This window comes from Talpa occidentalis, unplaced genomic scaffold (genome assembly GCF_014898055.3).
Source record: "Talpa occidentalis isolate TD23 unplaced genomic scaffold, MPIMG_talOcc4v2.1 talOcc4.3, whole genome shotgun sequence".
NCBI lineage: Eukaryota > Metazoa > Chordata > Mammalia > Eulipotyphla > Talpidae > Talpa > Talpa occidentalis.
Genome location: NW_023603184.1, coordinates 13634690 through 13778868, shown reverse-complemented (window position 1 = coordinate 13778868; position 144179 = coordinate 13634690). Strand labels below are relative to the sequence as shown.

At 42.9% G+C, this 144179-nt stretch overlaps 2 protein-coding genes across 4 annotated transcripts; one reads left to right on the top strand and one right to left on the bottom strand.

Moving 5' to 3' along the window:
- The first annotated feature begins 36927 nt into the window (after positions 1-36927).
- On the top strand, positions 36928-67821 carry CAT (catalase). Its single transcript, XM_037522476.2, has 13 exons — positions 36928-37104; positions 48454-48625; positions 49987-50097; positions 51008-51138; positions 51689-51793; positions 52694-52819; positions 54632-54823; positions 55261-55413; positions 61583-61721; positions 63834-63964; positions 65002-65109; positions 66074-66157; positions 66469-67821. Exons 1-13 carry the CDS (start codon positions 37039-37041, stop codon positions 66532-66534), a joined length of 1584 nt encoding a protein of 527 aa, XP_037378373.1. The 5' UTR covers positions 36928-37038; the 3' UTR covers positions 66535-67821.
- A 4404-nt stretch (positions 67822-72225) lies between these two features.
- Positions 72226-100897, bottom strand: ELF5 (E74 like ETS transcription factor 5). Of its 3 annotated transcripts, none has more exons than XM_037521629.2 (7): positions 100775-100848; positions 93099-93223; positions 81462-81695; positions 78275-78325; positions 73690-73758; positions 72957-73152; positions 72226-72517 (listed from the first exon to the last, which is right to left on the bottom strand). In XM_037521629.2, the coding sequence occupies exons 2-7, from the start codon at positions 93217-93219 to the stop codon at positions 72421-72423; spliced, it is 768 nt and encodes a 255-aa protein (XP_037377526.1). In that variant the 5' UTR covers positions 93220-93223; positions 100775-100848; the 3' UTR covers positions 72226-72420. The 3 variants fall into 3 exon arrangements, with proteins under 3 accessions (XP_037377526.1, XP_054555147.1, XP_037377527.1); XM_054699172.1 differs by lacking the exon at positions 100775-100848 and adding an exon at positions 98699-98735 and having other exon boundaries at positions 72401-72517; XM_037521630.1 differs by lacking the exons at positions 78275-78325; positions 81462-81695 and having other exon boundaries at positions 72401-72517; positions 100775-100897.
- Between the last annotated feature and the right edge of the window lie 43282 nt (positions 100898-144179).

The window sequence follows — 144179 nt, the reverse complement described above, 5'->3', positions numbered from 1 at the left end:
AGTTACTGTCATTGCAATCTGGTAGATGGTTTACTTTTTGCGGTGTGCTTTTTTGCTGAGGAGTTGCTGGGTTGCATGTGGTTTTTCTACTCCCTACTGCCTGTTTTCTAATTTGCCATATTCCTTGTGACACTGTGTTGCTGGTACTGGCCGGCATCTTGGGCGACCTTCCCAGCTCACCACTGGCTCCTCTGGGGAGCTTCTGCTGGGTTCACAAGTCTCCAGCAAAGAAAGGTCCCTGGTGCAAAATGGCAATGCGGGAACGCACTCCCCTGCACGCCCAGTCTGCCCCAGCAGTGGGTGCTGCTCCCCTCTGGGCTGGGACTGCAGGCTAGAAGGCGCCCGGCATGGGCAAGCCTCCCAGCTTACCTCTGTCTCCTCGGTGAGCCTTCTGCTGGGTTCACACAGTCTCCAGCAAGAAAGGTCCCTGCTGCAAAATGCCGGTGCCGGGGACGCGCTCCCCTGCACGCCCGGTCTGCCCCAGCGGTGACCTTTTTTTTTTAAAAAAAGATTTATTTATTTACTTATTTATACAAGCACTGGGTACAGTCAGAAGCGTGGGAGGGTGAGAGAATTCAACAGAGCCAGAGCGGGGAGCAGAGCAGGCAGAAGGACCGAAGTACGCTGCTGAGGGGAGCAGCGGGCGGCAGGAGAGGTCTGCACGCCGTGTGGGACCTTCCTCCGGTGGCTGGGGATCGAACCGGCAGCTTCGCAACCCAGCGCTCAACCGCTGCGCCACTGGGGAGGCCCTCTAACCCTTGACCTTTTAACTGTCTTTATAGTTTTGCTGTTTTTAGAATGTCATATATGTCCTTTGCTTTTCCAAATTGTTGAATTGAGCCTGCTTTCAGTAAAATGAAAAGAAAAAAACCAGAAAACCAGACAGCAACCATATTTTCTCATCCCTGTGATGTGACTTCTTGATTGTTACACATATCTGATTACTTAGGTCTTGGATTATAGCTAGTCATACCCTGGACACCCAAAGACTGAGGCACGTTGTACTGGAATCCTTGTGCCTATATACCCGCGTAGAGTCTGGGTCATTACTTGTCATGAAGGAAACTCCCACCTCTGTATCCTGCCTTTCATTTTATTTGAATAAGAATATAAGTCTCAGAGGCAAGCTGATATTTATTTGAGCAGAGCTGACATGTGGACAATCAGTTTAGGGTTGACCAAGATCACCTGCAAGTTTGCAGCAGGAAATATACCATGATTGTGGCAAGTCACAGCTAACAGTGGCCCAAGCAGAACCTTGCCAAGGTTGCAAGTTAGATGTACAAACACCAATATCAGATAACAACAAAACCAAAAACCAAACTACAAATGGGGAGGTGGTCTGCAAGTTATCCCAGAAAGCCTGCCAATCAGGCTTCTAGAAAACATTACATTTCAGAGCTAATTATTCTCCAGCCTCCTGCAGGGCTGGGGGGTGGGGTAAAGCCATTGATAATTGCCTTGGTACATTCACCTTTGGTCAAATTTCATCTACAGCAGCTAACTCTAAAACCCAATACCACAAAAAGCAAATGAGCTGGGAGATAGAGATATGTACTGAAAACATTATCTCTAACTCTGACTATAGGTGAAGCATTTAAAATGTCACATGATTTTGTATCTTGGAATTTGTGGTAAGGAAATAAGGAACTGAACTCAGATATTTAGCAACAAATAATACATGGCAGTATAGTTGGTAATTATATACACTTAAAGATAGTGTAAGTAGCTAACAATAGCAGATAGATAAATACTAGGATATCCACATAGTAGAATAACATACAACCATTTAAAATGATGTTGTAGAACTAAAGGTTATTTAACACTCAGTTTTCCCCACATAGCAATTTGTGCCACCATGACATGTGATAGAAAGATTTTAACAGCATATTTCACATTGCATTGTGATTTATCTGTTTACCTATCTGCCTCTTCCTCAGCCTAAGCTCCTCTGGGGCTGAGATTATCTTTATTCATCTTTGTATCTTTGCACGTAGGCCAGGAATCTAATAGGTGATGAGTAAATGCTGAATAATTGAGTAAACAGCAGACTGAAGAGTGTTAAGAGATTTCAATTTTCATTTCAAGGCATGTGTTGACAATCACACCATCTGTCTTACTCTAACCTAAGAATGTAACCATTGTATTTCTTTATATTAAAATAAGCTCTAATTAGAAAAAAAAGCAGTGGTTCTTAAATCTACGTGGCTATCTGGGAGCTCCAATCCCAAACAACCACATCAGCATCTGACATCAAGAATCTCTAGCTGTGGAACCTCCCTGGTGGTGCAGGTGGCTGAGAGCCACACTGTGAAGCTGTCCGCAGCCTCTGCAGCGCGGGTTCGATCCCCGCCAGCGAGAATCCCACATGGCGCAGCAGACCTCTCCTGTCTCGCCCGCTGCTCCCCTCAGCAGTATATTTCTTCAGTCTGCCTGTTCTGGTCCCTGCTCTGTCTCTGGTTCTTGTATTAAAAAAAACAAACAAACAAAAAAAAAAAAAAAAAAAAACCTCCAGTTGTGAAGAGCATCCTGGCAAAAACCCAACCCACCTCAGGAAGCCCTTGAGGCAAAGTTCAGATAAAATGGTGAGTGGCCAAGGACTGAAAGTAAATGATTGATAGAAATCACATGTGTTTGTGTGTGTGTGGTGCTACATCAAAGATGCCATCAAGTTTCTTAAGGGGATCTAGTAAGCACTGCAGGAAAAATGCAAACAAAACAAGCACACATTCCTGAGGATGTGGCCTAAAGTGCATTGCTGCCTTAGAAGGTGTGTGCTTCTTCCCCTTTAATGGATTTTGTCCACCTGTTTTCCAAAATGATAAACCAATCTACACTTCATCAGCAGCACATGACAATACCTGTTGCTTCATATCCTCATCAGCTTTAGTTTTTCAGATGTTTACCTTTCAGTCATTCTGACAAATGAAATCCTTCTTTAGTAATTCTCATTATTGGTGGGAAATATTTCAGTGATTCATTGTCAAGGAAGTCTATTTCCTTGGAGCACAATTAAAAACCTACTCATGTAGGTAATAAAATATATGTAATATATACAATAACATCTGTAGTACATAAATATCTATAATTGCTCATATTTATTGCTCTTCCTATGTGCCAAGCATTGCAGTGAGTGCTTTTTCAATGCATCATTTTATTTTAAATCCATAACAACTCAGTGAAGTTGATGCTGGTATTTAATAAAGGGCAATAATAATACCTGCCTTGTGAAATTCTCAGGAAATTAAAAAAAAATCCTAGACTTCAGAGTAAGTTACTGAGAAGGGCAAGTTCTCCCTTTCTTTGAACCTGGAAATTTTTGTGCCTGAAAACCTTGCCTATTCGTGGACTAAATCAATACTTTCTTCCCCTTTTAGCTCAAGCAAGATTTAACTGATACAGATTCCTTCTGAATGTTAGCCTCAACATTCTCACTGGTAAAAATGAGTTTTGATTTATGTTTCTTCTTTGACTCTGTGATAGGAGTCTGTTCTTCTGGCCATCAAAAATGATACCACCAGCAAACAAACAAACAAAAAAACCAAACTACCAGCTACCATATTTTCAGGACGAAAACAATAGCATATCACAGATACAATAGGATGTTTGTGCTGAAGACCTTGCAAGTCATGGTAATTTAAAAATGAGTCACAAAGAGGTTTCAAGGCTCCCAGAGTTTCTTAGATTCTAGAATTGGAATCCCTGGTGGGGGCACAGGCGATGAACTAAAATCCAGGGGGCTCTGAGGCATGAACCAACTTTCTTTGTTATTTCATGCTGCTCTTCTTCAGCTTTGTCCATTTTGCCCTTCTTTGTCCCAATAGCCACTGAATTTGGCAATAGCTAAGAAAATGTGATGGATGTGAAAAGCAAGTATGTTTCAATACCTTTTTGATGCGTGAGGACTCCCCATGGCCTATGAAGAAAAGAATACTGGCACTGGTTTTGTGTGCACGCGGAGGTGTGGCTGTGATTTTGTAATCTTATGGTAACCCTTCACATTGAAAGTTCAAGTACAGAGCCACTGAAATAATATTTAGTTATTCTCTCTAGTTTTGGTCATTTCCCTACTAGCTGGAAAACTAAAGATGCAATGTCCTTGACCTTTTAGATAGTATTTAATTTGTGAGTGTTCCATCCTCCCTCTCATACGTCATTATATGAAATACACTGGTGCTAATGTATTGCTCGCCTATGTTTACATGTTCTTTATTTTATTTGTTTTTTTAATTTTTTTTAAAATATTTATTTATTTATTTATACAAGCACTGGGTACAGTTAGAAGCGCGGGAGGGTGAGAGAAGTCACCAGAGCCAGAGCGGGGAGCTGAGCAGGCAGAAGAATCGAAGGACACTGCTGAGGGGAGCAGCGGGCGGCAGGAGAGGTCTGCATGCCATGTGGGACCCTCGCCGGCAGCCGGGGATCGAACCGGTGCTGCAGAGGCTGCGGGCAGCTTTGCAACCCAGTGCTCAACCGCTGCGCCACGAGGGAGGCCCTGTTTACATGTTCTTTAATGTGACCTAAGTTTTCTGGAGGTTAGGGCATTTTTTCATTGAGTAAAGTCGGATCACATTTTGATTTATCATATTTTGATACCTTGCAAACATTGAAATGTAACTCAGATGTTAGCTTAAGCCTCCCACTACACATCCTTGCCAAGATTCATGAACAACCCTGGAGAATTGCATTCTGGCTGCTTCTAACTCCCACAGGATTCTTTGGTGTGGCTGGAGGTATGTGTCCTTTGTAGGGATGTGCCCCTAATATTTGTAGGACCCTGGCTAGCTCAGGAATAAGAAGGGAGACTCATATCTCAGTTATTTAAACATTTAACAAAGGATTAAACTATTATACATTGAATGTTCAATAAAATATGTACTGTCCTCCTATATGAACCAATATGGCTTCATAACAACCTAGAAATCCAGGTTGAAATGTAGAAATCTTGGGCAACTTCTGGTTCCTGGCCAGAACCCAGAGAGCTGCTCCCTGCCCACCAACCCAGTTCGTACTCCCAGCCCTTCATTTCTTCCCGTCTCCCTCCTCTACCCTCTCACACCACCAGAGGTCTCCATGCAACCAAGGATACCTGGCATGTCTACACGCTGTCCACTGGAACTCAAGTAATCACCTCCCCTTGGGGCAAAGCTTAATCTTGCAGGGTATGCAGGCCAGCAACGTGCAGAAGGTGGACCCAGGGACAAAATTTGGGCAGGTCCTGGACTTGGACTGGGGCCATCTGGATAGAATGCCTGGAGCACGTGGAGGAAGGGAGAAGATATGGGGTTCAGACAAGCCACTCCGCATCACCTAGAGGCTTCTTGGAATTGCTGAACCTGGGGAAAGGGGCCAGAGTGCAAACTCACTCCTTAAATTCTGCCTTTGAGCAACCCTCTCTCCACCCCCACCCCCCCTTCAGGGATTCCATTCACAATTTGGACTAGGGTTTGGAGTCTGCGTTGGGATCCTCTTGTTGAAGGGTAATACTGCCTTTTGCTGTACTTTTTCTTTTCAGTAAAGACACCCATATGCAACTCAGTCACATTTTCTTGATTCCTACTACCCTCCCCCAACCCCCACTCAAAAAGACATCATTTGTAGAGTTAGACATATATTGAAGATTGGTAGCAAGGGGCAGATCAATGATATCCAGCAGAATTTTCTGCAAGGTAATGTTCTATTCTGTTTTGTACAATATAGCAACCTCTAGCCAGATAGAATGCAAATTCAGTTAAAAATGAGGGTACTTCTATCAACAGATGACTGGATGTTTGGCCAAAGAATAGCAAATGTCTATACTGAATTCTTTCTGAGAGATAAACAACATATTACAAAATATAACAAAAGGTCTTTTTGCCTACACCCTATTGATTCATAAAACTTAGTAATGGAGAATGAAGCAAACAAGCATTCATAAAATACACAACTTTATACATGTTTAAACATTGTGGGCAAGACAGGAGAGGTCTGCTGAGCCATGCGGGTTAGCTCCTTGGCTGGGAATCCAACTCAGGTCACAGTGACAGGCAATAGCTTGATAGCACTGAGACTTTAACCACTGCGCCACCAGGAAGGCCCTTCTTGCAGTTTTAAATGGTAAAACAATTCTTACTGCTCCTTATTCCAAACCACTACAGCCATTGAAGTCTCTCCTACATAGAAATTCCAAAACTCCCACTGCCTTAGAATATTAAATAATTTAATATCCTTGTAATGTTTAAACTCTGAATCATCACTGCAAAAAAGAAGGGTGGTGTGATAATTGGGAAAAAATAAAGAACGTTAGTTACAAATGTGGGAAAGCTTTTGTCTTCCCCAATGACGCACACAACCCAGTGGCAACAAGTGTGTTTGCTGACACCCTGGAGATTCAACACCCTCGAGGTGGCCATGATGATAAATGTGGACACAAATGTTGATCCTGAAAAGCGATCATATTACTTGGGTATCCAAAACATCCTTCTATTAAATTTTAAATATTATCTATAAAATCAAAATGCCCATTTTAAAAGTTCTTACAGAGAATGTTTAGGTTTTTGAAGAGAGGTCCACATACCCTTAGGATTTGATTGAGGAACACAAATACTAGGGCCCAGCTTTGCACTCACCTGTGTACTAAAATGCTCTTTCTTACTGAGGAGTCTTGGGCAAAATAACCCTAACCTCGTTGAGGCAGCCTCTTGATTTTGAAATTGGGAATAACTTCAATACTAGTCCCCAGTTATCTGTGGTTTCACTTTTCAAGATTTCAGTTGCCGTTGGTCAGTTTGTTCAAAAATATTACCTGAAATCACATATTTTGAGAGAGAGAGAGAAATCATTCACATAGTTGTTATTAGTGTATACTGTTATAATTGTCTTATTTTATTGTTAGTTATTTCTGTTAATCTCTTGCTGTGCCTAATTTGTAAATTAAACTTTATCATATGTATATGTATATAATCATGCATATGTATATATAAGGGACACATACACACACATGTACACACATGCACACACACATGGTTTGGCACTTTCTGAGGTTTGGCACAGGGAGGTCTTGGATGGTACTCTGGTGCGCAAGGGAAGACCAGTATATCTCATAGGGTTGTTGTAAGAATTAAACATAATATTGGATGTGCCATGGCTGGCCCAACTGAGAGAGAAACCATCCCTGGATAGTGAAAAGCACATAGAATTTATAATGAGAAGAATATAAATCGACCAGGTTTTGCATTTCTGGTCACATGATCTTGGTCAGTGCCAAATTTGAATTTCAGTTTCCTAATCCATGATGTAGGAAAGGTTCATCTGCCCACTGAATTGAGAGAGCGAGTGGAGAGAGCCAGTGCTCCACGTAGGGTGGACTCTACTGCTTCCCCACTTCTTTCTTTTTGCCCCTCTTCCAATCCCCTCTAAAATACATTTTATGGGTGTTGCTTAAATTCCTCCTGAGCACTCAATGCTTTGCATTGATAGTACTTTACCTAGATTCTCTTTTAATTTTTTAATCGAGGTTACATTGCTTTACAACTCTGTATCTGAGTTGCAGGCCCAGTGCTGTCCATCAGCACGCCACACCCACCACCAAGGCACCCATAGTCCCCTACATAGTCCACTGGGACCCTTCCCACTTTACTCTCCACTCTCCGCCTCTCTCACTAGTAGCCTTAATTCTACAGACAGATCTCTAGGGCTTGTTATTGTGATTGGTTTTGATTGACCCTTTGGTTTGTTTCTTTGTATTCTACATATCAGTGAAACTAAAATAGTGTCAAGGTGGAGGACAGGTCAGTGTGTGCGGGTTCTCACCCATGTGCTGACAACTGCAGGACACCAACAGGCTCAGGGAACAACAACAATTGAGTTTATTTAACCAACAGGAGATTGTGTTATAGGGCAGCCCCGATACAAAACGGGTTGCCTGACTGTGGGTCCTCACCCGTGAGCTTAAAAGGACTTATCAATGCTCTACTGCAGGCACACACGAAAGGTTAATAAAAGGTTTATTTACAAGGGAAGGGCACTCTCAGGGAGAAAAGTGGGAGACAAAGTTTTAAATGTGTCCTACCCAATCTGCCAATCTGGAATCCCAAATGGCACTCTGAGAGCTGGCCGTGAACCAGGAGAAGTGAAGCCAGGAGGCGAGCGAGGGAGCAAGAGACCCCAAGGCCCACATGTTTGGTTTTTATACCCAACCTGGCTGCTTAACTCCACCCTCAGGTCCCAGCCACCTTCCCTTTGGTGGTGACAGGATTTGTCTTTCCCAATGTCTTGATGGCTTTAGTCTGGAGTGGGGGTGGAGTCCACAAAGCCTGCATGGAATTAGCTCAGGACATCCTTTCCCCCTAACAATTGGGCAAACAGAAAGAGCTTCTAGACCCACCAGTGGCCAGCTGTCTCACCCCAGACAGTGCCCATAGTGTCCAATAGTTCCAAACAAAGGCCTCTCAAGCAGTATGGAGCTGTCCCTTCAAGGAGAGCCTGGAGCTGGTGGCCCAACCGCAAGCAGTGGACCAGATTCCAACTCACAGTCGCAGCTGGAGGTGCCCACCATTGGGACTTCTGAGGTGACACCAGCAGTCACCCAATAGTCTGGAAGGCTGGGCTGGACAGCACTGGACTTGGAAAAGAAGAGTACTGGACTCAACAGCACCAGGAGGCTCAGGCTCCAACAAAGCCGCCACGCCCCGCTGCTGAGCAAAACCACATGGCATTTGTCTTGGGTTTTCTTTTTTAAAAGAAATCTTTTTGAGATGACTCAAACATTGGTTACTTAATTTTCTTATGAAAAATTGCCAACTGTTCTACCTGGTACAGAGGCTAAAGAATGTTGAACCAACGGGTGCCTGAAAAGAGAAGGAAACAGGAAAGTTTAGCCTCTATTCACCCTCCTAAATATATTTCACAACCTTTGCTCAGTCTCACAGCTTTAAACTCACTAGTCCAAAGGTTATGCAAAGTCATTTCAGCGATCTGATGGCCACTTTAAAGGAATACGAGGGGTTCATGAAAGGTAGGCTTTGAGGACACTTTCCTGACACCTAAAAAATATGAGCGGTGAATGTCATTATTTAATATCTGCCATTAAAATCTGTCCATCAGCAAAATTCTCATGAGTTTAGCTTTCCATTGGGCTTTGGTTTTAAAAAGAAAGCTTCATGAAAAACAAAGTTATGTCACAACTGTACTGCAAGCTTTGGTAGAGTATCAAACAACATGTTACCTTTGCCAGCTAATGGTCATTGCTCCCTGAGTGTGTCAGTGGCCTCTAAAATGTGAAATAAGGCTTTTTTTTTTTTTTTTAGGGGGAGGAAAGCAGGCAGGAAGGTATAGAATATCATCCACTACTCTAGGATCCTGACTTCCAGTCTTGGTTTTCTAACTGGCTTTGAACCCCAAATACACAGATAAAAATCTGTGAGGACCTATTCATTTTTTTCCAGCTCTATTTAGTTACAATTGACAAGTAAAAATTGTATGCATTTCTAGTGTACAAAGTGATGATTTAATATATATACTTTTGATTTGGTTATCATAATCAAGTTAATTAGGCCATCCATTTCACCTAGTCACTTTTTTTTTGTTTTTGGTGTGATGAGAAGCTGAATTTCAAGCATCTAATAGAGTATTATTGACTATAGTGACCATGCCCTGCTTTAGATCTCCAGAACTTATTCATCTTACAACTGAAAGTTTGTACCTGTGACCATCTCCTCCCCTCTCCCAGACCCTGACAACCCCATTCTACACTCTGGATCTCTATACTTGACTTTTTCAGATTTCACATATAAGTGAGATTATATGATGTTGTCTTTCTATTAGAGTGGCTTAATTCGTCTAACATAGTGTCCTACAGGTTCATGGCTCATCCATGTTGTTTGAGAGAGAGAGAGAGAGAGAGAGAGAGAGAGAGAGAGAGAGAGAGAGGAAAAGAGAGAGACCTATATCTTGGTTATTATTAATAATGCCGCAGTGAACATGGGCTGCAAACATCTCTTGGAGATTACTGATTTCACTCCCTTTGGATATATACCAAGAACTGGATCACATGAGAGTTATATGCTTAATATTTCTTCTTTTTAAAAAGATTTATTTATTTATGAATACAAGAGCTGAGGTACAGGCCAGAGATGTGGGGGAGTGAGAGGACTCACCAGAGACAGAGTGGGGAACAGAACAGGCAGGCTGACTGAAAATACACTGCTGAGGGGAGCAGCGGGTAAGACAGGAGAGGTCTGCTGTGTCATGTGGGTTGCTCTCCCCATGTGGCTGGGGATCCAACTCGTGCTGCAGAGGCTGTGGATTGCTTCATAGTGCGTTGCTTAACCCTTTGTACCACCAGGGAGGCCCTATATGCTTAATATTTCGAGGGCCCTCCGTACTGTCTTCTATAGTGACAGCATGAATTTATGTTCCCACCAAGAGTGCACAAAGGCTCTCTTTTCTCTTCATCCTCACTAACACATTTTCTCTTATTTTTTTTATTTAATAGTCATCCTAAAGGTGTACTGTGATAGCTCATTGTAGTTTTGATATTATATCCCTGATGAATAACGATGTGGAGCACCGCTTCGTATACCTATTGGCTATTTGCATATTTTCTTTGGAAAAATGTCTTCTTAAAACTTTTGCCCATTTTTAAGTTATTTTTTTCTTTGACCATTTAGGAATTAAGTTCTTAATATTATTTTTCTATTGAGAGGTAGGAGCCTTATAGCTTTTGGATATTAACCCCTTATTTTTGTATTGATAATTTAGGAGATTGGCTGTTTCCATCCAGCTTAGTCAGTTGACAGACCAATTCCTGAGTCTGTGATATTGATAACTGATGGGAGACTAGACTACAAGGTTGTAGGACGGAGATCATTATGTGACGATTTTAAGAGAGCATTTAAAAATGAAATCTTTCTATTAGTCTTCAAATATAAAATTTAAATTTTGTTTAATCATCAGAATATATTTATTATTAAAAATTGATTGTATCATGTAATTTTTTTGACAATATAATTTTTTTCTGTATTAAATTGAATAACCTTTCTTCAAACTTAATCGTTTTGGTTCAGTGATTCTCAAGAGGGAGATGTCTTGCCCTCATAAAGAAATACATCAAAATCTTATAAGGAATGGAGGAGGCAAGCCATAGAAAAAGCATATTTATTGATATAAAAATAATTTTGTATCTTGGAAGGCAACAATAAATCTATTGTTTCATAGTGCAAGTTATGTAAAGACAAATTTCAGCAAAATATATAGCCATTTCTTCAGTATTGGGGATTTTCAGTCAGAAGAGACCACCCAGGGTACATATCCTGAGCGCTCAGGAGGAAGTGGGTGATAGGGGGGTGAAGAGAGTTCTCTATTTTCTGAAAAATCAGGCAAGAGATGTTGAAAATATTTCAAGGCTCATATAGTTGCTTAAAATAATCACTTCTGTTGAGTGGGAGACATCTTAGCACTTTTTGAAAGGATAATATTTATTAAGAAAATATCATTTCAAAGTAGTTTTGCATTGCACCTTCATGTTTATTGAATTGGATTAATTTCCAAAAGGCAAAGCATAATTAAACATTCAAAATTATCTAATTATAATAAATAGTAATTACATTAAAGTATTAGGAAATACTTCACCAAGAAGTAGGGATAAATTTAGACCTTGGATCAAAAGAGATAAAGTCTACTTGACTTTCAAATAGGAAAGTGATGCACACCCACTCAGTTAGTTTTTCAGAACAAAAAGACAAAGTAATTTGATGAGGAGATTAGGGGATGGATGAAATAACCTAAAATGGGCCTTGGACATTTTTAATTTCTGTGATTATATGAAAGAAGTGACTTTACAGATTATGAATAGAAGCCAACATTAGTAAAAAGAATCCCACTTCTTCCTGTAGAATTACAAACATGCTAAAATGACAATAATTCTTATACATAAATTAACAGCATTCGAAATTCTCCCATGTACATCTGGACCTAGCATTTATAATTATACAGACAAGTTCTACTTGTGCATATTCACAACAAAAAGTAGAAAATAAATTATTGTTACAGTTACTATAGATACCTATCTACTTCTATTAGTGAATCACTGTTATTTTACCATGTATCAAAGAGGATGTTGTGGTAGTCACTGCAGTTGTTCAATTTTTTTTTTCAATTTTTTGTTCAATTAATAACCACAGTTTTGGGGTCTTTGAAACTATCTTACTTTGTGTCTCATGGAGGATGAAATTATTCACCTCCTAAAGCCTGTTATTACAATTTGCTAATTTAAATATTGGGCTACCAGGGGGGCTCAGGAGGTAGAGATTGAACACGAGCACTAAGAAACTACCTGACGTTATTTGTGTGGGAAGAACTGGACTCAACCCAACTCAGTACCATTCATTTTAAAACACAAAAATGTGTCAATGTCAAAGATTTTGAATTACACAAAGTTAATCTAGAAAGACCTTAAAAAACCATCCAATCAACTGTCTCATTTTAAAAGTGAAGGATTTGTTGTCCAGAATACTTGCCAAGGTCTTTCACCTAGGAACAAAGGCCAGACAAGAATCCAAACATACTGGCTTCCAACCCAGGGCTCTTCCCACTGTTTAATATTTCTGTCCAACAAATTTTGGACTTCATTCTTTTTATATGTCAATATTCTTAGTGATTTATTTTAGATTTAACTGTTAATTAACATTTCAAAAGTATTCTGATTTATTACTGTCACTGTTTGCATGTATTGATCACCTGTCAAAACTACTAGCTCCCCTTGGCTCTGTAACTGGTTCGTCAAACATAAAGATTATTGTGTGTGATCATTTGGTTTTACGATTATGATGTTTTTCAGTAAATGCACTAGTTATAGCCTCACTGATGTATTTTTGCTGATCTTTATAAAGTGAATATTTATGTTATCAGTATATCTCAGACTGTATTTAGTGTCACAAAATCAATGTTCTATGGAAAATGGAAAAAGTCAATCAGAAAAAATCTGTTGAATGTGGAACAACTGAGGACTTGCTAGCCAACAGAATTTGATTTTCACTTCAGAACTAGCTCAAATTACATTTCTTAAGTTATGCATCTAGCCAACAGAATTTGATTTTCACTTCAGAACTAGCTCAAATTACATTTCTTAAGTTATGCATCTAAAAGTTAATAATCAATGTACATTTGGGGACACCACAAAGATAACTAAATTCTGTAATTGCAGCTTCTATTGACGTTAGGGTCCAAGATTCTGTACCCCAGCCTACAACTGATAGGTTAGATCATTTTTTTTTTTACATACCCAAAGAGCATTGCCTATACTGAAAGCTCCATAAGCTAAATAAAGGTATTTTCTCAATGGAGTAGATGTTGATTGTATTGATGGTGACATACCTAACAATAATTGACTTCTCCAGAGGATCCTGACATTCTTTCTTCCCTCTTACCCCTGGCATCTGCCACCATAATCACTCCCATGTGCCAGCAGCAGCTTTCTGTGGGTCCAGATAGAAAATGACCCCAAGAAAAATCAATGACAAGATAGTGTTGTTGGCAACATTGCTCTCAAATTGACAAAGCGCAGCCTTAGCTCCACCTCTAGAGATCTTGTTTAACTGGATGTTGCATCACAAGGCTGCCCAATGGACCAAACACATCCCAAGAAGGGTGGGGAGAGTTACAAAAGCATGCCCTGCCTTTAGTCCAACCCAGTCAGTAAGCATCAGAGGGAACTGTTTTCCTAAATCTTGTTCTTAAAATATAAGAACTTCTATCCTCAGTATTTAACAAAATTGTTTTGTCCACAATTACTTTTCTTTTTTAGAATTCAGAATATTCATGTCAAGTATCTTTGAGATAGGACAAATATTTGCACTTCTTTAAGTTCCCAGCTAATGGGATATTGGAAATAATTTTTATAATTTTCCAGGGAAATTTTAGCATGGCATCTATCTATCTATCTATCTATCTATCTATCTATCTATCTATCTATCTATCTATCTGCCTGCCTACATACCTACCTATTTCTTTTTGCTTGAGTTCATTGCTTAATCACTTTGGGGGGAGGAAGGATACAATTAATTATCAAGGATGCAATTGATTACCAATTAACATGATTTACACGTTAGCTAATAATGCTCCCTGGTGTTTTTGGTACCATAAGCTTTCCCTCAATAGAGTGTATGTCATTTAATTAAATTTGCTGGTATTTTGTTGAAGATTTTTGTATCAATACTCATCAGAAATATTGGTCTGTCTCTTTTTTTTTCTTTTGCTATCTTTATTTAGTTTTGGTGTTAGGGTAATGTTGGCTCCCTAAATTGTATAAGGAAAGTCTTGATTCTTGGATTTTTAGGAATAAATTTGAACAAGATGGGCTTAAGTTTTTCTTTAAAGTTTTGATAAAAATATTCTTTAGAGTTGTCTGGTGCTGGCCTTTTGTTTTGGGGGAGATTTTCAGTGAATATTTTAATTTTCATGGTTGTGATCAGTCTACTCAACTTTTCTGTTTCTCTCTCATTTAGACTTTGGCATACTATATTATGCTAGAAATTTGTACATTTCTTGAAGATTATCAAATTTATTTGTATATAGTTGTTCATTATAATGTTTTATGATCCTTTGTATTTCTATACTATCTTTGGTAATTTATCTTCTTTCATTTCTAATTCTCTGTATTAATATTTTCTCTCTTTTGTTAGCCTCTTCATATACCAAAGACGTCATGCTTCAGTCGAGAGACTAGAACGATAATTCACTATTTCCTCTAGCACAGCTTATCAGAATTTGCTTGTTATTAATAATTTAGAAAAGTTTCATTGTAAGTTTACAGGGTACTATTAGTAATATTGCTTAAAACTTATGAATTGTCAAATTTGGGGAATTCAATATCATCTTTCATGCAGCGATTGTAACATTTCAGGGCATTTTAGATCTCAAATTGAAAAACAGAAAACAGTACACAAGCTCTCACTTCTCAAAACAATATATTCTGGAAAGAGAAGTCCTCCATTTGAGGATTAAAAACAGGAGTCTCAAGAGAGAGACTTAAGGAAGAACCAGGAAAGACAAATACCTTCTTTTGAGGGTGAGTCAAGGTTATGGGAGAAACAAAAGCCAATCCATAGTAAGAATAAAATTCTTAATGACAAAAGAGTCACCTAGGAAGCTAGCGTTACCAAAATCCAAAAATCAGTATTAAAATGGGAGAAAGCCATAAACATAGGGGTGCAGGTACCCTTTGGAATTAATGGTTCTGTGTCCTTTGGGTAAATACCTAGGAGTGGAATTGCTGGATCATATGCACAATTTACAATAGCTAAGCTTTGGAAACAACACAAATGCCCCAAAATAGATGACTGGATCAAGAAGATGTGGTACATATACACCATGGAATATTACTCAGCATTCAAAAAAAGATAAACACATGCAGTTTGCAGCAACATGGATGGCGCTGGAAGGGATCATGCTCAGCGAAATAAGCCAAAAAGAAAAAGAAAAATACCGGATGGTCTCACTCATAACAGAAATCTAGAAAACTTAAATAAGGGACCAGGAAAAAGAATAACTATAAGAAAGAAAAAAATCAAAATCAACAAACAACCATGAACCAGAGACACACTTTGGGGGGGGAAGGAGGGATTGGGGTCAAAATCAGGGGATTACAATTGTATGGGGAATATAAAAATTAAAAATAAATTAAAAATAAAATAAAATAAAATGGGAGAAAGCCATGAGTTTTACTGCTAGACCCCATGATCTTCCCACACAAAGACAGCCCAGGGGTGGGGTAAATTGGAGGACAATCTTGAGCCTCACAGCTGCCCCCTCCCCCACCCTGACTTCTTGAAATGGGGTCAGCTGTAACCCAGGGGTGGAATGGACCCTGGGAGCAGATTTTGAAAGACTGAACTGGTGGGTGTTAAGGTCCAGGATTCTTTTGCAGGGGCCTCCTCTCCTTTTCTTTGTGCTAAGTCTATCCTGTTCAGCAACTTTGAAGCTGCCTTCCACTGGCCTAGGATCTGCAGTCCAGAACTAGATGTCCAATTATAATATCAGGGCTCCTGTCTTGCAGAGATTTGGAATACAGCATATCCAGTCATTCAGCCAATGGAGAGTTTGTCAACCCTTGTCAAAATGGCACTTTCTGCTTCTTTGGTCACCACATACACATATAGCTACATCTCCTTGCCCTGTAAGCAAATCCTGCCCAGCTCCTATTTCACGCTGTGAGCCTGGATATGATTCTCTGTTGGCTTGAGATGCTTTTGGTTCCCTGTCCAGACCCACCTTTCCCCTAAAAGGACACTGTCCAAAGCATTATCAAGTTACTTGAACTGACTTTGACATAAGGATCCCTGCAGTGGTCAGTTCTCAAATAGATTTGGACATAGCACCACATGATTAGATGAACTGCTATTCCATGATGTTTGATTATGATACTCCGGTATAGAATGGGAGAAAAGGAAAAAGTAACTACAATAACAGCAACAAACTCATTTGGAATTAGGGAACCTAGCCAACTTTACATGAAGGCCACTTTCCCAAAGCACCTATTGTAATGGGAATAAACAAGTTCCTTGTCAGAACTGTGAGCTACCTGATTAGCCAATCCATTGATAGTTATCTCTGGCATATCTGCTAGAGGTTACCCCTTGTTTACTGACTAATATCTGTAACTTAAAAGGTCCTGGGAGAGGAAGTTCTCACAGGGGCTTGTATCCAACATAGAAGTTCACTGGGTGGGTTTAGGAGTCAGAATTGCTTTAATGACTAAGTAATCACAGGCTCTTATTGTTTGTTAGGCATGTTTCTGGAAACAAACATCTCTTTAAAAAGAGAATTTTCAGCCTTCTTTTGCTTAGCGCCAAGGTCAAGCAACCAAGAACTTAACCAATTTTCCACTCTATAATCCAACCAGCCTGATAATTCTTTGCTCCTAAAAATAGGATGATGACATCCCCATCCCTCAGCCCTCAGCTGAACTTGTTCTGTCTGCATGTTCCATAGCAGGCTGTAAGGAGTGAAGGACTTTCAGAGGCAAAATTGTATCTTTTCAGTGTTTACTTTCATATGGGCCAATTTCAATGGAAACTTTTCTTATTGAAAATAACACCCTGGGTGTTCCTCATCAAGCATCCTAGTGAGGCAGATTAAGGAGCAGCAATGTATATTCTGCCTTGCCACAGTTGGGCTAATTCTGCATCTTAGAGTCAGTCACTTAACGAGCCCTACTTCTGGGCATTTCAGTAGAACACGCCTGTCCTGCCCATTTTGCAGTGAGCTCACCCAAGATGCAGCTCCTGGGTGGTAATGAGCTCATTCAAGACACTGCCCCTTATGGCAGTGAGGTCTCTGAGGACTATGCCCCAAACAGCAGGGAGCTCATGGGAGATGCCACCCCTCAGTAAGGGCTCCCAACTAAGGTAGCCTGATCTCATTGGCCTAGGACGCGCCCAGCTCCTCAAGGAGGTGAACTCAAGGGAGAAGCTGCCCCTCACTGCTGTGAGCTCTAGGGACACACCAGCCCTCAGGCAGTGAACTTGTATGAGATGAGCCCCTCAGGTGGTAAACTGAAGGTCATTGCTCTTATTTCAATTTATCCAGTCTCTCTTATTGGACTTATAATTGGTGTTCTGCTCTCCACTAGCTCTATTTTATGTTCCCATCTTGCTGGCAAATTTACCTTGCCAACACACCATGCCACTGTAAATTAAGATATTTTCAAAAAAAGAATAACTATAAGAAAGAAAAAAATCAAAATCAACAAACAACTATGAACCAGAGACACACTTTGGGGGGGGGCAGGGAAAGGGAGGGATTGAGGTTAAAATCAGGGGGTTGCAATTGTATGGGGAATGTAAAAATAAAAAAAATAAATTAAAAAAATTTAAAAAAGAAATTTAAAAAAAGATATTTTCATCAGGACTTCTTACCTATGGATTAGGGGTCCGTACCCTGTACTTAGGGGTCTGTACCCCTTAGTCTGGCCTGCCAGGTCCCATATCCCTTGGGAAAAGCCTACCTTTCCTGATTTATTGTCCATAACTTTCCTAGATCCTAACTTCCAGGCAAACAAAATTATTCTGTATTCCTGACAAAACTGACCCCAGGTCAGTTTCTAACATACTATAGCGAATTTAAAATCTTCTTAGACCTGACAACTTGAGGATAAAAATAGAGCCACATTAACATGATTCCCAATTTCACTGACTTTTCAGACACAGGCTATCCAAATCTCTACTCTTTCCTCCAAATGTTTATGGGAATTCACATAAAACAATGCCATGTATTGAAATGGTATTTGACTCCCTGTCAGGTGTATCACTGCTTCACTTTGCCGGTACCAGGGAGACTCAGTTTGGTTTTGGTGATGTTCCTGGGTTTCACCGTGTCCTCCTGCTCTGTACCCCAAGCCTTCTTGGGGCCAAGGTTGACTGGGGCAGATGAGGAAAGATGGCACTCTCTCTGTTATGTCACAATCATTTGGCGGCAGGTCAAAGCAGTGTTGCCTGGGATCCAAGATGCTGCAGAATGTAGAAAAATAATACTTTTTACAGTACTCTCTCTCCTTTGAAATTATACTTGCACCCAAAGGGTACATCACCATTCCCATGCTGTATTCATAATCACTACTTCTTTCTCATGACTTGTTCCTGGGTCCCTAAATTCATGCCTGGGTTCTTCTTAATGTTGAATTTTCTCTAAGTGGCTTCTCAGGACCTCTGCAAAGAGATTTGTTGGATCTTGCTACTCAGTTGCTAGACATGTCCCAATTTAAGTTCTTAAAAGGAGACTTCCTCTGCCTGTCCCACCACTTTATCAGACATCTGTAGACATTCCATGTCCTAGAGATGGACTCTGTTTAGATGGGGTTCATGTTTGCAAGAATACATGGAGTGTGACAACATATATGATGTTTAAAGACATGCAGATCTACCCAAATATATTATTCATGGAACACACATGCTTGCTAAACTGTGTAAGAAAGGGAGGAGAGGGGAGAGGGTCAGAGGGAATTTTACCCATATTAGTAATGTGCAGTTTTTTTAGGTGAGTGGTGGATCCATGGCATTTTGTTATACTTTGTAATACGTATATATGCATTACTTAAATGCCAATTATATTCAAATTTATAATTTGTATATACAGTTAAATTTATAAGCCAATCATACAACATTCAAAATTCTAAGTATGAAATATTTTGCAATTAGAAATTTGTTGTGACTTGAGAAAACAATGAAGTTATTGCTTTGAAATCCTGCATTGGTTTCTTATGCCTTTGCTTCTTTTAAATACTTTTCTTCTTTATTGTTCTACTGGTTTCTGAGTTCTAGAGAGCCCTTTTCATGTTTGCGGTTCTTATCTGAAGGGCTGATTTTCTGGTTTCTTCTATGATCTTGCCTCTACTTCCTTCCTGATTGCTAGTTTCTTTTTTCAGCTCCTGTGAATTTGGTTTTTGCCTCCATAGGCTATGTTGCCAGTGTTTGACAGTTAAATTACTTCCTTCTTTCTGTGTTTGTTTTCTGGAATGTTTTCCTGTCTACATAGATGAATTACTGTCTATTACACCTGAATGCCTCGGTTTGTTATTGTTTTCTTTTTGGGGAGAATCAGGTTTGATAAATATGTGCTTTTAGGTATTTTATTTTATGGACTATTTTGTAAACTGTTCTGGGAATTGGAGTTATGGCAGTTTCTTAAGAGGTGCTAATACTACAATGAAATTGAAATATTCCCTAAGGAAAATGCTTTCTTAACAGCTTCTTCTGGGGAAATTCCTGCTGCTCCTGCACAATTCAAAAAACAACAGGAGTAAATACCCATGGAATGCCATGGAATGTATGACATATCCTGCAACTATTAAAATGATCATGTAGATCATAATTTATTGACATGGAAAAATATGCATAACATGTTAGTAAATCTAAAGAGCAAATATTATCTTATGGTATATATATTCTCATAGTATTTGTATATGTATATTATGTGACATCATTTTTATTTAAAACCTATAACTAAGTGCATATATATACATAGGCAAGATTAGAAGGATGTAAATAAAATTGTAAAAATATTAAAAGTGGTTGTCTTGGGAATGTGGGATTTGTAGTGATTTTCTGGAGTTAAGTTTTTGGTTTTCTAAGATACTTGAAATGAGCTCATGTAGCTTTTATGAAAATCAACAAATTAATGTCAATTTTGATTTTTTAAAAAAAGATTTATTTATTGTACAAGAACCGGGGTACAGGCCAGATGTATGGGAGGGTGAGAGGATTCACCAGAGACAGTGTGAGGAACAGAACAGGCAGACTGACTGAAATACACCGCTGAGGGGAGCAGCAGGTGAGACAGGAGAGGTCTGCTCACCATGTGGGTTGGTCCACAGCTGGCCAGGATCCAACCTACGCTGCAGAGGCTGCGGAGAGCTTCACAGCACTGTGCTCCACCACCTGCACCACCAGGAAGGCCTTCAATTTTGATTTTTTAAAAAACTTTTGGTGAGATTAATATGGTTCTCATTAAAAGATTTAATTTCCTTTTAAAAAGCCATGGGGAAAGATAATTATCCGGACTCATCCATACCCTTTAAGATTTAGCATAACAAAACAGCGGATTTTAAAGTGAAAAAAAAGTAAGCATTCTCCATGTTACCTTGGAGCACATCTACTAGTCAATGGCAGTAAGATGCCATGGCAACAGGAATGGGGTCTACCAGAAGAGATGGGATATGGTGGGGACAGGATGGGGATACGGTGGATACGGTGGGGCCTTTGGCATCATAGACTCAGGCTTGGAGGGAAGACGTGCTGACAGCTCTAACAAGAAGGAAGAGATTTGATTTTTCCATTATTGCTGAAACCAGGAAATCAAAGGCATTGGAATGGAAGTGGAGATAGCAGTGGTGGCTCAGCTTCTAGGAAGTGCATTCACAGAGACCACACTTATTACCACTGTTATGTTCCTGCACCCCTTTTCTTGTCTCCCCACACCTGGGACTGGGCAGCATCAGCTGCTTCTTTCTCCACTTACCTGGTTTCACTGGATTTTTTTTGGAGGATTAGAACTCTTATATACATCATCATTTATCTTTCTTGTTTATATCCTCTGTAAAAAAAAAAAAGGATCCTCAGGGCTTAAAAAGATTCAACTTATTTTTAACTTCTCAGGCAATAGAACACACTTGAGAGAAGAAGTTCACTCAATAGTTTTGCTAAAGGGGAAACATCAGGACTTGTTAACTGCTCTAAATTAAGGCTTGAGAGCTAGCGTATGGGCGGCAAAGAACCTGTCCACTCCCCTGTGCGCTGGTTACAACAAGACCTGTGTCTCACTGGCCAGAAAATAGTTTTCAGCCAGGGTGCTCATAGCGCATGGTCCTCCAGCTGTGACACTTAGAAGCAATGATGGTGAAACACAATTTTAGGGGTGCCACCCCTTGGGCAAGTGATGCTCAGTTGAAACTTTCCCAAGTGGAAAGTTCTTTAGAACAACCAGACTTTACTCCCTCCATCCTTCCATTTAATCCCCCCTTCACCACTGTTCCCTGATTTTGACAGAGCAAATAGTACTTCCTCAGCATTGCCACGATAAGATTGATTAGTCTCTTTTTCTCTAATTACCTTTTTCTTTACTGTATTCCCCCTCTGTTGCCTTCCCCCCACTTTTTTTTTTTTCTGATTGCAGGCATGCTCTCATTAATACACTCTTATCTCTTTAGTTCCCTTCTCAGCGTTCCTTTGCAGCCAGGTCTGCACAGCTAAATCTGTCCTCAGCCCAACTGTGCACTTGGGGCTTTCCCTAGGAGCACCTGCCTTGGCTCCCCAGCTTTTCTCATGAATACTTAGATCCACAAGAGTATTTAATAATAGCACATCTGTATCTAATTATGACTCTGCTTTCCTGGCTCCATATTCACATCTTTCTAAAGCTTCCAGGGGAGGGATGTTTGCTACAAATACTGGCCATAGCGACAGTGTTTCCATCTGCTTTTCATCTCCTAGATAAAACCCTAAGTAGTTGGAAGGGAGGGAATGTTTGAGCCACCTGACATCTCTTAGATAGGGCTTTCCACATGTCTGCACTTGTAACTAAAACAATCTGTATTATAATTTCTATCTTTAAATATATGCCTTTTTTAAAAACACTGTCACAGAACACATAGAACTTGGACTTTGGTTTCACAATTTATGTGGCTGACTTCATAGACTATCATATTTCAGGTTATATAATATTTTTGACAGTTTTTTCTTTTTTTTTCATCTGTAGGGCACGGGTTCATGTTGGTATATTTGGGAGGGGTGAAGAGCAATAACATGGGGAATATAATGTGAGGGAGGCTGTTGGGGCAATCACATCCCAGGCCAGGCAGTTTCATGGTTGATTTGGGCAAACAGAAAGAGAATCCTGGAACCCTCGGTAGATTTGATAGACCTGTATTTATTTTTAAATATTTATTTATTTATGCATACAAGAACTGGAGTACAGGCCAGAGGTGTGTGTGGGGGTGGGTGAGAGGATTTACCAGAGACAGAGTGGGGAGCAGAACAGGCGGATTGAGTGAAATACACTGTTGAGGGGAGCAAGGGGCGAGACAGGAGAGGTCTGCTGCTGCTCCATGTAGGTTAGTTCCCTGGCCAGAGACTGAATTCATGTTGCAGTGACTGCTGGTAGGTTGATAGCGCTGTCTTTAACCCCTGCGCCACCATGGAGGTCCAGATTTGACAGACCTTTAATGCTGCTGAAGCAGGGGACCAGTACACAGGCAGACCAGCAGGCAGGGAAAGGAGAGCAGGCAGCAAAGGAACCTCCCAGCCCCCACGATCTCTGTGCTCTCTCCTCTATCTCCCTCTTCTTGGCCCAGATGTTTTTAGGCGTGCATGCCCTGAGCTCTCTGGCTTCCTGGCCCAGCCCAGGTGTGGTGCACAAGCCCCATACTCGCACTCCCAAGCGCTTTTTGCAGTAACACATTATCATATGTGGGTATGAAACCTGGGAGGAAAACAAAGTCACAGGGGGCAGCATGGAGGCTAGTGGCAGGGAGGCAAAGAAGAGCCTGATTTAACCCATTTTCCTTTTAGAAGCGTATTTTCAGCCACTGGCCTCTCTGGCCCTCTACCCAATGTAATGCTTCTGATGTTAAAAAAATTCATCATGAGTGAAGGGAGACAGAACTTCATCTGCAAGTGAAAATAAGGCTTTTATTTGAGGTCTTTAGGGAACTGTGATTCCACAACAGCACTGGGCAAGTGTTGTTGTGATGATGTGATGATGTGCATGATGTGATGTGGGAAGAAAAATACACGGTTTATGTAGACAGAACTTCCTCCTACAGGTAAACTAAAAAATCTATTTAAAAGGGGCAAGAAAAGGCAAGAGAAAGGAGGCTGTCTGATTGTCCCATCTGAAGTTGACATCCTATAGTGTTTATCAGTTTGAGAAGGCCTGGCGCCATCTTTCCAAATGCCCCAACTCCAGGTGTCTGGGTGCTGTTTGTTGAGGGTGATAAGTGAGGACATAAAGTCAAGGCTGTAAGTGGTCAGGTATGGTAGACGTGTACGCTCTATTCTCCTAATAGCCTCTGACTCCATTTTGGACATTGCCTTTATACATTTTAATTTCTTGACTTCTAAGTCATCTCCCATTGACCACAGTTTCTGTTGAATTCCCCATCCTTGCAGACTTGGCTAGCCACGGCTGAATGCTTCTTCTTCTGTTGAGTCCACTGTGGAGTGAGGAGTCGTATTGTAGCTTCAATTTGTTGTGGGCTCAGCTGCTCTGGCCCCTTGCCAGCATCATGATACTCTCCTCTACGAAAGGTAGATTTTATGACTGATTTTTGCTCTAGAAACGTGGAAAGCAGAAGCTCAGTCTGCGAAAGGAATGTATGTGGTTGTAAGTAGGGTGTCTCCCCCCACATGCCTCACACACATACTTAATTAACTTCAGATGTTGAGACTTGTGTAGTCAGAGCTCCTGCCAACAAAACAATATACAGAATCATCTCTAAACCTACAAGCGTGATACCAGAGCAAGATAGGGCACGTTCCAAACATCACCAACGGCAGCCATAAAATCAGGGTCTATTTTGAAGATAATAGCTGATATTTACTAAACTAATATCAACAAATTATATAATAATGAAAAATTCAGAAACTAAATGTTTGTTGTCAAGTAATTCCTTACCTCAGGATTATAACATAAGGTCAGTTTACTGTATTTTTGGTCAGAGGATCTCAGGGTTTTATGTGTATTAACACATTATATCATATCATGATAGATGAATATAAAAATCATATGAATGTTCTCTGTGGCCTGATTATCTGATTTTGATAATATCATTTTACAGTTCAACTTCTGTCTTTGTTTCTTAAATGGTTCCTATTAAAAATTTGTCTGAGGGCCTCCCTGGTGGCGCAAGGGGTTAAGCATCGCACTATGAAGCAATCTGCAGCCTCTGCAGCGCGAGTTCGATCCCCGGCTGCCTAGGGAGAAACCCACATGGCGCAGCAGACCTCTCCTATTTTGCCCGCTGCTCCCTTCAGCAGTGTATTTCAGTCAGTCTGCCTGTTTTACTCCCCACTCTGTCTCTGGTGAATCCTCTCACCGCCTGCATCTCTGGCCTGTACCCCAGCTCTTGTATGCATAAATAAATAAATCTTAAAAAAATTTTGTCTGAGATACAATTATGACATAGATGAAGTTTGAGCTCCCTAGCTTCCTCAACTTTTTCCTTGCTCTTGCTACATTTTAACCATACTGGACCCAGTCAGGATCTCAGTCATCTCCTGAATAAGTTATAATCAACATATTGACTGAAAAAATGTGTATGTGTGACCCTTCCTAGGAATCTATTGATATATTTTTTAGTAAATTTTTACTTTGATATAATACTAAAATGCTAGAACACTACAGAATAATACAAATAACTGCAGTTTGCCTTTTACTCAGATTTGTTTGTTTATGTCCTCCCCACATTTGGTTTTTCTTCTGTTTGCTCTATTTGTGTGTGCATGTGGACTTTTTTCTAAACCACTGGTAAGGAAGTTGTAGACAGCATACTTCTTTACCATTAAATACTTGTATTTCCAAGGGAACATTTCCAAGGGAAAATGTTCTCTTATATAACCACAGGGCAATGATCAAATCTAGGAAATTTGAACACTCTATTATTATTCATTTGAAATGGATAGCCTATGATTTTCATAAGTAGCCAGATAATATTCTTTAAACACCTTCCCTTTCTAGGATCCAGTCCAGGAACACATTTTATATGTAGCTGACATTTTCCTCTTCAATAAGTGGGAACAATTCTCCAATCTATCATTGATGATCTTGATATTTTGAGAAGTACAGGTCAATTGTTTTGAAGGATGTCCCTCAGTTTGAGTTGTCTGATGTTTCCTCAAGAGTAGGTGCAGGTTTTTGGTAGGAAAGGCCCAGAAGAGATGCTGTGTTCTTGTACATCGTCTCAGGATATATAGGGTGAGGTCCGGGAGGATCCCAGCACAGGCACTTCTGTGCCCGTGGAATTGGGTGTGGCAGCCTGTGTTTGGATGTGCTCACCAAACCTGAAAGCTTTTAGAACCCCATACTTTGCGGATTATTATGGAAACCTCACATTGTGGAGGATGTGATGGATCATTAAGTTCATTTTCAGCTCACCTTCTCTCTTGAGAGAACGGGGGTGGGAATGGGGCTGAAAATTCCAGGCCTCTTCTTATGGCCACCTTCCACAAGCAGCCCTCATATGGAAGCCATCCAAGATTCCACCCAGAGTCACCTCCCTAGGACAAAAGGCACTCCTATCACCTGGGAGATCCAAGCCAAGGACAGGATCAATGATGAATATTAGAACAAGAGATGCCCCTTGCGTTCTAATCAATTAGAAAATTACAAGGATTTCAGGAGCTGTGTGCCAGAACCTGGGGTCGGTTTTTAATCATCTCTCTACCCTTTACTAGTTGCTTTAGTGAAATTAGTCATAATTTATGCATCAAGTAAGCTGTTTCACAAGTCCTAGGAAAGGGAGGAGAAAGTGATTGTTATTCACTGGTATTTAGAATATTGGGCAGGATGGGGCTGGGAAAGATGAAATCCCAGCACAAGTTTCCAGAGAATTAAACTAGTGCTTCCTAAGCAGAATGAATGTGGGTCTGTTTTATGCAAGGTCAGAACTGCCCGGCCATCAGTCACAGGAGCCAAACCTCACAAGGACCTTTCAAATCAACCACAAGCAGAAAGCTTGATCACCCTGGGAAGGGTATGCATCACGAGGCATGACTGGGATTGCCCGGGGGCTGATGACCAATGCATAAAACGTACTCCTGACTTATACATCATGAGGTGTGACTGGGAACGCACTGGAGGCTGAGGACCTATGCATGACAAGGCACCCCAGAAGCTGATCAGTGGAATGCCTTGTTGATAAGATTGGAACCATGACCGGGGGTCTGGGGTATGGTTTAGATTAGAACACTTGGTTCTAATCAAATGGTTGGTTCTAATCAAACAGATAATTATCTGGTCAGCAGACTCATGTCCCCCCGAAGCCCTAAAATGACAGAAACATATTCTTTAGTTTCACCCATCTTTTTTTCCTTTGTCCTCCTACCCCATGTAACTGGTGCTGTATAATTATTCTATCACTGAAAGGCCAGGATCTTGCTTGTTCAGCAGCATCCTGCATTGTACAGCTTCCTCCATGACTCCTGTTTATCAAATGAGAAAAAAATAAGGTAATGGGTAAAAATGGAGGACTAGCAGGGATACATGGGGCAAAATTGGAAAGCCTGCTGTCAGGAGGTGAGTAAGACAATACACATAATGCATATATTGTACATTGTGTTCTTCAGAGCCTCTATTTTAAAAAAGTAAATAGATCTTTGTTTTCAGATTGCATGAGGCAATTGTTTTACACTTGGCACCACAGGGAGAATTTTGCTTCAGGTCACAATACCTCAAAATAGAATCTGCTTATGTCCACTTATGCTTAAGCAGAGTTTCATATTAGTAGTGGTAGAGATCAACACACAGATCTTGCCTAATGGAAACTAAGTCTTTGAATGGACATGTTTTCCCAGCAAGTGTTCATCCTGCTATTTTTTTTAAGGATTTATTTATTTATGCATACTCAAACTGGGGTACAGGCCAGAGGCGTGGGGAGAGGTGAAAGGATTCACCAGAGATAGAGTGGGGAACAGAACAGGTGGAGCTTCTGAAATACACTGCTGAGGGGAGCAGTGGGCGAGACAGGAGAGGTCTGCTGCGCCATGTGGGTTGCTCCCTGGCCTGGGATCAAACTCGTGCTGCAGTGGCTGCGGATTGTTTCATAGGCTGCGTCTTAACCCCTTGTGCCACCAGGGAGGCTCTTCATCCTGCTATTTTAAGAGATTGAGGGTCTGGCTGCATTTTGCTGTCAGGATGAAGAGACAAGTAATGACTGAGGATCTTCTTTCTTCTTTCTTCTTCCTTCCCCTTCATTCTTCTTTTTTTTTTTTTTTTAAAGATTTATTTATACAGGAACTGGGGAACAGGCCAGTTGTGTGGGAGGGTGAGAGGACTCACCAGAGACAGAGTGAGGAACAGGCAGACTGACTGAAACACACTGTTGAGGGGAGCAGCGGGTGCAACAGGAGAGGTCTGCCATGCCATGTGGGTAACTTGCTGGCCAGCCAGGATTGAACTCATGCTGCAAAGGCTGTGGACAGCTTCATAGAGCTGTGCTCAACCGCCTGCACCACCAGGGAGGCCCCCCTCCTTCATTCTTGCTGCCTCTGCCAGCTGCCACTTCTCTGACGTACATACATCCTTTGACTGTCGATATCATGTGACTCTCTAGGCCTACAGTACTCTGGATCACAAATCCATGGCTTTCCCCCATTCTTTCTTTAAGAGATAATCTGGAATGCCATTTTTCTGTGGCCTTCTTCAGTTATATGGGCATAAAACATGAGGCCCACACTGGGTTCACATCAGAAATCCAGGTCAGCAGGTGGCTGGGAGGTGGAACAAGGGGTTGGAGTCTAAGAATATGAGATACTCACCCTCAATCTATTTGTCCTCCTGTTTGCTTTATTGCAGGCAGAACAATGTCAGAACTGAGACGTGACCTGCAGAACCTGGTGGATATCTGACCCCTTCACTAACTAACTATGTGACTTTGGGAGATTACTTAACCTTTCTACTCCTCAGCATCCCCATATGTAGAGTGGAGATAATGAAAGTTCATAACTTATAGGGCTTTTATAAGGACTGGATGGGTTAATGTTGGCCAATCACTTTAGAGCAGAGCCGGCAACATAGTAGGAGTGATATAAATGTTTCTAAAATAAATAAATGAAATATGTTTGAGAAGATGGTTGTATAGAACAGGAAGTTCTGGTTTAGGACAGTGGTTGGTACTTGTTTGTTACAATGTGGCCTCAGAGGAGTCACACTTATTGCCAGGGCAGTCTGTGCAGTACAGGATACCCTAAAGAGGTGTGAGCCTCCCTGGTGGCCCAGGGTTGAGAACCGGGTTGCGAAGCTGCCGGTCTCTGCAGCGCTGGTTCATTCCCCGGCCATGGAGCGAGGGTCCCACATGGCGTGCAGACCTCTCCTGCTGCCCGCTGCTCCCCTCAGCAGTGTATTTCAGTCAGTCCACCTGTTCTGCTCCCCACTCTGTCTTTGGTGAATCCTCTCACCCCCTGTACCTCTGGCCTACACCACAGCTCTTGTATGTATAAATAAATAAATCTTTAAAAAATAAAAATAAATTAGAAAAAAAGAATTTCTATTGGAGCAACAGGTTCAAGCAAGCAATAAGAATGTACCATATGAAATTCAGATGAAATAAAATGTTTTGAAAAAGTTTTTTTTATATAAATTTTATTTTTTATTCCCCATACAATTACAACCCCCTTATTTTGACCCCAAGCACTCCTTTCCCCACCCCCCACCCCCCATAGAGTGTCTCTGGTTCATAGTTGTTTGTTGATTTTGATATTTTCTTTCTTATAGTTATTCTTTTTCCTGGTCCCTTATTTAGATTTTCTAGATTCCTGCTATGAGTGAGACCATCCGGTATTTTTCTTTTTCTTTCTGGCTTATTTCGCTGAGCATGATCCCTTCCAGCTCCATCCATGTTGCTGCAAATTGCATGTGTTTATCTTTTTTGAATGCTGAGTAATATTCCATGGTGTATATGTACCACATCTTCTTGATCCAGTCATCTATTTTTGGGCATTTGGGTTGTTTCCAAAGCTTAGCTATTGTAAATAGTGCTGCTATAAACATAGGGGTGCAGGTGCTCTTTGGAATTGACGTTTCTGTGTCCTTTGGGTAAATACCTAGGAGTGGAATTGCTGGATCATATGGGAGCTCTATGTTTAGTAGGTCCAGAAATCTCCACACAGCTCTCCATAGTGGTTGGACCAGTTTACACTCCCACCAACAGTGCAGGGGATTTCCTTTCTGTTTTGAAAAATTTTTAAGAGACAGGACACACCATTGTAGAGAAAGTAGTCAACATTGTTGATAGGGTCTCAGGAACTGTGATTTTAAGCCAATGATCTATAAAGAAAGCACGTTCTCCCATAACTGTTTCATTCAATTCCAGATGGGGTTGGTTTTTTTTTTTCCATGAACATTATAACAAAATCACACTGAATCAAACATCAGTGTTTGAGTCTTAGTCTACACGATCTGTGGACATTTGACTTCCCTGGAATCATACTAAATGGACCAGAGCAAGCCACTGCAGATATAGTTGCTTTCCTGTCCCCTCTAAATGGGGTCAAACCCCTGGATGGACCCCAATACCAAGATTCCAAGAAGGCAGTAAGTGCTGCAGGGGCCCTTGTTGCCCCAGCCAGATAAGATACTGGCAAGCAGCTAAGAAAAAGGGCCTCACACCGTGGGGTGGAAGCTAAAGAGCCTCACACCGTGGGGCTGAAGATCTAACATCCCTTTGTTTTTTGTTCTTGGTCATAAAAAGAGAAAAATTTATCAGAAAGTACATTAGGCAATAAATTATACGTATCAGCATACTGTAAGTAAATGGCACGGAAAAATATCTGTTTAGAAATTAGTTACTAAACAATTTGGCCCACTTGACAATGGAGGACAATTTATTGTACATGCCTGACAAGCAATATAACACAATAATTATAGTAAGTCCTTCCTTTGCTTTTTAGGAGTTTCTTAGGAAAGTTTTTAAATGAAGTTAATTGTGTTAAGAAGTTTCTAGGTAGAACATCCTGTTAGCTGATAACCAAAAAGCAACTAGTTTCCGGCTAAAGGCCATATGAATAGAAGAGTCTTTTGATGCTTTGGCTTTAGCTGATAGGAGTGTACCTGCAGCTATCGGCTGTCCTAGGCAATGGTCTAGCTGAAATAATGAGTTTTAGTGTAAGGCTTAGTTTTTCAACCTTGAAGGTTGCCTTCTTGCGGAAGGCACATAGCAACAAAAAGTCTAAGGGATGCTCTGATTGTTTCTGCTTTGTTTCTATGCATATGATGATGTCATCTCACTGCTTGCAAAAAATATATAAATAAAGGCCTGCTGAGCCCCTCAGTAGAAGAAACTTGCACCTCACCGAGTGTCAGTGTCTCCTCATCTACCTCATCTCCTTCCCCTCAGCCCTTAACATTTCGCTGACGCCTTCTCATCCTTTCGGGAACCCCTGACACGACATTTTGCCGAAAGCTGGTCTCCGGTGCAGATATGGTTGCTTTCCTGTCCCCTCTAAATGGGGTCAAGCCCCTGGATGGACCCCAATACCAAGATTCCAAGAAGGCAGTAAGAACAAAAATATCCTGTTTGACAAAACAGATAAAGTGATCTTTCACTTACTTTTACTATGTGAACCCTCCAACTGACCATATATGTACCTGTGATTCCTCTTTCTCCACTAGTGTATCCTTCTTTTGCCCTCTATAAAACAGCCCCTACTCTTGTCCCTACTCAGGACATGTCCTAGGTGTCTGCCTAAATTTATATACCTTGAATTTCAAGTATCCGTTATCCCCAAATAACCACATTTCATCTTGCCCACTTATTAAAACTCTCCTAGTGAAAGTTAACAGCCATTATAAATCTCCCTCCCCCTCCCTCTCTGCTGGGAGCCAGCCACAGCAGACTGAGTGTCAGGGGTTCCTGAAGGATGGGACGACAGCTTCAGCGCAATCGGAGAAAGTGAGGCACACACACACACAAGTGCTTGTGCAAGTATCTCCTGCTGAGGGTCTCAGCAGGTCTTTACTTATACACTGAGGCAAGCATGAGATAACATCAGTATATGCATTGAAGCAAAGCAGAGACAATCAGTATATTCCTTTCCCATGGACATCTGGGGCTTATCTGTATTCTAAGGAAGAGGTGACCTTTAGGGTTAATGGATAAAAGAATTATACTTAACTTCATTACTAGGTTAGTCAAGCATTTAAAACAGGGGATAAACATCAGTGCACATCCTTTCGCTGAAGTTGTGACATTAAAGACTATATCTTTATAGCCTCCAGTTGGGAGTCAGCAGCATGGAGTCAGCAGCGTTATTAATCAGTAGTGTCTTCTGTTTACCGGACTCTCATTCTCTTAAATCATCAAGTTTCAACTAAACTTCTAAAAGGCATAAGGGTCTGGAGCTTAAAACAAATTCTCAGTGTTTTTTTTTTTTTTTTTTAAAGATTTATTTATTTATTTATACAAGCGCTGGGTACAGTCAGAGGTGCAGGAGGGAGAGAGAATTCACCAGAGCCAGAGCAGGGAACAGAACAGGAAGACTGAGGAAATACACTGCTGAGGGGAGCAGCAGTGGGCGAGACAGGAGAGGTCTGTTGTGCCATGTGGGCCCCTCGCCTGCCGCCGGGGATCGAACCGGCGCTACAGAGGCTGCAGTCAGCTTCACAGCCCACCGCTCAATCGCTGCGCCACCAGGCGAGGCCCTAGGGAAGACCCCTCAGCGTGTTTTGTTGAGCATGCTTACCCACCTAGTCTCCTCCAGTGTGCCTTAACCCAAATCAATGTTTAACCAGAACTTTGACTTCGCAAATAGGTTTTTTGCTCCTGGGCCAAGAACAAAAGGTAGAGAACATGTGCAGGTTATGACAAGATCTTCAGCCCCACGGTGTGAGACGCCGGGAATCTTCAGCCCCATGGTGTGAGGCACAGGGGGTTCTTTAGCCCCATGGTGGGGGCCAGTCATCATGCTGGGGAGCAGATGCCCCCGCACCTCTCACACACACCATACACATTAGATACACATGAGAGAAAATGTCGGTAAGCAAGATTTTTTATCGGGCCTCCACGGAGGCGTAGGCAGTTGAGCGCAGCGCTGTGAAGTTGTCTGCAGCCTCTGCAGCGCTGGTTTGATCCCTGGCCGCCGGCGAGGGTCCCACATGGCGAGGGTCCCACATGGCGACAGACCTCTCCTGTCTCGCCAGCTGCTCCCCTCAGCAGTGTATTTCATCAGTCTGCCTGTTCTGTTCCCCGCTCTGTCTCTGGTGTATCCTCTCACCCTCCTGCACATCTGGACTGTACTCCAGTTCTTGTATAAATAAATAAATAAATCTTAAAAAGAAGTTATGAATAGAAAGATTTTTATAGCCACCTATAAATGATTGTTTATTGTATATTTTATTCTGCATTTTCCAATCTTCCATTAGTAAGCACACATTACTTAAAAAAAAAAAAAAAAAGTTAAGAACAAAGTCCAAATTCTGGTTCCTGTGTTTTCTTTTTCTTAAACACCCAGTTCAGTCACAGTGACTGGGACCCGGGGAAGAAAAGACACATGGAATTTCCCCTTAGGATAGTTCCAACTATGGCCCTTTTCAGGCCCTAAGAGACACCGGGGCTGCTTCCTCCTAAGTAATTATTCTTATTAAGGCAGGGGGAAAGGCGGACAGCACAACAGGCGAGCAGAGGGTGTATGCCTCTGCCACACATAAAACCATGGTTACTTCCAAAGGGAACTTCTACTTCCTCTCCTGCTAGCACAGGTGGGGTGGGTTGGACTCAACTAGCAGTGGTGGTGTCCACTGCCCTTCTTTCAAGGACACTCTGGATGGGAACCCATCTCTTTTCCTTACGTTGTGTTCATTTCTCTCTGTTCCCCTTCTCTTCAATTTTACTTCACAAGGTCAGAGTGAAGAGAATTGCATTGAAATATGCAGAACATCCCCAGCCTTTCAGAGGGTGGATGGAATCAGACTAGAAATAAATAAATATCTCAGTTAATGTCTTTCCTCCTTCTGCTTGGTATACATGTCATCCAACAAGACACAATTAATTCGAGTCATTCTTTTCTTCCAAACACTGATGAAAGAAAATTTGCCTATAGAAGTTCTGTGAACAGCAAAAGCTGAGGGACCAGCATTTCTCTTCAACATTTTTTAGATGGTCTATTTTGTAAGCTTGGTTTTAGATCTGGACTATGACATTGTGTTTTGTGCCAGGATATTTTCTTTCCTTAGGTTTATTTATTTCTTGAATAATCAAGAGAATGGCATTTTCCATGATTCAGTTTTATTCAATACCTAAAAAAATGCTTATGTGTTTATATTAATAAACGTAAACATAAATATAAATAAATCTGGGAACAAATTTGTCACCGAACCAAAATTTGGAATTATCTTTGGGAGCCAAACAGGTTTTGATTTTAAAGAAGAGTTGATTTTTAGAAGTGTTTTCAGTTAAACGAAATTATAGTCATTAAACCGATGAATAAACTCTACCTATGTAAGCAATATAAATTCATTTGTCATTACTTGTAAGCATAAAGCTTATGTCAACATACAGGATAGGACATGATTTGAAACTGTCTTGTTTTTCCATTTATCTATCATTGGAAAAATTTCCTTTAAAATATAAACCAACAGTAAAGGAAATAGAAAAAAACAACAGTAAAGGAAACAGAAAAAACCCCACAGGACAATGTTTATAAAAAGAACAAAGGTCAATACATGACTCTAGTCTCTTTTTATTTACTTTGTTGATTATTTAGCTTAGTTAATGAAAAAAATGATTAGTTTGATTCTTTCAACATTTATTTATTCAACAAACCATGGACTCTGGAGATGAGCGAATAGGGCTAGAATCCCGACTCTTTCTCCGAATAATTGTACAACCTTGGGCAAGTTTTTTTTTTTAATTAAAAAATTATTTATTTATACATATAAAAACTGGAGTATAGGCCAGAGTTGCAGGGTAGGAGGTGAGAGGATCACTAGAGTCATAGTGGGGAACAGAACAGGCAGATATACCGAAATACATTGCTGAGGGGAGCAGTGGGGAGACAGGAGAGGTCTGCTGCGCCGTGTGGATTAGCTCCCTGGCCAAGGAGCGAACTCTGTCTGCAGTGGCTGAGGATAGCTTCATAGTGCTGAGACTTAACTCCTTGCGCCACCAGGGAGGCCCTGGGCAATTTATTTATTCAAGTTCTTTATGAATAAAACCTGTACTTACAGAGTTGATGGGAGAGTTAACTAGGCAAATCAACACAAAAAGCTGATAACAATCCATTGCAGAGTTAATGTTGAATAAATTCTAGGTGGGCAGGAGTACAACAGAGAGCATGGTCCCTGCCCTTGTGGAGTTTAAACTCTAGTGGCAGTGTGGATGGAGTGGATAGCAAAAACATCATATAAATCACACAGTTAATAGTGTCTCTACTATTATGTTTAGCGTAGTGAAGAAAAAAATAAAGGGCATTAAAGACAAATTTGTGGGTTACTTTTCCAAAGAACTTGAAAATTAAACTTTTATCACTGAAGTCTTTAATATCACACTTTGTAAAATCAAGAACATCTGAAATGTCTACATCATATGACCACCCATCATATGTCGTTTTATTGAAAAAAAAAATCAAACGTAAAATTTGAGAGCTTTGAAGATGATGGCATATTTGTATCTATCATGTTATTTACAGATAAACCCTAGCAACTGAAAGGGAGTTGGGGGGCACTCAATCCATTTGATTATAACAACAAACTAGTCAATAACTTACTAAATATCTTACTTTTTAACTCCTTAGTAAATATTTTACTTTTTAACATAGCTCTTTGAAGACATGGAATGTTTCAAAATTCTTCATCTGGGGCCAAAATTTGGGGAAGTACATTACTACAGTTTTTAAAGAAACCAACTTGTTACCTTTCCAATGCACACCAGAGCTGAATACCTCTTCCCAAGTACATGCCTATCTAAGTTAAGCTGTTTTTGACTAGTAAGGCAGGAAATCACACCATCTTAAGTAATTAGGGCAAAAGCCTAGAAAGTGATAATTCATGAGAAAGTTAAGAAAGTGTTAAGAGAGAAAAAGAAGAGGAGTTATAAGAGCTTTTAAGTACCAGCCAGTGTTTAAACTGTATTACTCCACTAATACTCCGTGAGGTAGGCACTATTATTACATTGATTTTATGTAGGAAAATACCGAGGCATGAGAGGCTAACTAATTTGCTTAAGATCTCACAGCTAGGAAGTGGTGGAGTCAGCAGAGGAGCATAATCACTTGTTCTGCCTTCTCCTGAGATAAATAATGTGGGTAGAGATAGAAAGGAAAGAAAAATTGTGTTCTTGCTTCTGGAAAATACAGGAAAGGGAAGAATTAGAGCTCAGACATCCAGAGGGAATGCAGTGAGTTAGGACAGAGAGAGGTGGAACAAACAGCAGAAATGGGGGTTTAGCTAGGGAACAGAGAGATTTCAGGAACCATGGATATATACCCCACATAGGATATTCTGATACACAATCATGCCAAAATGCAAAATATACAACTTTTTTTTTATAAGGATATGTATATATGTGTATCTATGTATACACACACAAACACACACACACACACACACACACACACACATATATATATATAAATCCTGACCCCATAATATATGTGTGTATATTGACTCCAACTCACCCATTCCCCAAAAAACCTTCACTCTCTGTGCATCAGTAATAGGAAAGGCTCACTGAAGGTTAGTGCAAAAGTTGTCTGTTTTATTTAGTTCTTGGTAATAAAATGGCCCTGTGGTACTATCAACATATCATGTACTCAGAAACAGAATCTGTTGAATAGTAAGGTATCTTCTTAGATATCTGGTAGGGTCTTCCTCTGAGAAAGGCAGGATAACAGTGATTCAGGGTCCAGGCTCTGAAATCAGAAGCCCAAGTTCTGACATTTAGCTAGCTTTTAAGTTTTAGGCAAGTTTCTTCACCTCTCTTAAGCTTCAGATTCTTTGCATTAAAGATGGAATATAACAAAACATTCATCAAAGGATTGCTGTGAAGATTAAATTAAATAACCTGGCAACCATCTGGCAGTGCCTAGTACCCAGCAGATACTCAAAATATGGGACTCTCTTCCTTGGATTTTACATTATTAAGACCACTAAGAACTTGCCAATGTTTCTTTCATTTTTTTTAAGGCACATTTTTCTGTGCATATCATTCGTGATAAAGAAAAAAAGAGTAACATTTGAGACTAAAATTAATGCTTATACTTAATTGCAGAATCAGTGCTTGCATTTATTTATTCCAAACTCCACCCATCCTTGTCGCAATATTTACATTAGGGTATGCCAAAGCTTCACATTGCACATAGGAATTCAACCCAGGAGTTCTGACTTTTAGAGAGCTGAGACATATTTACAGACGCCAAAGCCCAGCTCAGCAGGGGTTAAGCGTTTCCTCAGTACAAATGGCCACTAACCGCAGCGTGCCAAGGGGGCCAGAGGGATGCAGATAACTAGGGGCCCAAGTCAGGTCCCCAGAGGTGGGGCCTCGTTCTGGGTCCTTCGATTAAGGGGTGTGGAGCGGGGAGGCGGGGCACGCCAAGCCAATCCCAGACGCTCCCAGCCCAGGGCCCCCCTCCCTCCGGAGTCCTTGCTCCTCGCCCCCCTACCCCTCCCCTCCTTGGCGTCGCCGCGCCTCCAGGCGGCCAATCAGAAGGCGCCTCCCGAGGGGGCGGGGCGGGGCGGGGCCGGCCGGGTCGGCGTCGCCTACTTTAGCCGCAGGGCGGTAGTTCTGGTCGCCTGTAAAGGGTGAGACGCGTGCGTGGAGGTCGCCGGCGACGTTCTGTGACGCCGATCGGACACGACACCATGGCGGACTCCCGGGACCCGGCCAGCGACCAGATGAAGAACTGGAAGGAGCAGCGGGCCTCGCAGGTGCACCCCGCGCGCTCGGGGCCCGCCCGAGGGTCACGCACGAAGCCTGGGTGTCCGCGATAACGGCCCTGGATTTTGGGGCGCTTTGGGAGTGGGGGTGGGGGGGCTGTACCACCGATCGCGGGCGGCGGGGGGAGGTGCAGATGGACGGTTTCATTCCCGGGGAGGCGGGGAGAGGTTGCTGGGCCTGCGGGACTTGTCAGTGGCGGGGCGCGCGTGTTTGGCTCTGAAATTTGCACTTTTGCCAGCTAGGGCAGAGGTCACAGTTTTAGGGGCGTAATGAAGGCGAGTGGGGGAAAGAAGCAGAGAGCTGCAGCTGCAAGGAAAGAAGTTTGGGGGAAGTGAGAACAGCTCTAGCTTTAACCTTGTTGTTCGAACAATAACTGCAAGTTTTAGTATTTGCTCGTGCCGTGGGGGCAGGGACAGTGTTTTACCATCTCGATGTGCCCAGCAGTTGTGGCGGTGACTACTACTTAGTACGCACAGCATGACACGAGTGGACAAAATAATGTTTGTAGCCACTATTTCTTTGCACTAAAAAACGTCAAGTCTGGCATATTAGAGCTGGAAGCTACATTAGGGGGTGGTTGGTGCATTTCTTCAAGCAAAATAATGTTGGTCGCCACTATTTCTTTGCACTTAAAAACGTCAAGTCTGGCATGTTAGAGCTGGAAGCTACATTAGGGGTTGGTTGGTGCATTTCTTCACGCTTTGTATTTGAGAACCTGCATGTGATGGGTCCCGTGCTGGGACAGGTGTATAATAAGTTCTAATGATGTCCAAACTACGTTGAGAAGCTCAAGGTCTGGTTTTGTAGACTTGACTACGGTAATCAACAGTTGATTACCATCACTGTGTTGAGGACTCTTTTTTTTTTTTTTAAAAGATTTATTTATTTATGCATACAAGAGTTGGGGTACAGGCCAGAGATGCAGGGGGTGAGGCAGAGCAGGGAACAGAACAGGCAGACTGACTCTTAATACAGATTATCTGTAAGGTGTAAAGGGAGTCCCTGACTTGGCTTACAGGCTCCCCAAAGCGGTGACATCTGAGCAAGGGCTTTACTGATGAGTAGGATTTAGCCCACCGGCAGTGGGTGAAGCATTTCAGTCCTGTCCCCAGGGGTGAAGAAACTTAACGGGCATCCTAAGGTAGTTGAATTAGAAGAGAAAGCGTCTAGTCAGAGTGTTCTTGCCTCAAATTGGCCTAGAGGGTGTAAGGGACTAGCCCAGTTCCCATAGCTGCTGGTAAATAGCAGAGAGAGACTAGGGCTGTGCTTTTCCTCATTCTGCCCAGTGCTCTTGCTTAAAACCATAGTGTTCATGAGAGAGGGTGTTAATAGTCAGTGTCCATGGATTCCATTCTCCTCTAGGGACTTGGAAAATCTCTCATTCTGTCCTTTGTGATATGTTTCTTGGGTAGTTCGGTGTCTTTTTTTTTTTTTTTGTGAGTTGTAGAGTCTTATTAAGCAAGGCATGCAGTTTAGTGGCAGAGTCAAGATTAGAACTCAGCTTTTGGAATCCAGGCTCTCCAGACTGAGTTATTGCTAAGTCCTGACTCACACTGAAGTTTTCTTGAGTAGTCGGTGAATTGGGAAAAATCTGGATAGTTTTTCATGTAACAAAACTTACTGATTTTTAAAGGACTCCTCTTTATTCGAAGACTAGCTGACTTCTTCATTGTTTGAGGGAATCATTAACTGTTGTTAAATCATTAAGATTCTGCTGTTAATTTACTGAACCTACTTGTTCATTTGAGAAACAGTGCACTCACAAAGCACATCTATAATAGTTGAAATACTGCTCTCCCCTCTGTCTGTGGTGTCTCTGCACTGTGTAAATCGTCCTTCTTTGAGTCACATTGATGTCTTGTTCCTCATCCTTAGCAGCTCTGAGTGTAAACTGCTTATTTCTTTGAGGTCATGCCTCTTCCCAAGACCCTCCCAAAGGAATTTTGCATGTGTCACAGTCTATATAATTTTCCAATTTTTTATTATAAATAATTTCAAACATACAGAAGAGTTGAAAGAATTGTGTGCAGTGTATACGCATAGACCCACCATGTAGATTCTACAGTGAACATCTTACTATATATACTTTATCATATGTTAATTTCATTTGTCTTTTTGTACAGTCATGAACCCCTTTTTGTGGGGGCTGATTTCAGAGTAAGTTAATAGGCTTTGCCCCTGACACTAAGCATACAAATGAACAGAGTTCAATGTTTATGTATGGTTTCAAGGTAATTTTATACAGTACGAAATGCAAAGATGTTAAATGTTCTACTCTGTAACATTTTAATGAATATATATACCTGTGAATCCCATTATCTTATCAAGATATAGAAGAATGACATCACCCTGGCTAGTCCTACTCATTTCCTGTAATCCCTGCGATCTTGCTCTGGGTTGATTTTTTTTTTTTAAGATTTATTTATTTATGCATACTAGAACTGGGGTATAGGCCAGAGATGCGGGTCGGTGAGAGGATTCATCAGAGATGGAGTGGGGAGCAGAACAGGCGGATATACTGAAATACACTGCTGAGGGGAGCAGCGGACGAGACAGGAGAGGTCTGCTGCGCCATGTGGGTTGCTCCCTGGCTGGGATCGAACTCGTGCTGCAGAGGCTGTGGATTGCTTCATAGTGTGGTGCTTAACCCCTTGCGCCACCAGAGAGGCCTCAGGGTTAATTTTTTTTTAAACCATCAATTTATGTACCTTTTTTTGTGTAGCTCCTCTTTAGCAAGAATGTTTTAAGATTAAAAAAAGGAAAGATGCTTTAAGATTCATTCAGGTTGGATACATCAGTGGTTTGTTCTTTTTATTACTGAGTGGTTTTCCATTGTATGAATAGGTATTTATCTATTTGTTTTGTTGCTGGACACCTGGGCTAGTTCCAGAGTTTGGCTACTATTAATAAAGCTGCTCTGAAAAGTCCTACACATCTTTTTATGCATATATGATTCTGTTTCTCTTAGGAAATACCGAGGAGTAAGAATTGCTGGGTCATAGGGTGTGTGACTTATGAGAAATTGCTAATACCTTTCCAAAGTGGTTGTACCATTTTATAATCCATTAACATTATACAAGAGTTTGCTTTGTCACCTCCTGCCAACTTTTGGTGTTACTGGTCTTTAAATTTTACCTGTTCTGTGGGTGTGAACTGGTGTCTTACTGTACTTTTAATTCATTGGCTCTGTACACCTGTGATGCGGAGTATCTCTTCATATGCTTATAGCCCATTGGTATGTTTCCTTTGATAGATCCATTCAAATCTTTATCCTTTAAAAAATTTGATTGCTGGTCTTTTGATTCATAACCGATATTTTGGATTAAATCATATGTGGCTATGTACTGTGATACAAGATCCCCAAATAGATGATGGTGTAAACATATTAGAAATATATGTCTCTCTCTTACCTTGTGGGCCAGAGTGGTTTGAATTTAAAGGGGGGAATGAGTATTTTGCTCCCCATAGTTATTGAGGGCTCCAGGCTGAGGCTCCAGGCTGATGGAGGCTCTCCCTTTTTCAATATTTGACTTGGGTGTCACTGTTCTGTCACAGAAGGTAAAGAAGACGGAGGGGCATATTGAGAATTGCTGGAATTGATGTAGGTCACTCTTGTTCCACTGTCTGGAAATCTGTCTCACGACCACACCAAACAGTGAGGAAACTTGGGAAATATAGTCTGCGCTGTGTCTAGGAGCTGACCCTACTGCATTAGTCACACCATACATTGCATATTTGGTGAAAGTTGAGCCACCTATTTACATGTGGTATAGAAATGAATCAGTGACATGATTTTTTTTTTTAAAAAAAACTTTACATTCCTTTAACCCTCTGACATTAAAAGCTCTTTCTGCTAGAAAATTATGACAGTAACAGCAGTAATGGGATTTCTTAAAAAAATGTTATCTTCCCTTACTTGGCAAATGCTTTTATATATGAGGTCAGCTCTTTGCCACTGCTCTCCTCCCTGTGCAATTGGTTTTTATTTTGTGCTTGACAGTGAGAGCTTTATCTTTTGGAACCACCATGAGGTCCCCCAGTTGTCACCTCCCTCAAGAAGCAGAGGCAGAATGCCGAGCTGGGTGTATCCTCTTTTGGAGCCAGATTGCCAGCCAAGGCAAAGGCAATTTTATTGGGTGATTTCTTCTTGTGGGAAGATTTTGTTGCTGACAAGTGAATTGGGAGTTTTATAATCTTCAAAAGTGAGCATTGAATCAAATTTATTCAGAGGTAGGACTTGGTTTCTTGATTTCTTAAAAATCTTGATTTCTCGGGGCCTCCCCCCGGTGGCGCAATGGTTGAGCACTGGGTTGCAAAGCTGCCCGCAGCCTCTGCGGCGCCGGTTCGATCCCCAGCTGCTCCCCCGCCGTGGGAGGAGGGTCCCACATGGCGCGCAGACCTCTCCTGCTGCCCGCTGCTCCCCTCAGCAGTGTACTTCGGTCCTTCTGCCTGCTCTGCTCCCTGCTCTGGTTCTGGTGAATTCTCTCACCCTCCCGCGCTTCTGACTGTACCCAGTGCTTGTGTAAATAAATAAATAAATCTTAAAAAAAAAAAGAAGGAAAAAAAAAGAGAAAAGTTAAAAAAAAAATCTTGATTTCTCTTTCTCTCAAAATGCATTGAGAGGAGAGAGTTTGGTTTTCAGGAATTTCTGCTCACTCCGAATGGAACTTCATGGGGACTTCATTGCTTATTGCTTTGAATGCCTGGGCTCTTCCGTCGAGATACTTAGGCTCACCTGGTAGCTGCTCATTCCATAAAAACCGGAGAATTTAAAGATTTCAAGTCTTACTTTTTAGATGGTTTCCTTATTGCTTAGGAGAGAGGTTGGCCTTACTCAGTGTCATAAGACAGAGCCTCTCAGGGTCTAAGAAGCTATGTACTTTTTAGGGTAACTTGATAACGAGGGGGAGGGAGGGAACGAGGGAGAGAGACAGAGAGCAAGAGAGAGAAACAGACCTTTTGGGAAGTGGAATAAAAAATTTAATGTTCATTTTTATTAACCAACATCTAAACCATTCTCTATTTTTCTCCAGACAAGAACAGAGAGGCTGATTGCAGAATGTAGAAAAAGTAGATATTAATTCCCCCCTCATTTTTGTTCTTTATTTTCTTTCTGTGACTACTGTAGCTTTTACTATACGGAGTAAAGGAATCTTTGACTTTTGTGGATCAATTATCCTTGTTTCTTCCTCTTATTCCCAACTTACTTGAAATATGTTAGGACTCTGCTGGTTCTCAGTGCTTCCACGCTCACTAGTAAAGACTGCTGAAAGCCAGAGAAACCCTCCTAGGCAACAGCTATTATTCTGCACATTTGAAAGGTTTTATTTTTGATAGGATTATCCCAAATGTTTGCTTATTGAACACCATTAACAGTGTTTTGAGGGCCTCCCCGGTGGCGCAGCGGTTGAGGGCTGGGTTGCGAAGCTGCCCGAGGCCTCTGCGGCGCTGGTTCGATCCCCGGCTGCTCCCAGGCCACCGGAGGAGGGCCCCACATGGCGCGCAGACCTCTCCTGCCGCCCGCTGCTCCCCTCAGCAGTGTACTTTGGTCCTTCTGCCTGCTCTGCTCCCCGCTCTGGCTCTGGTGAATTCTCTCACCCTCCCACGCTTCTGACTGTACCCAGTGCTTGTATAAACAAAACAAACAAACAAGCAAATAAATAAATAAATAAAACATGCCTCTATAGGAAAAAAAAAAAAAAAACAGTGTTTTGATAATTTCTTGCTGGAAACATTGACAACTCTGCAAGCTAGGAGGAAAGACATGACATGTTTACTCTTGCACAAAATACTAGGTAACAGCCTTGCTTGAAAAAGAAACATTTCCCATGTGGGTGGGGAAGGAACCTTATTCAGTCAGTCTGTGCTCCAAGCACTAGGCGCAAGACCTTGAAGTCTCACATTTGTCTTCCATATCAAAGGCAATTTTTTTTTTTTTTCCTGGCATGGAAACTTTTTCTCCCCTGGGATCCTTGCTTCTTTTCTGGGATCTCTTTCCTGGTATCTTTTCTCTTTCCTGGGATCCTTGGTATCACTTTGGATTTTCTTCTATTTTTTGCTCCCTTTCCTGCCAAATAGTTGAATACAAGCACAGTCAGCTCTTCCCTTGTCTGCAAGATCTTTCTGCTGTGTCTCAGGGCTGCTGAGATGGCCTGTGATAGATGCTCGCCCTCTACTTTGGTTCACTGAACATGTTTACCAAGATGTTTAGTTCTTTATCAAGAACACTGTTTTTTTCTTATTCTTTCTGGACTCTACTTTTTCCATTATATATTATTATTTTATTGAGTGCTAGTATCTTAGGTGGAGGGCGTGGGGTAACTTAGGTTTGTTGCTTTTCTAGTAAGGATAAGTGCCCCGTCTGTTTTTTTGAACACTGTTCAAATTCAAGTAAGGTTTACATATTGACGTGGTTGACACATCTCTTTAGTCTTTCTTTTGCTTCCTTATGGTGGTTACAAACAAGTTGAGAGTGGTTTAGTTTAATCTAGTGATCAATGAAGGGCCAGGTTTCACAGTCACATAGGATCCAAATTGTGGCTTGACAACTAGGGCAGGTTTCTTCACCTCCCTTCTCATTGGCCTCCCCATATTTAAGATGGGATAAAAATCCTCCTTACCTTGAAGGGCTGTGGTGAGGCTTCATCTCTGTAATAAATGCATGTCAATTATTATATTTATATGTATATAAATTGTGTTGACTACCCAGCACATAGAGTCTGCACAGGATATGTTAGCTGTGCATTTTAACAGGAAGTATTGTGTTGTAGTTAGCAGTTTGGTCCTTGAGCCAGTCTGCTTAGGTTCAAATTCAGAGTCTTCTTTTTAGGTGGGTGACCTTGAGCAAGGGGTATAACCTCTCTGTGTTCAGTTTCCTTTTCTAATACTTACTTCAGAGAGGTGGATTAAATGTGATAACCCAAGTAAGGAGTATAGGAAAATACCTGCATGACGCGCTATTATTGTTGTTTTGAGGCTTGAGTGGGTTAATAAATAGGACCTCCCCACTTTTTCCCCTCCCCATACCCAAGCTGAGAGATCAACAAAGAGTTAACAAGATGGGTGGGGTGGGGATCTAAACATCATGCTTATTACTTGATTGGAAAATGTGGCTTTGGCCAAGAGGCTTGCTGAAATTGCACCCCCGAATTGAATTTATGCTGTGCATTTTGGCAGTTCTGGAGTTTACCAGGCCCACCCCCAGGACAGCAGGAGGAATCTGTGGTACCCAAGACTGCTGCTGACTTCCCAAAGGGAAAACGCTGTAGGCTTTGTGCAGGCCTGGGGCCTTTCCCTAAAGTGCCTAGGCAGGGAAGTCTATTCCCTTCCTGGGTCAGGGTAGGAAGACAGGAGAACTTCACTGCCACCCCCTCCCAAGTCACTTGGGGGACAGGTCAGTCTTTGGTTTCTGAACATGGGTGTGCACACTGTAAGGCACATGGTGAATTTTTGTTGAATAGATGTACAGTTTTCGGCAGTAATTGACTAGGAAATACCAAGTATATTCTGTATTGTTCTCTGCAATGGGAAGTTATTATGATTCCTTTGGGATTGAAAGTTAAGGATAGTTTGACCAATAGCTTTCTTTTTCTAATTTTTTATTGGAGTAAGATTGCATTATAACATTATATAAATTTCAGGTGTGCATCCTTATAACTCAGTGTCTGTGTACACTACATTAGTTCACCACGACAACCTCCAACTCAAACCTTCACCATAAGGTTGACCTTTCTTTTTTTTTTTTTTTTTAAAGATTTATTTTTATTTATACAAGAGCTGGGGTACAGGGGCCAGATGTGCGGGAGGGTGAGAGGATTCACCAGAGACAGAATGGGGAACAGAACAGGCAGACTGAGCTGAAATACACTGCCGAGGGGAGCAGCGGGCGAGACAGGAGAGGTCTGCTCACCATGTGTGTTGCTCTGAGGCTGGCGGGGATCGAACCGGCACTGCAGAGGCTGTGGACAGCTTCATAGCGCTGTGCTTAACTGCCTGCGCCTCCAGGGAGGCCCAGGTTGACCCTTCTTACCTGTTATAACCCCCCTACCTGCTATGATATTTTATAAGTTCTTGGAACTTCTATGAGCAAAGGGCACTAGTAATAAGTGTGTGCTACGTTAATAAAATATTTCATAAGAGAAAGCCAACCTTACTCCGCCCAGAAAAATTTCTTCATTCATGTTTTAGCTCCAGCCAAAAAATATAAACAGCAAAGCCAAAATGGAATTTTCCTTTAACTTTGAGTTCCTACTCACTATCCTGGTGCCAGTTTTAACCAAGCCAAAGTAGACCTTTGCCAGTCTCTGCAGCAGTTTCATAACAAGTTTGTCTAAAGGTGTTTGCACAGCATTTAAAGTTATAAATTCAACCACTTTTTATTTTTTGGAAGGGAAATGAAAGGAGAGGAGAGAGGCTGTTGCCGCTTCCTCCTCCTACTTAGAAATAATCTTTCTTGCCCATTTCATATGGGACCATAATTTAATTTATTTGTATTTTCAATCCTCACATTCATTTTGCCCTTGTTGATATATTCAGCAACATGTCCAATGTCGGGAATATAGATGTAAAAGGAGTGGACTGTCTAGAGAGGCAAAACAGTAAACAGGCAAAGCATTTTGCTTTGTGGGGGTGCAGAAGGCACTCTTGAGCCGGCTCTAGGGGTGGCAGGGGTGGGGGCAGGTAGATCAGTCTAGGAGAAGCATGTCATGTATAATATCATGTGTAATGGCAGTCAGATAGATATAAACCAAGATATAAACATGTTAACAGGTACAAATGCTGCTGAGAGAGAGAGAGAGAGAGAGAGAGAGAGAGAGAGAGAGCTTTCTTAGAATTGTCTGGCAACAGAATAGGTTTTCTATCTTTGAAAAAGTTCTAAAATGATAGTTCATGGAATTAAAAAAAAAAACCCAATAATTAGCAAGTTGGAGGGATTATCTTTGCTCATCCACACTTGTTATATGTAATAGGTCAACCTGTGCTGCAACTCAGCTCTTTGTGTGAAGTTGCTGACGTTTACGGGGCACCCAGCACCACCCATTAAGTGGCAATAATAACATTTACCTCAGTGAGTTATTGGGAGACTTAAGTGTGATGACGAGTCTGAAGGTAGCCCGGATAAAACCTTGCATTTGGTAGGTGCTCCAGAAATGGTAGTCACGGAGGGGAGGGAGAAATTAGACACCATCAACTACATCTATTCTTTCTTTGCCTTTGGGTTGGTTGCTTTTTGACAGGATATAGCCCCTCCATCATCTTATAGTGGGAGCTATAAGCAGGCATTGAGGGATGTTATTCTTTTTTCTGTTGCTTGTTACAAAAACAAGGGCGCAGGCTCCTGAACATAACTATAGGATGCTTTTAGTGGAGTCCTCCATTCTTCCTTCTCCAAGTCTGCCGGCCTGAACTGACTTGGAGGCCCCAGCCATGCCCTGTGGGGATATTGCAGTTCTCTGTCCTGGGATCTTTTCTGTCTCCTCTGCACTTCTTCCAGGTCCCTTTTCCCCATATTCCAGGACCACAGGTGCACACACTCTTGCACCCCAAAACTGTACTAGTGGCCACAGTTTTACTATCAATTTTGAAAAAAAGAATTGATGCACTAAATACAGCTGCATTTGAGTTGTTTTTTTTTTTTTTAAAGGCTGGGCTTTCATCCAATTTGAGGCGCCATTCATTGTAAAGTGCACCAGGGTTTCACATACTACTAAGAAAGAAAAAACTCGGCCAATCTAAACCCTGGCTCATTGCAGAGATGCCACGTATTGTAAGATAGACTCCAATTTCAGAGATCTTGAGATGTAAAAATTGCCCAAGTTGGTGATGAAATGTGGTGGTTTACATTCATTTAGGAGCCTGTGCTCAATAATGCCTCATTCTTTGAAGAATTTTCCCTCTGAGTTATAATTATTTCTTTGAAGTAAGAGAGTAGAGAAGTCTTGTCTAAGGTCTCCCTTCTTAAAAATAATTATATATGTTTTATGTGAAGTCATTCTAAAACAAGATGTTGTGCATACTTTCAAATAAAAATCTCAGTTGTCTCTAAGTTTATACAGGTGAGTGAAATGTAGGCATAGTTTAGGGAGTTTTTTGAAAGTAATCAAAATAGTGGTTCAGTAATATGGTATATTCATTAAAAATACTTTCGGAACTATATCTCCTTATTACATGAGAGTGAGTCATATTTTCATAAAAACATAATTTGAAAAACTGATAATCAGATAGAGAAGAGCCCTTTCTGATTTAAAATTATTTGAGGAGGAAAAAGAAGAAGAAAATAGAAAGAACAGAATGAGCTATAATTATTATATCACCTAAATGTTGTAATAGTTTCATTGTTATTTAAATTTTTGGTGGCTAAGATTTTTGATGGTGGCACAATTTGAATGTATCATCATTAATTGATTGTTCTTTTATTTTTGGACATTTCAGCTATCTCTAACTTTTACTACTTTAAATAATATCACACAGTGCCACCAACTGAATATAATTGAATGTATCCCTGCCCATGAGGGCAGGAATTTTGATGTTTGCTTCCATAGGCCCAGCCCCTAGAACAGGCCTGTCACATAGTAGGCCCTCAAAAAATATTTTTTGAATGTTGTTGAGTGCATTTAGTGTAAATCGTAATGAATACTTTGTTCCTGACTCTGTTACTGGAGAGTACAAAAGGAAAGCTGGGGAGGTGATTAATTTGAGATGCCTACTTTGTAGAATTTTTAGAGATGTAGTTCGAATCTATCTTCCCAGGAGGTGCATTAAATAGCTGCTTTTCATTCCTTTTTGTCTTGGGTTCTTTAAAGAAAAATCCTTAATCTTAGCATGTCCATTTTTACTTTCTTAGAACATAAAGTTACCATTGTGATCAGAGGACATTACCAGGTAATTCCTCTGCCCACACTGGAATATTATTATTTTCTAGAAACTTCTCTACAGTCTTGTACCTTTATTCAGAAATGATTTTTAAAATTTACTTTTCATGGTCCATTCTCCAGCCCCACCTCTTATTTAGTAAATAAGTGTTTAATGCATTAGCTCTTTTCACCCAAAGCCCAGTGGCTGTATCTGTAGCTGGCACCAGTAGGTGGGCAATATTTTTAGCCATCTTTCTGCATTTAGAGCAGGTTTCTTAGCAGTTTGGTATTGAGACTTATCAAGGTTTCTGAAACCTGACTAGACATTTCAGGCAATGGCATTTTTTTGTAATATTTCAGTACTTTGAACAAGGCAAATTTAAAGAGTATGGACAGAGGGTATACAAGTTGCAAAATGATGTGTCCTATGATAGTGTGAGAACTTGGTTGACCTGACTCATCTGTTCTTTCTCCTTGTTCTCCCAGAAACCTGATGTCCTGACCACCGGGGCTGGTAATCCAGTAGGAGACAAACTTAATGTTATGACAGCAGGGCCCCGCGGACCCCTGCTTGTTCAGGATGTCGTTTTCACTGATGAGATGGCTCACTTTGACCGAGAGAGGATTCCAGAGAGAGTCGTGCATGCTAAAGGAGCAGGTGAGAGCTACCAGCGAGTGTGGGAGAAAGATGGTTTCATGACACCATGGTTAAAAATCATTGCTCAAAGGACCCAAGCACCTCTAATAAAAGTGCCTAATCTCTCTTCTTGGGAGAAAGGAAAACATGCTCATCAGCAGAGGAATTAGCAATTCAATGGTGACTGTTTCCTTGGATTATATATAAAATACTTAATGTTACTAAGCCCAAAGATAATCTTCCATTTCCTCTATTATGCAATTAAGTGAAGAAATAAGAAATTGGAAATACAGACACAAGTACACTGTAACTGCAAGAAGATTTAGATGGTTCACTAACTGGATAAGTACTGGAGTCAACTGTGTGAAATTGAGAATAGTTGTGTTAGGGTGGTGGGTTTGTGGAGATTTTCCCCTTTTGTCTAAAATGTCTTTAAAACTTTTATTTTTCTTTCATTCCAGAAATAGCAGATGGGGGTAGCGTTTAAAAGAAAGCTAAAAAATAAGAAAAAGAAAACTTGAAAAAAAAGAAGAACATGTTTTTCTTTTTTTTTTTTTTGAAAGATTTATTTACTTATGCATACAAGAACAGGGGTGTAGGCCCCCAGAGGCATGGGGGCTGAGAGGATTCACCAGAGACAGAGTGGGGAACAGAACAGGCAGATTGACTGAAGTACACTGCTGAGGGGAGCAGCGGGGGAGATAGGAGAGGTCTGCTGTGCCAAGCGTGTAGCTCTCTGGCCAGCCGGGGATCAATCTCATGCTTTGCAGTGGCTAGAGATAGCTTGATAGTGCTGTCTTTAACCACTGTACCACCAGGAAGGCCCAAAACATGTTTTTCTTTTAATTGCTTATGTGGACTTTCAATTTCTTTATCTTCTCTTCTTCCTAGATCAGATTGCTTCCCACTCCAGGCTCTTTTTTTTTTTTCTTTCTGGGTGGGATGGGAGGCTTTTCCTCATGACCTTAATATGCTGTTTGTTTCCACTTGGGCATCCTTACTAAGTGTTTAATCTGTTCTTCCTTATCCTGTATTTTCTCCTCCTCTTTTCTCTCTTCTTTTTCTTTCCCTGTTCCAAAATATATTTCACAGCCCTCTTAGGTCTGTGACTTTGGGTCAACCTTGGCTCAAGACCCCAGCCCTACTCATGTCCTCCTCTTCTTGGCTCTCCCTGTGACCCATTCAGGTTAGCACGGAGGGATAATAGGGCTTTGCATTTTACTCATCATTTTGTGTTTGGACATTTCCTCTTCCCGTCCTAAGGGAAGCTCCCACAGGCCACGGCTAAGCCATCAGTTTTGCTTGTCACCCAGATGCCTATTGAAGACCTGCTGGTCTGAGTGATGGTCTCACGATGAGGATTTCTGTGGCTTACTCACTAGGTGCCTTTGGCTACTTTGAGGTCACACATGACATTACCAAATACTCCAAGGCCAAGGTGTTTGAGCATATTGGAAAGAAGACTCCCATTGCAGTTCGATTTTCCACTGTTGGTAAGTCGGTCCGTTTGTATGACTGGTATTATTTAACTCAGCCATTTCTCATCTGTGGCATTCCTCATTTAATGTCAAGAAAAAACTTACCAGGAAATAAGCACTTCTGCTAATTATAGTAAAGTTTTATAGTAGAAAAAATACTTTCAGACATGGAGGAAGTTAGTGATAATTCTGTCTGTTGAAGTTTTAGGAAATCACACTTATCCCGAGGTTGTTGCTGCAACTCTGTGACATTTGGGAAGCATTTCCTTCCATGTGGTTGCTTCCAAAGGAAGTCCAGAATGGGAATCTTGCTCAATAACTTTGATAATATCTGCCCTTTACTGAGAATTACTCTGTGCCACTAGATGCTTTGCAGACAATCTTGCTGATCTGTAGATTTGCCCTGCAAGGTGGGATTAGTTCTATTTCGGAGAGGTTAAGTGATTTTTCTTGTGTTGCAGAGATAGTAAGAAATAGATCTGTCATATGTATGTCATGACATACAATGCATGATTCATTTTATTTCTATGGTGGTGTTTGTGCATTTTCAAATTTTAATGCAAAAATAAATTAAGAATAAGAAGCTATATTTTAATTCATTTTCTTAATATTAACCTCATAATCTTGACAACTCACTTATTCTCTTCAATTACTATGTTAGTCTTTGTAATTATTCTCTTCCCTTATTTTAATTCAAATTTTAATTACCTATTTGAACAAAGTCTATCTTATATAGATAATCTTTTCAGCTGTTATTACAGATCCTCTCTTATTATTCTCAATTAATTCTTTTGTTTAATTTGCAGACAGAATTATCTGGTGGGTGGTAGGAATAATAACCCAGTACTAGCTCACTTCCTGGAAGTGGGTTGAGGAGGAGAGATGTCTCATTTTATGTCTCATTTTCCTCATTTGAATCTTCTAGCCGGAGAATCTGGCTCAGCTGACACTGTTCGTGACCCTCGTGGGTTTGCAGTGAAATTTTACACAGAAGATGGTAACTGGGATCTTGTTGGAAATAACACTCCCATTTTCTTTATCAGAGACCCATTATTGGTAAGTGATATGGCATTTGCTTTCCATAGATGTTTGATGATTTAAATTGATTTAAAATTCTCTCTATAGATTCGGCATTTGAGGAGAAGCACTAGGAAAGGCAGACACAAGAAAATTTGGACTGGCTAGATTTCCATATAAGATTGGATAACAGCAGTAGTTGTTAGATTTGGTACTGCAAGATTCATTGATTTAATGGGAACAGTCCAGCTTTCCTTGTGCAGTATGGAGAGGCTTTGCCTTAGAAGCAGACCAAGGGTGTCCACGTACTCTTGAGTAAGCAGGAGTGATGTGTGTGTGTGTGTGTGTTTGTACATTTTATTCCTTAAATAGATACTAGAACTTTGAGTACATTTTAGATACTTTAGGGTATCATTGGTACTAGTTACATATATTGAGTTCATTTTATTTTAAGGTTGACAGCTTAAAGTTCTAGGATGAACTGTTCAGAATTATAATCCACAAACCTAGTAATCATCAGTGTAAGGTAAGACACTATAATTCTCATAAACTTAGTGTTGGTATCTTTTTTTCTCTCTTTTTCCATTAGTTTCCATCCTTTATCCATAGCCAGAAGAGAAACCCTCAGACACATCTGAAGGATGCAGACATGGCCTGGGACTTCTGGACCCTGCGTCCTGAGTCTCTGCATCAGGTGGGGACACTTCTTTTTTGACCATAGTGTATCATCTTAGATAGAGCTGTGAGTTATGCCTCATGATGCGTTTCGCCGGTTCTGGCTAATTGAATTGATTTCTGACCTTTATGGGAGCCTTCCTCAGATTTCTCAATCTTGTAAGAGTTTTATGATGATTGATTTTGTTAATCTCCCTCCATTCTAACATTATTGATTGATATTTAGCAATGTTAAGGATTAAAGTCTCTAGTATGAAGTAAAACTATTTGTATTTATTTATTTATTTATTTATTTTTTTTTATTTATTTGTTTGCTGGTTTGTTTGTTTTTTTGTTTATACATGCACTGGGCACAGTCAGAAGCGCGGGAGGGTGAGAGAATTCACCAGAGCCAGAGCAGGGAGCAGAGCAGGCAGAAGGACCGAAGTACACTGCTGAGGGGAGCAGCGGGCGGCAGGAGAGGTCTGCGCGCCATGTGGGACCCTCCTCCGGTGGCCGGGGAGCAGCCGGGGATCGAACCGGCGCCGCAGAGGCTGCGCGCAGTTTCGCAACCCAGCGCTCAACCGCTGCGCCACCGGGGAGGCCCTATTTGTATTTATTTTAATAACAAATAGGAGATTTGTTATTAAAATAGAATGTGAATAATAAGTTAGGCTAGCTTCAGATTTGTTATAGTTTTTTTTTTAATAAATTTTGATCCATGCAGTTAATGATGTACATATCATACTGCTTTAAAATTCTTCTGTTTGTTATTTTTTATAAATGATTATAATGGTAACCCTTCCTATGGGTGATTTGATGGACTAACATGTTCTGTGTAATAAGGAGATTTCTCTGGAAACTTAGGAGTGTCCTAAAAATCTAAGATGTCTTGATTTAAACTGATAGATTTTTGGTTTTATTTTTCCCTGTTCCTTAGGTTGCTTTCTTGTTCAGTGACCGAGGGATTCCGGATGGACACAGGCACATGAATGGATATGGATCACATACTTTCAAGCTGGTTAATGCAAAGGGAGAGGCGGTTTATTGCAAGTTCCATTATAAGGTATATGTTGCCTTTGCGCATGGGGCTCTGGGAAGACAAAGCTCCCATCACCCAAGTCTTCTTACTGTTCTTGAGGATTGGGCTAAGATCACAGCATTCTTCACCTTTTCCTTATCTCTAGCCCCCTGCCCCTTCCAAGGGTGGGAACTACTGATCTGGTTGATCAGTATCTTGAATATTTTGTTGGCCACCTCCCGAGTGAATATGCTGCCCAGGTGGAACTCTCTCTCTTTGGTTTCTTTTTTTCATGTGGCCAGATGATAAGAGCATACAGCTGCTGTTAATAGTCAAATTTTATTTGCCTGGATTGACTTATACTTACCAAAAAGAGCAGTGTGACGTCACAAAATGATGTGTCTGGGACATGCAGGATGGTTGGTGGCTCTGTAGCTAGATCAGTTTGAACTCAAATCTTCCTTCTTGTAGATAACTCATTTTACTAAAAAGTTCTCTGACTCCAGTTTTGTTGCTGTAAAATTGGGATAATAATATCACCTGTCCATGGTCCTGGAAAGATTGGATTTCTTGTAGGTTACTTTATCCCAAGGCACTGAGGTAATTTGTCTGGATTATTCTGACCTAATATTGCTTTTATACTAAGCCCAAGGGATTCAATGAAAACCAGAAAGTTATTGTATTACTGTACAATTTAGCTCTTTGGGTGACCTGTAGATGGTGATCTCCATTTTGTAATCCCAAATGTAGCTTCATTCCTAGTAAGGAAGAGGGTTCAAATGTTGTCACTATTCAGAAATATTTGGGATTTCTCTTTGCACCAGCCTTCTTGAGTTGACTTTTACTAAGGAAATCTCTCGATGGTGTTTCACTTGTTAGGGATCTTTCAGAAGAAGAAACATGGGAAATCCATTAAGGGACAATATCGTGTGATAATGGGAGTACTTGTGAAAGGGACTGAAGTTATTTGGGCCTTTCTGGCTTGTTTGGAAGTCAGAATACTGATTTCATGTGGTCATAGTCAGAACTGGTTCAAAGCAGCTGTCCGAAAGTTCTTTTCAGCTCTATGAACTATAATTGTATGATATCTTTAAAAAACTTAAGAAGGTATGAAGGTGGAGGAATACTAACTAAGCATGAGTAATTGATTTGAGCTCTTATATAAAATGGGTAATTAAAACATTTCATGTAGAAAGTGGGAAGTCCTTTAGTCATTTGCTTATTTTAAAAATATTGAAAATATTTTGATTTTTTATGATTTGAATAGTAACATGGTTTTAAAAATTCAAATAATACCCAACCTGGAAAACATTTTTGAAGTTGCTCAAGAAGTTAAACATAGGTTTACCATCTGACCCAGTAACTATTTCACAATATATACTCAAAAAATCCACTGAACTCAATACTTGAAAATACCTAAAATGGTAAATTTTATGTTATGTATATGTTTACAACAACAATTGTTTCAGATTGTCTGAAGGAAGTAATGAAACATTCTCTATATGGATGAAAAACAGAAAATACAGTTATTTGAAAAATTGACATGTCAATAATTATGTCAATAATTAAAAAATTCAAATACTATAGACTATATAAAAGGAAAGATAGGACTGACTTTAAATATGAAATGTGTAGATAGATTCCTGGAAAATTAAAGGAATCAGGGTATTCAGGTAGTGTTTCTTGTTGATAAATTCCTATTTGCATCATTTTTGAATAGTGGAATTATTATTACAAGGAAAATCCAAGGAAAGTTGGGTTGAGCATCTAACTTAAAATCCTTCAATGAATTAGTGACTGAAGTTGTATAACTTTGCCAATCGCTTTCAGTTTGAGCTTTTTTCTTTCATTCTGTAGACTGACCAGGGCATCAAAAACCTTTCGGCTGAAGATGCAGCAAGAATTTCCCAGGAAGATCCTGACTATGGCCTCCGGGACCTTTTTAATGCCATTGCCGCTGGCAACTACCCCTCCTGGACTTTTTACATCCAGGTCATGACGTTTAGTCAGGCAGAAAATTTTCAGTTTAATCCATTTGATCTTACCAAGGTGAGTCATTGAACAACTGGATTATTTTAGACTTTCTACATACCTTATTAAAAAAATTTTAATTTAAAAAAAAGTACAAGATACAGTGGTATACCCTTCAGATTTTCCTAGGCTGTGAGTGAGAGTGCAGCTGCATCTTACTTCCATGCTTCTGTTTGATACGTTTATGAAGCTCATCTCTGTGGCTTGCTTTATTGTTGTTAGCAGGGAACAAGTTTGAAAGGATGATGGAATTTTGCCCAGGGAAGCTGTCAATATTTACCACTTACTATTGTGAAAGATTGAACCCAAGCAGTGTATTTACCTTCCTTTCTTGCCTTGTTACTGTATATTAAATAATTATTTTCACTGACTTGATTATATTTGAGAATATTTTTTATGGATACTTTAATTTCCTTTAATTGATTGGTCATTGTGAATATGATTATTACTTTTAGATTTGGCCTCACAAAGACTTCCCTCTTATCCCAGTTGGTAAACTGGTCTTAAACCGGAATCCAGTTAATTACTTTGCTGAGGTTGAACAAATGGCCTTTGATCCAAGCAACATGCCACCTGGCATTGAGCCCAGTCCTGACAAAATGCTTCAGGTAAGCCTGGTGGATTGAGATGTTCTGAGGCAGGAATATATCCTTGCATATGTATACACACACACACGTGATGTAAATTGGCATGACCTTATATGAAGAATCAGCTACAATATCACAGAAACTTTAGTTAACCTGGGTCCTTAGTTCCTGTCAGACTAACTGAAATATCCTTTGTGAGCATTACAGGATAAACCAAATTTCATAATCAACTTTCTTCAAAATGTTAAGACTTTGACATCTTATTTTAAAAGAGTTATTAGAAAGGCCTCAGTTATTTGTAGAAGAAAGTAGTCTTTGTTCAGTCTGTAGCTGAAGGGAGGGAATATAGTTATTGATTACAAGACCTTGGTCAGCCTGATTTTATTCATTTCCTTTTCTGTGGTGATGCTTGAAGTTTTTCCATCTGTAAAAAGATCTGGAGATTATTTTTACAAACCAAATTTGTGTTGGCAGTGATTAACCATTTATCCTGGTAATGTTTGTAGGCATTACACATTTTTTTTTAAGATTTGTTTTTTCATTTATGCATACAAGAACTGGGGTGTAGGCCAGAGGTGCTGGGGGTGAGAAGATTTACCAGAGACAGAATGGGGAGCAGAACAGGCAGATTAACTGAAATACACTGCTGAGGGGAGCAGCTGGCAGACAGGAGAGGTCTGCTGTGCCATGTGGGTCAGCTCCCTGGCCAGGGATTGAACTCATGCCACAGTGGGTGGCAATAGCTTGATAGCATTGAGATTTAACACCTGTACCACCAGGGAGGCCCACTTTCCACATTTTTAATCTCTCTTCAATATACTTTCCCAGGAGTACAAAGCATGAAACATTTTTTTTGGGGGGTACCAGAAATCAGTAGGGTTATAACTGGCTTAATAATTATGTAATAAATCAGTCTTTTGTGATTCTGGACTATGGGCATGAAACAGAAGTTAAAGATTATATGCTAGATCAGACCACAGTGATTGCGGCCACTTACCTAAGTTTGTGATCCCAGGTCAGGCGCCACCCACCATGGAAACAAGCTAACAACGCTGGTGGTTTAAATAATAACTTTTCTACTTTGACCTTGGAAACACCTAAGACTTTTATAGAAAATAAGCCTTTCATTAGCTTTAGTTCAATTTTACAGAAGGAATGACTACCTACTCTGTGCAGAGGAGGACTGTCATGGCGCTGTCATGGGTGCTGTAACTGATTAAAAAAAATACAAAGTAACCAGGATGGGAGGCAGAATGACATGGTGCATCAGAAGGAGAAATCCTGTCTGGCAGGAGGATGAGGACAAAGTTTTGAGAATGAGGTAGCATTTGAAGTGACTTTTGAAGAATGAATTGGATTTTGATTTTCAACAGAGGTAAAACGGGGCAAGAGAGACCTGGGAGAATAGGCACAAAAGTGCACCATGCTGGATATATTTCTTTCTTTCTTTATTTTTATTGTTGCTCTTTATTTTATACATTTTTTAACATCATTTTTCATTTTTGCACAATGTATGCATTTTCTTTTTTATTTATTTATATTTTAATTTAAATTTTATTTTTATATTCCCCATACAATTACAACCCCCTTATTTTGACCCCAAGCCCTCCTTTCCCCGCCCTCCACCCCCCATAGAGTGTCTCTGGTTCATAGTTATTTGTTGATTTTGATATTTTCTTTCTTATAGTTATTCTTTTTCCTTGTCCCTTATTTAAGTTTTCTAGATTCCTGCTATGAGTGAGACCATCCGGTATTTTTCATTTTCTTTCTGGCTTATTTTGCTGAGCATGATCCCTTCCAGCTCCATCCATGTTGCAGCAAATTGCATGTGTTTATCTTTTTTGAATGCTGAGTAATATTCCATGGTGTATATGTACCACATCTTCTTGATCCAGTCATCTATTTTTGGGCATTTGGGCTGTTTCCAAAGCTTAGCTATTGTAAACAGTGCTGCTATAAACATAGGGGTGCAGGTGTTCTTTGGAATTGATGTTTCTGTGTCCTTTGGGTAAATACCTAGGAGTGGAATTGCTGGGTCATATGGAAGGTCTATGTTTAGTAGGTCCAGAAATCTCCACACAGCTCTCCATAGTGGTTGGACCAGTTTGCACTCCCACCAACAGTGCAGGAGAGTTCCTTTTTCTCCACAACCTCGCCAACATTTGTTGTTGCTAGTTTTTTTAATATGTGCCATTCTCACTGGTGTAAGATGGTATCTCATGGTAGTTTTGATTTGCATTTCCCTGATTACAAGTGATGTTGAACATTTTTTCATATGCCTGTTGGCCATTTGCATTTCCTCTTCAGAGAAGTTTCTTTTTAACTCTTCTGCCCATTTTTTGACTGGATTATTTTCTTTGTTTTTGTTGAGATGCTGGATATATTTAAACTGTAAAAATTTGCTCTTTCTTGAATTCAAGGAAATAAAATTGGACAGGGACATTGATGTCAGAAGGGCCTTAAAAACTTGAGTAGACGTTTGTACAGTTCTTCCTTCTAGGATAAGACAAAGTTTCTTCAGTTTTGAGATATGTGATCTGGCATATATTAAGTGAGATCACTCCTTTTTGCACAATAGAAAAAGAGGGAAACAGGGTTGGGAATAGAAAGGGGAAGTGAAGCAGATTTCAGGGAGTAAGCACAAGTACTTGCATTGAAACTGGGGAGCAGATGAAGGCAAGACAGTGGGAACCTCTCCTGCCTGGGGGCTGGCAGGGAGTGAGCTGTGGGAAGGACATGCTGTTGGAATTTGCTGTGAGACAGGATTGTCCTGGGAGGGCTAAGGCTGTGGGAACAGGTTGAGGAGTACAAAATCACGCACAGTCTTTTCACAAGAATCCAGGTCACCTTGGTTCGAGGGGCCAGAGTGAGACCTGGAGGCAGTTAGCAACTGAGTCATTCAAGCTGAAGAGCATGGAGGCCTTGGATTGAGGCCCCACCCCAGGGAAAAAGAGCTGTATCACCTATGAACAGGCTCTGCAGCAACAGCAAAGAACAAACGCATAAGGCATCTCATTGAAACTGGGAGAGTGTCCTGAAGAAGGACAATAAGTGCAAATGAGTCATTAGTTTCTGACAATATTCATTTCAGTCTAACAAACATTTTAAATTTATTGTTTTGGCTTTATAGTTTTTTTAAAATTATTAAGAAAAGTGTTTGAAAGAATAGGTTCAGGGCCTTCCTGGTGGCGCCAGGGGTTAAGACACAGCCTATGAAGATAACTGCAGCCACTGCAGCATGAGTTCGATCCCCGGGCAGGGAGCTACCCACATGGCGCAGCAGACCTCTCCTGACTCGCCTGCTGCTCCCCTCAGCAGTATAGTTCAGCGGATCCGCTTGTTCTGTTCCCCACTCTGTCTCTGGTGAATCCTCTCATGCCCCCCCCACACCTCTGGCCTGTACCCCAGTTCTTGTATGCATAAATAAGTAAATCTTTAAAAAAAAGAAAAAAGAATAGGTTCAGCCAAGGCACACTAGTCTAGTTTTTCCCTGACTCCAAAGGTGACTTAGGTGCTATGCAGCTGGCCAGGACTCAGAGAGCAGGCAGGGACTGAGGGACTAAATTTAGCCATTTAAAGACCAGTGAGCAATTGTTTGAAGCATCTGTGTGGAGCCTTAGGCAGATTCTGGCAGGGTGGCAAGAATGTGTAGGGTGAGGCATCGTGGGAGGAGGGACTGAAGTGGAGAGTCAGTTAGGACTTGGAAGCCTCTCTGATGGGAGCTCATGAGTGCTTTGGCTCGGGTGGTGGAGGCGGTGTGCGAATTGACCATGTTCTCAGTTACCTTTCAACAAGGTCATGCTAGTAAATTTTAAACTTTGTTCCCCCCAAATGGTAAGCCAGACCATGATGGAACGGATAGGTAGAATTTTGCAAGTCACAGAGAAATAGTCCTGCGAATACCTGAAGGTGCAAGTGCGACTGTACTCTGTGGTTTGCCAGGAGTGAGGAGTTGGCTGGTGACTCGGGGGAGAGCTTTGTTCTGCTTTCTCACCCGGGCCCTCAAGGGAGCTCAGGCACAGAGACTTAGGTTCAAGTTGGTGTCAGGGTATGGCCTCACTGTGCTCATTTCCCAACCTTTACTTTGTGGGTGTCCCATGACCAGCCGGTTGGGGTTGTTTGATAAATATAAGGTGACATAAAACCAAATTTATGTGATTGACATTGTATCCAGCTTTTGGCTTAAGTGTGTCTTCTAGCCAGTTGGTAATGTTAAAGCATGACTTACTCTATTTTGAGCTGAAAGAGGCAACCAACTTGCAATTTACAAGTGGATCTTAGTCCAGCTGCATGACCAACTCCTAAATATCAGCTTGGACTATTTGGAATGAATATGGAAGGTAGAGTCCCTCACCCCAGAGAAGTTATTGACATCATGATGAGACACTGGATTAAGAATGTTCTTATGAGGACCTCCCCGGTGGCGCAGCAGGTTGAGCACAGCGCTGTGAAACTGTCCGCAGCCTCTGTAGTGCGGGTTCGATTCCCAACTGGCCAGGGAGAGACCCACATGACAGACCTCTCCTGTCACATCTGCTCCTCTCCTCAGCAGTGCTTTCGGTCTGTCTGCCTGTTCTGCTCCCTGCTCTGGCTCTGGTGAATCCTCTCACCCTCCCTCACCTCTGGCCTGTACCCCAGCTATTGTATAAATAAAAAAATAAATCTTAAAAAAAAAAAAAAAGAATATTCATATGAGTGATTTCATACAAAATAATTGTTTAAGTTTGCCCAACCAGATTTTGGTTAGAGATATTAGAATACTCTTTCAGATTCCAGGCCATTGACTTTCAGATTCAAAGTCAATGAAAGAAAACTGCTGATAGAATTGAGCTTTGAATAATGAGAATATTTAAATAGACAATAAGATTAATGTAGAATTAATCACACTACTTTTTTTTTTTTTTAAGATTTATTTATTCATTTATACAAGCACTGGGTACAGTCAGAAGCGCTGGAGGGTGAGAGAATTCACCAGAGCCAGAGCGGGGAGCAGAACAGGTAGAAGGACTGAAGTACACTGCTGAGGGGAGCAGCGGGTGGCAGGAGAGGTCTGCATGCCATGTGGGACCCTCGCCGGCGGCCAGGATCGAACCGGTGCTGCAGAGGCTGCGGGCAGCTTCGCAGCCCAGCGCTCAACCGCTGCACCACCAGGGGAGGCCCCGATCACACTACTTTTTGTTTAGCACTAACTAAAGAAATAGTAAAATGCCTACCCTTCTGCCTTGGTAAACAGGTGACTTAATTTAATCTTTGATTCAAGACCTTGGCCCTCACTTTGAACCAGTTTTATAAAATATAAAAATCAAATCATTTTATATTTGATTTATATCTAGAAGGTTTCAGAGCTAAATCCAGAACACAACATGGGATTTATATTTTAAAATAATTTCCTACACAGTTGGTTTCATAGAAATTCTTTTCTCTTTGTGAAGAGCAAATGGTTGATCGCCCCCTACCCCCCCAGAGTGGGACAATGGGGAGGGAAGGAATTAGTTCATGACTCCAGTTAGTTGGGTTCTCACAAATTTATTTTCCAGTATCATCTCCCAAGTTACATCCTTGGGAATTATTGGAAATAGTATAAGACAGGACACTAACTTGTCATTTGAGGAAAAAAAAAGGAATAATTATCTAGAACAGATGCGAAAACAACTTGCCTGTCCAAAAGGCATGACAGATGAAGGGCTGTTCACTTAGGGAGAACTCATTTCATAAGGGACAAGAAACTTTGCTCTTCTTTACTGGGGCACAGGCATGGGTAGTGGGGATCACGCACAGAGTGCTTTGTACTTGGAATCTTAGAATCAAATTTATCATCATTGGGCCTCCCCTGGTGGCGCAGTGGTTGAGCGCTGGGCTGAGAAGCTGCCCGCAGCCTCTGTAGCGCCGGTTCTATCCCGGGCCGCTGGCGAGAGTCCCACATGGTGCGCAGACCTCTCCTGCCGCCCGCTGCTCCCCTCAGCAGTGTATTTTGTCGGACTGTCTGTTCTGTTCCCTGCTCTGGCTCTGGTGAATCCTCTCACCCTCCCACGCTTCTGACTGTACCCAATGCTTGTATAAATAAATAAATAAATATTTAAAAAAAAAAAAAGACACCATGGCTCACTTAAAAAAAAAAAAAAATTTATCATCATTCCTGTCTTTGCGTTTGTACGCACACAGCCAGCCTCTGTTTCCTTTATAACTGCAGGGCCGTCTTTTTGCTTATCCTGATACTCACCGCCACCGCCTGGGAGCCAACTATCTTCAGATACCTGTGAACTGTCCCTTCCGCACTCGACTGGCCAACTACCAGCGCGATGGCCCCATGTGCATGTTCGACAATCAGGGTAGGGACCCCCTCCCCCCCCCCGCCCCCACCTCTGCCGCCCAGCAAGGAGGTTTTAACACCTGAGGATTTTTCCTTACTTTTAAATGTATTTTATATATTTCTGTGTTTTATTGAGAGTGCCCCCTTTAGACTTTCCTTGCTGTCCATTGATAGTTAAAGGCAGGAGGGAGATCTTTCCCACTGGTTATAGTAGAATAGCCTCCACCTCTGGGGTTAGGTTTGAAAGGTGCTTCACAAAACCGGCAATTCCTTCAGTCACTCTCAGTCACCAGAATTGACTCTTGGAAGTGCAAAAGTTAATAGTTCATAGCTTTTGTTTTTCTTTTTACTTCTGCTGGGGCTGAGGAGGGGCAAGTGTAGCCAGACTCTGGGCCTTCTTGTGTCCATCTTCTGTAGTTTTATTCTAATTTTCTTTTCTATCCCCAATTCATATTTTTCAGTCCTTTTGTTATTGAGACTGGCTGTATGGAGGGCGGGGGGTGTCATGTATATTTTGAAACTTTATTAATAAGTAATTCCTTCTCGTTTACTGTTCGTGCTAACCACTGCAGTGGCATACATATGAAACAAACCTTTAAGGATGTATTTTGACACTCCCTTTGACTAGTTTTAAAGGTGGAGTGTTTGGAATGTGCTCTTAAAGTTTGATGAAACAACTTAAAGGTTCTCAGGTGCTGGAAGAAAAGAGGGGATGGACAGAGAGACAGATGGGGTGCTGGCACGGGGGATTAGGTGGAGGGTGAGTAGAACATGTGCGCATAGGGAAGAACAAAAATGTAACCCCCCCCAAATTAAAAAAAAACAAACAATTCTCCCCACCTTGTCCCCCCCCCCAAAAAAAAAAGTGTTCCCAGGAGTTGAAGACAACCTGAATAAAAGGTCAGAATTTACTTGGAAATAGAATGTTTTAATTACTCAAATAGGCCCATTTCAAAGAGGCAATTCTTTATGCAGAATTCCACTCTAGATGGCTGGTTATTGGAGCACTTTACTTTTCACGTAGATGTGGCTGACCTAGAATGAATTTCTTGGGGTGATAATTGGGCTCCAATAATAGTATGGTATCCTCCCTCTTCTTGCCAGCACTTGGTCAATATGCTGTATAGGTACCTCTTGATTATCTTGTTTGAATAATCGATTCTGGCAGTGCCCTGAGTAGAATGCCAACCCAAACTGGCTTGTTCAAAGCACTTAATATGTTTCTAGGCCACTCCTTCTGTGTACAGTCAGTGTGTGCTCAGGTAATTCAAGCTTCTGATAATATAAACTGAAGTCGAGAATAGTTAGGAAAATAAATATGCCAAAGTGAAGGAAAAAGCCTATACATTATTCCAGAAGTCATAAGAGTGTTTTAACTGTATTTGTCATTACTTTTTTCCCCTCTAAGTCCAGGTAAGTAAGCGTTACCGTACTAGAAATATCAAATATCTCTCTGGGAAGGGAAGTAAAAGTGAAGCTAGAATTGAACCAAGTCATCACAATCAATAAAGGAACGATGGCCCATGAATTTTGAAAACATTTAAGGAATCTCAGAGTACGGCTCTGTAATGGAAATGAGTGTGCTCTGGAATGGAAGAGACAAAAGAACCCAGAGTTTTAATCCCAGATTTACCACTAATTGACCTGACAGCCATCAGGTAACATCTCAGAGCTCCAAACTTCCAGTTGAAGGAGTGGAGCTTTGCTCCCAAGGATTCTGTGATTCAGTGTTTAACTGATTCCAAGCGCAGGTGAAACTCAAATCTGCAATGTATCCCTGGGTCACCTCGTCAAACCTGTATACATTTATTTGTACTGGTAAGTCTCAGAAGACTGTAGATTAGACTTTTGAAGTGTTCAAAAGGAATTTGAGAAACTCTTTATTGAGTCTGAGAGTGAGACAGCCCCCTTCAAGCATTTGGAAGAAGGCAGTATTCTCAGAATCTGAGTACTGCCTGCAGCTAAATGTGGGACATTTAAAATAATATGTGCATAATATGGTGCACATATTATAAATAATATGGTGTGTGTGTGAATGAGCGATTGCCACTTGAATTTATCTCATTGACGATTTGCGAGTTTGTTTCATTATTCATCTCCCTAAGTGAATATGTACGGCTCTCCTTTAAAGGCGGTGCACCCAATTACTACCCCAACAGCTTCAGTGCCCCGGAGCACCAGCACTCTGCCCTGGAGCACAGATCTCGATACTCTGCAGACGTGCAGCGCTACAACAGCGCCAACGAGGATAATGTCACTCAGGTACAGTGTCTTCCTCTATCAACGTCGGCATATTTCCCTCCTCTTCAAGTGACTAATATATCTTAAATTGAATACAGGGAAGATATTGCTAATCATTAATTAGTCACTTTGTTAGATGGAGTTGAAGAGTTATGTTTCTTTGCTCTTTGTTTTCATTTCAGTTTCCTCAAATTTCATTGAAGGGATATGAATGAGGGCTGTTGGGGAAGCAGTTCTTCCCCAACTAAGAAATAGATAAGTACCTCTAAGTAAAACCGAATCTAAGGATCTGGGCAGGACATGCAAATTCAAGGGCTAGAGAACTGGATTCACAGCAGCACTGGAGCCTCAGTAGCAAGAGTGTGGGTTTTTCCCCTATGAGGCACACCAGTCACAAGACCCTGTTACTCCCCATCTGCCTACTCCTTCTTTCTGGTACCAATTGCTTATTTTTTCTGTGGCCTTCTATTTTCTCCACTTGGCCACAGAGCTCCTGTTTCATCACTGGTGTGACTTGGTCATGACGATAAATTCTTTATGGCTTCTTTCTCTGTATTACTTTTTTTTCTTTAGCCATCTTTTCCTCATCTCTCAATACGTGTGTCTCCTATTCTAGAGAGAAGAATTCAGATTGATTTGGCTAATCTTTTCACCCTAGGTTGCATCACGTGGCCTTTGGCCGGCCCTCAGTGACCTGCCCTGGGTCAGGTGCTCACCCTGCTTCCCGTCACTATGATTGCCTATGGGCTGTTCTCTCCCTAGAGGCTACAAAAGAGGCCCTTTGATGGTCCCATGTGTGGGTGGCCTCCTCATGACTGTGTCTAACACATTTTACACCACATACAAAAAAAGAATAAAGTTAAAATTTTAAAAAAGTGAGAAACAGATGTCAACTACAATTTTAAATTATTCCTAGAGTTCAAAACCTTTTTTTTCATCTTTATGCTAGTGACGTTTCTTTCTTATGTCAATGAAAAGTCTTACTTTTTCATTTCAAATGTGGTATTTTGGGTGAATTATGTTCACAATAAACTGCATCATCTCTGTTCATTGTGCAGGTGAGGGCATTCTATTGCTCCGTGCTGAATGAAGAGGAGAGGACACGCCTGTGCGAGAACATTGCCGGCCACCTGAAAGACGCACAGCTTTTCATCCAGAAGAAAGCGGTGGGTGACACTTTGTAAACTGAAGGGCGACATCTGCTGGCACAAGAAGGGAGCGCAGCTATATGAGGGCCCTCATGGGGAAAACAAAGCGTCCTTCCTTTTGTAATTGTGCAAAGGGAACTTAAAACAAAATTAGTGCTCTTCCCCATCCACCTCTGATTATTTTCTCCTAATATTTTCTCTGATATCTTATGGCATCTCCATTGATCCTTAAGTTCTTTGTCCAATGTGTGATAATTTAGTTGAATTCAAGGTCAATTTTTTTCTATGCTGTTTAATTTGGCTATAGCCAATTCTGTGGAAGCTAGTAAAGGTCCACTAAAAAATGGGCTTGAACCCTTGGCATTCTTCTCTCACATTTGCTAACACTGTAAGGCTTCATGTGGGTTCCTCGTGCCCCATCTCCTGCTCTCTGCTCAGGCTCAGCCTGTTCTGTTGTTTTTTTTTTAAACACAATGAGATTCCCACTTTTAGAAAACCTGGACCTTACTTGGTGGCAAAGGAAAAAGCTCATCGGTGAGGGTCAGGACTGATCCCTGCACCCCACGCTGCTCTCTGCAGTGAATTCCTGCTTGAAGTATGTGGAATTGCCCAGCAGATGCCAGTATCTTTATATACCCACTTTCAATTCAGGCAGTGTCTGGGTCCATTTCTTAATGCAAATTACCGTCACTTGTTGGAGTTACTTTGATGTCAGCTTTTCACATGCAGTAAATGCAGCTCCCAACATATGTGTCTTTCACACAATTTTCTGTGAGGTAGATTTCACCATTGTCCCCATTTTGAAGTTCAGCTGAATGACTTGTCCATGGTTGCTCAGCCAGTATATGTCCGGGTTTTCACTGGACACTAGATTTACTCCCTGTTGACGCTGTGGTCCTAACCCCTGCTGAAGGGTCCTTCTGCCCCAGAGTAAACACTGGGGATGAGTCATGATTGTTTGCATTATTTTACTTGGTTTCAGGTCAAGAACTTCAGTGATGTCCATCCTGACCTGGGGGCCCGCGTTCAGGCTCATTTGGACAAATACAACTCTATGAATTCTAAGGTGAGCCCAGAGCTGCCTGATCATGGCAGACGGATGTGAGTCCCTGATTAGACTAGACATGGTTCAGTTTTCTTTTATGATGGTTCTCCTCAGGCACAACTACTAGATTTCTTAAGCAGCTGTTTAGAATCTCACTTGAGATTTAAAGAGCTCATCTGCAAAACTCTTCATTTCATTTTATAATCTATAGGATATTTAAGGTGGATGGATTTTGAGTTGTTATTTTCTTTTGAGTACAAATGAAGCTAAAGTAAATGCCAAGTTGCATCTGCCAAGTGAGTTAACCTGCTGGTCTTGCTCTTTTAAAACAGAAATCAGTTCACACCTTTATGCAGCCCGGGAGTCACTTGGCTGCAAAGGAGAAAGCTCATCTGTGAGAATCGGGCCCCTTTTCCTGCACCCGGAGATGCTCAGCCTGTGAAGTGAAGAATGGTATCACACATAACCCACTCATTGCTGGATAAAAGATTCTGTGCTAGATTGCCAAATACAAACTAATGTTTTTAAAACGATAGTCCAGGTTTCAGTAGCAGATAATGTAGTAATGGCTTTTAATGCTATTTCCCTTGGGGAAAAATGAAGATTTGGGTTTAACAGTCACTTAATAGAAACATGTATTTGCTTTGACAGTTGGATGGATTATACATTTAAAATGGCTACAATAAACATTTCTAGAGAAATATGATTGTATTTGATAAGAGGAAATCTTGGTGAAATTAGTAGATGTGTATCATCTCATGGCCGATTATATACAAATACGGCTGCAGTTGTACAAGAAAAAAGATAAAGATAATCTGCTCAGAAATTGTAGTTAAAAAAAGTCTTATAAGGAAGACATTTAATACTTTGGTGTCTTTTAAAAATAACTTCAGTACCCAGTACCATGGCTTAATGATTATTCCTGCTTGGAATTGCTCAGATTGTTTTTTTTCTATTTGGAATCATATTAATGCTAATATAATACTGATTTTGCAATCAATTGATTTGTAATTGCTTACATTTTTGCAATAAATTAATCTACACAAGAATAGAAGAATGGTATTTGATTTTTTATTTCGGCTTCATATATGTAACTCAATGTCTCACCAGACTCTCAATCTGAGTATCACTTGTTAGCAGATGCTTACTCTTCAAATTGAGAAATGCTAATATCACAAGGAGGCTATGCCATTTGTTTAAATGCTAGCCTTTAGAAACAGCCTACTGAGACACTGGGGACCTTTATTGGGAAAACAGCAAACTTTGAAAAATGCTTAGATCTCCTGTCCATTCACTCACTACCTTATCTAATTATGAATTTTTAAAATAAGGGTTCAGACCCCTCAGTTATTTTTTAACCCATATTTGCCTATCACGCTTGAAAATCACATGGAACACTTTAAAGTGAATTCTGAATATTAAGTGAAACCTGTTTTCCTTGGAAATCCTTGTTTCCTCTGTCTCAGATCTCTAAGACCAGTTTGTACTTACTCTCAGGAATTCCCTGAGATCTTGGGCTTCAGAAAACAATTAGACCTCTTATGGAATCAAACTTTTAGTCTCTTAGCTCAAACTTAATCTCCTGTCAAACTCTCCTGCCTAAATTCCTCAAGTCTTTGTGCTTGAAGATTATCACATGTGTAGATATAGAAAGTAAATGATTCAGAGATAAATACTCTCAATATAGTAGCTTTACTGTTGTTATAACTCTTTATAGTAGTAAATATACAAGGTAAATGTATAAAAATTAATATAATTTGATAACGGGAAAGAGGTTATTAATTTGAATACTGAACACAAAAACAGTTTTTAAGATTTTCTACTTTATTCCATTGTGTAAAAGGAGTTGATAGCTAAAATCACTTTAATATGCTGACTGTATGTAACAATCGAACACACTTTGCTCTGGAGACCTCTTAGTATAATTTTCAGAGATAAATTTGGTGAGGTTAGGTTTTACTGGCAGGTACTAATTATATTCCTTTTAAGTGACATTATGATGACATTAAGAGTTTTTGAGCCAAAGCTGTAAGGATTGTAGCACAACCAACCCATACCGGGTAGGTTCACTATGGGTTCTGGCAAATACGTAGGGATGGCAAGCAGAATAGAGGTTACCAGAGGTGGAAATGGGGAATTATTGTTTAGTGGTTATAGTGTTTCTGTTTGGAAAGATGAAAAAGTTACAGTAATGGGTAGTGGTGATAGTTTCATGACTATGTGAATACATTTAATGCCACTCAAATAAAAATGGCTGAAATGATAAATTTATGTATATTTTATCACATTAAAAAGATCCATGTTTCATTCTCATTCCTAGTCTTCTGTGCCCTCTTCAACAGCGTTTGACAGAATTGATCACTGGAACTGTCTTTTTTGAAAATGACAACTTTTTTGAGATTTAATTCACTTCCCATAAAATCTGTCACTTAATGTGTACCATGCAGGGGTTTTTAGTAAAGGCGTTTAGAGGTGTGCAACCATCACCACAATCAATTTCAGAACATTTTCACCATTCCCCCCCAAACCCTGTACCCATTAGAAGTCACTCTCTGTCTCCAACTTAATGCTGCAACCAGTCCTTGTCACCTTGAACTTACAGAGTTGCCTACACTGCATATTTCATTTACATGGAATCAAACAATATATGGATTTTGTGGCTGCCTCTTTAGTATGTTTCAAGTCCTTACATGTGGTAACATATTGGAACTTCAGTTCCTTTTATGGCCAAATGTGTTTTGTCCTTTGGATGAGGCTGTGCTTTATTTACTCACTCCTCATCCCATAGTTAGTGGGGTGGTTTCCCCTTTTTGGCTACTGTGAATAATGCTGCTGCCAACTCTTGTGGACATGTTTTCGTGTGGACACATGTTTTCATTTCTCAACATTTTCACCTTTAAAGATGTTTTGGCTTAAGGTTGTGGTACACCACTCCCTAAAATTTGACTTGTGGTTTTTTGAAAATGGATTACTTCTTCCTCTGAAAAGAGGACTTAGCCTAGGCTTGTGGAAATGCTGAGAGATCACCTTGTTCTTTTCAAATTCAATGTTAGAATTTCAATTTAAAGCCGAAATTGTTTCCCTGATAAAAGGACATCATTTTAATTTGTAATCTCTGCTAAGGAGATGAGTTGTAAGAACTTCTTAGCCCTCATTTTTCTGAGAGAAAAATTATGGGCAAGGTCTTTGGCCATTTCTTTGCCTCTTACTCTGTGGTATTATTAAAAGGCGAAGAGTCACATTCCACTTTGATGATCTGATAAGACAAATTGGAGGTTTTAAAATGCTTATCAGAGCTTTAAAAAGATGTGAAGGGTTAGAAGAGAACTCACAAAATTCTGTATACTTTTGAATGAGAATTTTAAATGATCACATTCATATATTGAAAGTTTGCTATGAAAACCTCAACTGCACTCCTTTTTATGAAGGAAATACTCCTTCATTTATTATGGTAAGTAAATTTTGCATTGTCTTTTTATTTTCTTGTTTTGCTTTGGTATTATTTGCTAAAAGAGTGGTCTTTTATATAGTCCTTTGTGTTTTCTGTTGTTAATGGATTATAAAGCTATATGTTTAAATAAAATTCTCATTTTTAAGAGCATACTGGGTTGAAGGATAGCCTTCAATAGGAATTTATCCATGTACTAACCTCTGGAACCTGTGAAGCTGACCTTATTTGGCAACAAGATGTTTGCCAAATAAATCCTTAAATTGGGGCTCTTCAGATGAGATCATCCTAGATTATCCAGACAGAACCTCAGTCCGGTGAGAAGTGCCCTTCACAGAAACCAGGGGAGAGGGAGGAGCAGGAGTCTAGAGAGACAGAGATTGGGAAGTTAGAGCTCCAGGCTGAGAAACAGGCAACATGGGAGTTACCTGAAGTCGAAGAAGCAAGGAGGAATTGTTCCCCGGAGCCTAAGGCAGGAGGAAGGAGTGTGGCTCTGCCAATACCTTGATTTCCGACTTCAGCCTCCAGATCTGTGAGAATTAATTTCTGTTGTTCTAAGTCAACTTTGGTTATTTGTTTTGGGCAGACCGAGAAACATACAAAGAGGGTGCTAGTTTAATGGATCTGGAAAAATGAAAACTTCCTGAGTAGCATCTGGATTAATTTTCTTGTACTCCAAATTGCTGGATGATCACACTCCACCCCCCGCCTTATTGGGGCCACACAGCATTTTTCAAGGAGCATGTCATTCCTTATGCCTGCTCTGCCCACACTTCAATCACCACCACCCCACCCCTCCACTTCCCAAGCATCTTGCTTCTGCTGCTTCTTTATTGCCAAGCTCTTTGCCTGAAAGCTCCCAGTCCCTTCCTGTTACTGAATTTCAAATTTCCTAGGCAGTCTCTTCCTTCAGTTGGACTTTGATCCAGTTCACTAACATGGTGCTTAGCTCTTCAGATGGCTTGGAGTCGTCTTCAGACCCCAGCATAAAGGTCCCAAATTCAAAATATATAAAAGTTTTGGATGTATAAAAAACAAAACCAAACAAACAAAACCCACAATAGTGCAAGCACAAAGCTGCGTAGCAGCCTAATAAAGCAAATGTCCAGAAAGTCATGTGATATGCTCTGGCCCCTGGGGCAGCTTCTACTTAGCTCAGGAATAATTGCTACAAGGCCCTGAGAAAACTTTTGTCAGCTCTGATTTTTTTAAAAATGCTGGAAATCTGGATTTTTCAGTATATCTTCTGACTTATAAGTAAGGCGATTCTCAGTAAGAAATGAAATAAATACTCAAAACAGTAAGTGAAAAAAAAATTGTGCGTGTGTCACAACCAAAACTCTATCTGCAGCGCTGCTGACCCATTTTGCCTTTGTCTTAAGGTGCGTAAGGGTATGGATAAGATCACTCCATATATTTCTTGCATCTCTTAGACACTTACAAAAAAAACCCATCTCCCAAAGGGAATGGAAAGGTAATCAAAGGTGTTTGAGGTTGTCCCCGGCTGCTGAGTCTGCTGGGTGAATTTCATGATAGAGAGACAGTTGAACATGTTAAATACTTTATTCACATTGTTTACAAACTATATCCACCTGGGAAACACATGAATCCAAAAATAGATTATCATACAGTAATTCACATTTTTTGAAACAAGTTACTTTTGCAGTTAAGTTCTAAGCACAGTGGTCCTCAGCCTGTGTGGTGGTCAGTGCCTTGGCACGTGAAGCTTCCTGGCTTGGGAAGCTGGAGTCCTAGGGACTGCCCACCCGGACTCTGCTCAGCAAGAGCTTGCAGCGACTACCAGTGACTGATGAGAAATGTCAGTGCAGACTTTAACCCGTGAACATTTACTGGTGTAAATTTGCTATTTTTGTCAAGGTAATATGTGTTTTAAAGCTTGAGTACAAATCAGGTAGGAAGACAAAATAAAAGAGAGCCATAATTTAACCTGGCTATGACAGCGGTGTCAGGACATTTCCAGTTCATAAAAGTTTAATGTCTTGGTCACAAGACAGAATCAACAAATGACAATTTTATCGATCTGACAGCTTGAATCACAGGAACAGCCCCTGTGCTTCGGAAATCCACGCAGGCGTCTGTTGACTCGGTGCCCCTATGATCCCCTGCCTCTCTCACCATCAGAAGAGGAGAAATAAACTCAGCAAGAATTAATGTGCCTAGTTTTAAGTGTGCTACTCTGGAAGGATGGTCCTGGGAGTTTTGCCAATTGACCACAGAAGATATGCTGGTTAATAAATTTACTACTAGCCTATCATAAATCCAGTTACGTCCCAGCTTGATGGCTTAGCTCTTTCATTAGAAACTGTTCTATGGAATTTGCCCTTCATGATTTAAAATCTACAGTATGTTTGTCTTACCCACATCTCACCCCTCCTACTATATCAGCTACAAACTAATCACCCCTTTGCGAGCTGCCACAGTTAAATATGGGAAAACTTTTGAGCTTTCGTAATAGAAGCGCTGGATGAGTCTCTAACGGCCCAATTAAATCCTTTTTCTCTGAGCAGCACCAATGGCATTGAGATTCTGCAACTCTTGATTAGGGAAATCAGGTTTGATCAAGTTATCACAAAAGATCATTTCCTCCTCCCCCCGGTTAAAAAAAAATTCTCAGGGGTTGCTGCCATCACCCCCAAGTGGAGGACAATGACTCGGAATCCACACGTAAGCTGGGATGTGGAGAAATTTTATCAGCACATTTGCAGGTTTCAAAAAAAAAAAACAAAACAAAAAACACAGACTTTCAAATGTCTATTGCAAATCTGATTGTTTTCAAAGACAGACATCCATAAAGTGAGCTTGACGATGGAGCGGATCATAGCTGCTCCTCCTGCCACCCGTGTGCATTTTTTCCGAATTTATACACTAACCTTCGGTCGACTCGTTCCAAAATCCCCGTTTTATAGTAGTATCTGCGAAAGACAGCACAAGAGAAATGTGGGGAGGGTCTGCACCCCAGGGAAACAACAGAACACAAAGACTTCATTGCTCTCAGGTGACGAGCTCTTGGCTCACCCTGGTATTTCCACACCCTCTTATCAACTTACACTTAAACCTTTCCCAGACATCGTGAGGACCGAACCTCACCATATTCAGTTCAAAATGTGTTTTGTGTGCGTGCCTGTGAGATGGGCCGGCTTCACGGTGATCCCCGGGGAATCCTGCCAAGCTTGAAAGCAATGGGGTGTCGATTTACACCCTGTAATCCCTCCTGTAACTAAGAACCGAAGTTTTGTCTTGTGACCTTGTGCTCACCAAATAAAAAACTGCAAAAACAGTTTACTTTTCTGAGGCTGGCCATTTTACATAACTCTACTTGAGAGCTCATGACACTCGGCGCTATTAACTTACCTCAGGGCTCTGCTCAACTTCTCGTACGTCATTCTGTCATTTTTCTTCCTCTGTCCCCACATCTTTGCCAGTGCTTCTGATTTAACCACTCGAAAAATACCTTGTTCCCTATCTTCCCACTCCAGAATGCCACAGTTTTCTTCGGGAGATAGGAGCAGGTCTCGCACAAATTCCCATAGATGTGAACTTTGGAGGCCTTTTGAGAAGGAAAAAGAAGTTACTTTCAAGATATGTTCAAGATAAGTTTTTTTTTTTAATTTTAAGAGCAGAACTGTACAACTTATTTAACCTGGTGAGAATTACTTATTTCTCATAGGTAGGACTGGGGGCTCTACTTGGAACCTGTGCGAGCTGCCTGAGATGTGTGTTCTATGGAAGCACTTACCAAACACACACACACACACATTGATGGCAGCCTGGTAGCTCACAGACTGCCTGGAACTATGGACTAATATGAAGTCATAAAATGACTTTTTTTTTCCTGACAGGTTGTGAGGTTGTGGTACAATGTCATAAGCACATCTGTCTGGGTGGAAGAATCCTACAATTAAGTTTTTATTTCTCTACTACCTTCTTTGGGAATGACTGAGCTCACTCAAACATTCAGTCTCAAAGCTTTTAGAAGTAGACAGATTACTTCAGAAAGTAAACAAAAACAACAACAAAAAAGAAAAAATCCTAAAAAATGAGAAAAAAAAGAAATTAGATATGAAAAATGGCATCTCTAACTTACTTGTTCGACTGTGACTGTGACAGTCTTGACCTTTGATACCACTTGTTTTCAAACAACTGGAATCAGCATCTGTAAAAGAATGATTTACAGCTGTAGGAAGGACTCAGTGGGACACATGCAGACCTCAAATCACACCAGGATGAGCAAATATTCACTGAACAGCTTTGTGATGGAAGAGTCTGTAGATGATTTGGGGGTGATTAGCAGGTGGGAGGTAAAAAGATGCTAAGATGTGATATTTGCTTTTAAGGGGCCTTTGTATTCAGTATTGGGGACCTACAGTGTGAGGTTCTGGACTCTGTGCTGGGGGGACTGGAGTGAATGGACTGGGTCTCTGTTCACATGAAATATAAGGACTAACTGGCGAGGTGAGACACAGTGAAACAACCAAATCACCCATTGTTTTAAGTGTAATGACGGAAGTAAGAGGCCAGAAAAAGAATGAAGGTGACCCAGGAGGCTCCATCAAAAGACATTTACAAGTAGAGATAAAGGTGAGAAGGACCTACATGAGTAGGTGGAACAGTGTTGCAGGTGGAAGGAACAGAATGTGTGAGGCCAAGCATGGACCTTGTACCAACAGGCAGGCAGGCAGGCAGGCGCTGTGTCAGGCGAGAGAGTGGTAACTCCTGAGGCTGGGTGGTCACATAGGGCCTTCCCTGCATGCCACTGTCACAACTTGGGTTTACTGAAAGTGCAAGATGATGACTTTGGAGTTTTTCAAAACACACATTTTAAGCAGCTCTTTCTGGCTAGTGTGTGGAGAACATACTGGAAGGGACACAAGTAAAAGCAGAGACCAGAGTTTATGAATATTAGAAAGCAGGGCATTAACTCAATACTGATAACTCAGAACTCACCTACTCCATAAGTAACACTGTAAGTAACCTGAGACACCATATAAGCATCATCCTAAAGTGATAAATGATTAACAAAAAAAGGGGACCAGATCTGTACCTCCTGACCATTTTGTCTACTCTGCTCCAACCATTCTGGTCTCCTAATTCTTCCTGAAACTTGCAGGCACATTCCATCTTGTAGGTCTTTGAGTGCTCTTTTTGGTTCTTCCTGGATTCACTCCCTCATCTCAATCTTTAACCCAAATCGCCTTCACAGAGAGACCCATTCTGACTACCTGAATTGGAATTGCACACACACTTCTGCTCAGTACCCCACACCCACTTCCCTTGTTTTATTTTTTTTTGCCATAATATTTATCTCCAGTGCACATACTATACAATGTATTTGTCTTAGTTCATGAGAAGGCAGGGATTTGTATCTTCAATTTTAGCCCATCAGTGTCTAGCACAGTGCCCGGGATGTACTACGTGCTCAATAAGCAGTCACTAGACTATCTACTATACTGCACTAACTGTCCTTGCATTGTATGATAGTCTAGTAGGTATAGTCTAGTAGGTATACTTTACTATAACTAATGAAAGAAAGAATAAGTATGCTATCAAGGGAAGGAGTGTATCCTGTGTACCACCCTGTTGTCCAGGGTGACCTGTCTCAGTGCCACTGGGGTCATGTCACTCCCTGGCTTAACATCCTGCAGTGGTTCCTGGCTGTCTCCAGGATGAAGGCTACCATGTTAGTTAGATCTACCTACCATCCCCACCCACCTCACCTGTATCTCTTGTTGCTCCCTAACTCCTTTTCTTCTCCTGGGTCAGACTGTCCCAATGGGGCTTAGCTTTCCCCTGCCTCAGGGCCTTTGCACAGATTCCTTACCTGCCACTTCTACCAAGCCAACTCCCACAGACCTCTTCTCTGCCCCTGATCTCTGCATGAGATCCCGTCTCTGTTCATAGCACATAGTAAAGATCAATCGTGTCTCTTTTCCTCCTCTACGAACAGCTTTGGGGGTACTTAAAACTAATGACCAAGTTCTGTTAAGAGCTTCATGTGGCGTATCTCATGTAATCCTTGCTACAAGCCACTATAGTATTACTGCTATTTCCATTTTATTGAGGAGGAAATTGAGGCCCAGCAAATTTAAGAATTTTATCAGAGTGATGGAGCCAGGACTTGAACTGTGAGCAGCTGTGTTACAAAGCCAATGTTCACAGCTATTGCTTTCCTATGCCTGTAATAACAGGTGTGCTCTTGGCCCTTAACCAATAATTAGCTCTGTTGAGCACTTGCTATTGTCAGGCACTCACGCCACCCTTGCACATCACTCACCCACCCTTGCGATGTATGTCTAGTGCTATCTCCATTTTACATCTAAGAAAACAGGTGTGCAGAGAGGGTGGGTGCTCATGTGGGTCATTCACTCATTGGCTCCTGTGCACAGACCCACAGTGTGCCCACTGGATCAGGCATTAGGGGCTCAGTACCAAACAAATCCAAGTCTGTCCTCTCAGGGGGTTTACATGCAAGAGGTTAGGCACACCTGATGAACAAATAAGGATGGTTCAGTCAGTGACACATGCTATGGAAAAGAATAAAGCAGGTAGCAAGAGGGGAAGTGATGGTGGAGGGGGTGTGCAAAGTGCCAGTTTTAATTAGAGCCAACAGGGAAGACTGACGAGGAGACAGCTGGAGCAGGAAAGGAGTGAGCCCTGGGGAGGTGTGGGGTGCACAGCCCTGTCATGTGGCCTCTGGCTAAGGCTGGAGCTGAACCCGCATCCACACATTCTGACGTGGAGGCCTTAGCACCAGTGACTCCAGCTGTCATTCACTGGAATGAAAGATAGGAACGCATGCCTTCAACTTCCACGGGCCCTGAGGCCCCTGAGGCCCCTGCAGGTAGTCTCGAATTGCTCCGATGTGGAAAAACCGGCCCTTGCACATGGCAGGTTTGCGCAAACCACACGTGGATGCACAAGTGAAATCAGCTGAAAATGGAGGCTGTGGTGGGTGGGGGGAGGTGATTAGGCCAGCAGGGCTGACAGCGGATCAAGATGAGGAACTCTGCCCCTCCGCCTGACCCATGCCCTGCTGCATGGAGCCACCCCAGAGCACACCCACCCGCTGCTTCAACCTAGTTCCTTCAAGAAGAGAGAAATCAGTGGGGTGGTGAAGATAAACAGACATGGTGCCCAAGTGGCAAGAAGTGGGAGGGAAAAGTTGCCTTTCAGTTTTCATGATTTCTTCCAGGTGCTTTGGAAGAAGGCTCTTTGATTGACAGGATCAACAGAGGAGAGGTCCATGGTGGGTGGGGCTTTGGGGGCGGTGATTGATACTCCCGGGGGTCTCACCAGAGATCCTCCTGTTCTGTTCCTGGTTGCCAGTGGTGGCTTTGAAGGTACTCATGGGTCCATTAGTTGGAGGCCTTGGTTGGCTGGGGGTGGCCGTGGGGACAGAGGGGCAAAAGCCATCCCTGTGGTGTATTTGTGAATATCCAAACCTCCACTAAGTTCAGCCAGCGCCACACTTTGAACCCACTCAACTTCCCTGCAGATGTGGGTTGTGTTGGGGTAGGGGTGTGGGGGGGGGGGAAGCTCACAACTGTCTCCCTCTCTGATGTGTCCCTGCAGGCGGGCTGTGCCCGTGTGGGTGAGTGGGGGATGCCAGGAAGCTCTGCTTCGTGTGGGACTTGCAGGTTCAGTTGCCTTGACAGCAGAGACCTGTGGCCAAAGGATGTGGTCACAGCTGTTGATTGAAACCTCCCAGGAGCTGGGACAGGAGCTGCAGCGTCAGATTCCAGACCAAGCTCCTCATGTCCCATGATACCAGCAGGCCAGAAAGAGCCCTGAGGCTATTTGGGGAGCTGGGAGAGGACAGAGAACTTGGCTCAGGAGCAGAAGGTGTGCAGCAGGAACCCAGGCCTGTAGCCTCTGTTCACTGGTATTTCTTCTGTGGATGTGGGAGGCAGCAGAGAACAGATGAAGTGGAGGGAGCTGGGGAGCACTCCTCGGGCCTGTTCTGGTGGCTTTATAGCTCATTGGACCCGAGTCCCCTCAGGGGGTACTAAGTTGAAACCATCCTGTTCTCTGAGTCACGTGGGGCTGTGCCCACACCTGGAGAAGCCCCTGGACCTTGGATCTTAACTGAGTGGGCAGCAGAATGGAGAGAAGGGCCTGGGAACCTATGTGCACATAGGTAGTGTGTGTGTGTGTGTGTGTGTTTAAGAGCACAATGCATAAAACCATAGGCTTTGAGAAAAGAAGTCAGGATCCCAGCTCTGCAGTTACTTGCAAATTACTGTACTTCTGGTTTCTTCAAATGCAAATAGAGGGATCAGATCACCATGTTACCTAATTATGATGATGATTAAATAAAATCATGTATGTAGAACCCTCAACATTGGTGCACCCTCAATAAGGCCACCCAGTAAGTGCCTTACAGTGGGCAGTGAGAGTTATTCATGTTCACTGAGGAGCTTGGGGGCATTGCTTGAAGACTCAGATGCCACTTTGTCCTAGCTGGCCAGGCCCCTCATTTCTGGGCTGGGGGTATCTGATGCTCCAGAACATCAACTGGGCCAGAGGCACTATGACTGGATGTGCTGGGTTTTCCAGAGTAGGCTTACTGGATCATCCAGCCTGTCTTCACATCTACCTTGTGCCCAGCACACTACATGTTAGGTTTTGGGGGAAGTGTGGTCACCAGGGCCTGGGAGAGCTTGATTACTTACAATCTTTGATGGCAGCCTTGGTCTCTTCGGCATCATTAAAAAAGGAATAACCTAGGAGAGAAAAAGAAATCCACAAACCATACCATGCAATCCTGGTTTCCCCTGGCCAGCTGGGAAGGGAGGTGCTGAGGAGAAGGAGGTCCCCTCTGTGGGGTAGTTTTATTCTAGAAGGAGCCTGGGGGGAACCACCTAGTCTTTCCAGGGCCACCCTGAAGCCACTGGAGAAAGCCCCAGAGCCCGGCACCCCAGCAGCCTCTGTGCAAAAGAGCGCCAGGAGGCTGGAGTTCTGAGCTGGCCACACCACTGAGCTCTGTGCACCTTGCCCAGAGGTGCAACAGATGACAACATCAAGCTTCCCTTTGGTTGTCAGTCCGTGATCTCTGACGTGGCTCTTGTCCTTGGGGATTCGAATGCCCGTGGGGCTGGTCAAAGGTGGAAATGGACATTGGCGGCCACAAGAATCACAGAAGCCAAGGTGAGGATTTGGGTGACTGGGCTGGTGCCTTGGAGGGCTCTTCTGAAGAATGTGGTGGATGGGCATGAATTAGGACTTTCAGGTCATGCTTTCATGTGGCAGCACAGACCAAAGCACCCCTATTTTCTAGCTTGGTGTCCAACACGAGGAGGGTACATTTCTATTTGCAAGGAGTGCAGAGGCCTCCTTGGTGGCGCAGCGGTTGAGCGCTGGGTTGCGAAGCTGCCTGCAGCCTCTGCAGTGCCGGTTCGATCCCCAGCTGCCAGGTGAGGGTCCCACATGGCGCGCAGACCTCTCCTGCCGCCTGCTGCTCCCCTCAGCAGTGTACTTCATCAGTCTGCCTGTTCTGCTCCCCGCTCTGGCTCTGGTGAATTCTCTCACCCTCCTGTGCTTCTGACTGTACCCAGTGCTTGTATAAATAAATAAATAATTTTTTTTTTTTTTAAAAAAAAGGAGATTGGAACAGGGCGCCTTGGTATTCGCTTAGTCCCTTAGCTCTTTCCTGATTGGTAGCAGTTGGCCATGGTCCCCCAGTCTGCTCTGTTCAGAGCCTGCCCGAGCAGTAGCGACAAGGGCCAGTTCTCGCATATACCACGGAAACCGCCCCTGCTCTCCACCCTTCCTGCCCACCTCGCCTACCAGTGACGGGGCCCCATGTTTCTGGGCCCAATGAAACACCTACTGAGCCTGACGGCTCCTGGGCCCTCAGACCTCAGGACCCCATTAGCTCCTCTCCCCACCAAGACTTACTTGTGTTCGGTGTCCCGTTCCACCAGAGTCCTAGTCTGTGGGGTAACACAGGGTCTAAAACAGGTGATGACCCCTTCACCACATCATTTATTGGTGAAAATCTGAGCATGAAACTCAGTGCTCACAAACTATTTCAGGTAACAGGTGGAAACAATGTGTCCTGGGCAAAAGGAAACCATGCAAACTTAAGTCATGTGCATGAAAACAGTCACGTTCCTGCTTGAGGAACACGCCAGGAGGGCTTCGGAGTGGAGCCCGAGTTAGCGGGAGGAGACAGGTTCACTGCCCACCACCACAACTGCCCTGGCTACAGAGTGCTTGAGATCCCACCAGTAGTGCCTGGTGGGTGCTCCCAGGAGCTCTTTGGAGCAAGAAAACGCAGTTGATCACCTGCTTAAAAAACAGTTGGTTTTTAGTTTATTTGCTCTGCACAAACCCTGGGGTCCTGGGACCCGTGGCAGGGAGTTTTTGGATACACAGTTGTCAGGGAAGGGAGATGCCCACCCTGTCAGACACCAGCACAGGGGTGGCTGGCTCCTGCAGACAAACTTGAGGACTTGCACTTTGACCCTGGTAATGCCAGGGTCTGGTGATGCCAACTGCATCCTCTTTCAACAAGGGGTGCCTCCCTCTTCTGGGCCCTGGCACTCGTGTGCAAGGCTGCTGCCTCTGTGGCTTGAATGAACCCTGAGCTCCTCCCTGAGACACCCGTTTGTTCAGATTTGCCCTCTTTTGCAGGGTGGGGGCACTCTGCTCCCAGTTCCTGGCATGGCCCTGTTAGTGGTGATAATCAAATAGATAGGAGGTCAGCGAACAGCAGGTCTGTTTGTCCCTTCCTTGGCCCCACCTTCGGCCCCTCCCCCTGGACTGTGGCTCCCAGGGGAGATAAACTGTGCTCCAGGGTCACCCTCCTAGATTTCCTGCTCCCAGGCACTGGTGATGGGGGAAAGCAATGGGAGGCCAAAGACTCCTAGAGCAGCAGGTCCTCTGGGATTTTCCAAACAGGAATCCTGCCATGGCCTCCTCATCAAGCAGGTGCTATTAGATTGCGTGATTACCCCTAGCGATGGGGAACTTCCTATCTTAGGTATCTTCTGGTGCAACTCTTCTAGAAGGTGCTAAGTTTTAGAAAGATCTTTCTTAAAATTGAGCTGAGATGTGTTGACTTCATTTAAAAAATTTCTGCCTCTTAGTTATATTCAGCTGCCTGTGACTGCATTCATGGCCTTATCTGCTATGCCAGATAAGGCGTCAAGAAGCCTGTGGAGGTGTTTTCCTCCCACTGTACAAATGAGTTGATGCAGGGAGGTTAAGCCTCAGCCAGAGGTCCTAAGGCTCTCAAGTTCCCAAGTCAGGGTGGAATGCAGTGTTCTGATCTCAAAGTCCCTGCTCACATCCACTTTCCATGAAGCCATCAGCCTTGTTTACTCTGTGGCACTGGAGAAGTCACTTAACCACCTGGAACCTCTCTTCCTGTATTTGTGACCAAGGGATTTGAATGTGTATGTTCCCTGCAAGCCTCCCAGGTTTAAAAAACCTGCCCATCAACATTCTACTTTTGCAGGGCTGCTTGAAGCCTTAAGTAATGCTACAGGCGCCACCTTGTGGGCATTAGAACCCTGCCTATTAGGAATGTTGACAATCAGCTGGACTTCTCTGGAAACAACTCAAACAGGTCTAATTTTTTTTGTGCTGCTTAATGAAAGGTCAGGCAGAAACCTTTATGCCCACATTCTTATGAACATAATTCATGATTTTGTGGCATCAACCTGGCGCCTGGACATTGCTCTAGCATACTAGAGCTTCTAGGTATTGAGAAGTTTTGGATAACAGGGGATGTTGGTTAACAGAGTCCCAGTTAATGAACTATTGCTCGGTGAGTTCCAGACAAAGACTGATGTGACAGGGTCATTTGGTCCCAGTCCTCGGCCCTCCCTGGAGGTGGGCCCCCTGGACACTGACCTTGAGAGCGGATGTTCTGGAGGATGAAGTACAAATACTCCCCGCAGATGCCAGCTGCCTCCACGAACTCCTCCTGCGTCATGCTGCACAGCTGCAGGCCGCTGATGTTGAAGTGACAGAAGGAGATGCAGTTGGCGTCCAGCTTGTACTGGTCACAGCAGAACTGGAGCCATTCCCAGACATGGCGCTTAGTCCAGTACTCAGGGTGGACAGATGTCCAGTAGGAGTCGCAAGCTACATCAGAGGAGAGAGAAGTGAGGGTTGATGGCCACCGGGAAAGTCTTTGGAAGGAGGCTCCAGTTATGTCAACATCCTCACCCCTTGTCCAAGAGGGTTGTAAAGGCCTCCAGCCCTGGGTCGCTGCAGGGGCCCAGGCCACCTTCTAGTCCATGGTGAGAACGAGAGGTGACCGGGTACTCAGGGTAGACTTCAGTGCAGGAAAGGGAATGAAAGGGGCAAAAACCCAGTAGGCTGGGGAGTACCCAGGCTTCATTCTAGTGTGTAGAAAAAGGGTAATAATAGGGAAGGAAAGGAAAAATCCCTTCAGTTATTTGGCTTCATAGTACCAATTACATGGATTTGGGAGTCTGACAGGGTTAGTGGTGATAAAGCTGGTCAGTGTTTAAAGCTGGTTATGCTGCTTTCCATACTGGCAAGTTCTATAGACATTTAAGCCTCAGTTTCCTCATCTGCAAAATGGGGTTGATAGGTTAAATTCACAGGGCTGCTGTGGAGTCTGAGTTTGGGGTTAATGTAAAAGGCTGTGTGGTACACAGACTATCCATCAATGCAACAGTGTGTGCAAAGCGCTGTTTGAAGTCAGCTGGATCCCCTCTGCTGCTGTGGACCCCTTCCACCTCGGCCACTGGCTGAACACCACTGTATCTGGCCATCTGGTGCTGAGCGCCTTGGGCTTGTGAGTTGTTGCCAAGAGTCTGACACCTCAGGTCACAGCAGGTGCCTCTGGGAGAAGGGGGTGGTGGAGAATTGGTTGTTATATTGTTCGTGTGTTTTTAGGGGTATTTTAAGGAATTTCTATTCTGAGGCCAGAAACCCTTCACTCCTTCAGAAAAGCCCCATATATACCCAAACAGGTGGGTACCATCCTTCCCAGAATCTGGGAAGAGGCCATGCCTGGTCCTAGGGCAGAGACCTGGTGCACAACAACCCTGTCCCAATGCCAGGAGACACAGAAAGAGTGGCAGACCTGGGGCATGGAAGAGGTGAGGTACCAGGTCCTTAGGTTCTTTGACGTAAATGATTCTTGCAACTGCTGTAATATATATTTATTCACTCATTCATTCAGTTAATAAATGAGCTTTAATTTCCTCATCTGTAAAATTAGAATAGCACCTATATTAGAGGGCTGTTCTGTATAGTAAATGTAAATGTTGGTATAAAAAACTTAGAGCCTGGAAGATTTTAAAGCTATTACTAATGTTATTAAGGAGCACTTACTATGTGGCAACAAATTGTGTGCAAAGAATTCATGGTGAATAAGAAGTTTGGTCCCTGTCCCGTAAGAGGTCACAGATGAGGAAACTGAGGGTGACAGTGGACCCCACAGCCAGTGTGTGGCAGAGCTGGGATTTGAACCCAAGTCTGAACTGGAAAGCCATGGCTCTTCTTGTTCTGTCATTCTGGTCCTCAGAGGGTTAGCACAGAAAAGAGATGAAATGTGGAGGGAGACAGAGGCAGTAGGAGACCTAGAGAGGAGAAGGTTCGAGGAGAAAGGCAGAGAGCAGGGTAGGGCTTAGCTCCCTGGCCCAGGCTGTGTGGGTGACAGAAAGTGTCACTGTCGAGTTCTTCTCCACAGCAAATGGCAATGAGGCTACTGCCCTTTAAACCTCCCTTTATATGCTGCATTTGCTGCCACCATTCCAGAGGGAGCTGTGGAGATTCTAATCCCAGGCAGGATATCCAAAGGTCTCCATCTTGTCCAGAGCTACCGATTCCTAAGCACTCTGCTCCCCACCAGAGGAGGAGGAGGGGGCAGGGGGCAGAAGAAGGGGTCAGGCCAGCTGCGGCCTGTCCTAATCTGTGCCATCTCAAGTTCCTTAAATCCTCCCAACTGTCCTAATCTGTAGATACGATCAAGCCAATTTCACAAAGGAGGAAATGAAGGCTCCCCTAAAACTTATAGTCCTTTCAGAAATCTCTTTTCTCATTGTGGGGTGGATTGAGGAGCAGTCAAACTTAAATAGATTTGTTTTAATTTATTTTGAGTTGCAACTGGAACTCTGCGTGCAAGGAGTTGACATACCTCCGCTGGTTCAGGCAAACGTTGTCACCTCTACCTGGTGGAGGAGAGTGTGAGGGGACTGGAAAGGCCGGATGCCTCTCCTCTTGCTCACTGGCCTCTGGCTAGAGCCAGTTCTGGGGCCCTTAGGGGGCCCTTGTGGCAAGCAGGGTCTCCTGGGAAAATAGGGCAGCCATTTCTGAGGCTATGGGGTGCTTTCATCTACTCATTTCTGGCTTGAGTAGTCCCAGGGGCCTTTGACGTTCCTGGTATTCTGATGAGAGACGTTTATGAGCCTTGAAATTCTTCTACTCTTGGTCCTGGGCTGAGCCCCTGTGGAGATGGCTATCGACCTGAGGCATTTGACGACAGTTTCTTTCTTTCATGGAAAAGTTTTGTTAAGTCTCCATTCCCCTCCCCTCTCCACTTCCACCCCCTCGTTATTTTTTTTGGCACTTGAAAAGGGCCACGTTGTTTCTGGAAACCAAGAGGGCCTAAAGATTTCAGAGAAATGCCCAGGTTGGGGGTGGGCCCTGACACTAGGAAGGTGTTGCTGGCCCAGCCTCCCTTCTCTTCAGCCTTCTCCTTTGAAGCTCACCCACAGAGCGGGCTTTGTGTGCAGCCTGGGCCCAGGAGGGGAGCCAGAGCCAGAGCCAACCATGGCGGGCCCTCCTCACTGGGAAAGTCCTTCCTACAGTCACAGGGCAGAGAAGAAGTGACTGTTCTCAGCAACATGGAGGCCAGAGAGTCCACAGGCACAGGATGTTTTCATTTGTGGGGGGTTTCCGTGATCTTGTCCTCACTACTACAGAGGGGAGGCTGACAGAAGTGAGGAAGACCCGCTACTGCTGACTCTCTCTCTGTCCTACTCCCCCTCATTTCCCCAGAGCCCCTCCAGGCTCAGGTCTTTCTCATGTGCCTGCTTCCCTTTCCCTAGCATCAGGTTTCCTTCAGGCCTCACCTGATTCCTGCTCATCCTCAGGAACATGGCTTACTCTATCTTTTCAGAGATCTTTTCCCTCTTTCCCCTCTCCAGTGTCCTCAGAGGATTCAGCTCCATCTCCCTCCCTCTCCAGACCCTGAGTTCTGCAAAGCCCGGATCTGCTTTGCCCTCCCTGGCTCAGGAGTTCCCACTGTGGGTGGCCCGTGAATGTAACCCAGAGCGAATGGTTGAACATTAGTGTCTCCAGCTACACTTACTGTTATGGTAACTGAGGTTCTGGGAGGTTCCTATTAGGGTCGCAGGGCTAGGCAGTGAGGGAGTCAGGCCCCATCCCAACTCTCTATTTTCAGATGTGGGATTTTGCATCACAACACACCTCACTCATCTTGGTTGAGGAGGGCCAAGTTTGGTTGAGGAGGGCCACATATTTGAAGACTAAAAGAGGTGGGACTGAAGGCACACCTTGGCACATATAAAATATATATAGTGGCCTCCCTGTTGGCGCAGGGGTTAAAGACAGCTCCATCAAACTATCGCCAGCCACTGCAGCATGAGTTGGATCCCTGGCCAGGGAGGTGATCCACATGGCACAGCAGACCTCTCCTGACTCGCCCGCTGCTCCCCTCAGCAGTGTATTTCAGTAGATCTGCCTGTTCTGCTCCCCACTCTCTTTGGTGAATCCTCTCACCGCCCCACACCTCTGGCTTACACCCCAGTTCTTGTATGTATAAATAAATAAATCTTTAAAAAAGTAAAATATATATAAAATTACTATATATAATATAAAATATAGAATATAAAATTATTTCTGTTTTTAGAATATAAAATTATTTCTATAGTTACATAGTACAGCTATTTAAAAAATCAAAATATAATATAAAATTATTTATATAGTTACATAATACAGCTATTTGAAAAATCAAAAAAAAGGAAGGGAAGCCTGAGAATAACCATCTTTGCAATCCCAGTGAATGAAGTCGATCCTTTTGCTATTTGTAAGAGACAAACTCAGGATAAATAAGTCAAAGGATAATACACTCCAGAATATGGTACCTTTAACAGATTGTCTAGTCCAGAAATGTCAAGTGTTTTCCTCAATGTGTTTACCATTCATAAAATTAGCTGAACTTTTTGGAGAAGCTGAGTTATCACGCTCTCCTGCCTGCATCTATCACTTGACCAGACAGCACACTGTGTCTGGCAGACTCAATCTAAATGTCCACAGGCCACTATTAACAATAGGCTTGGCCAGCTTCTTTGAAGTCAGAAGTAGGTCAGGACACTTGTTTAAGGGCCAGCTGCACAGGAAAGAATTGAGGAGCTCCAGAGAGTTTTCAGCAATTCTGGGGGATACTATATACACAAGTGATACTATAGCTTGGGATATGTTTGAACTCAGATGGAGGACTTAAGATTTTAGAGCTGGGATGGCAGCACTCAAATGCCCAGAGGGTCATGCACGTCCATGCATGGAGTGGCCTTGGGTGAGGACAATGGGAATTGGAAAGCTCAAGCCACATGGACAGTGGCCGCTCAGCCCAGCTCATTGCTGCCATGTGGGAAGCGGGCCCTGCATTGTTTTGTGAAATCTCACAACTTTTAAGTATTGGCAACTTATTTAATTTTTAAACACCAATCTGAGGGCCGATCAAAACTCTCCCCCGTTTTGGATCACTCTGGCAGTTACTCCGTGGTGGAGAATTTCACATGCAGTTGAACTGTTGTCACCTTGAGGTTATTGTTTCCAATTGGCATGCTAAGACTTAATTTTTTTTAATCGAATAGTATTTCTTCAAATTAAAACTTATCTGGAAAGAAGCAATGTTGCTTTTCTAGGCCTGGTGATGAAGATATTTCCCTTCCTTAGTTCAGAGGTCTCCTGAAAAATCACTCCTCTAGAAGTTGAAACTGGGTTCCTCAAAAATTTGAGAAGGTATGTGGTCCTGCCTCCTTGGGACTCATCTGAAAAATGGGACTAATTGGACCGACTTTATCATGTTGTAAAAGGAGTAAGTGAATCTATATGTGAAAAGTGCTTAGAACAGGGGCGGGCATGTCTCTGTGCTCATTAAACACCACCCACTTATACTTGTTAATATTATTAATAACTCACACCACTACTTTAATTGCATTTTCTCAAATACTTCCAATATATTCTTTGTGTGAGTGCAGGCCTGGCAACTTTGCTCCTTTCTGGAGCTTTGAGCTTATTTTCTTCACAAAAACGAGGGCACTTATATTATTAATCATGTTAATCTGTCCTCGGCTTGATACACAAGTTAGGAGGCCAATGTTGTTCAATATTTGGAGACACAGGTGAGTCTGTGTGACTTTGTAAAATGCTGAACAATCAGAAAATACCCCAGGCTGGTGTTTCTGTCATGGGGGTTGGGAGAGAGGCTTCAAGCCATAGGTTGACAGCAGGTGCCAAGGGTAACTGAACATAGGAGCTAAACCTATGCATCTTCAGTAGAAATGCCAGCGAGGGGCTACCCATTCACACCCCCTTCCTTGTTACAGACATCTGATGTCTTCTTCAATTTATGTAAATACTCTCTAAAAAGTAACTTCTGCTAATCTCCCTGTCATCTCGTCCAAATAGATTGCCCTTTCCACAGCCTTCTGAATTAGAAATTCCAGAAGCAACACTCTTTGTTTTCTTGGAACCTCACTTGAAGCAAGAATTTTCAGGGAGCTTTTAACTTTTAAAAATATAATAAAATAGCCATTGCAGCAAATGTTTCCAAAGAATACCTTCAGCTTAGAATTTTGAGTTGCACCCTGTGACTATCTGCAGGAGAACAGGGAAGTTGCTAACTGGGGAGCACAGAGAAGCTTCCAGCCATGGGTGTGAAATGGGACTCCTATTCCTGTCCTCCATTCTAAGATTCTGTCACATGACCTGGGAGGGACAGGACTGCCCAAAGGGAGTTGCAGGGCTTTGTGGAGTATCTGAACTTGGGCTGTGGAGGAGAACCTTCTAGATTTGTAGTTCTGGCTGTACATTTTATGCAACCCTAGCAGTTTCTGAACCTCTCTGAGCTGCAGCTTCCTTCATTTGTAAAACAGGCATAATCATAGTTTCCACTACTTAGAAATTTGTTGCAAAAAAGAAAATAAATGATGCGTGTTAAGAAAATAGCCCAGTTATCTTGATGACAGTAAAGCTTTCGATATGTCACCTGTCATTAGTTATTCTTTGGAGACTACATTTGTTCTCAGGGAAATGAGGTCTTCCTGACTGGGGCCTCAGTCTAGCTAAGGGAATACCAGAACAAAGCAAGCCCAGGGCTTGGCTGGAGGAGGCAGACAGTCTGGGTTGGAGGAGGCCTAGCTACAGAGCTTGGACCATAATTAGCATGATTTATTAGCATAGGGAGTTGGGAAAGTTTTTTGCCTGGGGCAGCACTGAAGAGAGCTGGTGAGTGGACTAGGGAGATGGGGCACCATCAATTGCGGTTTGTCGCTGAAAGGAAGGACTTTACGAGGGAAAACCTGAAATGATAAATTGCTTTCAGGTTTCCTCCCAGAGCTGGTGCAGCCCCATCCACTTGCCCTTCTTGACTTTCCTTCCAAGCCTGTGGAATGATTTAGACCACGAGATGGAAAGAACAAAAGCAAAAGAGAGCTTGGGAGTAGTGTCAGGAACTGGATGGAGAAAAGACGAGAAGGGCTGGATGAGTCCCGCAGAGAGCTGTGGTCTCGGACATGTGGTTAGGCAGGGGCAGAGCGCTCCAAGCCCTGTGTGACCTGGGGTCACAGCCACCTGGAAGGCTCAGGGGTGTGCATTGTAGGCTGCAGGTGGCTAGAGGTGGGGTCTCTCCCAGGGGGTGCTCCTGGGATGTGACTATTGCCACACAACTGACCTCAGACTTTCCGATGATTTCATATTTATTTATTTGGTTTTTATTTAGAGATTCTTAGACTCTCATTTGTATTAATTCTTAAACTTCTCTACCCAATACGTAAATCTTGTTAGGAAAAGCCCACATAGGACCTAAAGCCTGTCTCCCTCATCTTCCAAGTGTCAGTACCCATGATCAGTGGGTTTTACACTTTTTTCTTGGTTCTCTCTTCAAATAAAATTTCCATTGGATAATAATGGAAATTTATTTTTATTGAGTGCTCGGAATGTGCCAGTTACCATGTGATGCTCTTTGTGTTTTCTCATGCTGTCCTCAGCACAGTGCTATGAAGTCCTAGATTTTGCAAAGGAGGTGAAGAAGGTCAGGCACAGAAGGGTGAAATCCCTTTTCAGGGTCACACAAAGAGAAGTAGGTCAGCACCAGCAACCAAGTGTTGCCGTTCACCACCTCTGTGTTGTACTGTCTTCAGAATTGAGTGCAGGCACTTGGTTGAGGGGATGGGGTGGAGAGAGGGAGGTGGAGCCTGGTCTTCCCACCTGTCACCTCAGGTCCCCCAGGAACCCCCTAAAGCTACCCCAATCTAGAAACCTCTGTGCAGACCAAGTAAGAACAAAATTCTCAAGCAAAGGGGGTACCACCTTGGCATTTAGGGGTGAAGTATATGGGTGTGGAGAGGTTCAGGACAGAATTCCAGAAAGCAGGGGTGAGGCCAGGATATATGGTTTTCCAGATGTTTGGCTACTGGAACTTGATTGGAGGAATAATCTTTTAAAAATATCATATGCTTGTGAAATATATGTGCCCCCTTGCATATTTTGATTGATTTTGCCAGGATTTATAATTTGTTCTATTAAAAGAGCCAACAGAAAAGCCAGAGTGAGCGAGTGCAGTTCTATTTTGCAGCCTGTGACTGTGCACTGTCCAGCTGGCAGGGCAGCCAAGCAGCGGCCCTGCTGCAAGAGCAGGTCAGCAGCTCCTCGTGGTTGGCACATGGAGGGCACAGGCTCAGCTGCCTCTGCTACGGCCATTTAAAAAGATTGTGAAAACAGCTGTTTCTCTCTGCCCTTTCACATCATCTCTCCAGTGCCGGCGATCTCTCTCTCTGTTTTTCCTTATCTTCCCTTCTTGGGTCTCAGAGTATCTAAGCTGCCAAATGAAATGGAAAGGTTGAGAGGGAGACCCGTGTGGCTTTTGGGCAGTAAATGAAAAATGAAGAGAGAAGAGAGAAAGCTGTTTGCCGCCCACTGGGAGTGAAGCAGGGCTCCTGGCTGCGGGGGGCGCTGTCCAGTGCCAGGTACATTGCTAAACACATTCTAGGAGGCAGGAACTGTTTCAGGGGAGGAAAGCCTAGCTGAGAGATGTTAGGACTCCCCAGGTCACGGGCTGGGAAGTGGCCACACCGGCCCTCCCTTGCAGACTTGCGCAGCTAGCTGCCATGGGGGCAGCTCTGAGTCAAAATGGAGTTTCCTGAAGGCCGGCGAGGGCCTCAGGAGAGATGTGTCAGAGCCTGCTGGGCAAGGCGCATGGCCAGCTCACAGAGTAGTGCCCAGAGGCAAAGGTGGCTGACCCTTGACACACAGCTTCTGCTGACACTCAGACTGATGCCTTTCTCTGAGGAGAGGAGGCCAGGAGGCCCCACCACTGGGCATCCCTCCCACTGTGGGGCTCTGAGGAGAACTGGGCCTAGGAGGCGCAGTGTCCAAGCAACTCTGAGGGACAGGCTCTTCCTGGAGACTAACCTTTCACATGCAATTTTGACCTTTAACAGGTCAGAGACAATCAGCTCCAGGTGGCAAGTCAAAAATCTGACTCCTCCCTCAGGGAGTGTTAGGAAGCTCGCTCCCTCCTGGAGGAAATTTTATTTTCATTGGCCTCACACCTTGGTGAGAAAGTCTATTCTCTCAAAGTGTGGTGGGGAAAAAAGCAACATCTGTGATGTTGCTTGGTATATTGATTTCAAATACATAAATTTGAAATCAGAGAAGCTTCTGGAAGGGACCTTAGCAATGACTTGGTCCAATCCCTTGGGTGAAAGCTGTGTCCATCTAAGACTGTTAGGCTTAAGCCACACTGGCTGTCATTCCTACTGTTAATGGTCTTTTGTTGTGGTGGTAAAATATATGTAGTGCATGTTGGTGGGAGTGCAAACTGGTCCAACCACTATGAAGAGCTGTGTGGAGATTTCTGGACCTACTAAACATAGAGCTTCCATAGGATCCAGCAATTCCACTCCTAGGTATTTACCCAAAGGACACAGAAACATCAATTCCAAAGAACACCTGCACCCCTATGTTTATAGCAGCACTGTTTACAATAGCTAAGCTTTGGAAACAACCCAAATGCCCAAAAATAGATGACTGGATCAAGAAGATGTGGTACATATACACCATGGAATATTACTCAGCATTCAAAAAAGATAAACACATGCAATTTGCAGCAACATGGATGGCGCTGGAAGGGATCATGCTCAGCGGAATAAGCCAGAAAGAAAAAGAAAAATACCGGATGGTCTCACTCATAGCAGGAATCTAGAAAACTTAAATAAGGGACCAGGAAAATGAATAACTGTAAGAAAGTGAAAATCAAAATCAACAAAAAACTATGAACCAGAGACACTTTTTGGGGAGTGGGGGGCGGGAGGGGAGGGATTGGGGTCAGAATGGGGAATATAAAAATAAAATTTATTATTTAAAAAAATATATGTAGTGCAAAATTTATCATTTACCTTTTTAAAGTGCATTTTAGTGGCATTAAACACATTCACATTGTGCAGCCACTACTACCATCCATCTCCAGAACTTTTTCATCATCCAGAACCAAAGCTAATCCTTACTTGTTACACACACCTGGGCCCAGACCTGTGCCTGACCATGCTGCAAATATCTCACACGAATTAACTCACTTCGCCCTCATAAGAGCCTTACCAGGTACACATTATTACTACCTCCATTTTACAGATGAGAGGGCTGGGGAGAAGAGGTTAAGAGGGCGCAGTTGTTAAATGTCAAGGTCAGACTATACCTGTAGGACAACTGTCTCCCAAGTCTGGTTTCCTGCCTGGGGTGTTCCCTGGGGCAGACATTGGGGCCCATTGCTACCCAGCAGAATAGTCAGGAGGTGGGGTGACCTGGAAGGCAGGGGTGGTGGTGCAAGGTGGAGGAAAGGCCAGGAGCTGTGTCCCATGGGTGGAACTCATGGACAGGGAATGGGGACATGACAGCTGTCATGTTGTCACTTCAAACTTAGTTGCAACCAAACTTCAAGGGGAGACAATTGACCACATTTCTCTGTCTTTTTGGGAAACAGAATATTTCTTAGACCTTCTTGTATAGATATCTTCAGGATTCAAGTCCAGAGGTAATTATCTGGACCTTTCATAGAAGGTGGGCACGTCCTGTGTGTGTGCGTGGTGGGGGGTTGGGGGGTGCAGGATGGAATTATGTAGATAAGCACCTGCTCTATGCAGCCCTGGTGGTGGTGAATGTTTCCCAACAACCTGGGAGGCTTGATCTCTCCAGACCTCAAGTGCGGACCCTGAGCTGGGGCACAGTGGGTTAAGGTTCTGTGGGGTCTGACAGCTAGATTAGCACTTGCATCACCACCCCGCCCCCCCCCGGGCATGCACCTGCCAGTGGCAGCCGCCCAGGCTGCTATGGTGTGCAGTCAGTGAAGTGCCTGAGGATAGAGGCCCTTGGAAGGTTTCTGGGGCAAAGCTCAGCTGGCCTCCCTCTGGCCTGAGATTTGCACAAGGCTCGGTGCTTCCTTCTCAGGCAGAGAGGACTCGGCTGAGTGAGAGAGGGGACGTGGGGTGGGTGGCCCCAGAGACAGTGAGGAGACTCATATTTGCAGAGAGCTTGCTTTGTGCCTGTTTATTTTATACTCTTTGGCTTGCTCAAACCCCGTCATCCCTGCTTTAGGGATATAAAACTGAAAAGGAGATAGACACTCAGAGAATAACAATAACATTGATAATAATGTTATTATAGTGACATTACTAGTACTATTACTGTCAGCCACAGCTTTACATCATGTGTAAGATGACCACAAAGGATGATTAAGAGCGCAGATAAGTCAACTCATATGAAACTTAACTAACCATGAGACCTTGGATAATCACTTAACCTCTCTGTGCGTCAGTTTCTTCATCTGTAAAACAGGGGTAATAGTTGTTTTTTTCTCTTAAGGATTCTATAAATCAGATGAGTGCTTGGCATGGGGTCTTGTGTGGGACTGGTATTCAGCAAATGTTAGTTAAAACCATGATGACTAGGCACTCAAAGCTTAGTTGATAACAGACGCCCAGTTTTCCTTCCATTACATTATTGAAATAAATTAACTCTAAGAGACTGGCATTATCTCCATTTTTCCTGTAAGCAAATAAATTTTAACAAATAAAAAATGAAGCTCAGAGAGGTTAGCTGAGCCCCCAAGATCACAGAGCTGGGAAGAGGCTGGGGGCAGATCCAGGGCCTCTCCTGGCCTCTGCCCTGAACAGGGTGAGAGCCGGCCTCTTCCGGGCCCAACATGGCCAGCACCGTCTTGTCCCCCTCCCCAGCCCAGCTCAGATGGGCTCCTCCAGGCGTACGCACCTGTCTGATGCTCGAAGGCAGGATAGTATTCTTCATTGCTGAACAGATCAGTCCACGACATCAGCGGGTCGCAGAAGGATGCACTGGGCAGGAAGCTGCTGTGTGTCACCGAGTCCAACATCACCCTGCAAGAGGGGAGAGGCTGTGAAGAGGCAGACGAAGCCCCTCAGCGGGGCAACACTTGGGCTTTATAGCCTCAGTGAGCCTATATGAGCCTCCTAGGGACCAGGCATGTCCTGAAGTGCTTTCCACCAGGACATTATTTAGTTCTCGCCCAATCTAAGACATTTGTATGTATATCCCCATTTTATAGACTAAAATATTGAGGTGGAGGGGCTGAGACAATTACCCATGTAACTTGGCCTATAAGTGGCCAGGTTGGGAATGCAGACGAGTTTCTTATGATTACAAGGCTGTCTCTTTATTTTTCCTATTCACTTACATCTGACACCCCTCTCCAGCTCTGACTTCTAACGTCTAGCAATGTGCTCCTGAAAGCAGGGCAAGAATTGCTATAAATGAATCTATTCACAAACCCTGATGCACAATTCTGAAATCCAAATGCTTTGAACCTGCATGTGTGTGCATGCGTTTGGTGCAAACTTATATGCCAACAAAAAACAGCCCTGAATTGATGTTATATATCTTTGCATACTGTTACACATGTGTTACACACACACACATATAGATGAGCTACATATATGCATAGTCACAGATTTCTTTATTCTAGTTGATGAACATTCATATGATACATGACAGAAATATTAATGCTTTTAAGTGGTCCTAGCAAGCAATACCTTGAGGGGAGTGTTGTGTATTCTCCTTTCTGTACACTGCATAACCTTCCTAATATCTGGCGAATTTTGTGTTTTGTAGCACACCTAGCCCTGGAGTTTGATAAGACAGTGAGGACCTGTGACACTTGTAGCAGACAAGTCACAGTCTTTGTTCACGGTCTCCTTAGAACCACAATTCTGAGACAGGCTTGTAGAGGTTTGTTTTACAGATGAGGGGTGATGCTCTAAAATTCTAGGCAACATGCCCCCCAAATACCCAGCTGGCAGGTGGTAGAGTTTGGGTGACAACATAGGTTTGTCTGTTTGAAAAGTCCATAATCCTATTTGTTGTGCTCCATTCCCAGACACGCTGGCAGGTGGGAAGCTCTGAGACAAGGTGTCCAGTGGAGGGTGGCGAGGGAATGGACTTCGGGTCCCTGCATGCCTGCCTCCTCACCAGGCCAGTCTCATATTTTAAGTTGCTTCTTTGCTGCTTCCCATAGTCCCACAATTCAGAAAAAAAAGTCCATGTTTGATGGATTAAAGAAATCTGTTCCCCAACTTCTCTTTTCTGATGCCCACAGTAATGTGGAGGAGCTATGGGTGTTTTACTCCCATTTTGCAGAGGACACGGCCTCTTACGATCACAAAGTTGCGTCAGAGTAATGACTGCATTATGGGTCCTGGGATATTAAACTAATGTTCTTTTAATATAATGAGCTTGTTTCCCAAACTTTTAGTTGCCTACCCCCAACCATGATAACTGCTATAATATTAAAATAAATCAATTTTCTTTTTTGGGGGGTGTTTCAGTATATTTGCTTTAAAACACAGGTCTAGTTTAATATATGCTTTACACATATGTTTTCCATATATGTATAAAACACAGGTTTAGTTAGTTGTGTTATATATGATCTCATTTTCATTAAAATATCTGTGTAAAGGCATAGAAAAAAATTAAGAACTACAGTTGCACAAAGGAATTGAAAGTAGTTATTCAGGGATATTAAATTTTAGGGTGATATAAATTTCTTTTCTGTGTATTTTCTATTTTTATGCAGGACATGAGGAATGTTAGTATGTATATCATGTACCCCTCAAAAAGAGCAGTCGATGCCTTAGAGGGGAAACAGGGCTGGGTAGACAAGATGCCTGTATTGGACCCTGGATGGATTAGTAACAAGGTGATTGACCTGATCCTGCCGTGATAGCGGCCTGGCAAGCAGACACAGAGGCATTCTCCTGCCAAGATCCCTTAAAGACACTACAAGTCTTTTCTCTAGTGGGTCTGACCACCTTCTTAGTTGGGTCTTAGAGCTGGCAAACATCCAGCAGACATCTAGCAGGAGCCCCAAGCAGATGACTGCCAGGGTGCAGGTGCTGAGTGACAACAGAGTGCAGACACCCCCCATCATGACCAAGGTCAAGATCAAGTTACTGATCTTCTGCAGCATCAATGCACCCAGGAGGGCAGCAGCCCCCACCCCAGCCTATAACCTGTCCTACAGACTCTGGATAGCTGTTGGGATCTGGTTGGTAACTCAATGCCTTCAGTGGGAACCTTTGGGTGAACTTCACAAACTGGGTTTTCATCTGCTCAGACCAGGGAGCTGAGATCTGTTCCCAGAACTTGGCCAGCCTGGTGAGGGCAAACAGCAGATTTGCAGGGCAGGAGCAAATTGCCAGTGCCTCACAGTCCTCCTTTGTTTTGACATAACTACATTTATTTAGGCGGAAAACTTTCTATCACCACTATGAATGGAAAGTCAATATTCTTTTAACTTTCATAAAAATAAAAATATAAGCATTTAAATAAAAATTGTTCTTCTATGCACCACCTGACTCAGGTTAACAAACTACAACCTGTAGACCCAATCCAGCCCACAAGCTAATTTTGAATGGCCAGCAGCTAAAAATGGTTTTGCATTTTTAAGTGGTTACATTTTAATGGATATGTAAGTTCCTACGTAATATCCTTGATTTTGACTCTTGGCCCACAAATCCTAAAATATTTACTATCTGGCTCTTTAAGAGAAAGTTTGCCTACCCCTAGCCAAATTCATCTTCTGTTTTATGAGCAATACGAGTACCACATGTGGGAAAGTGCCGAGTTAGTCTGATCTTTCCTCTCTGCCTTTCTACAGTTGAGAAAATGAAAACCCAGGAAATGAGTGTAACTTGCTCAAGGTCACACAGTCAATGGAGATGGTTACACTGTAGAGCATTCTTGCTAAGTTTTCTGACTCTTGCCTCATCTGCTTCCCTTTTTATAAATGCTCAAGGTCACATCTGCCCAAGGCCGTCTCCTAGACCCTCTTACATATCATATAGGCATTTACTCTGAGAAGAGCAGGGATGGTGTGTTTCCAGAATCAAAGACTGATTGCTTGCGGGTGTTTGCAAATCTATTGTCATCATCACTATCAAACACGCATGAAAACTGTGCTGCTGATAAAGATAAATGAGTTCAAACCTCACACGTGGGCGCTCTTTCTGGGTCCTGGCTGGGAATCACCAGCCCTGCTAGGAAACCTGTTCCTGATGCCCAGCGAGGGTTAACGTGTCCAGTGGATTATCACCTTCATGCATCGCTCCCTTGGGAGTCATATCAAACAGAGGTCAAGGCTGCCTGGGTCTGGGCTCTGATTTTCCCATGGATTGCCTGGTTTTATATCCTGAGCAGGAGGCAAGACGAGGAGGGATGGGGGAGGGAGGTTAAGAGGGAGACAAGGGGCCCTGGAACCCAAATCCCTTTCTACTTTCTGGATTCAGCCTCAGAAATGTTCCTCTAAGTGAGGTCTTAAGGTAAACAAGGCCTCCTGCCCTCTGGCCCAGAGACTTAGAAAACTGAGGAAGAGACTCACTGGCCTCCTGCGGGATCTTCAAGGGTGGGTTTGGAGAAAGGAGAGATCTATTCCGAATGGAAAATAATAGGAGACAATGCCTAGATCATCACAGTCAGTGAGTAACCCTCCAAACACAAAACTCCACAGCAGGCGTGAGCCCTTCCTTATCTGTGCCAGACAAACAGCTGTCAAAAGTCTATTGGTAAATTGAATACGAGCATTTAAAAATTAAGAGTATTTTTGGTCAATAGGTGTTTGCCTCTCAGGGATTTTTTTTCTCTTTCCACCAGGCCACTCCCTCGCGCTGTAACCTCTCTGGTGTTACACACAGTGTTGTATCCGATTCCCTTTGGTAATTCCTCTTATAGCAAATTATATCTATTAAGTTTTCTTAAAGGGCTCTCTCGGGTATGCAGCATGTTAGTTTCCTTTTGTAATTATTTCTTGCTTTTTGGAAAAATGTATTTTATAAAAGCAACAGCTGATTTTTTTTCTTTCTTTTTTTGCTGCCATTACAGAGAGGGGGGGTATTGTGAACTCTGAGCTCTCTATGAAAGTCCCAGGCCCCTTAGCCAGCATGCTCAAGGCCCGAGGCTTAGGAATAATTGCTGCTTTATTTTTCAGTAGCTCCACTGTTTCAGGCACTCTACGGTTCTTGCAATAATTGAACACTTTGGCTCTTAAGATTTTTTTTTTTTTATGTGGGGCAGGGGACAGGGTGGGTGGGAAAGAACACCTGTTTGGGGATTCTTTTTCAGTAAGGACCTTGAGGACCAGCAATATGGAGATCCAGACCTGAGTCAGACCAGGCATCCCCCAAGGGGGTGACAGTGCCCCCAGAGGGAGAGGGTTGGCTATTAGGGTTAAAGCAATCTTAGACATTGGGCATCCCTGGTGGTGCAAGGGGTTAAACACAGCACTATGAAGCATGAGTTCATTACCCCGGCTGGCCAGGGAGCTACCCACATGGCGCAGCAGACCTCTACTGTCTCACCTGCTGCTCCCCTCCACAGTGTATTTCAGTAGATCTGCCTGTTCTGCTCCCCACTCTGTCTCTGGTGAATCCTCTCACCCCCGCCCCCAACACCTCTGGCCTTTACCCCAGTTCTTGTATGCATAAATCAATCTTAAAAAAATAATCTTAGACTTTACTAGTTCGTGCCTGTCCCAAGGACATGGCACCAAAGCAGATACATAACGTTGCTATGACGTTAATATTTTGCAACTAAGGAAAAGTTGTCTGGAAAGAGTGATCATGAAAATAAAAAGACTGAGAAGCTCTGGGTTAGTGACCTATAGTTAGTGACCTATGATCAGTAGCAGAACAAGAAGGGGACATCAACAGAGGGTCTTAGGCCCACTGTTCTAGTTTTATATTTTTTATTTTAGGGGTTGGCTGCTTTGCCATCATAGAGACCACTGGGCTGGGGCGGGGAAGTCATGATTCTGCCTCTTGTACGGACCTCTCCAAGCCTTAATTCTTCATCTACTAAATGAACACATGGAGGACATGGACTTCAAGGTCTGTTTGAGTTTCCTGATTTTCAATAGGCACCCACCCGATGGGGCCGGTACATCTAGTGTATGCACGCACATTGGTTAATTGTGGGTATTGTGGTCAAGCAAGCTCACTATTATAAACAGAGATCAAACTTTTATCTCAGAAAAAGACCCCTGATTTGTTCTTCTCCCTTCCCTCCTACGCCCATTACTTGCAGCAGTAGACTGATTCACCAGGCCCCTTTAGCCCTCTGGACTCTCACTTGCTGCCCACAGCTGTTGGAATTAGTTTTCCCAAAATGTAATCACCATCTTAGCTACCTCGTAAGTAGGAAAGGCACAAGAGTGATTCGCACAGGTGGAGGAATCAGGTGGGTTCTGAATCAGGTGTGCGAAAGGCTGGCTGCCGGTACCTTTCGGAATGAGACAGTGATGGTGTGGAATCTGAGGTCCCCCAGGCCTCCAGTGGCCTCCTCACCTTTCTGAGAGCCGGCTCACTCACCCAGCGTGCACAGGGAGGGTCCACCCAGTCAAAGGCACAGGCCTGTGGGCTCCTTACCCCAACAGGAATCAGAGGCAGCGGTCCCAATGCCCATGGCCTGAGCAACCAGGCACCTCTGCTCAGCCTTCCAGAGAGAGGGGAAGGTACAAACCACCCAGTCTCGGCCAGTTTTCCAGAGGAGGAAAATTCCTTCCTGACCCTGGCCGGGAGATTGTCAACTTCACTCTGGGCATGTGATCAAAAATCCATCCAATGAAGCATCTAGAAATTGCTGTTTATGCACCAGAATATCACCAGGCAGAACAAAGCTGTGAGGGTATAAATCATGGAAAAGGGGACCAGGTAAAGCTTTCCCTCATCCTGCTATCTGGGCAGTCTCTCGGGGAAGAAAAATGTTTTTCCTCCTCCAAAGTGTTCAAGACACCCCAATGTCTACCAGATCTCTAGCCCTGAGTCAAATTTCCAGCTCTTGGGCCTCCCGAAGAAGGGACCACTGAGGAAAACACAATGGATGTTTTCAAAACTTGCAGTTAAAGAAGGATTGTGGGTTGGGTGCTGGAGTGTTTGTTCTTCTGGGAGAAATTAGAGCAGCCATGAGAACAGACTGATGGTAGCCAAGTGATTTCTCAGTTTCCTTTAGCTTACTCTGGATCTGGAGTTTTCCATTTTATTCGTTTATCTGAAGGTATAGCAAGGACTCATAAGAGGTCTGCTGTAGTTTTCTGTGGGCTGTACTGTAAAGCTCACAGACTTTGCATGAACTCCACCAGGATTTAAATTCTAGCTCTGCCACCTATAAAGCCAGGATGCAGGACACATTTCTCACTGCTTAGTCTGCTAAAGTTCTTCATTTTGTTTTGTTTCTTACAAGCTGTGGTGTATATAAACCTGTGACCCTCTCTGGGCTTCAGTTTCCTCGTCTCTAAAACAGGGATTTTAACCTGCAATTCTTAGGATATCCTGAGAATTTAATAAAATTTGATAATATCTGCAGAGAACTGGGAATAATGCATATGGTCATTCTCCGGGGAGAGAGGGTAGGGGTGAGAAATCAATTTTAGTAAATATAGCTGAAAGGTTGCGACTTGGGTGACTTCTGAGAAGAGAAAACAATCAAATTGTGAAAACTCCTGCCAAGAATACCCTGAGTCGTGATAAACATTCTTAAAGAAAACATGGCAGACAAGTGGATTAAACTTCCACTTGGAGAGGTAAACAGACCCTCTCCTGGGGTCTTTCAACTAGACTAAATCACAAAGCTGTCTCCATACCTTTCTGGGACACAGTTGCCTCATCTGTAAAATGAAGGGGTCATACTTAATCATCTCTGATATCCTTTCCAGTTTATAAAATTCTTGCACATTCAAAGATCCCTTTTGCTAGAGGAAGGAGGATGTGCTACCCAGAGACGGCCAGCAGGGGGCGGGTGAGCAAATAAGAGCTCCGCACACCAGTCTTGGAAAAGGTGGGAGAAGACAGTGGAAAATCCCTAACCATTGCTATTCTAGAAGCATTCTATTCTGAAATGGTGTGGGAGGGCAGAATGAGTTTCTGTTAAACTATGCTGTACAGACAAATTCCTGAAAAATGCCCCCAACCGTGATAAGGCAGCTATGGTCTTGTCCTTGTATGAGGAGGTGGGGGTGTAGGCCACAGGGGAAAAGGACGGGATTGAGTTTCCCTTGCAGCTGAATATTTCTTCGTGTAAAATCCAGATTCTGTTCCTAAAGACTGTCTTTAGGAAGGATAGAGAATTGAGCGCCTGTAAGCATTCTCTCTTAGTTCCCCAGGGTTCTGTCAAGCGACCCTGAGGCAGTGGGGGGTGCAGAGGAGTGTGGTGGCTACCCAGCTTGAGTAGGCAAAACTGTCTCCCCCAGGTAAGCAGTTAAACCTGAGTCACACAGTTTCCGGAGACGCTGGGACTGATGGACCTGGCAGGAGGGTCGGCCGTCTGGAACTGGAGATGGACAAATACACCCAGCTCCCAGCCCAAGCCTCTAAGCCCTGACACTCCTAACAATTCAGCCAAAAGAGCAAAGAAAAGGTGCTTACTTGAGGACAGCGGTGACTAGGTCCAAAGAGGAGGCTTTCAAGGCAAGAGAAGGCAGGCGCTCCCAGCACCAGTGTACAGTGGAAATAAAGGCACCTGTAGCCTTGTGATATAAGTAACACCTACAGACAGGTCCGTTTGGTTTTTCAGGTTTACGCACAGCCCCTTTGATGACGGTGACATGCAGTGTGACACGGCTACTTGGGGGTGGGGGAGATGGTTCTCACATGCAGAAAGTTTACCTTTATCCTGCTTTTGTGTCCAGCTCACCAGCCCCCACCCCAGCCTGGGGGGGGGGTAGGGGGGCCAGTAAACAAGCCCAGAAGTCTTGCCTCTGGGAGCTTTGTAGGATCAGAATTTACTGGGAATTCTCCTTTGTGCTAGCTCCGGGAGAAACTCTGAAACCCAGTCCTGGTGCCTGGCTCTGTAGCCTCCCTCCTGTGCTGGCGGAGTCCTGCACCTTTGTATATCCATTCCTCTCCCTTTTCCCCCTGTGGCCAGGAGGAAAGGCAGGATGGGGCAGTGGTTACACACACACAGGCTTTGCAGCTAGATGGTTGTGGATTCAAATTCCAGGTGCATCACTTTTTAGCTGTGTCACCTTATATAACTTAACTCACCTTCCTGAACTTTTCATCTTGCTAATGCAAATCACAATAGCAATCTCCTGGCTCTGGGAGGGTCACGAAAGGTCACCCCCAAATAAGCCTTTGTTTACATTAGGGTGGTAGCATTTTCCTTGATAGAGAATGCTAATCAGAAAGCCTCTTTACCATTTCCTCAGACTTCATGCCTTCTGAGAAGGGAAGGGAACAGACAGCATATAGAACCTCCCTGGTGGCACTAGGGGTTAAGATGCAACCTATGAAGCTATCTGCAGCCACTGCAGCATGAGTTCGATCCCTGGCCAGGGAGCTACCCACATGATGCAGCAGACCTCTCTTGACATGCCTGCTGCTCCCCTCAGCTGTGTATTTCAGGCAATATGCCTGTTCCTCTCTCCGCTCTGTCTCTGGTGAATACTCTCACCCCCCACCCCATACCTCTGGCCTGTACCCCAGTTCTTGTATGCATAAATAAATCTTTAAAAAAAAAAAAAAGAACCCACCTTGGGTCTCCTACCAGTTCACTTAAAATACTACCAGGACATGTTGTTAACTTACTCAAACTTACTCAAATTCTAATGTCTCTGGATGTAGTGAGCTGTTTTCCCTTTTTCTTCCTCCTTACTGATGGACAAAGGAAGATTTAGCTGTCTGGTTTGATGTCTTTTGGTGGGGTAGAGGGAGCTGAGAGTTGCCAATTCTCAGAAGTCTTGCGAAGAACCACCAGCTTTGCAGTTCTTCCCCATGAGAACAGAAATGGACTCTCAGAGGTTATGAACTGCCCAGCCTTGGTGGCTGGTGGGCAGTGTTTATAAGCCTCTGCCTTCTTGCACTAGCTCTCTTGGGCAGCTGAGACTTTGTGTCCAAACCGCAGACTCCTAGCCTCCAAGTGGAGCAGGGACTGGTTTGTTAGGTTTTCTTGGGAACACTGGGCCTGGGCACAAACACACAAATATAAACACACACACAATCTGGAGAAACAAAAACACCAGGGGCCTCCCTGGTGGCGCAAGGGATTAAGACACAACCTATGAAGCTGCCCATAGCCACTGCAGCATGAGTTTGATCCCCGGCCAGGACGCTGACCCACATGGCATGGCAGACCTCTCCTGTCTCCCCCGCTGCTCCCCTCAGCAGTGTATTTCAGTCATTCTGCCAGTTCTGTTCCCCGCTCTGTCTCTGGTGAATCCTCTCACCACCACCACCCACACCTCTGGCCTGTACCTCAGTTCTTGTATGCATAAATAAATAAATCTTTAAAAAAAAGGCAGTTGACTAGAGGCTTCTGGGTAGCATCATGGAAAAATCATTGAAGAAAGATAAGGGTATCTCCCTTGGCTGCTGATATGTTACATAAACTCAGCCAAGTCGGGTGGCTTCTCTGGGCTTCATCTGCCCCAGTGGTCAAAGGAGGAGATTGGATTAGATTAATGATTTTCAAATTGTGCTTTGAGGAACCCCAGGGGTTCCACACAAGGGTTGTTGGGGGTGAGAGGATGGGAATAGAGTGGGTGAGGCTCTAGACCTCTCCCCTCTGATACAATAAGAGCACTTCAGCTTTTATATAAATCTTCAGGCTAAGATTTCATTTGAACAAAAGAATCTGCACTTAAAAAGAGTTTGCAAAGAACTGGATTAGATGGACTTTGAAATACCTTTAAGCTCTAAAATTCTGTGATTGCCTCTTCCTCCTCCGAGATGAGGGGACCTCGATGTTTCTACTTACCACACTTTCCCTTCGTGTCACTGGTTTCTGAAATATTCTCATGTTTGGGTCTCACACATACCTTCTTTTCACCGGAGAGATTTTCAAGGAAAACCTATTGTTCTGCTACTTACTTTAGAAAAGGGCCTTTTGGAGAAATTACATTTTTTTCTATGCTCTCCTGGTGCAATGATTTCAGAGACACATTTTCTGGCAGTGGGTGTGTATGTCAACAAACTGTTTGTCCCGTGGTCCTGAATGTATAATACCACATCTCAGAGTGCCTTTGTGGGAAATTATAGGGCTCTGGACCAGTGGATAAAAGGGATGATTAAGATAAAACCAAAATAAAAGAGGAATTTGACTCTAATTAAGTCTAACCATCACACTGAACCTAAATTTGATTGGAGTGGAGATCTCGGATGATATCAAACCCTAAGCTTTTAAACACTGTATTATGAATGCTTGTTGTTGAGAAGAGCTGGAAACTGGGGATTGGGGCAGAAGGGGCAGAAGGGGCAGAAGAAGGAACGGAGCAGTTTAGAATTTCCAGTCTATCTTTCTTCTGGCGTCTCAACTACATGATAATAATAGGTAACAAGAAGTAGGTTTATAAGAAAAACTGAAAATACAGATGTGGATATATAAGTCTATACCTCTGAAACCTACATTATGTTGTCAACTAATGTTACTTCAATTAAAAAAAAATAAAACAACACAGTGACTAAGTCTTGATTCTAGGGGGAGACCTCCTGAGTTTGAATTCCTGCTTTGACATTTGTTGGCTGAGTGAGCCTGGGAATCTTAGTTAACAGGCTGCATCCCAGTTCCCTTGTCCATAAAATGGGAGAAAAACAACATCCGTTATGGTGTTGTTGGGTGAAGTAAAGGAGCAAAAACCTGCAGAGTGGGAAGGGCCCTGCGTGTGTGTTCTGTCACCTATGTGCTGACCTGTCACATTGGCTAAAGTCATTCAACAAGGAGACAATTAAGACGGAGGTGGCTCCAATGCCTTGGGAGCCTGTGTGAGCAAACTGAAACCACAGCCAGAGTCGATTGCAAATGCACTTGTACCTGCAAAAATGACATTTTAGGTTGTGTTGTTTCCATAGCTTAGCTATTGTAAAGAGTGCTGCTATAAACGTAGGGGTGCAGGTGCCCTTTGGAATTAATGTTTCTGTGTCATTTGGGTAAATACTTAGGGGTGGAATTGCTGGATCATATGGCAGCTCTATCTTTAGTAGGTCAAGAAATCTCCACAACCCAAATGCCCAAAAATAGATGACTGGATCAAGAAGATGTGGTACATATACACAATGGAATATTACTCAGCAATCAAAAAAGATAAACACATACAGTTTGCAGCAACATGGATGGAGCTAGAAGGGATCATGCTCAGCGAAATAAGTCAGAAAGAAAAAGAAAAATACTGGATGGTCTCACTTATAGCAGGAATTTAGAAAATCTAAATAAGAGACCAGGAAAAACACTAATTAATACAAAGTAAAAATCAAAATCAAGAAGCAACTATAAACCAGAGACACACTCTGGGGCCGGGGGAGGGAAGAGGGGAGAGGATGGATTAGGGTCAAAATAAGGGGGAACGCAATTGTATGGGGAATATAAGCATAACGAAAATGCATACATTGTGCAAAAATGAAAAATGATGTAAGAATTATATAAAATAAAATATAAAAAAATGACATTTTAAAACAACCAATATCAAACAGGCATTCCCAATAAGGCAACCACTTACACTCTGGCCAATCAATAATTTTCTTATGTTGCGCCCCTGTCTCCTCTGTGAAAGCCTTTCTCCTAACTCGTGTTGGTGGATGACCTTTCAGTTTGGTGCTGCCAGATTGAAATCAATGCTTGCTCCAATCAACTTTAAAAATTTTCATGTTCCTCAGTTTATCTTTGAACACATTCATTTACATTTAATTCTTATACATCTTTGATGAGAGAGTTGCTTATTATCTGCATTTTACAGATGAGGAAACTGAGTCATGGAAAGTTTAAGTGACTTGACCAATGAATGTCACACAGTTAATAAGTGGTAGAACAAGTACTTGAGTCCAGGCTGCCTATAGCAAGAGCTGTCCTCTAACCAGCCTTTGGGTGCTCTTGGGGTGGTCGTTTGGGGACAGGAATGTGGGAATCACACATAAACGAAACATTTCCCCTGTGCTAAGCATAGTGCTGGGAAACTGTCCCCTGTCTTTGTTGGATATTTTTCACAGTAACTCTGAGAAACTGTTATTTTTCACAGTAACCCCAGGACATGGCTATCACTGGCTTCTTTTTCAGATGAAGAAACAGATGTGCTGAGTGTCGCCCCACTGGTGAGGGGCCAAGCCTGGGTTGTTTGAACCACACACTATGGAAACGAGAGCTCAAGTTGGCTTCTCTCCTTTTATTGTGTCCTCAGCACTGGCCTCAGAGGGGATCCTTCTTTTTCTACTGGCTGTTGCAGGTAAAATCTTATCTTCTGGAACCTCATTGAATCCCTGGAGGCTACTATGGTTCTTGGGACAAAGAGGACACACAATACATGCATGTGTCCTAGACATGAATTAAGACAAGTCACCTGATGTAAGACCAGGGACCCTTACCTTACTCAGTATAATGGGGTCCATGCTTTCCCTAGACCCTGCCCCCTTTAACCTAGTCCAATATTTCCTTAATTATTTTTTAGGAATATTTCCTTAATTATATTTTAAGGTGGCAGATTGGGAAAGTCCTTAATTATTTTTTCTCTTTCCCAATCTGCCACCTTCAAAATCACTCACCACCTTCCCTCCTACCCCTACCCTGAAGAGGCACCACAGGATGCAAGCAAAATCAATTAAAAAAATAAATTTAGATAAATTCATAGGTGATGCCATTAGCAGGAAGGATTTGCAATATGATGGTGATATGTATGAGCTTTGATTTGGGAATTCTCTCTTTATTGTCCTGACACTTTTTAAGAAAAGAGCCTGTTGGAGAAATTATATTTTTTTATATGTTCATTAGCTCAAACATTTAAGAATGAGATGTCTTTTTGGGAGTACATATGACAAAAAAACTCCTGTCACCTTCCTCCTGGAAGAATTAGATGAGATAAATTTTCAAGGCTCCAGCATCTTCATCTGGAAGTATTTATTATGATTCCTGGTGCCTGGTAAGTTCTCACCAAATGCAACTATTCTGGTCCATGGTGAAAAATGCAAATGTTGAACGAGATGCCTGATCTTGGAGCATTACTGTACCAAGTAGGATTATGTTGCTCCTCTACAATGAATAATCATAATCACTACCATTTATCAGGCATTTGCTAAGTGCCAGGAACTGTCTAGGCATGCTATATATATTAAATCATTTAATACTTGCATCATTCTCTCAAGTCAGGTGCCATTATTATCATCTAAATTTGACTGATGAAGAAACAGGCATAGAGAGTTCAAGTAACTTGCCCAATATCACACAGCTGGTAGAACATAAAACAGGATTTGAACCTGGGTAGGATGGCAACAGAGTCTACAAAATTCAGCATTTTGCTATCATTTGGTACCTCCTAGGTTGCTGGCAGGATCATTGAAAGCAAGGAGAAGACTGTGAACATATGTCTCCTAAATACCCAGCACCAGGGACGTAAGCACAAGTTAATTCCCATTGGCTGATTGTGTATGCCCAGGTTTCTTTGCTTTACTTCCTTTTTGGGTATCTCTCCCCAGTCTCCTCTATCCAACTCATTCTTTAGCTTTGCATACGGTCCATGCTCCTGAGAGTGGGCAACAACAGTGGGATGGCTCCCCTCTTAACTCTTTCTTGGCTCTGAGCTTCATAGACATAATGGATCTATGTATGATTTCCATCACTGAAGGCATTATGAAAGTTAAACAACCGCAGAATCAATGGTTGGCAGAGGCATACATGAAGCTAAAAATATTAATTCTGTAATTATAAGGCTGAATTGTGATGTCTATGAAATAGCTGACCCAATAGCATGACTATATTTCTAGTCTCTGTTCTTCCCATAAAGATACCAGAAGTTCACCTAATCCAGGTTTATGTGCTTTGGGTCAACCCAAACTAATTTGAAGCCATATGGTTGTACAAAGGCACAGATCTAAGGGTCCTAGACAAAAGAAGCCTTCCCCAGTGGAGGGTTTTCACAATAGAATTTTCTTTTTCTTTTTTTTTAAATTAATTAATTAATTAACTAATTAATTTATTTATACAAGCACTGGGTACAGTCAGAAGAGCGGGAGGGTGAGAGAATTCACCAGAGCCAGAGCAGGGAACAGAACAGGCAGACTGACGAAGTTCACTGCTGAGGGGAGCAGCGGACAGCAGAAGAGGTCTGCCCGCTGGGGATCAAACTGGCGCTGCAGAGGCTGTGGGCAGCTTTGCAACCCAGTGCTCAACAGCTGCGCCACTGTGGAGGCCTAATAGAATTTTCTTTAGCTGAAAAATATTGGATGGTTTCACTTATAGCAGGAATATAGGGGAACCCAATAAGACATCAGTGTAAAAAAATAGTAACAGTACAAAACACAACAAAGCAAAAACGGACAATTATAAACCAGAGACATCCTGCAGGGAAGGAGGAGGGAGAGGGATCAGAGGGAGAGAGGGAGGAGCACAGGGGACTGAAGTGATGGTGCACGGGTGCATTGGGGAAGGAAACTCTATGGGGACTACACCTGAGGTGGTGGGGGGAAGCAAGTATTGTTTAAAAATGAACAATGATGTAAAAAATAAAAAAAAATATTAAAAAATATATATAATAAGAAAAAAAAGAATTTTCTTTTGTTATTTTCCTACCCAATATCAGTCCCCTGGCAGGCATGAGAGCTTGCTTTCTAAGAGGGTTGCTGGAGGTGACAACTTGAGAAACAGGGAACACTGACTTTTGTGGCCAGTCTTTGCTGTTGGTTAGAAGATGGTATGGTGCTAATGGTGTTGCTGTTGAAACCTTAGGATTGGACGTGTCATTTCCTCCAGATGTGGCTATTGAGCTTGGTTAATCTGGGGACCACAATAATGAAGGCTAAGTCTCAGTAGATAATCAATCGATCAATCAATCAATCACCAAAGGCCTAATCTTCATATAGGTGAGCTGACACAAGACTTGCTGGGTGAATTTAAGTATCAGAATCTCAATTTCCTCCCCTTTGATGATGTTGGATGTGTGTGTCCATACTACCAAGTCTCCAGATTGTACTGTTCACACTTCTGCCACCTGTCACCCAAAGGCAGTCTTTAGTCAAAGAATAGGATGTAGAGAGGGTGTGAGGATGGCTAATGAGGAGAGATGCTGGGGGAGGTTTGTGAGTGGGTCCCTGCAAATCTAGCCTCATCAAACAAATCTTATTCCTAAGATGCTGTTATCATATATATTATGGATTTAGAGAATCATCTTGGGGGAAGAAACATGATGTTAGTATATAGTTACATTGTAAGGCTTATCCTGATCTCAGAAATGTTAAAATGTGAATTTGCTAAACACAGTAATAAAAAATAGAATAAGCTAATACTGTCAATAATATAAAAAAGACTAAGACCTAGTTGTGACCTTCAAGGAATAGACGCTAGCAGAAAATTCATAAAGAAACATTTAGCTATAGTATATAATTTCAAGCCAATTTACTCTGAGTTAGGGGCTACAGGGTTTCAGAGTGGGAGATCAAGAAAGGCTAGAACACACTTGATCTTAGTCAAAAGGCCGAGAAGCGATAAGAAAGGCTAGAACAATCAGAAAAAGCTTCCAGTGGAATGGAGCATTTGAACTGGGGCCATGAAAAATGGAGATGATATGCTAAATAAGGCTGTTTAAGATGTGCCAAGCACAAGGATAGAAATGGGGGCTTTACATCTTTTTACAGAAGGAGAAACTGAGGCTCAAAGAGCTTCAATCATTGGTGCAGGGTCATACAACGAACAAATGACAGAGCCCAGATTCAATCCTAGCATTGCCTGACTCCAATTCCAGGCCATGGCCCGCTGTGCTCTGTGGTGTCTGGGGTGACAGAGAAGAGGCTCTTTCAATCTAAGCCAAAGCTGTAGGTGTGTAGGAGGAGAGGTTGAGTAGCCGTTAGGCAAGATGACTCAAGTCTTAGACGGGTTGCCAATGGCAGAGCTGGGGAAGTTTTGAGGGGTGGTACCTGGGGCGGAAGCCCCTCTGAACAAGGGGGCTCTGCCTCAGTGCTTGCGTGTTCCACAGGGGCAAATTTGTGCAAGGCAGCCAGGTGAGACTTGGTCGAAAACTTTGCTTTTTCTCTGACTCTTTCCCCTCTATTTTTCTAGGATTATGTTGTTATTTCTCATGGAGGTTGTTGCTAGATAGCCTTCTTTCACTTCTGGAGTAACATTTCCTTGATTGTTGTTTCCTTGCATTTTTAAAAAAAGGTCTGATTACATACTGAAATTTCTTAAGTCTGGTTGTGTTCAGAAGCTAATTTACAGAAACGGTCTGGATTGTAAACACTGAATGGTGTCAGATTTTAGGCATTGTGCTTCTTACAAAACTTCAGTCTGTCACTGTTATGAAACTTTTTGCTTTTTTCAGTTTATCTTCACATCCTAATTGACAGCCACTGATTCCTATTATTTATAAAACTGAGGGGAGAGCCCTCAAATTTGGGAAGCTTCCCAGCCTCACCCAGAGGTTCACATCAACACAGCTGAGGGACAACATCATCTGTGCCTTGAACTAGCAACCCCATGCAGTTTCCTCTAATGAATGTGTCTCTTCCCAAGCTATATGTCCAAGGGGGGCATTAGGAAGCTATTACTGAGCTACTGGAGTTCAAATGCAAGCAGGGTTCTTTGACCTTGGACATCACTGTCTCCTGCAGCTTGTTTCATGAAACTGTGTTTGAATTCTTCCCAAGGCCGATGAGTGGGATACAGGTTCATTTTGTGTCGACAGCGCCCCCTTTGGTTTCAAAGAACCAGGGAGAGATGGGACCTGGAGCAACATCATCAGGTGAGGCAATAACTAAACAGAGAACTGTGGTGTGGCTGGGAGCAAGAGCCAGATAAGAAGATAACTAAGGTATTAGAGACTGAGTTTTGGGTCTGATAGATGGGGGTTCAAATCTTAGTGCTAACCTGCGTTAGTCAGTTATCTCCTTTAGTCACATCTAAAAACATAGGGAATTATTACCTCATAGAGTTTTGGTGAGGCTTAAATGAGATAATGTTATGTAAGATGTACTTTGCTCAATGCCTGGCAAACAATAATCAATCAACGATGGTGATACTGCTATTCTTATTTATTATTATTACTGTTATTGTTAGCAAACTTATCCTAGCCTGAGTTCCCTAATTAGCAAACTGAGGATAAAATTAGCTTCTCACTAACTTACTTAAAGTAATACATGCACCTGGCACATAGTAGGTATTTATCCATTGTTGATTTTCAGTCTCTTACCTGACACCCAACAAAAGTTCATTATCAACTTTGGGAGTTAAAAGAAAATCAATGTACTTGCTAAGTGCCCTTAATTTTCTTTTTTTTCTTTTTGTGTAGAAGAACTGGGGTACAGGCCAGAGGTGCAGGAGGTGAGAGGATTCACCAGAGGCGGAGTGGGGAGCAGAACAGGCAGACTGACTGAAATGCACTGCTGAGGGGAGAAGAGGGTAAGACAGGAGAGGTCTGCTGTGCCTTATGTGGGTCAGCTCCCTGGCTGGGGATCGAGGTCATTATCAGTGATTGCGCTGAGACCTAACCCCTAGACCATAGGGAAGGCCCTTCCTTAATTTACTTCACTGGAACAAAATTTTATAAAAGCTTCATTCCTTCACCCCAGTGTGCCTTCTGGGAATGAAGAAGCTCCCAGAATCCCAGTAGCTCACTTTACAAAGTGGTCAACAGTTTTTCACGTGGTCAGACAGACCCCAGTGGTCCACTTTACATCTTTCTGCACAAGCCCAGTGAATGGGGCTTGGGTAGGACCCTTGGGGACTGGCTGCCACCTGTCTCTATGGGAAGGAAACAGCTAGTGAGGCTTTCTGGCTTGGGGTTTTGTCCATCTCAGGCTGCAGCTATCTCTTTGGGAAAAGTTTAGGTGGCACTTCTACATGAAGGCAGAAGGCAGATATTATACAAGGCTTTCTGGGAGAGGAAATAATCCATCTGGGTTAAGCTTTCCAGTCCAAGCAAGTGGTGAGTTGCACAACTGGCCACCCGGCATGGGCTGTGCCGAGAGAGGGCGGTACCTAACGCTGTGATCAGACAGAAGGGGAGGGCAGAGATGACCAGGCTGGCTCTGTGCCTGTTCCACAGTCTCTGGGTGGTTGCTCATTCCTTGCTGTAGAGATAACCTAGCCTCCGAGTGTTTCCTGACATCCTCCTGATCACTAATGTCTAAACAATTTTAAATCAGAACAGGTGACTTTGTGGGGGACACTGTTCTGTGAGGTTCTTTTCTCCTGTCCAGAGTGAGTGGAGTAACCAGGTCAGGCCAAACACTGCACAGGAGGAGAACAGCTCTTTCAGGATCCCCTTGCAACTGAAAAACTGGCTTATGGTAATGGACATTGAAAACAAACTAAGATAGGTCTGGAGATAAGATTCGAAAATCTGGCTGACAACTAGTGGCTAAAGAGGACATCTACAGGGGCCTCCCTGGTGGTGCAAGGGGTTAAGATGCAGTCTATGAAGCCATCCGCAGCCTCTGCAGCACGAGTTCAATCCCCTGCCAGGGAGCTACCCACATGGTGCAGCAGACCTCTCCTGACTTGCCTGCTGCTCCCCTCAGCAGTGTATTTCAGTCAATCTGCCTGTTCTGTTCCCCACTCTGTCTCTGGTGAATCCTCTCACCCCCTACCCCCACACCTCTGGCCTGTACCCCAGTTCTTATATGCATAAATTTAAAAAAAAAGCCTTTTATGGTATAAGGTCCATAAATAAAGTACATTTAAAAAAAAAAAGAGGACATCTACAGGTAGACTCTACCACTGGGAACTCTATAGACCCCAGATGTGTCTAAATATGAAAAATTATGTTTATTTGGAAGTTATGACAAAGCCAAGGCATAGTAGAGGCATGATTTCAAGTTCTTAGGTGCAAACCTGTGCACACAAACACGTGCCATCAATGCAAGCAAAGGCCCTCCTATGGCCCATGTGCCCAGCCCACCTAACACCTAAACACCACTCCCAGCCACATTCCCTCCTGTATCTACCATGCTCTCCATCCAGACACCCTGTCCTCTCTCTCTGCCAACCACACACCACCACACAGCAATCCATCCCCCATGCCATGCACTCATTATACACACAGTCATCAGATAAACACAGTCCCCTTAGGAAGCTGATTAATAAAACTATTTTATCTATAATTACACTTGACTGATAATAATGTCCTCAGAGCCTGCATGGTTAGATTGGCTCAGATTGTAACATCCAGATTAGGGCTGAACTCCCTTTGAACTCTGGTTACACTGTTGGTCTCTCCACCTCAGAGATTATAAATGGTTTTAGCTGGCTTCACCCCATGGAACTAGGAGGCAAAGTAGGATTCCGGCTCTCCTGGGTTCTCTTTTCTCTCTGATGCTCTACAGATGTTATCTCTGAAAACACATGGCTGAAACTAGGAGAAAGGGCTGCATGCAATGACCTTCTCCAACCCACCACTGCATACCTATGTATCTACTCTCAAACCAGGGCCAATCTCAGATTCCATGGAGGAAGTTGCCTTGAAGGCTGTTTTGAAGACTGACACTTGAAAGTAAACAGTTTAATTCCTGGATCTTGGGCTCTTGGGGAGGGGATCCAATGAGCCATAATTAACTCTTTAATGTCTTCATGGTATCCTACAAATAGTAAAATAGCTGATTCTTTATGATGTAACGCTGAATGGAGCAGTGAGGAGGCCTTTTAGACTAATTACATGTTGGAATGAGGTTAACGACATGCCAGGGATTCTTTGCATGGCTCCTCTGACACCGACAAGTTACTTGGTAACACGCTAGGGCTGAAGAGAACTGTGGCTTTTATAGAAGGCAAGGAACCAAAACTGAGCTGGACATCATTCTCTAATCTAATCTCTCCCCCCCGGACTAGCTCCTACCCCTTCCCATATCCAGGAACGAAGAGATCTTGATTTTAAACGGACATTTAGTCTCATGCAGCTGGAGATGCAGATCAACATCTGTGCAGGTCTCAGCTCTCTTATGCATGGACAGCTGTTGATTTGGGCCAAGGATGAAATCTATCTGATGGGGTGCCTGTGAACTAGGTAACAGGCATGTTGGTCTGAATAAGCAAGATGGGCATCAAAATTAACATCAAAATTTACTGGGTCACAATAAAAAACCTGGTACATGGGGATGAGTTCTGCCACCAGCCAACTGAAAGAGCTTAATGTTGTTCTAATCCCAGTCTGCAGTGGGCATGCTGGCATCTCACAGCCACGCCCAAGACCCAACAACTGCTCCTTTCCATCCTTTTACTCAGGCCAGGTTTTACTTTCATCCCCTTTGAGCTTTTCCACAGGACTCCAGCCCATACCCTAGGGTGCCATATGCCACTTTGCTGAATCGCCAGCCATCCCTATCATCAGGTAACAACAGATCTTGCAGGAGATTAGAGGGGGATAAAGACCATCCTACTTCATAAAGAGACTTGTCATGTCCCTTAGCAGTGGCGACGGGGCATGTTAAGTGCATGTATGGGAACCTCAGTTTCCTTGTCACTTGAAAGAAGATACCCCTTTTCTTCTCTGGTGGGAGGGTTGGGGCAAAACTAGCTTTTCCCATGGCAGGTCAGTATTTCCCCTCCCACCAGATGCCCAGACGTGAAGCACCCACCTCAGCTCACTGGTCCCGCCTGGCTGCGCTGGGCTTGGGTCCTCTGCCGTTGTCATCACCCTGCCCGAGGAAGGCCCCGGTTGGGCGGGTCCCACCTCCTCAGTGAGGACACCACATGGCTGCCTCCAGGCAGGTGACACCTCCTCCGGGTGTCCCGGCCCCGAGCAGCCTCCCAGGTGCAGCAGGGTCCTGGAATGGCAGCCGCCAGGTGGATCTCCCACCTCCACAGTGCCCAGGTGTTGTTGGCAGAAGGTCAGGGAGTCTCTTGTTTTGATGGTAGGCACAACAGAGAGTCAGAAAACTGCAGAGAGATGCCTCTTTGCTGCTGAGGTCTGAGCAAGAGGCGGGGGGCTGCTGGGTCTGCGGTCTCCTAGGGAGGCGAGGTGCGGCGTCTGGAGGAGCCAAGGAGAAATGTGTCAGACAGAGCTTGTCAGCACCTGAGCACCCTGCCAAATAGTAATTACTAGTGCCTCGTGCCACCCAGGAGAGGGAGGGCAATATCTTTATCCCCATTTTATAGAAGGGTAAGTGGAGGCCCAGGGAGGTCAGACAACCACTTCAGCCAGTCGGTCAGAGGCTAAACTTGGCCCTGAGGGAGGCTGACTCAGAGGTTACCAGTGGAGCTAGGTGAAGCCTGTCGCTGTGGACAGTCACGGGCGGGTCTGTCCTGTGGCCGTTGTGGGTCCCAGCAGTATGGACCTTCTGTCCTCCTGGATGCCATTATCTCTGCCAGCTCTGCCTCCCCCATCACCTGTTCTGTTCTGGCCCTTTGGCACTTGACTTGGGCAGTTTCTTCCTGGAAGAATAGCGATATGTCAAGTGAAGAAAAACGGCCCTGGGCAGCTAAGAGAGAACTGGTTGCCATCTATATTCCTGGCCTGGGATTCACAAAGCATGCCAGCCTCATAAAGCTTGGAGAGGTCTCCCAGTAACGAAACCTGTTTCACTTTGTTTAACCCAACATTTTCCAAACTTACTTGAGCATCTTTTTGTAGCAACACCCACTAGCATAGCTAGTGTTCCACCAGGCGTGTCTGCGAAGGCAACTCCCCAGGAGAAGGGACTCTGCTTTTCTGTCTTCCCTGCACCACCCACTCCTGGCAGGCTCAGCAAACTGGGCCACATGAGGTGGAACCATTTTTTCCCTAGTTCCTTGGGCAAGAAAACCTGCAGTCATCTTTAACTTTAACATTCTCAAAGCCCTAGCCCGAAGACTATATTTCTTTGCTTGTTGATCATCTGCAGGGCATCAGCTAATTGTGCAGGGTGCTCTCAGCCCAACGAATCTGGACTCTGCATTGGTGTGTCTTTTCGTATCATACCCAAATCCCCACCTAGACTGCAAATCCTTGAACACAGAAAGGGTGAGGAGGCAGCAATCCAGCTTGAGCGGTGTCTTTTAAACTGAATGTCCTGGAATGGCTTCCATCTTCCCATTAAAGATGTCTTTATTGGATTTGCACAGGGGAGAGAGCACCTAGTCCAACTGGCACCTGCAGGCTATGTCCACCCAGCGGGGGCCCTTTGTCTAATTTATACAAAGGTGCTATGTGGGTATGCATGTTCCTTAGAATATAAGCTCCATGAGTTGAGTGACCATTTAATTTATTATCCAAACCAAGGAAACTTTGAGAATGAATGTGGTACTATTTAATAATAATGTCTATGTGGACAATGGGTGAAAATTGGCACCAACTTGGCAATCCAGAATACGTGGCCCGTCTGTCCATGTGGGTGGGATAGACTGTTACCGCTTTATTCCCATGGTCTTGAACAGAGTCTGGTCATCATGTTTGTGGCATTATGATGAAAAATGTCCTCTGCTATAATCTCCAAACTGGGCCCCTGTGTCAAACCTTCCCGAATACATTGTACCAGATGACTCCTCCAAAATGAGCATTGCCTATGTATAAACCCCACTCCAGCCTCTTCCAAATCTCCAGGTTCCACTTCCCAAATTGTCTTCAAGAAAACACCAAATTCAGTGTGATGTGTTTAAAAAAATGAAAAGAAAGCAGTACTTACCCAGTGATCTGAAAATGCATTTGAACCTGGAATTCTTGGTTTTGATTTAGTGTGGATGATGAAGGAAGGGGAATGGGGGTAGGGAAGGGACTGGGGGCAGGTGGGCATGGGAAATACTTTGGAATATTCTTTAATAGACCAATGACCTTAGGTTGAGATTCAAAGGCATTAGCAATTGAGCTCAAGTAATTCTTTGAATTAAGCTCTTGCTAGTTCCCCTACAGGCACCCTAGCTTTTTTCATTTGTCCAGTATTTTCTTTTTTTTTTTTTAAAGTTCATTTATTTTTATACAAGAGCTGGGGTGCAGACCAGAGGTACAGGAGGGTGAGAGGATTCACCAGAGACAGAGCAGGGAGTAGAACAAGCACAAGACCAAAATACACTGCTGAGGGGAACAGCGGGTGCAACAGGAGAGGTCTGCCACGCAATGTGGGAATCCCCCTGGCCAGCCGGGAATCGAACCCTTGCTGCAGAGGCTGCAGACAACTTCACAGTGCTGCACTCAACCTGCTGCACCAATGGGGAGGTCCCTGTCCAGTATTTTCTAATCACCTACTATAAGACCCTATTCCAGGTGCTGGAACACAGGGGTAAACAAAGCCAACAAGGTCCCTGTCCTAGTGGAGTTCACATCTAGGTGACCATGAAGGAAAGAAAATTCCCTATTTTAGCTGGATTGGTCAAGGAACAGCTTGTTGAGAAGGTGACATTTGAACTGTCACCTGAATGAACTTGTGTGAGGTAAATTGGTTTGCTTTCCATTCCCTTAGACATCTTAGGCATTCCTGTCTATCCCTGAGCTTTAAATCATACTTGCCTTTAAATTTTTAGCTTAAATTTTTCTCTCCATTATACTCCATTTCTCTTCCATGGTCCCCGATGGCCTAATTTCCTTCAGCAGGCTTCTCTGTGCCCTCGTGAATCTCTACTGACATGTAACCTCTTTGGCATGCTGATCCATTACCTGCTTGGCCCTTCACACAGCCTAACTGGTATCTTTTTTGTACATTTCCTGAGTCCATCTCTAGGCTATAAATGCTTGTACACATTAAGAGCTCAATAGATGCTGGTTGATGATGAAGATATATTCTCTAACACAGCTTACATGAGGAAGGGAAAATGACTTTCATCTCATGTGTATATATGCCTTCTGGAGCTGATGTGCTTATAGAGTGCTTCAACCTATTAGCAATATGTGTGTGTGTGTGTTGTGTGTGTGTTGGGGAGGGGGAAGGTGGCAGGCAGGGCATTGTTTCATTCGTTTATTCCTGAACTAGACCCTGCAGAATAACATTCAATGTTATTAATTGAAATGGGATTAATTGATGTGTTAGAAATCCTTGTATATCTTACTCTTAAGCGTTCTGCCTCTGGGTTGGTTTCCATCAATGGTCCTGGTGTGAAAAGGGTAAAGGACACGATAATAAGGAGAGTTTTTCTTTTTTTTCTTTTTAAAGATTTATTTATTTATTTATACAAGCACTGGGTACAGTCAGAAGCACGGGAGGGTGAGAGAATTCACCAGAGCCAGAGCGGGGAACAGAACAGACAGACTGAAGAAACACACTGCTGAGGGGAGCAGTGGGCAGCAGGAGAGGTCTGTGCGCCATGTGGGACCCTTACCCGGTGGCCAGGGATCGAACCTGCGCTGCAGAGGCTGCAGGCAGCTTCTCAACCCAGCGCTCACCGCTGCACCACCGGGGAGGCCCAGGAGAGTTTTTCTTAAAATGTCAATCGTTGGCTACTTGTTACCTTAGGATATCTGCAGAAGGAAATTTCTGAAAGAGGAGACCTAAACTGGTGATTCTTTGCTTATTTAGCTTCCAAGGATGGAGCCCAAACTAGAAAGACTTGGCCTCCCTTCTGTACTATAATATTGGCTTCTAGGGGGCTTTTATTTTTTATTTATTTATTTTTTAAAGTTTATTTATGTATGCATACAAGAGCTGGGGTATAGGCCAGAGGTTTTGGGGTGGTGAGAGAATTCACCAGAGACAGAGTGAAGAACAGAACAGGCAGATGTTCTAAAATACACTGCTGAGGGGAGCAGCGGATGAGTTAGGAGAGGTCTGCTGTGCCATGTGGGTTGCTCCCTGGCCGGCCCTGGATCAAACTCGTGCTGCAGAGGCTGCGGATTGCTTCATAGTGTGGTGCCCAACCACTTGCACCACCAGGGAGGCCACTCTAGGGAGATTTTAGCTCTTGACTTAGGAGGGACAACTATTTGAACTTGGGTAAAAATAAAGAAATACCTTTTAGTGGAATCTGAAAGCTAATAGTTTTGTTTTGTAGTAGCAAAAAAATAGCAAAAGAAAAAATACAAAGAAAAAAATACAAAGGAAAGAAGTCACCCATGATTTCTCACTTAGTACTTAGCTGAAGTAGTTTGTCCCTCTAACAAATATTTACTTTTCATCTTTCATGACTCAGGCACTGGGTGCCGGGCTGAAGTAAGGCATAAAGTCATAGGATTTCTTTTCATTGATTAGAAAGTGTAATGGGCTGAATGGTAACCCCCCAAAAGTCATGTCCACATACTAATCCCTGAAAGCTGGGACTATTACATTATATTAGTTAGGAGTGAATACAATGTGATTAAGTCAAGGATCCTGGTAAGAAAGGGTTTATCCTAGATTATCTGGATGGCCCTTCAATCAATTACTTGTATCGTTATAAGAGAGAGGCAGAGGGTGTTTAGAGACTGATCTACAGAGGACAGACAGAAGAGGAGAGAGTAATATGAAGATGGAGGCAGAGATTGGGGTGATGAGGACCCCAGCCAAGGAATGCTGGCAGCCACCTGACACCGAAAGGGGCAAGGAATGGAGCCCACCACAGAGCTTTGGCAGAGGACGGTCCTGCTAATATTTTGGTTTCAGACTTCGGAGCTGTGAGAGAATAAATTTCTGTTCTGGTAAGCCACCAAATTTGTGGTCATTTGTTATGGCAGCCCTAGGAATCAAATATACAAAGTGCTATATATTCTCTGTAGAAAATGCAGACAAACCTCCCAAAAAGAAAAGTCACAGTAATTCCACAGATAAATAATTCTGTGGTTAAGGGATTCAAAGACACAGACACACACACACACACACATACACACACACACACACACTTTGGTGTGAGCGCACATATACATGCACAATGGGATTACGAACACATTTCCATGTCTTGTTCTTCAACATGATTTTAATGGCTTTCATCCTATTCTGTCTTCTGTGTGTGCTGTAATTTATTTAACTCATTTCCTTGTGTTTGATGTGTTGGTTGTTTCCAGTTTTCAAGGAGGCTCATTTGGATGGTTGCAACTGGGGCCAGGGTGGGGTAGGGCTCCTTGCCACCCAGAGTCAAGTGAGCTTTCCAGAGCCCCGCCGGGGAGTCTGAGTGGCAGGAGCCTCTAGGGTGGGGGTCGGGGGCAGGCTAGGCCATGTTATTAACATGAGACGGCAACTTCTGAACCCATAACATTTTTTTTTTTTGAATGAATAAGATTGAGGAAAGATTTATGACTGCTGGAAAGAGCAAGAGGGTATTTTAGACTATGGATTCAGAGATAGGTGACTCGGTGAATGCAGATTTATGGCTAAGCAATACTGTTGTTTGGAGTAAACATTGGTTAGAGGCTGCCTGTTGCTTCATCCCTGCCCCACCCTATGGGAGACAAAGCTCAACAAAGTCATTTCCTGCATAAAATTCATCCCTCCTTGAAGGAGCAATGGGTGATAATAATGTGGCTTTCTGAAGAATTGGAAACAGTCTCCAAATGTCCTGATTACAATGTCCCTTTGTAGTCAGGAAGAAGCCATATGCATTTCATCTGTATGTACTCACTGTCTTGTGCAGTGGTGTGTCTCCCTATTTCGCTTTGGGGGAAGGGTGACCTGAATTTGGAGGCAGGAACCACAATCGAACTTGAGCTGAAAAAGGAATGGTCAGAGTGTGAAATTCTGACACGTAAGTAACATGCTGACGCTTACTAAAACCATGAAACATGAAGGTGAACCTTAAAGCCATTCATGTGAAATAAGACAATCACAAAGGGAGGCACATGGTATGACCCCACTTATCTGACATATCTGGAGTAGTCAAGTCCATAGAGACCAGAGTAGGGTGGAGGCTAGAGGTGGTAGGTAGAGGGGGAGCCAGGAGTCCTTATTTAACATTCCAGAGCTTCCGCTGGGAAGATGCAAATGTTCTGGAAATGGGTGGTGGTGATGAGCACAATAGTGTTGAATATGCTTAATGCCATTGGAATACACACCTAAAAATGCTTTAAGATGGTAAATTTTATTTAGATCTAAATATACTTTTAAAAAGAGTTCAGTGGTTTCTAGATAAGAAGGTGGAGAAAGGGCAAGGATACTCATCTATGAAGAGCTGAAGGGCCATGTAGACAGCCACTCAACCTTCTATGTCAGTGACCCACTAAATCCTTTATTTATCCTTCTCTTTGCTCATTACAAACAGGTCTAGAAGGCAGATGATGATTGCCCCTGTTTTATAGAAAACTGACCTTTAGTGAGTTCTGGTAGTTTCTCAGGGAGATACTAGAGAAGAGAAGGAATTCAAACACAGCTCTGAAGTCTCCAAACACAAGTTCATTTATTGTGCCTTGATTGCTACAGGATGTGCTTGGCATATTTGCTTCACTTATTCCACAAATTAACCCAGTCAATTTGTTATTATTATCATCATCCAATTTTATATACAGAGAAATGAGGACCTAAAGTTTAAGAGGTTTTCTTAACTGTGCCTCGATAATGAGTTAACTAGAGCCCGTATTTAAACCCAGAATTTGAAACTCATGTGAGGGTAGAGTTTCTTATCCATCCTTTCAGTCTGGCTGCTCAGTTGTAGCAGCAAGGTGGGGTGGTGGTGCTCTTTGTGTGTGTGTGTGTGTTGTTTGCGGGCATTCTCTTATATTGTAGCTTAGTATTTCAAGATGGTCCCTGGTTTGTAGGGTCCCTTCTCCAACCTCTTAGAAGTTGTGCAAGTTCTAGCTTGCCTGCCTTCATTACTTTTCTAAGAACTCCTGACACGAAGACAGCCTTTACTTGGAGACATTGTATTATAAGGATTTATTGACTCATCTGTCTTGTCCACCAGGTTATAAGCTCTGAGAGGGTGTGGGCTCTGTCTGATTTATTTCTGTCTCCTTAGTGCCTAGCACTGTGCTCCAGTCTTAGAAGGGGCTCATTAAATATTTGTTGAAAGAATGAATGAATGAAGCCAGAGGGGCCAATGAAAGGTTTTAATTAACTTGACAATATAAGTTCTATCTTGTTCCTAAAAAATGGTCTATGAAGAACAGTGGTCTGCTTTTGCCCTTGACTTTGGTGTTTTGGGAGTTATTGACTTTGCCCTTGCTATGTGTGTTGGGAAAAGAAAAATAAATATGCTAAACCGGTGCTTTTAAGGAGTTTAAGAAGAGAAATGCAAAGGTGCACACAAATCTCTGGAGTATCAGTCCCAAGGTAAGCATGAGAGATGAAATTTCTGGAGAAGGATGAACACAGAAGTGGGGTAAACTTGTTAAGATCCCAGTTCTTATTTAGCATCTAGGCTGTTTACTGCCTATGCAACTGTGGAAAATTACTGTCATCCTCTAAGTCTGAGGTAAAAAATGTGGAGAGATAATGGCTTGATAATGGCTTGAATGTCCCCCCAAAAGATGTTGAAGTTCTAACTCCCCAGTATCTGTGAATATGATCTTATTTAGAAATAAGTTCTTTGCTGATAATAAGATGAGCATGTGGGGTGGGTTGTAATCCAATATGACTGGTGTCCTTAGAAAAAGGGGAAATTCAGACACAGAGACAGACACGTACAGAGGGAAGATGACAGGAAGACACAAAGAGAAGACATCCACCTACCAGCCAAGGAATGCCTGGGGCTACTGGAAGCTAAAGGAAAAATGGGGACAGAGTCTCCCTCTTAGCCTCTGAAGGAACCACTCAGTGTAATGTCTTTATTTCTGGAGACTTTTAGTCTCCAGAGTTGTAAGACAATAAATTGCTTGTAACTCACCCAGTTTATGGTGCTTTGTCAATGCAGCCCTAGCAGGCCAATACAGGAGCTATAATAGTGCTTACATCAAAGAAATGTGAGGATTAGATAATATAAGCAAAGAGTTTATTTAGCACTCCTCATGATCCCTCTGGATGAAAAAAACAAATCACCACTAAGGTGGACATGTCAAGAATTAGATGTTAAGCTTGTGTGGAACACCAAGAAGACCTACAATCCTGGTACTTCAAGAGAAAGGAGATGCCTCTCTACAGTCATCCCTAAGGATCCTAGAAGTCTCCCAATTCAGACCCTTGGAATTCTCCATTGAATTTGAGAATCAAGGACTCTGCCTTCCTAAAGTCTTTAATATTTGTGGCAGTACTAGACTTATTCTCCACAGAGGATTTTGGACAAAAAAGAATCAAAATATCTATTGCAGCATGATAAAGATATCTGAGGGAAAGTCAGACAGAAGTCAGTTCTGATATGAAGTTGCAGGGGAGGTCTTTCCTGTCCTCTGTGATCCACTGTGTTATACCAGACACCATGATCCCCGCCAGAACACCATCACTACCCTCTTGAATGTTCTTACCTAGTAGTTATTTGATCTTAGGGAAAAGCTGGCACCTGAGGACAATGACTAGATCAGGGCTTCCACAAGACTATGTGTGATCAACCCCAACACAAACACGTGTAAGAGAAAAAAATATGTGTTGGTTTTTATAGCTCAGAGCCTCATGTGGACCTAATTCCTGGGATCAACGTAATTCTCATTCGCCCTCTCTCCATTAATTTCCAATCTCACATTGACTTCTGTTTGCATGTTAGCCTCCTTCCATCATCCCAGAAATGATTTCCTCCATGTAGTCAGATAAAAGAGCCCAAGAGCCAGGTTCATTATGCTTGTGGTTCTTCATCTGATAGGAAGAGAGATCTTTCCTTTCTCAGAACCCATGCCTATTCTGGTGAGACTTCTGAATGGCCCTGTTTCTTATGTTCCTTCTTGGACCCATCATGAGGTCTAGGAGACTGGAAACCTCTTGTCAGCCTTGGCAAAGTCAGAGCCGTGATTGTGGCAAAGAATGGATGATTTTCCAAAGGAAAACTGAATGGCTATTACCAAAAGGAGAGGAGAGGAATGCTAGGCAGGCAGAAAAGAATCTCCCATATTTCCCAATGTTACTTGCTCCTGGGTCAGAGGGAATAACCTCAGGTGAGACCTAGGTCCTCTCTGGAACCAAGATTTCTTCACAAATGAGAGGCCCATGAATCCCTTATCCTATACCTCCTCTCAAAGCCACATCTTTCCCACCTTGTGTGTCTTAATTTAGTTCTTGATATGTCCACCTTAGTGGTGTTTTTCTCAACCAGAGGGATCATGAGAAGCTTTAGTCCAGATTTCACCCTTCAACTAAGTATATACTAATACTCATATGCAGATGGGACTCAAGTTTCAAGGCCAATCCTCTTTGAATATTTTCTGCTAATAATATATGCAATAGAAATGTGTATGTATGTATGGACAAATATAAATATATGTCTATAAATATATATATAGATTCTAGTTATCCTTCTGATCTAAAAATGACTTGTCCATGTACAAGTTATTAAAAAAGAATTGGACACTTTCAAAGATTTATTACTCAGTAACTAGACTACATAAGCACATATAGTATGCGCTAAATTATAGAGTTACACTTTCATTTATCATTTTTCTGCCTGGAGATTTGAGGGAATGTTGACTTTTTGAGCTGCCATTTCAACTATTGAAGTGTTATGTTCCAAGGCTTTTGGGAAAATTAGACTATAAAATTAACACAGACTGGGTGACATGAACATAAATTGAACATCTATAGGCTTATAGAAATAACTATGACTTTAGAAATTTGTTTTGACTACATGTTTATATAGATCCTAGTTACTGACTGAGGACTATTGGGCATTCTTCCCTTCTATTAATCAAAATAGCCATGTAATTTATGCCTAGAACAGTGCCTGGCACATTGTAGGCACTCAAATAGTGAATAAAGGAATAAAGTATTGGTAGTGGATTCTGTTTCTTTTCTCCCTCAATGTTCCAGTTTTGTTGGAATTCTTTTAATTCTTATACTCAGGTCCTTTGCACATGCTAGTCCTCTGCCTGGAACACTTTTTATTCATCCAACAAATGCTTATCAAATATTATTTATGTGCCAAGCAATTTGTGCAGGTGCTGGTGCGACCACAGTGGACAAAACAAACAATGGAGTTTGCATTCTAGTTGGGGGGAGACAGATGATGAAGAAAAATAAGTACATATAATGTATGTCAGGTGAAGAAAAAAACTGTAAAGAAAGATAAAGCCTGCAAAGGGGATAAGGCATAAGGTTGGGGAGATCTTCCCTAACCTCCAGACTAAGCGGGGTTTTCCTGTTGTAGGTTTCCATAGCACCCTTAGTTTCTATTTTCTTCCACTCACTATATCGCAGTTTCTTCACTACTACTGTCTTCCCTGCTGGACTGATGTTTCTCAAAACCAGGATCCTGTTGACTTAGGTACTGTTCTATTCCTGCCACCTGGGATGTGCCTTGCCCATAATATGCCCTCTATGGATATTTCCTGGCTGAGCAAATGAGTGAACATAGGACATTCTTTAGAAAATATTCTCTGTTTTCTACATGCTGTGTGCACAGTCTAGATGATGTGTTAATTCTTTGGTTGTGTACCCATTAGTAACTTTGGAAAGCAAAGTAGCAAATGTGTATTGAGCCTAAAATTGGTATAGTACAGAGCTTCTCCAACTTGAATGTGCATACCAACCACTGGGGACCATATTTTCCAGAGATGGCTCAACAAACCATCCCACTCCATACTCTTTTCTTAATGTAACTTTGACAAGCTTCCTATGGAGACCTGGGGTCTTGTTCCCTCCCCTTGAGTCTGGGGGTGGGTGGGGGTGTGTAGACCAGGGCTACAGTGGGAAGGTCACTCTATGACTTTTTGAAATGTTTGCTTTTGGAAATTGGTCACCAGGCAGTGAAGAGACTGAATCTCAAGATGTTTCTTGGAGTTAAAAGAATTTGTCTTTACCTGGATTTGTAACTGGAAGAGGTAAGCCTGGAGATACTGAGGGGCCATCATGGGGCTGGAGATGCTCAAGAATGAGGCACACACAGAGGGAGGCAGAGCTGACACGTGCAGGGTCCAAATTCTGATGCTTGTTCGTACTCCTCGACCAGTCACGCCTGTGCTTCCTTAAAGTTTCCAGTTAGATGAGTCAATGACTCCCCCTTCCTTATTTTGTTTTAAGTGCCAGGTGGGTTTCTTTCAGCTGAATCAGAAGACTCGTGACCAATATAATGGACAATATTCTTGGTAGCATGGAGTCCTACAAACCTAGCCTTTGTAAACTCTTCCCTGCTGTAAAAGAAAAAAAAAAAAACAACAAGGATATAGCTAATCCTACTTCCCTAAGAATATCCTTGAGGAGCCTTATCCATCAATTACTATTAATGAGCACATCCAAAATGCCAGCCCTTTGATGATGTGGGCACCCTCACAGGTATTTCCGCCTTCTTCCCTTCCTGACCCCTGATATTTCCCAGGCTGCCCTGACTCAAGGATAAACGCCCTGCACTTGTTCTCAGCATCCTTTGTTAAGGACAGGACTGGCTCAACTCAGGGGAACCCCTTGCAGAGCCTGTGTGACTCATCTTGAGCAGAGTCCCAGGTTTGCCTGGGGACTTTGGGGGAGTTGCTGTGTGAGAAACTCTAGAATACACATGAATAAATAAGTTGGGACTCAGTGCCAATTTGGAGCGATTAAAGGATCCCATGAAAGCTGAACCTCTGGAGAGATGTATACGCTTCTATTGTATAATCCTCAAATTCAAAGGGGCAGAGGAGTAGCCTCTTTTGATCCGAGCACCTGTGCACACTCACTGTTGGCCCTTCGGTCCTTGGCATGAGCAAAACTCCCGGCATCATGGCCACCAGCCCCAGCTCCTTCCTTGCACCCTGGGAATGCCTTCTGAAGAATCCCTCCAGAGATATGACTTAGGTCGATGCTGATTATTATGAGTGTGTTTAGACCTGGCCTCTGGGTCTTAACCACAGAAATGAGTTGATAGGAGGATTGAATTCTTCCTTCAAGGCATTTCTCCTTTCTTGTAGTAAGATGCTTTTAAATATACTATTCCCTCCATCTACATACCCCTCCTTGCTCTCCAAACCCCCGTCTCCTCCCAAGGTTGTCAAATGCCTCCTTCTCTGGGAATCCATCCCTCTCCTTACTCTCTTACTCAGGTCTGTCTAGTTTCTGCATTCTTGGAGTTCCAGGAGCTCTTTATACATGCTATAGTTAATGAGATTTCTTTTTCAAAAAAATTTTTTATTTGTACAAGAGCTGGGGTACAGGCCAGAGGCATGGGAGGGTGAGAGAATTCACCAGAGACAGAGCGGGGAGCAGAGCAGGCAGACGGACCGAAAACACTGCTGAGGGGAACAGTGGGCGAGACAGGAGAGGTCTGCTGCACCATATGGGTATCTCCCTGGCCAGCCAGGAATCGAACTGGTGCTGCAGAGGCTGCAGACAGCTTCACAGCGCTGCGCTCAAACTGCTGCGCCACCGGGGAGGCCCAGTTAAAGAGACTTCTGTGTAATATCTGGCACAGTGCTCCTTAAGGACTTGGTGTGATGCTCCGGGATTCAGAAGCAACTTCTTTAACTCCCATTTCTCTGAGACAACCTCTAAAAGCTGCCCACTGGAGCGTGTTGGCATTTGATGGCCTCCTGTTAATGGTAGTCAGAAATTCACCTCCTGTTCCCTCCAGGAGATCAGGGTGATTAAACTCTGGAGATAAGAGCCCAGATTGGAAACCTGCTTCATCGCTCCCTTTCGAGCTGTGTGATCTTGGGCATGTAGCTTAACTGCTCGTAACCTCACTTTCCTATGTGGACCATGAGGATACGTTGTGTCCTACTACTTAGCATCGCTGTGAAGATTAAATAAAATGATCCAGGTCTAGCATTTAGTTAAGTGTTTGGCGCATAAAAACTCAGGAATGGCTAGTTGTTGTTGCTTTTACAGATCAGCAGAAGTGTATTGAATAGCTAATGGGCAACAGGGCAGAGTATTTGTTTCCAGTCTCTGAACTTCACATGGAATAGACATATCCATGACTGAGGCAGCATCTGGACCCCTTTCCAACATTTAGTTCGTTCGCTTAGCTGCTACTGCCTGCCTGCCACCATCTAAAGGTTGTAGCTCCCACAGTCCTGTTGTGGGAATCAGGATTAATGCTGGGAAAATATTTTGCAGTTTTGGCTGAATGATGGATTAGCATTCTAGACTATTTATTTCTTTACTAGAATTTATTTTGCCAGCTCCCAGCCCTGTGGTCAGAGACAAGAGAGCTTTGCTTTACTTTAGGGGAATGTAGAGGGTGAAAATAATACTTCTGTTTCTGCTATTTCTTAAACAGAAGGGCTGTAAAGGAAGCTTAACAGAAAAGTGTGTGGGTTCAGACAATGCTTTCTGGCTGGTAAGGAATGAAACCACAGGATTAGGAGGTACATTGCACTTTTATTTTTTCCAAAAAAAAAAAAAAAAAAACAAAAACAAGCAATGGATTTAACTCTTTGTGTACTGGATTGAATTGCAGTATTCATAATCCAATTTTTGGCTGTGGTAGTTTAGTGAGCAATAAATAGTGGGGTTTTTTGGGGGGGGCAGTGAAGGGAATTGGCCCAGTAGGTATTATGTTCAGGCTATAGAACCCTTTGCCTGACTCTGGCTGGAGAAACATTGGGGATATGCAACATTTGGACTATAGAGTAGGATTCTGTAAACAAAGATTTCCCCTTATTCTCTTGACCCCTTAGATTGTGTCAAATCATCGATGCAAGCATCATATAAAACTCTGGCAGGCTGTGATTCTACATCTTGTCTGACAGTAGGTCGATATTGATTGCTTATAATTTTTTTTATCAAATCTGGGTGCTGATAGTATTTTGAATAGAATGATCATTCTTTTTGCTGGACTGTCCATCACATTCCCACTAAAAGTCGGTTGTACCCTCCATTTATTACCAAATCAAAAAAAAAATGTCTCCCTCATTTTCAAAAGCCCCAGAAGGGGATTGCAGCACCCCCAGATAAGACTCAGTAGATAATTCAGTATGTCTCTGGTAAGTTGTCTTGATGATGGTGTAGAGTGTAGAACTTCCCCTGGTAGAAAGGAGCCTCCATGACTTGTAGAGAACCATGTCAGGTTTTATTCTCTGTAGCTTTTTTAGTGCTTGGGTTAGGGCTTGCCCCTTAGTGGATTCTCAGTGGGTATCTTCCCTGGGATGATGGAAAAATAACATAGTACAACATTCTTTTGATATCATTTATTCATACCAAGCTGCAGAAGTATTACTGTAAGCAAAGATGTTATTCAAAATATCTCCTAAATGGTACTTGCACAAGTCCTGAAGATTCACTGACTGAGTATTGTGAGATTTCTTTACAAAAATTTCTCCTCTGGCTTCCAGCTGTTCAACACTTATTCTTTCCCAGAAGGCTCTCTTCCTTTTGCTCAATGAAAGTCCAGATTATTCAGGAAAAGGTTGAGAAAGAACATAGGGTTTGTTTTGCATTTCATGAACATAAGCCACAGACAGATGTGGATTGTTTCAGGAGACTGGCCAAGGTGTTCTACACTACTATGTCTTCTAAACCTCTTTGCTCCTGTCTTGAAGATCTGATTCAGGTGAATCTTCTAGACTTGCTCAATTAACCCTGTAGGAAGGGAAGGATAATAACAAACATTTGGATTCCAGGAAATCTGGCAACCTGGATTTTAGTCCCACCCTTTCCCTTACCAATGAGGTAATTTTAGGCAAAAAGAGAAAAAGCAGGTCCTGCCTGGTAGTGCAAGAGTTTAAGTCTCAGCTCTATGAAGCTGCAGCCAAGTTCGATCACCCCTCCCTCCCCTTCCCCTTTACACCTTTGCACTATTTTTCTCCATTCTCTTCTCTTTTCTCCTCTCCTTCACACTGTCAGGCCTGGACCTCATCAGCTACTCCAAGGAAACCATCATACACAGGCCTCTATGGCTGTGGTCAGACTATTCTTTCTTATTCTGGGACTTTGGGATAGTAACCAAGCCTCTCCTTGCCTCAGTTTCCTCATTTTGAATGTAATATTTCCCCCCATTTTATAGGGTTGTTGGGACCATCAAATGAGAGTATCCGTGTGAAACGCCACAGCAGTGTCTGGCAAATGGCAATTGCTCAATAGTCGTTAGTATTTCTTTTTTCTCCTGCAGAAAGTTGACTTGAATTGAATATATATGGGTGTGATAAAGTCAATTATTAACCTGCCCTGGAAAGCTTGCATTATCTTTCCGTCAAGCATTTGAAATATATGAGCAATTTACTTGCCGAGCTTTCTTTTTTCATTCAGTTGGCATTTTTGTTTCTTCCCACAAACACACATTATGCTAAACTATTTGCAGTTCCCAGACTCCTTTTTTTCTCATCCTTTCCTGTCCGCATTTTGTTGGCAGGCCCTTTCTCCTTATCTTTGACTTTGGTGGTGGTGGGACAGTTGTACCACTCATAAATAAATGCTTTAGGAATGTGCTCACATGCCACCTCCTCTGGGAAGTCTTCCCTGACTGCCTACTCCCCAAGGCAGAGCTAAGTGCTTTTTTTGTGCTTTGTATATACCATTGCCCCAGGGCTTATACCAAGGTGGTATCATTATTTCTGTTTGCTTGTCTCTCTCAGCAGGCAAGTGCATGAAAGCAGACACTAGCTTTCTCTATCCTTTTTGTCCTTAGCAGTCATCCCAGTTTTTTTGTTACAAAGTCATACTTGGTAAATGTTAAATAAATGAATAAGATAGAAAAGACCTCAGAAGACCTTAATAGAAAGATTAAAAGTCATTATATTAACGGGTATTCATTTTACTATGAGAAAGTTTCTGTTTCTATTTTTTCTAATTATAGTCACAATTATAACAAGTTTAATTTTTAGAAAGCCCATGGTGGATTGACAAGAACAGACTAGAAGTGGCGGGAAGAAGTTGTTAGAGATAAGAATCCAGGAAGCAGCAATGACACCTGGCCTTCTGATAGTAATAGGAACCGGAAAGTGACAAAACACACACTTGGCTGCTCAAGTGTGGGCTCACCTAGATTGTGGGGAGACAACTGAAAGCAGCAGCCCAGCAACTGAGCTTCAAAAAGAAGGCCCTGAGTTACTAAGAAGTTAAATTACATTTTACATACTCTGCTTTAAAAAAAAGGGTTGAAATCTTTTTAATGGAAGAAGCACTAGCCACCTGGCAACAACAAGGGACTCATGTTACTTGGACATTTTAAGAGTGAAACTGCTGCAGGTCTGGAGACAGCCCCACCATCCCATAGCTCTTTTGGACATGGAGGACATCTTGCCAATAGCCAACAGTATGGTGAATCAAAGATGGTAGAGGACGTTGCCTTTTTTTTTTTAAGATTTATTTATTTATGCACACAAGAACTGGGGTACAGTCTAGAGGTGCAGGGGGTTGAGAGAATTCACCAGAGTAGGGAGCAGAACAGGCAGAGTGACTGAAATACACTGCTGAGGGGGGAGCAGAGTCAAGTCAGGAGGGATCTGCTGCACCATGTGGGTTTCTCCCTGGCTGGGGATCGAACTCATGCTGCAGTGGCTGCGGGTAGCTTCATAGATTGCGTCTTAACACCTTGCACCACCAGGGAGACCTGGAGGTTGCTTTTTAAGCTCTTCTCTTTGGAACTCAAGGGCAACCCAGCTTTCTCCCCAGCACTGATGCTGGGCATGGAGGTGTGTGTTGGGGCTACGTGCTCTCCAGTTGCTGTCTCTAGCGCTTTATTTTCTGTGCAGCAGGTTGGGGGATAGTGTGGGATTTTGCTTCCAGCAGAGTCCTCAGCTGAAAACCAGAGTACCAGTTTCCTCACAGCGGTGAAATGAGCGTCCACATAGGTGTTCTCTGGAGGTGGCAGTGAAGAGCATCGTCTGAGGGAATTCAAGTCCCAGCTTCTGGGCTTAACCTTTCCACACCTCAGTTTACTCATTTGTAAAATGAGGATAATTATAGTTCCCATCTCTCTGGGCAGTTGTGAGAACTAAATTGGTTAAAATGGGCTTAGAAAAGTGCTCAGCTTTTGAGGGATGGCTACAAAGAGCAAACACCAGCCATGTGTTTGCTATTGCTATTTAAGAAGCCCCTTGCTCAAGGCCTGTAAGGGGTGCACTGCAAAGCTTTGAAAGTCGGTGCGCTCTCAGTTGTGAAGAATAAGTAGGTGTCATGTAGAGAGGGGTAGGGCATTTTATTTGGAAAAGCAAGACAGGGAGGATGAAAGATCAGACGTTCGGGCCCCTGGCTAGGTCGCAGCCGCCAGAAGCACAGTAAGTGGCAAATATGTTATTATCCAGTAGTGTCTCATGTCAGCCAGGACTATGAGGCTGTCAGGGTGGGAGGAAGCTACAGGGAACACCTAGAGGGGGATGGGACGTGGCCAGTGCCATTGTGTGAATTCCCCATCTTGGCCACTTTGCTAAGGAATCACAACTTTATTCCTCATGACATGTGGATCTGGGTTTTGGAAAGATATTCTTCAAGTGCTGTGAAGGACAAGGAAATTAGAAAGAGAAGGATGAAGTCAATGGTTGTTGTAGATAAAAAACTCACAGGATGGGGCGTGGGTCCAGGGAGAGGGAGAGGTCAAAGATGAGCCTAGAGTTTCCTGGTTTGGGCAATTGGGTGGATGTGGCGCTGTTCATCAAAACAGGGATGGCAGGAGGAGGAGCAGGTTTGGGTGGGGAAGGTAATGAGTTCATTTCTAGGACAGGTTGAATTTGAGGTGCCTAAGGGGAATCAAGGTGGGGATATACCCAGTAGGCAGTTTGATAGTTGAGTCTGGATCTCAGGATAAACAGGCAAGGCTAGAGATACTGAGTTACCAACTTAAAAATGAGGTTAAAACTTGGAGAATTGTTGTGTTGACTCAGAATTAGCAGAGTGATAGCGAATGGATGTTGGGGACACTTGACAATGGGGGACAGGCTGAGGAAGGGGTCTGTCCAGGAGATAAGGAGGTGCTGCCCATCTGAGCAAGTCCTTGACTTAAGCAGATGGAGGCAGAGAGGAGGGCCCTTGGCAGGCCAGGCCCATCCAAATCACTTATCTGAGATGTGTTATTGCCTGGAAGGGCAAGAAGGGATTTATGGTCTTGGAATCAGTGTGCTTTGGAGTTGGAATCTCAGAGATTTTATGGTTCAGTGGTTTTTTTCTTTGTGTGTGTGTGTGTGTGTGTGTTTAAAGCAGACAACCTTAAAAAAATGAACCCTTGTGCCAAAAGCCGGCAGATGACAGTGATAAGCATAGGGCTGCCATCAGCGAGGCTGGGGCTGGGTGGCTTCTCCCTCACGTCTTGGAGCAGCCATGCACCCATTCATCCCTCAAATATTTATTGGGAACCAAGTGTGCACTGGCCCTGTGCTCAGCTCTGGGTATAACCATGCTCAAAGCAGTTTCTGCCCCTAGGCCTCTCTTGTTCTCAATCTTAGCTGCACCTTAAAGTCACCTGAGGAACTTTGAGAAATTCCCAATGCCCAGGTCATGCCCCAAATCAGTGAAATCAGAATCCCTGGCGGTGGGACCCAGGTATCGGCATTTGAAAGAACTCTTCAGGTGATTGAATGTCAGCCATCTTGGAGGACAAACTGAGCGGAGGTAGTCTCGGGCGTGAAAGAATTCCCACTGACCCTAAATGGCAGGACCTCGAACTGGTCCACTGCACTCCTTTGATCCATGAGTGTCCAGAGTTAAGCTGGCCCAGGTGGACAGGGCAGGGGCCAGGCCTACAGTCCGTGTCTCCTGAGCCCACAGCCCAAGTTCTTTCTTCCTGTGGTGGCCTTGGCTGGCTCCTGCTGGGTGGCCCTTCACCTGGTTAGTCACTGGGCTTTGATGGTAAGTAAAAATCTGGTGAATGATCTTCATTGTTCTCTCTTTTCACCAGGGCTGTCTTCTTTCTCTGTAAAAAACCAGTTGAATTCTTTCTCTAAATGGGGTATTCTTCATTCAGAGCACGTACAATGGGCCCCTTTCACCTGCAATTCAGTCTCTGGTAACAGAGACCACGGGCCTGCCAGCAATCTCCTTGTGAAACTGGCATGCACCCGGCTTCTGAAAATGAACCATGGGCACCAATGCACATTGTGTGTGCAGTTCCCCGAGAACCAGGCGCTGCTCTGACACAGGCAGGGGCAGATCTGCGGGTGGGTTGGGGTCTCCTAGAGCTGCTCTCCTCAAAGGACAGCCAGGTCCTGTTGTCTCTGTGGCTGAACAAAAGCCTGAGTCGGGCCTGTTTTTAAGCAGGGAAGGATAGCTGTGTGACTTTGGCTTAGTGCCATAACCTCTCTGAGCTTGCAAAGTGTGGGGCTCCCTTCTGTAGCGAGGGCTAAGCCAGGCCTCTTTTGTATATGATATGCAAATGATCCCACAGAACTAAAACAACAGACAATCTGTTGTAGATCATTACCCCTAGTCTATAACTGAGGTACTTAAGCCCTGAGAAGCAATGAAACACATCCAACATCACAGACTTGGAAGGAGCTGGACTTGAACTCAGGCCCCCCATAGTGTGAGGTCAGGAGTGTTAGCTGTTAGCTATTTGAGGAGCTGTTTCTTAGAATTCAGATTAGAGGCGAGAAAAGATGTCATGGGGAATGGGAGAAGACTTATTATTTTAAAGGTTGTATTCCAAACCACGATGTTATTTCAGAGGTTGCTATCCCCGCCAGGAATAGCAGTTTCATACTAAGAACAGGGGAAAGAAACTAACTTTGCTGGGGATCAACTATGTGCTAGGCACTGTGCAAAACCTCTTTTGTGTGTTTTATTTATTTAGTTTAGTGAAGTCGTTGACAGTATGACACTAAATAGGCTTCAGGTGTGCGTCTTCGAAAATCAACACTTGTCCACACTATATTAAGTTCACCTCCGAAAGTCCAATTCTATCCTTCACCAGATGGTTATCACTGTCCCCTCTTAGCCATCTCCCCACACCCTTCCCTTTGGTAACCACAAATTGGTCTCATGGCTTAAACATTTATTTTTTTTTTATTTTATGTATTTTTTACATCATTTTCATTTTTGCACAATGCATGCATTTTCATCTTGGTTATAGTCCCCATACAATTCCCACCCGCCTTGTTTTGATCCTACTCCCTCCCCTGACCCCACTGCTATAATGTGTCTCTGGTTTATAGCTGCTTGTTGATTTTGATTTTTACTTTATTATAATTAGTCTCTTTCCTGGTCCCTTATTTAGGTTTTTATTTTATTTAGTTCATCTATTTGTATATTTTCTCTATAAACCACATATGAGTGCAATCATACAGTGTTTGTCTTTCTCCACCTTATTTCACCGAACATAATACTCCCTAAGTCCATCCATGTTGTTGCAAATGGCAGAATTTCATCTTTTTTATAGCTGAATAATGTTCCACAATGTTCCATTGTGTATGTGTATATATGTCACTTCTTTGTCTATTTGTCAGTCATTGGACACTTAGTTTGTTTCTAGTTCCTGGCTGTTGTAAATAATGTGGTGTGTGTGTTATTCAATACATAGAAATATATCTGCAAGGGAGGTATCATGAATTTTTAATCTCTATTTGGGGGATGAGGATTCCAAAGCTCGGAAAAGTTAAGCAGCTTGCCTAGTGTCACAAAGAAAGTGTTGACCTCAGATTGAATCAAGATCTGTCCCTTTCGTACTTGTGTGGACTTACTGAATGCATCCTGCTGACCTTGGAATTTAGGTCACCTGCATGTTTTCATTTCGCTCTGTCACTGCCTTTCAGCTTTGCCCCTATTTCCTAGGTCCTGTGGCAATCAGAAAGGGTGCTTTTTAAGCACCCTTGTCAGCCACATTGGGAGGAGAGAGGCAGTGACAGCAATATTAACAACAACAATAACGTTAATTAAATCCTGTGTTCCCCCAAGTGCTCAGTATGTTCTAGCACTGGCAGAAGAGCTCAACAGACATTTTCTCGCTCAATCCTCACAACAAGTCCATAGGGTTGAGATTATTGCTCTCTCTATTTTTGAAGATGGGAAACTGGCATGGATCAGTTTAGCAGTTTGCCTAAGTTCACACTGCAAGTTGCTGTGTTGCTGGAAGTGAAACCCTGCAGTCTGACCTAGAAGCCACTTGGCACAACTGGAAGCAGATGTTGTGATCTTTGTGTCTCCCGACGTAGCTTCCGATTGGCAGGTACCACAGGAGGTGTTCCACAGGGACCGTTTACCGGTGCGTGGCTTTCCTTTTGCTGCATGTTAAGCAAAAATAGTTGCCAGTGTGTGAAGTTTCAGAGTGAATTTGAGAGGGCTCTTACTCCTTCCTGCCTGTAGGTTTCCACAGATGAGGTCTTTGTTTAACTTGGCCCTGATTTGCTCACTGAGCTGGGCCCTCAGGACTACCAAGTCCTCCCTGCCTCCCTTTAATGAGGGGGGAACTCCCTTTTGCAGGAGGTGGGTCTCCTGTTCTTTCTCACTGTGTTCTCAGGCCACACCCTCCCCTGCCGGCCACCTGTGTGTCTCTAGACCTGCATCCAGGAGCCAAACCTACATCCCATCTCGGGTGGCTGGAAAATCCTGTGTGTCTCTGACCAACCAGGGCCACTAGCCCAGTTCTGGCCCCAGACAGCTCAGCCATGGTGGGAGCAGCTTTCCACCTGGTGCTTGGTGCTGTGTCCTATTCATGACCATGCACGGGGTCATTGGTTTCTGGGAAGGAGACCCTGGCTTCTCCTAAAGGTTTAATCGAGCCCCTTCACTGCCCACCCCCCAGAGGCACACTCCTCCTGTCCTTCACATTCTCTTCTTAAGAACAACAACAACAAAACTGCCTCAGTCACAATCTGGGCAAATGATTTATTGGACACTTACTATGTGCCCAACACTTTAAAACATCAGCTCATTTTAATCCTCTTAAACAATTTTGAGGGGAAGGTCTTAATGATCCCTTTTTTATGGTTGAACGAACAGAGTGTGGAAAGATTAACTTGCTCAAACACACACACACAGTAAGAAGTGGCAGAGCTGGGATTTAAGCCTAGGTCAGCCTGACACCAAATGAGCACTTTTCAGGCAATTTTCCACTTCTCTCCTTACCCGGCATCCAAAGCGGCGCAGGGATGGGTGGGAACTTGGATGACCAGGGTTCCAGGAGTTCTTCCTGCAGTTGCCATTTTCACCCTGGCCACAATGTGCACCTGTAATTTCTTAAATCTGGGGCCAGGGGGCTCTGGTACAGCTTGTCTGGGAGCAGAGTGTCAGTAAATCCCTTGTCTTTCTCCTTAGGCCTCATAGAGCTGCTCTGTCATGTGTGAATGTGCATGTACGTGTACATGTCCCGCCCTTACTTGCTCCTCCTGACAGGTAGCTGGTCCTATGCCCGAGTTTGATTCATTTCTAGTGAAAAACAACCCCAACCTGAAGATAAGAATTCACTCAAGCAAGATTGGAGGGTGAGATAATGCGGCACTTGCAATGAGTTCATTTTAACTGGTGACTTATTCCACCCAAGGTTCTCATGTGTGAGAAATGAGTCCAGGACTGGGGAGGTGTGCCGAGGAGGCTGAAAAAGCAGCCAAGTTCCTCAGGAGAGAGCCCAGGTCTTCCTGCTGCAAATGCTTGGGGGCCCAGGCCCTAGGTCAGGAGCAAAGGTGGGGTGTAGGTCTCTGGGGGTCATTCATTCTGGATTGGGCATTTCCCACGTTTGCAGCATCTAACTTTTGGGGCTAGCTTTCTTAGCTTTGTTTTTGCCTTCTGAGTCTTGATTCCCCAGTGGAGTTGCTAGATGACTGCTTTCTCCATACCCCTTTGCAGCAGAGTGGGGAGCTAGGACTTAGACTCATTCATGGATACATCCCCCAGTCTTTGATCTTGAAGGGGGTAATGGGAGGAAGGTGGCACTGGGAGGGAACAATTTTCAGGGTCCTGGGAAAGTCAGTTTGGCACAGTCAAGCTGAGGTCCGTTGCTGGTGGTAATGGCAGGGGGGGGCATCGCTGCAGGCAGAGTGGGACTTGAGTGCTAGTCTTATTCTTGGTGCCAGAACTTCTGCATCTGACCTTCCAGGAGATTTGTGAGCTATCCGATAAATAGCCTGTACATTTGGTGCAGCTTGTGGAATGTACCAGGACATGGTCCTCTTTGTATGTGTTCTGTGGATGCTCGAAAAGAACATATATTCTGCTGTTGCTGGATGTGGAGTGGACTGTAAAGGTTGATCATTTTCCACTAGTTGATGGTGTTGTTAAGTTCTTCTCTATTCTTGTTGATATCCTGTTGAGTTGTTCTATCAATTGTTGAGAGAGGAGTGTTGAAGTTTCTATCTGTCTGTATCTCTCTCTCTCTCATGGTAGATTTTTCTAACTCTTCTTTCCAGTGCTATTGGTATTTTACTTCACGTATTTTGCAGCCCCATTATTTGGTGCATACTTGTTCACGACCACTATGATTTTCTTGAGGATTGACCCTTCTAAAACCATTAGGTAATGTCTTTCAGTGTCTCTGCTAATTTTCTTTGCTTGAAATTATTCAGATGTTACTATTGCCACCAGTCTTCTTTCTGTTTTTTTCCCTCCTAAAATAGGAAATTTTTATTCAAATGATAAATTTGAATTATTTTTTTGTTTTTTTAAAGATTTATTTATTTATTTATACAAGCACTGGGTACAGTCAGAAGCGCAGGAGGGTGAGAGAATTCACCAGAGCCAGAGCGGGGAGCAGAGCAGGCAGAAGGACCGAAGCAGCGGGTGGCAGGAGAGGACTGCGTGCCATGTGGGACCCTCCTCCAGTGGCCGGGGAGCAGCCGGGGATCGAACCAGTGCTGCAGAGGCTGCGGGCAGCTTCACAACCCAGCGCTCAACCACTGCGCCACCGGGGAGGCCCGATAAATTTGAATTCTTAAAGGGTTGTCAATTGCCAATTACCCAGTTAATGGAGAGATAATTTTCTATAGTATTTTTTTTTCTTTTGGATTTTTAAATTAATTTGTTGTGTACATGTCTCTATAACTTTGGGGTTACATTTATGCTTCTTCTTATGTGTACATACTTCACTTACCCTCCATTAAACTTCCCATGCTAATGCCTCCTTCCGTTCCTACGGCATCCCCTCTTTCCTGAATTCTTCCCTCTGGTAATCAATATATTTTTCACTCGCTCTCAGAATGGATTTTGCTATATTTTGCCAGTATTTTTTCTGTTGTTATTTATATTACACAGATAAGTGAAACCATCCTTTTTTACCTCTCCTTTACTTTCAGACTTATTTTACTCCCTACTTTCTTTTGGTAAAAGTTTGTATGCCATATCTTCTTCCACCCTTTTTTTTTTTTTTTACTTCATTCTACTTATATAATTTTATTTGGAGTGAGGCAGCATATCATGGTGACCTGTTTTTACATTCACTCTGAAAAATCTCTCTTTTTTTTAATCTCTGTGATTAATCTCTGTATTTGGACACTTTACATTTAACATAATTATTGGCATGATAGCCCTTAAGTATGCCATTTTTCATTTTTTCTTTTCTGATTATTCTTTGTTTTGTTTCTCTCTTCTCATTTATCTGCTTTCCTATGGGTTTCTTAAATTTTCTATAAGAATTGAATTTTTATTTCTCAGGTTTTGATTGTTTCTCTTTAATAGTTCTTTTAGTGGTTGCTCTAGTTATCTTTATATAACTTATCTGTTCATAACTATTATGTATACATAACTTATATCTATACATAACTTTTATCTATACTTAACTTATGACAGTTGACTGGTGACATTTACCAGTTCAAGTGAAATGTAGAAACTTAGCTCCCTTGAAGTGCCCCATTTATAGCACAATTGCCTTAAATATTTCCTCCAAATACCTTTAGTACCACAGGAGACAATGTTATAGTTTCTGCTTCAACCATCAAATATTATTTAGAAAACTAAAGACTTTTATTTACCTAAAATTTTACTCCTATCATATTATTTCTTCCTTCTGATGTCTCAAGATTCCTTTTTCCCTCTCATTTTCTTTCTGTGTAGAGAACTTCTTTTAGACATTATTTTAGGGTAGGTCTGCTTGTGACAGATTCTTTTCGCTTCCCTCATCTGAGAACGTCTTTTTTCTCCTTCATTCCTGAAGGCGATTTCTACTGGATTCTGAAGTGACTCCTTGTCTTTCAGCACTTGAGTAATACTGTGCCACTCCCTTCTGACCGCCACAGTTCCTGATGAGAAATACACTAAATTTAAATTGTTTTTCTTTTATGAACAAGGTCTTGTTACTCTTCAGCTACTTTAGAGATTTTTTTATTTGTCTTTTGTTCTCAGAAGTTTGGCTATGATGTGTCTTGGAATGAATTTCTTTGGATTTATCTTGTTTGGGGCTTGCCGCTCTGCTTCTTGAAATTGAGGTTTGTCTTTTCCAAAATTTGGGAAGTTTTCAGCCATTCTACTTTGAATGCATTTTGAATCCTGCTATCATCTTCCTGTCCTGAGACTCTTGTGACATGAGTTAGATCATATGTCCCAGAGGTTCCTGAAGCTCTGCTGAGTTTTTCATTCCAGACTATTTTCTTTCTGTTTTCAGGCTGGGTTATCTTCAACTCCACTGATTCTTTCCTTTGTTCCTTCCACTCCACTCTTGGGCCTATCTACTGAGCTTTTTATTTCAGCTATTATATATTTAAGTTCTAAAATTCCATTTGGTTCTCTTTTATATGTTTCATTTATTTACTTAGACATCCTATTTCTTTGATGATTTTTTTCCCCTTTCACTTGTTTCAAGCATGTTCATAATTGCATTTTGGAGCATTTATTTGAGAGATGCTTAAAAATCCTTGTCAGATAATCTTCATATTTCTGTCATTTTGGTATTCGTCATCACTTTTACATTCAAGTTGAAATTTTCTTCGTTCTTGGGCTAACGAGTTGTTTTCTATTGGAACTTGACTTTTGGTTATGGAGTTATGATTCTCAGGATCTTATTTACACCTTCTGTTTTAACTGACTCTTCGGACATTGCTTTGACAAGGGCAAGAGGAGGTGCTGCCCTGTTACTGCCAGGTGGGGGTAGAAATCAGGTGCCCCACTTGACTTCTGTTGACTCCTGAGTGGGGGAGGGGCTCCTCAATACTAGAGTGCAGGTGGGAATTCTGATGTGCCAGTAGACCTCACTGATATCACCTGCCTGGGAGAGGCAAGAACGCCTTGCTACTGCTTGCCATGCCTCCACCACTGATCTATAGTAAAAGGGAGATGATCTCTTGAACTCTGGCTGGTAGTCATGTCCTGATTCTCTAGTCAGTGAAGTGGCCTCTTCCGATACCACTCCAGCAGGCAGAGGGCAGGCAGGGCACAATACTGCAGGGAGGAGGTAGAAGTCCAGGCTCCCCAAGAAGGTTCCACTGACAGCCTGGTGGAGCAGGTACTCATTACCTGAGGAAGAAGGTATCAGCTCCCTACTTTGCCTTTTCTGATACCACACCTATAAAGGGGCTTGAGGTCCTCGATACAGCCTGCCCAGGGGGGCGCTCTTTGTCCTTCTTTTGCCTTTGCTGGCCTGGGTGAAGGTAGGCACTTTTTTTTTTTTTTTTTGGTGCTGTTTGGTGGGGTTATTATTTTAAAGGTTCTGTCTTGCTACCCTTTCCCTTTCCTGATTCTTGGCTTGAGAGAGGAGGCTTTTATTGGGGCTTTTTATGTCTGTGCTCATTTGAATTTCTGGGTTACAGGCTTCTCCAGCTCCCACTCTGGGATATATGGGCAAGGGAAAAAATCCAGTAAACTCACCTCCCTGTCATTCTTTGGATCCCAAGTCCACAACCAGTTTGCTTTTTTCTCTCCACCTTTAAACCTTTTCTTGTGATTGCTTCATTGCTTCATTGCTTCATACACTGTCTCTGTGTAGTTGTCGTTGGTGGGAGGAAAGGGGAGAAATATGTTTATTCCATCTTCCCAGGAGCCCTAACATCTTTTAATAAATTCTCTCTCTCCTGGAACTTGCCACAGTGGGCTCTTTGCAGTGAAGAGAGCTGATTGATAGACTATCCCTTTGAGAAGGGCAGGGACACGCTGCTGTCCTTTGAAGTCAGTCCACTGACCTTGTAAAGCTTCTAGAATTGGGAGTTTTCTGTTTTGCCTATTTTCCTCCAAACCATACAGAGTTTCTTCTGAACACAACCAAAATCTTTTTTTAGAGTAGTTTTTTACACCATGGAATATTACTCAGCAATCAAAAAAGATAAACTCATGCAATTTGCAGCAACATGGATGGAGCTGGAAGGGATCATGCTCAGCGAAACAAGCCAGAAATGAAAAGAAAAATACCAGATGGTCTCACTCATAGCAGGAATCTAGAAAACTGAAATAAGGGACCAGGAAAAAGACTAATTATAATAAAGTAAAAATTAAAATCAACAAGCAACTATAAACCAGAGACATGCTACGGGGTGGGGAGGACAGGAGGGCTTATGGTCAAAATAAGGAGGGGGGAATTGTATGGGGACTATAACCAAGATGAAAATGCATACATTGTGCAAAAATGAAAAATGATGTAAAAAATACATAAAATAAAATAAAAAAGTAATACTTGTCCTTTGTAGAAAATTTATAAAATATTAATAAGTAAAACAGAACATCTTATACCATAATAACTACTGCTAATTTTTATATACTTTATAAATAATATAATAAAAATACTGTTTTGCTGTACATTTTACTTATTAACCAGCATTTTCACTTTACCACATATCTTAATATCTTTCTACTCCAGTAAGTATAGCTTTGGTCATCATTTTTAATAGTTACATAATAATCCATTGCAAAAGCAAAGTTATTTGCATATTTTTTCCCTATTGTTGAACATGTAGATTGTTTCCAGTTTTTCCCATTGTAAACAATTCTGCATGAACATCTGGCTATCTTAAGATAACCCTATAGAAGTAGAATTGCTGGGCTCTAGGGGATGCATATTTTTTAAAAGAGCTTTTGATACAGACTTCTAAATATCCTTCCCATCCTGCTTCTAGTCCTACTGATATTCTTGGCTCTCATTCCCTTCCAGAGTTTCCTCATTCATATTGCCCTCATGGGGTCCACCTCCAGCATCCTCTCTCCTTTTTTTTGTCCTCTAGTGTTAACTTGTCACAGGTGATGAATTCATGCCCATGTTGTGACACGATCCATACTCCACTTCCTCCTATCCTGAGGACCTTATTCCATTCAAGACATGGTGGAATTTTCAAACTAGGGTGACACGTATTTACTTTTAAGCACTGAGGGTTCAGATGGAGGATTCAGGAGGTTGGTATAACCAGTCTGATCTCAAACTGACCTCTGAATCTTGGTGAAGAAGAGAGGTAGAGATGAAGCAAGATGGTTAGACATGAGTCTGAGTGACCCTACCTCATGCTTCTGTTCCCCTCCCACCCATCCCCAACAGATTAACCTTGGCCAGGCTAGAGGGCATGGTGCATCTGCCTTGAAGTCACAAGGACCCGTGTCAAGTTTCTCAGTGTGCAGTCTGGAAGCCATCAAGCTTCAGGTAAGTTCTCTAGTTTTCATAAAAGGGTTGAAAAGAATTGAAATGGTGGATTATATCTAGTGGGGAGAATGGTGTAGGTAGAGACTTCCAGTCTTCCCAGGACCTCAGAATGCTGAAGGTCAAACATCTGAATGTTCCTATGGATCCAAGCTAGTGAACAGAGGAGGAGGAGAAGGAGCTAAAAGGAGAAGGAGGGAAGGGAAGGAGAGGGGAAGATGCAGAACATTCAAGGAGAGGGAAGACAAGGGAGAGAAATGAGAGCTGAGAGGGCCACAAGTGCCTCTTGCCTGAATGTGTTCAGACCTCATGGCAGAGGATGGAAGGTGGGTTGGGTTTCCAGGTATCTAATGAGGACATGGTTGCATCTCAGAGAATTTGCCAGCATGGGATATAAGTCAGGATCAGATGAGATGAGTTACATTTGAAGCCAGACACCAGCATGGGACCAACACAGATATGGGCAGTGAAGTAACTTCCTTCTTATGCTATATGTGGTATAACACACACACACACACACACACACACATACACAGCTGAAATGGTGATTAGAAACACTCATTTTTACTTAGTTTACTGGAAAATAGCTAGATGAATAATTCCACATTGGCCAGGACAGGGATCTCAGGTAGAAAGTATTAGCGTACCTTGGAGATACTATAGGCATGTTCCTCCTCTGAGGGAGGAAGAGGCCTCACACCACATGGGGAGCCTAGGAATGTGCTCTCCTGTGACGTTGATGAGATTGGGGCTAAGAAGGGGGAATTGGGTAGCACGCTATGCTTGGTAAAGTAAGACATCTGTACACACACATTGTTCATGGCCTGTCTACTCTGAGTTAATTTTCCAACTTGAGGACACGTTGAAGGACAGCTGGGAGCTAGCACTATCAGAAGACTGGACTTGGCACACTGGGACACGCCAATGTCCAGATGTCCAGGAGGGCAATAAGTAGTGCTGGGGGCTGGACATCACGAGCTGCTGGCAGCAGTCAAGGCCTGCTTACTGCTGAACAACTGTCTTTGTTTAACTCACTATAAAAAGGGTCAAGAAAAAGACAACACTTGAGAGTTGACCGTAGAACTGAGGCACACAGCAGGGGAGGGTCAAAACAGGGGAGGGAGAGCACAAGGGACTGTGGTGATGGATTACGGGTGCTCTGGTGGTGGGAGAACTAAGGACTCTAAACCTGATGGGACAAATCAAACACTGTCCAAAAAATGAACAAAGATGTAAGAAAATAAATGGATTTTTAAAAGCCAGCTGGAAATGAAATGTGAAGGTGGTTTCCTTAGGGTGTTAAACCCCTGGCTTCCAGATTGCCGACTATCTGATTAAAGCACACCTTCAACATTCAGTTCCCATCTCAGCTTTATTGGCATTTGGTGGCTGTCAGGCAGCCAGAGCTCCAGACTTCTGGTTACAGAAGGACAGGGCGATCTGTCAATGGTTTCTGCGACACAGAAGTGTCTCCTCATTCTTCCCTGGTACTGAATCAGAGGAGTCATACCTACTTCCTGGGCTGCAACATGACCACCCCCAACAACAACAATAATAATAACAACACTGATGAGGGTAAGCACCATCATCATCGTGTTTGGTCCAGGCTGAACCCCTTTGATCTGGGGATCTCCAAGCACGTTGCCAACATCATCCAGCGGCTGGTGTCAT

Coding starts and splice junctions, on each gene's coding strand:
- CAT (XM_037522476.2), top strand. CDS start 37,039: ATGGCGGACTCCCGGGACCCGGCCAGCGACCAGATGAAGAACTGGAAG. Junction 51,794..52,693: donor GTCCTGAGTCTCTGCATCAG/GTGGGGACACTT, acceptor CCTGTTCCTTAG/GTTGCTTTCTTGTTCAGTGA. Junction 55,414..61,582: donor GTCCTGACAAAATGCTTCAG/GTAAGCCTGGTG, acceptor TTATAACTGCAG/GGCCGTCTTTTTGCTTATCC.
- ELF5 (XM_037521629.2), bottom strand. CDS start 93,219: ATGTTGGACTCGGTGACACACAGCAGCTTCCTGCCCAGTGCATCCTTC. Junction 78,326..81,461: donor CCAGAACATCCGCTCTCAAG/GTCAGTGTCCAG, acceptor TTTCTCTCCTAG/GTTATTCCTTTTTTAATGAT. Junction 73,153..73,689: donor TCACAGTCACAGTCGAACAA/GTAAGTTAGAGA, acceptor CCTTCTCAAAAG/GCCTCCAAAGTTCACATCTA.